The sequence below is a fragment of the Adiantum capillus-veneris genome, chromosome 16 (genome assembly GCF_014529385.1).
Source record: "Adiantum capillus-veneris isolate H3 chromosome 16, ASM1452938v2, whole genome shotgun sequence".
NCBI lineage: Eukaryota > Viridiplantae > Streptophyta > Polypodiopsida > Polypodiales > Pteridaceae > Adiantum > Adiantum capillus-veneris.
The window spans coordinates 98773430-98917608 of record NC_140946.1 but is presented as its reverse complement, the minus strand read 5'-3'; the positions used below and the strand labels follow the sequence as shown (position 1 = coordinate 98917608).

The window sequence follows — 144179 nt, the reverse complement described above, 5'->3', positions numbered from 1 at the left end:
AACTCGACATCAGGCTGCAAGCTTTCTTTTAGTGACGTAACTAATGGTCAAAGAAGAGATTAGATGTCAATCTCTTGACACTAGTGGACATGACGACGCATATATGGTAAGTGATGTGCTATCACAGGCAAAGATGCTACACTCATAGTCAAGGACGGTCATAGGATCACAAGAATGCTCGTAGTAAGAGTCATCGGTGTGATCTACAAAATCTAGAGTGCTATCATTGTTGCCACAAGAAAGGCCATTTGTAAAAATATTGTCACATATTACAATGTGAAAAGGGTAAATCCATTGTCAAGTATGACCCTCCTATGAGTAGTGTGAAGATTGAGAAGCTCAATGTAGTTGAGCCTCCACCAGCTAAGATTTTTCTTGACATGCCGCAACCATAAAATGTCTTGATATTCACTATTGATTTGAGTCTAGATGCATTATTGTCCGTTGATGAGTGCTATGCGCAAAACTGGATCATTGACTCTAGTGCCAATTTCCATGTCACTCTCCAGAGGGAATGGTTCTAGGTACGCTCCTATGCATGGTTCAATCAAGCTAGGTGCATTGTTGAGTGTATGGAAAGGATAATGCAAGACACAGTCATAGCCATCTTGTCTATGGAAAACTTACCTCTAGAGTTTTGGAGAGAGGTTTTATGGAAGTAGTTTGCATCATCAATCGATCACTTAGTATGCCATTGAAATATAAGATTCCACAAGAGCTATGGACTGACAAGAAGCCAAACTACAATAGATTACGTGTATTTGGGTGTGAGACATTCTCACATGTCCCTAAATATCTACGCAAGAAGCTAGATCCCAAATCACTCAAATGAATCTTCATTGCATATGGTGCAAATGGAGAGATGGGGTATCATCTTTGGCACACAAAATCTAGAAAAGTCAGTCACACCTCATAAGTTATCTTTAGTCAAAGATACATAGATAGACTATCAAAGAGGATGGGTATCAAAAGTTAGATTGAGGACATAGCCTTAAGTGAGATCAAACAAGCAGCTTAGTCTATTGGTGATGTTCCCATCACTAGTAGTGCTTTAGAGAGAGTAGAGTCCAATAGTCAAGCAATGAGGAGATCTACGTGAGACACTCATGCCCCTGGGATTTTTCAATGAGGGTGAGACTATTTGTTGCTCACTAATTGTGGAGAGCCTACCTACTACCAAGAGGCTATCCAAATGGAAGATGGTGTGAAGTGGGAGCAGACAATGCAATCAAAGTATAACTCCATTGTGGTAAATAGGACTTGGGAACTAACAAAGTTGCCAGAGGGCAAACAAGCCTTGCCTTGCAAATATGTGTATAACAAGAAATACACGGTAGAAGTTCCTGACCTTAAGTATAAGGTTAGGTTGGTTGCTAAGGGATTCAAGCAATGAAAAGGCGTGGACTCTTATGAAAGTTTCTCTCCAATAGTTAAGATGACTACATTGCATCTTGTGCTTGGACTCGTAGCCACTGAGGACACGGAACCTATTCAGATGGATGTGAAGACAACTTTCCTTCATGGGGATCCAGAGGAAGATGTATACATGAAACATCCAGAGGCTTTTGAATTAAAACTTGAAAATCCTACAAGGGTAGAACTAGTGTGTAAATTGCATAGGGCATTGTATGGCTTAAATCAAGGCTACATTGGCGGTACCAAAAATTTGACCAATACATGTAGTGTCAAGATTATGTACCAAGCCAAGAAGAACACTACTTGTATACTCAAAAGTTGAATGATGGTTCACTTAGCATCTTGATAGTTCATGTCGATGATATGCACATTGTAAAGAAGTCTAAAGATGAGATTTCCATCTTCCAAAATTCACTTAGCACGTCGTTTTTTATGATTCAAGATTTGGGAGATGCAAGTCACTTTCTTGGTATATGTATCAAGTGGGATAGGAAACATGGAATACTAGTTATCCCAAGAAACATATTACATCCACAAGGCCTTGCAGCATTTTAATTTGTAGGGGGAAGGCTACATTGAGTACCCCAATGAGGGTATATGCAAAACCTAACAAGAATGATACTCTAAAATCTGATGCTAAAAAAGAAAAAATGTTGAACATGCCATATAGTCTTTAGCGATAAAGTGTTATGTATGCCATGGTAGCCACCACACCAGACATTACATTTACAATGGGAGTGAGAAGCAGATTTATGGGTATAATCATGTTAACTTGTCATGCTTTTTGGTGTCCCGAACAATGCTAGTAAGAGGTGCTTGTTAGCATCTATTCAAAACCAAAGAGCAAGTGAAGTTTGAAATTTTAATAACCATAAGATATATTATTTGTTCCCTCCCATATGGGGTGTGGACTCTGTTTTCAGTTACGACGACGACGTGGGGTGTGGCCTCTGTTCTCTCTCTCTCTCTCTCTCTCTCTCTCTCTCTCTCTCTCTCTCTCTCTCTCTCTCTCTCTCTCTCTCTCTCTGCGGCACAGACTCCCTCTCTGTCTCACTCTCAGACCAGTTTACAGTTTGCCCTGTTCCTACTCCCTCCCTCTCCCTCTCTCTCTCTATCTCTCTCTATCTCTCTCTCTCTCTCTCTCTCTCTCTCTCTCTCTCTCTCGCATTGCTTCTTGCCTAAAAGTTGAGTTGTCAAAGCTTAGCAGACTTGCAGATATGGAAAACCAGTAGACAACATTATTGCCACTAGAAATGGAGGCAGAAGGGAGCCATTATATAAGGGAGCCATTACAGGAAATGAATCACAACTACCAGCATCCAGCTCTTTCTATTATCAGGAAATATGAGACAGAAAGAAAGCATAAACAGCGGGAGCACCGACAGATGTGTTAAGTATGGAGCCTGATTTACCGTTGTAATTTTCTGTGGTAAAAGTGCACATTTGTAAGGCCCCCATTATGAGGAGAAGCCATCGTACGTGAAGGAAAATCACTCACCGGAAACCAAAATTTTCACAAACAAGAATCAGGGGCAACTTTTTTTTTCGCCGGAATATTATGGCCGGACGGTGGCCGAAAAGTGGTCGGAAAACAACCGGTCCGTTGGCCGGTGGCCGGTAGTCAATGGTCGATGGCCGGTGGTCGGAAGTCAATGGCCGGTGGCCAGTGGCCGAATTCAATGGCCGGTGGCCGAATTCAAAAGCGGACTTGTCTTCTCAAGGGCGACCACACATGGGCGGATTGGAGGGTCCGATTTGGACTTATTCGCACAAGGGCGGCTACACATGGCTGTCTCTCATAAGAGAGGGCAGCCATTTTGGCCTATAAAAGGAGGCCATTTCTACACACATTTCATAGTGTGAAGTTGATTCAACAAGGTGAGTGTGAGGTGGTGAGAGTGAAGCAAGGCGGGAGCTCTATCAAGGGTTTAATCCCTTTGTAAACTACTTCTTCTTTTGAAGTGCTAAAGCCATTGAGTGGCTGCTTTCCCGTGGACGTAGCCCACATTGGGTGAACCACGTATATCGTGTGTACTCTCTCTGTCTCTCTCTCTCTCTCTACTCTATAATCTCTTGTGTGTGAAATCTATCTCTCTCCATTAAGTAATCTACTCAAAAATCTATTTAGCTACGTCTTATTTTCTAAGAACTGGTATCAGAGCAATGTTTGCTCGCAGCTAAATTATCTCAAGGAAAGGATTCCTTGAATTGAGTGGGATTTATGGCGGAGGAAGGGAAGCTCTACCGGATGCAGATTGAAGACTATCTCTACCAGAAGGACCTCTATTTGCCACTAGGCGGTCTTGCGAAGAAGCCCGCAACAATGGCAGATGAAGCATGGATTGTCCTTGATCGAAAGGCACTGGGAACAATCCGGTTAAGTTTGGCGTCAATGGTGGCTTTCAATGTTTCGGAGATGAAGACCACGGAGGACTTGATGAAGTCACTTGACGACTTCTACGAGAAACCATCGGCATCCAATAATGTATTTCTTATGAAGCGCTTGTTCAATCTAAAGATGGTAGAGAATGGTTCAGTTGCAGAACAACTAAATGACTTTAACACAAACATAAGTCAACTTCGATCGTTGAAAATCAATTTCGATGACGAAGTGCAAGCTCTCCTTATATTATCATCTCTACCGGATAGTTGGGACAGCCTTGTGATGGCTGTAAGTAATTCTATCTCTGGTACAAATACTCTTAAGTTTGATGATGTTGTTGGTGTTCTCCTAAGTGAGGAAATACGAAGGAGAAGCACAGGAGAATCATCAAGTGCTGAGTTGTCAGTGGAAACAAGAGGAAGGCCTAAGGAGAGGTTCAAAGACCAAAAGGGTCGTGATCGCTCAAGATGGAGCAAATCATGCACAAAGTCAGTTCTTGAATGTTGGAACTGCGGCAAGAAGGGCCACGTCAAGAAGGATTTTTGGTCCAAGAAGAAGAAGGAGACAGAGTCTCAAGACAACAAGGCAACATCGGAGGCCAATGTGGCAGGTAAAGTAGAGCAAGATGCTCTAATTCTCTCATTAGACAATGTGTCTAACTCGTGGATAGTAGATTCCGGGGCTTCATTCCATGCGACACCACACAAGAAACATTTCCAAGACTACACCAAAGGTAATTTTGGGTATGTATAGTTGGGAGATGATGAAGCTTGTGAGATTGTCGGCAAAGGTACAGTTTCTGTCAAAACTGCTAATGAAAATGAATGGAAGATTAAAGATGTTAGGCATGTTCCTTCTCTTCGGAAAAATTTGATCTCTACAGGACAATTGGACGATGAAGGTCACAACATTGCATTCGGAAACAAACGGTGGAAGATCTCAAAGGGATCTTTGGTGGTTGCCAAGGGAGAAAAGGTTGGTACACTTTACTTGTGTACTGTTAGCACGCAACCTTCAGCTTGTGCAGCAACTACAGAAGTTGATAGTGCGGTGTGGCACTATCGACTTGGGCATATGAGTGCCAAAGGAATGCAAATCCTTCAAACAAAGAAGCTTCTACCAGGTTTGAAAGAAGTGGACTTAGAGTTCTGTGAAGATTGTGTTTATGGTAAACAAAAGAGGGTAAAATTTCAAAAATCAGGAAATGAAAGAAAAAATAAAAAACTTGAGTTGGTTCATTCTTATGTTTGGGGTCCTGCAACTACACCATCACTTGTTGGCTCATTGTACTATGTAACATTCATAGACGATGCGACTAGAAAAACGTGGGTTTATGTCATGAAGAATAAATCCAATGTATTTTCCATATTTCAAAGGTGGAAAGACTTTGTGGAGAATGAAACAGGTACCAAGGTTAAATGCCTCAGATCCGACAATGGAGGTGAATATTGCAGCCAAGCTTTTGAAAGCTTTTGTGCTAGCAATGGCATTCGGAGGCAAAGGACAACCCCAAGAACACCTCAACAAAATGGGATTTCGGAAAGGATGAATAGGACAATCATGGAACGAGCACGAAGCATGCGGCTACATGCAGGCCTACCGCTTGAACTTTGGGTGGAAGCTGTAAGTACGTCTGTGTACTTAATCAATCGGTCACCCTCAACGGCATTGGATGGGGGAGTTCTAGAAGAGGCATGGACAGGTAAACCGGTGAATTATGCATTTCTCAAAGTGTTGGGTGTGAGTCTTTCATGCACATAGATAGAAGCCTAAGATCAAAGCTAGATGCAAAGTCCAAAAAGTGTTTCTTCATTGGCTATGGAGAAGGAGACTTTGGGTATCGCCTATGGAATCCTGAAGATGGTAAAATCTTAAGGAGTAGGGATGTAATTCTTAACGAACAAAATATGTACAAAGATTACTTGGAAAGTAAACAAACAAAAGAAACAGGTGATGAGTACATGGAGCTTGAGGACGGTGAAGACTCAAGGACTGCAAACGGTGACAATGTGCAACAACGTCAACCAAATGAGGAGCCTCAACCTATTCCCCGAAGATCTACAAGAGCAAGTAGACCTCCAGAAAGGTTTGTTCCTTCCTTCAACCATCTCTTGATCTCAGATTTTGGAGAGCCGAAATCATACGAAGAAGCTATGCAACATGAATCCAAAGAAGAATGGACGAAGAGCATGCAAATGGAGATGGACTCACTACATCGCAACCAAACATGGGATTTGGTTGAGTTGCCTAAAGGTAAGCGGGCACTTCAAAACAAATGGGTGTACAAGCTGAAGGAAGAAGAAGGTGGGAAGAAAAGGTACAAGTCTAGGCTTGTGGTAAAAGGTTTTTCTCAAAAAAAAGGTATTGACTTCAATGAAATATTTTCTCCTGTTGTAAAAATGAACTCAATTAGGCTTGTCTTAAGCCTTGTGACTGCTCATGATATAAATCTCAACAAATGGATGTAAATACGGCATTCCCTCACGGTGACTTAGAGGAGGAAATCTACATGCTTCAACCAAAGGGGTATGAAGTAAAAGGTAAGGAGAAAATGGTTTGCAGATTAAAGAAGAGCTTGTATGGTTTAAAGCAAGCATCAAGGCAATGGTACTTGAAGTTTGATCGATGGATGTTGGATCATGGATTCACAAGATGCAACTCGGATCACTGCGTCTACACGAAGAATTTGGGAGATGGGAAATTCATCATGCTAATGTTGTATGTTGATGACATGTTGATTGCAAGTGCTAACATGCAGGACATCAAAGACCTAAAAGAGGAGCTGTCCAAATCTTTTTCAATGAAAGATTTAGGTGCTGCAAAGAGGATACTTAGTATGAAAATATCAAGGGACAGGACGAAGAAGACAACGAAGCTATCTCAAGAAGATTACATCAAGAAGGTACTAGAAAGGTTTGCAATACAAAATGCAAAACCAGTTTCTACACCTTTGGCTGGTCATTTTAAACTAACGAAGGATATGTGTCCAAAGACACAAGAGGAGATAGCCTATATGTCTAAAGTTCCATATGATACAACGGTATGTTCTCTAATGTATGCTATGGTCTGGACAAGGCCAGACATTGCACATGCAGTGGGAGTTGTGAGTAGGTTCATGGACAACCCAGGTAAAGAGCATTGGCAAGCTGTGAAGTGGATACTTAGGTATCTAAAAGGGACAACAACAAATGCTTTGTATTTTGGAGGAACTGATATTTTTCTAGAAGGGTACGCTGATGTAGATATGGCAGGTGAAAAAGATACTCGAAGGAGCACTACTGGCTATGTGTTCACGGTTGGAGGCACAGCAGTAAGCTGGGATTCAAAGCTGTAGAAAGTGGTTTCACTTTCTACCACGGAAGCAGAGTATGTAGCAATGACGGAGACAAGCAAAGAAATTCTGTGGCTTCACAGATTCTTAGAAGAGCTTGGATTCAAACAAGACAATTGTGTCTTGTACAGTGATAGCCAAAGCGCTATCCATCTTGTGAAGAACTCAGCCTTTCATTCAAGGACAAAGAACATTGAGGTGAGATATCACTTCATACGCACTCTTTTGGAAGAGGGACAACTAAAGTTAGGAAAGGTGCATACAAGTGAAAATCCTGCAGACATGTTTACAAAGGTGGTCAACAAGGAGAAGTTGAGCTTTTGCTCATCTTCAATCGGCATTCAAGGATAAGAAGCCAGAATGGAAAGCAGTCACAGGTTTGGTTTGGAGATCAGTCTCCAAGTGGGAGATTGTTAAGTATGGAGCCTGATTTACCCTTGTAATTTTCTGTGGTAAAAGCGCACATTTGTAAGGCCCCCATTATGAGGAGAAGCCATCGTACGTGAAGGAAAATCACTCACCGGAAACCAAAATTTTCACGGACAAGAATCAGGGGCAACTTTTTTTTTCGCCGGAATATTATGGCTGGACGGTGGTCGGAAAGTGGTCGGAAACAACCGGTCCGTTGGCCAGTGGCCGGTAGTCAATGGCCGATGGCCGGTGGTCGGAAGTCAATGGACGGTGGCCAGTGGCCGAATTCAATGGCCGGTGGCCGAATTCAAAAGGGGACTTGTCTTCTCAAGGGCGGCCACACATGGGCGGATTGGAGGGTCCGATTTGGACTTATTCGCACAAGGGCGGCTACACATGGCTGTCTCTCATAAGAGAGGGCAGCCCTTTTGGCCTATAAAAGGAGGCCATTTCTACACACATTTCATATTGTGAAGTTGATGCAACAAGGTGAGTGTGAGGTGGTGAGAGTGAAGCAAGGCGGGAGCTCTATCAAGGGTTTAATCCCTTTGTAAACTACTTCTTCTTTTGAACTGCTAAAGCCATTGAGTGGCTGCTTTCTCGTGGACGTAGCCCACATTGGGTGAACCACGTATATCGTGTGTACTCTCTCTCTCTCTCTCTCTCTCTCTCTACTCTATAATCTCTTGTGTGTGAAATCTATCTCTCTCCATTAAGTAATCTACTCAAAAATCTATTTAGCTACGTCTTATTTTCTAACAAGATGACAACTAAACGAGGACATCATGCCGTCGACGATGAAGAGAAAAGGAAAATCTCCTTCGAGATTTTGAAAGCTTTTAAGAGCAGGACTGAAGGTCTCAACAAAGAAGCAAAGTGCGAAATCTGGAATCTTGTTGCTCAACATCCGCTTGTTCGGGGAATCCGTGATCAGTCTTTACAGGAGGAGGCTGCTGTGCAGAGTGCAATTGTCTCCAATGTCCCCAACACACTAGCTATCGTCAAGCAGCCAGCTTCTAACGACGAGTTGTATTTGAAGAATGCAGCATTGCAAATGATGATAAATTCAAAGGAAAACATGCCTATTGCCAAATTCTCCAGGGTCCTAAAAGTCGACCGTCGCAGCTTGTTCAAAGCAAAATCACGGCAGGTGAAGTCTGGTGTCAATGCTCGCCTTTTTTTATTGGATGAATGTCACAAGCAACACCGTCATAGCCCTATCACAGATGAAATTAAGGAATTGGTCTACACATTTTGGACAGAGGAGACTCGTGTTTCACCCAACAAGAAGGATGTTTGTCGAAAGAGAGTGGGAAGGAAAAGCTACATAAAACACCCTGTGCACCTCCTGGATGAGTCTCAAGTGATCAATGACATACTTGCGCCATAACTTATGCATTCTAGCATGCTAGTAATCTACCTAGCATACAGAGCATGCTAGTTATCACAATATGTTATGCTATGTATGCCGTGCTAGTTAGCATAGTCTCACTCCTAGTATGCTGGGTATGCTGTTTAACATGATAAGTATGCTGTCTAGCACAATATGTAAGCTACTATAACACCCTTTATGGTAGTTAGCATACCTATTATGCTAACTAGCATGCTCTGTATGTTCTTTGACACAATGAGTATGCTAGCTACCTTTCGTAGTATGCTAACTAGCATAATGGGTAAGCTGGTTTATGGTATATGCTAGTTAGCATTCCTATATGGTGGGTATGGTGTTCATCATAAATCTTCTGCTAGTTAGCATGCCTAGTGATCTTGAGGACTACGCTGGTTAGCACAATATATATGCTACTTTAACACCTTTTATGCTAGTGTGCTGGCTATGCTATTCAACATAACAAGTGTGCTGGCTAACAAAATATGTATGCTAGTTAGCATACCTTCTATTCTTCTTAGCACACTTTGTGTGGTTAACCATGACTCATATGTTAAACTACACACTGATTTTTCTTGTTATCACAGCTAGTATGCTAGTTAGCATACTCAGCTATGCTAACTAGCAATATAGCATGCTAGTAAGCATACTCAGCTAGCTAACTAGCATGCTGAGTATGCTAGTTAGCACAGCTAAGAATGCTAAGTAGCATAACGGGTAAGCTGGTTTATGCGAGTATGCTAGTTAGCATATTCAGCTATGCTAACTAGCATACTCAGCATGCTAGTTAGCATAACGGGTAAGCTGATTTATGCTAGCTAGCATTCGTAGTGTGTTGGATATGCTGTTCAACATAATAAGTGTGTTGGTTAGCACAATATGTATGTTAGTTAGCATACCTTCTATCCTTCTTAGCACACATTCATGTGGTTAACAATGACTCATATGCTAAATTACACACTGATTATGCTTGTAAGCACAGCTAATATACTAGTTAGCATATTCAGCTATGCTAACTAGCATACTCAGCATGCTACCTAGCATGATGATGAGTATACTCAGCATGCTAACTAGCATGCTGATGAGTATGCCTCATATGCTAAACTACACACTGATTGTGCTTGTTAGCACAGCTAGTATGCTAGTTAGCATACTCAGCATGCTAACTAGCATGCTGATGAGTATGCTAGCTAGTATGCTAGTTAGCACAGATAGTATGCTAACTCAGCATGCTAGTTAGCATACTCAGTATGCTGATGAGTATACTCAGCATGCTAACTAGAATGCTGATGAGTATGCCTCGTATGCTACATTACACACTGATTGTGCTTGTTAGCACAACTAGTATTCTAGTTAGCATACTCAGCTATGCTAGTTAGCATACTCAGGCATGCTAGTTAGCATACTCAGCATGCTAGTTAGCATACTCAGCATGTTAACTAGCATGCTTAGTATACAATGTTATACCCAGTTACATGCATGTTAGGACCATACAATGTGCTGTTTAACACACCAATTTGTATCTATGGTGGATGTATTAAGTAGCAATGCGTATAGTCCTGTTTGGATTATTTCTCCTAGTAAACATACTGATCAAATATGGATATTGTAGGTTGAGCTCTTCCAAAGATTCAAACAAAAACATCCAGATTGCAAGATTGGCATGAGGATGTTTGAGATGTTAAAGCCATTCTTTTGCAGGAGGCTGAAGGATAGGTACACATGTTGTTGCGAATACCATGTGCAGATGACCTTTTTGAAAGACTCACTGAACCACATGCGCTCTCGTGCTTTTGGGCTGCATGATACATGTTGCAACTGTGTATGCAATATCTGTGCTACAGGCAAGAACATTAGCAGCGGCTGCCTGGCTTCACATCACACGTTCAAAGGTGTCACACAGATGTGGGAGTCCGTTCTTTGTCCAAAGCCAGCAGATGCAGTTTTCCATAGAAGGGAATGCCTGATGGGAGACTGTAAGATATGTGGAGTAAAGAAGTTAGAATTATGTTGCTTAGAAATAGCAAAGCAAGGTAAGAGTATTAATGTGAAAGTATTTGTGTATGTAGAAGCAAAAGACAGGAATGGAAACAGTAAGAAAATAAAAGATATTTTGCATAAAGAAATGCAGTGCTGGGAGTTTCTTCGACTGTTGCAGACCAAGTTGAAGCTCTTCATCACTCATAACTATGTGGCACGATGGCAAGGAAAAAAATTTAAGGATTGTATACTTCGCTTTCCGGATGATTTCATTGTCTCAGTTGTTGACTTTGCTGAAAATTACGCCTTCAAGGAGCAAAATGATATTCAGTCAATGCATTGGCACTCTAGTCAAGTAACTATTTTTGTACACATAACGTACTACCGCAAGGCAGGGGAGGCAGTCAAAACAATCCACTTCTTCATATCAAATGATAGGGTCCATGACACACTGTTTGTGCAACATTGCTTTATGCTACACCGTGACTGGTTACAACAAGAGGGTGTCACTTGTAAACAACATTGGGTGTGGTCAGATGGTGCAGCCTCGCAATTCAAGGGAGCCATGCCTTTCTATTTTGTTGCAAGATATGGTGGACTCACAGGGATTGGGATGAACTGGTTCTTCTTTGGATCAGGGCATGGCAAGGGCGAGCATGATGGTGCAGGAGCAGTTGTGAAAAGAACCTTGACCCATGAACAACTAAAACCTAATGGAGCTATATTGCAGTGTGCAGCAGATGCGGTTGCTTATTGCCAGGCCAACCTATCGCATGGAGCACCTGCATCATATCCTTCAAAAGAAAGGGAATGTGCTCGTGTGTTCTGGGAGGTTAAAGAGGGAGATGTTAACAGGGAAGTTAAGTGGAATTGTGCCACTGTGGCAAAAACTCGCTCTTTGCATGCTATTCATGGTCACACCCCGCAGGATCCAACTGACCTTGCAACAAGAAAGTTGGCATGCTTTTGTGATGCATGCATGAACGGAAGGTGGAATCGCTGCATCAATAAAGCTTACGTGGAGGCTTGGGATTATCAGATTCTGCAGCCATTACTTGAGCAAACAAATGAAGTTTCGGCAGAGGAAGTCGTTGGCTATGATGACTTCACATACGAAGGTCATCATGATGTGTTGAGTAGCGCTCTATGTTCTGGAGACACATTTGCTGTAAATCCAGATGCTTTAACCAACGCCGAAGATGTGGATTTCTATCTGGTCAAGTGTGTTGCAGAAAAGGAGAAGGTGGAGAAGGGGTACATTGATGAATGGAGCAATGTAATTGACAAAGGCTCATATGTTGTGCAAGGACTGTATTACAAGCAATTGGATGCATACACCTTCAAGCTAGACCACAAGCAGCCTATCGTCCACCTACTTTCACATCTGGTGCGATGTATCAAAATACCCATGGAGCACGTACCAAGGAGAAGGCAGGTGTACACAAGCACTCCAGAAAGCTATGAAGCAATCTGTAATAGCATGCCCTTCAGCTTTTAAGTTGTATCCACTGGATTTTCTATATACCACTTTGTTGTAAGGGTATGCAGTTTTATTATAAAGTTGGTCAGCATGCTAACTATCAAACTGTTTACATTAATTGCCAGCATGCTAACTATCAAACTGTTTACATCTTGTGTCAGCATGCTAACTATCAAACTGTTTACATTAATTGCCAGCATCAAATTATTTACATAGGGTTCAATTTTACAATGACAGTCACTGCCCCAAAAACCCTTAAGGCCTCCTTGGAGGGCGCTTGTAGTGACCGGGCTGTCCTCGCTGTTTGTCTTCTTCCTGCTGCCTCTTTTCTTTTCTCTCTGCTTCCTCCTCTGCTTCTAGGTTGGCACTATGCTGCTCACTTTCTCTTCTTTCCCTCTCCAGCTTTTCTTTCTCTCTTTCTGCTTCTAGGTCAGCTTCCCACTGTTTGCGACGAATTTCTTCCAGTCTTTTAGCCTCTATATCCCTCTTTTGAATGTCAAGCAAACGTTTGACGACTGCATCAAAAAACTCATCTGAGCCTGTCTCAAACACATTATTAGCAACATATGCTTTCCGATCATCCTTTTGCAGCCAAAGAAAAAGCCAAGACTTCAAAGTTTCTATAAGGAACTTTTCCCACTGCTCAGCACTCTGGTGCTCTAGACTGGGAGTAACAAGCCAAGTTTGTGGTGGGTTCTGAAACACTTTGTAGAAGCTATTATCGATTATAAGTGTGTTTTGGGCGTTGTACCCCGGAGTGTGTTTCCAGAACAAGGATAAGTCTTTCATAAACACAGGTTTTCTCTGGATCTGCCAGGATTGCTTTGTACAGTGCGCTTGAGCAAAAAACCCAGTAATCTTTGGCACCTGCTCTTTAAAAACAGTACGGCAAATACTCATGACTTTACTATTGAGGCTTGTGCTCCATATAAACACATTAAAGAACTTCAGGCACGAGTCCAAAAAAAAGGCTGTCCTTGCGACAGAACACCTGCTTATCAAGTACATCGTATTTCAGCATTTCATATGCATGTGCAGGGGGCTTTTCCCCAAAACGAGGCTCTACCACTGCCACCAAAAGACCGTTCAGGTCCAGCACCAGAGCCCTTTTTTCATCACATAAACACTTAGGCACCCATATTAGGTCTGGTAGAGGATACCATTCAGCAAAAATAACCGGCCCACTTGGGTGCACACAATTTAGGCGCTCAATAATACTACGGGCAAGCTGTGAATATCGTTCAAGGCGTTTTTCAATCTCCATTTTCTGTCTCCTTAACTGCCTGGCTTTGTGGACTCACCATCTCCGTAATTTCTGCCATTGCATGGCCGCAGTTGCATCAGGCATGACGATTAATGCCTGTTTCTCTTCCTCTGCAGGGAAACCGCGGTACAAAATGAACAAGTTTAAAAAAGAAAAACCGCAAAAATTACAATGAACTATTACAATGAACTGTTGCTCAGATTTATATTGCACAAAAATAAATTTTCATTGGAAAACAAAATGCATGTCAATTACAATACGCATTTGGGTTTCAAAATGGTCTAGCATATACAGTGAAGGGCACAACCGGGTAGGGAGCAATAAGTCTTAACACAATTTTTTGCAAGCTCTTGAGCGGTTGGCTTTCTTTTCACCTTTGGAGCTTTCAGCCTTGTCCGAACCACAGGCTGTGCTTGCAATGTCTTCGGGTACCTCTTCAAGGACAACTTTTCTTTTCAGCTGAGCTTTACGCAAAAAACCCTCGAGAGTGCTGTTGTCACCAACTTCTTGCTCATCTTCTATGTTGTCATTCTTCAAAGTTTCCCCTGAGCCACTAGCCACTGTTTGCTGAGAAGCTTCTCCTTTGTCAGTTGTTGCAGCAGGCATTGCTGGCACACGGGGCACACGAGGAGCCATGACAAAAAAAATCATCTTCTTTTTCATCTTCTGAGTTCCTGCTCACATCACCGCCTTCCTCCGTTGTTTTCATGCTTTCATTTGGCATCTGCTGGGAGCCCTCATCCACCCCTTCACTCCTTGCAACCAGTTCAACACCCTTCTCCGTCGAAGGGTTCTCACCTGTATCCAGCTCATCACTCTCCTCGATCGAAAGGTCCTCCATTATAGCCTTTCCCTTGCCCTTCGTGTCATGCACATTGTCCACATCACGGAGGGACTGCCCCAGGCCTCCAACAAAAAACGTGGATTAAGACTCATATAAGCATGTCATGTATGCTAGAAAATGTTTGATATGCTGTGACTATGTGTGCGGCCTGACATACATTGGAATCGATTATGCTGACAAGCCCAGTATGCTAATTTGAATTTCTGAGTATGCTAACTAGCATATCCAATATGCTAGTTTGCATCTGGAGATGGTAGCTTAGTTACTAGATTTGCCATTATGACAAACTTACTCTAGTCTGTACACTGAGCACAAGTATGCTAATTAGCATACTGGGTATACTAATGAGCATATTGGGTATGCTAATTAGCATACTGGGTATACTAATGAGCATACTGGGTATGCTAATTAGCATACTGGATATGCTAATAAGCATACTGGGACTGCTGGTAGCTAGCATACAAGGACTGTCTTCAGTATGCTAATTAGCATACCCAGTATGCTATTTAGTATTCCCAGTATGCTAATTAGCATACCCAATATGCTATTTAGCATATCCAATATGCTAATAAGCATATCCAGTATGCTAATCAGCATACTCAGTACGTGAATCAGCATACCCAGTATGCTAATGAGCATTCCCATTAGCATACTTACTAGATATGCTAATATGCCAAACTTACTCTAATCTGTTCACTGAGCACATGGTATGCTAATTAGCATACAAGGTCTGCTAATTAGCATATCCAGTTAGCACACTCAATATTCTCACTGGGTATGCTAATTAGCATATCCAATATGCTAATCAGCATACCCAGTATGCTAATCAGCATATACAGCTTGCTAGTTAGCATTTGGATATGGTAGTTAACTTACTAGATATGCTAATATGCCAAACTTACTCTAATCTGTTCACTGAGCACAGGGTATGCTAATTAGTATACAAGGTCTGCTAATTAGCATATCGAGTTAGCACACTCAATATTCTCATTGGGTATGCTAATTAGCATACCCAGTATGCTAATCAGCATACTGGGCATGCTAATCAACATACCCAGTATGCTAATCAGCATACCCAATATGCTAATTAGCATACAAGATATGCTAATTAGCATATCCAGTTAACACACTAAATATTCTAATTAACAAACTGGGTATGCTAATTAGCACACCCTGTACAATCTTACCAGATGTTGGTGTGATTGGATGTCTTTGCCCTGTGGGTTTCCATTACCATTCTTGTGGCATCCTTTGCTGGCAGGTCACATGAGCTCTACATTTTGTCGATAAGGAGCATGCAGCTGCAAAGCAGAGAAAGTGGTAGCTATGCCCACTGGGCATCTTGACCGTGGCGGAGATTCCCTTTACTTCAAGTGGCAAACTGCAGCCACTGCACGGGTTGATCATCGTCCCATCGCATACCCCTTCTATACTTTCGATAAAAGTGCCCATATCCATATTACACAGGGCAGTGGGAATGGAGGAGCCTTGTAGCATCTTTCTCATGTGCATTAGGAGCTGCAGTTGACCTTCACATGCATTCACTTTTGCTTCCATAACCTCCACATTAATCTGCACACCAAAAAAAAGAGGAGCATGGTAAGTACGTAGGTTTGTTGTGCACATATTCCAATCATACAGTAGAAGCATAAAAGTCACGCACTTACACGCTGACAAGTTGAGTCAGCAGCAAGAGTGTCCTCGCTGTCAGGAAATGCCAAACCTTCCAATGTCTCTTTAAATGTCTCTATTTTTACTTTACACTCTATTTCCCTCCTTGCATCCAAGCTGTCGCTCTGTAGTAACCTCTGTAATTCATTTTCAGCGTCGTGAAGCTTTTGTCTTATAGCAAGCACAATTGGGGTGACCCTAGCATTGCTTGCTTAGACAACCCTCGCAGCTTCAAAGTCTGATTTTGCAGTTAGAAGATGTTCTTTAGCATCTTGCAGTTGTTTGCTGAGAATTTCAGAGGCAGCCTTTATGTGCTGCAAATTCTCAACGCCAAAAAATGACAGGCTTTCAGCCTGCTGGTGAGTGTTGTGGCGAGAGATGGGTGTCTCCTTGGTATCCTCCTTCATTTCAGCTTGCGCCTCCTCGATGTTTAGACATACATTGCTCATCCTCCACTTTTCGACATGGGCCTCATAGTACCCTTTCTCTTGGAGGTCCTGCAAATGCTGGACATCGAATTCAACCCAATTGAATTGCATGGCTGAGCTACTTGCAATTGTCGCCGGGCTGAATTCTTTTACAAACCCCTTGGCGAATGCAGAGTTGATCTCCATGTTTGTTGGGGGCTTCTGGTACACCTTGTAATGCAGCTGCATCACCTGGTCGAACATATCAGTACGCAAACAATTGCATTTAATGCGATAGTGACTATGATTCTTTGACTCTCTGAAAACACTGAACCACTACACATGACTGATCTGATCCCACCTCACTAGGTTGGGGTTGGCACCAGCCAGGGAGAGGCCATGAACATCATTGAACTCTTCTGCCGTAATACAGAACTTGCTCTGTACTGGGACTGTAAACTTTGGAGCTTTCCATCGGCCTGCACACCCCCAATGTCACAAGATTAGCAGTAGGAAAGTGCAGTATTGGGCACTTCCTTCCAATTTCAAGGTTCAAATCAAACACTGGTTTGTGCTTCTTGAGCCAGACTTCGACTTGATTGATTGTATTTCAAGTGACTATTCACAAGATGTCCTACTGCTAAAGCCGACATCAAGGGACAACTCTCCAGCCAAGACAGCACCAGCTACTATCCTCGCAAATCATAATGAGGTAGAGAGAGAGAGAGAGAGAGAGAGAGAGAGAGAGAGAGAGAGAGAGGGAGAGAGTACCTGAGTCATCCTTCCCCTTTGTATGCAAGGTCTTTGCCATTGGGGATGCTGGGGAATCAGAGAGCTTCACCCTTTTTCAGGGCGGAGAAGAAGCAGTAGAAAGTTCAGGGGTCGACTTTGTTTTTGGTTCTCTCTTACCTCTGGCCCCTGCGCCCCTCTTACCTCTGGCCCCTGCGTCCCGCTTCTCTGCATGCATGTTGACTGCCCCACTCCGCTTCTCTCCACGCATTTTGACTGCCCCACTCCCCTCAGAGTAACACTGCGTAAATGGTCAGGAAAGTGGATTCAGGGTGGTCTCCCTATTTTGAAATATTCGATGGATTCCCACACATTTGAAAAGTTACACTCTCATTATGCTTACAAGATATGCTTGTTGCCACATGATAACTAGCACAAAAAGCATGACAAGTTAACATGCTTATACCCTTATGGAAAATCCTAGCAGGAAGCAGTGAAGCACATTTTGAAATACCTTAAGGATAGAGCAATTAGGTGCTTACGTGGGAGGTTACACGGATGGGGACTATGCAGGTTGTGTGGATAGTCAAAGATCCACATCATGCTACGTATTCATGTTTGCTGGAGTAGCCATGTCATCGAGATAATGTGTCTAGGATTGCACTTCGTCTTCCACCATAGAGGTAGAGTGTATTGCAGTTTCAAGTGTGCTAGCAAGGAAGCTTTATGGTTAGCTCGTCTAGTGGGAGACCTTGGCATTTATCAAACAAGTGCTGCATTTTGATAGTCAAAGTGCTAAAGAACCCCGTGTTTCACTCCAAGTCAAAACTTGGCATTTATCAAACAAGTGCTGCATTTTGATAGTCAAAGTGCTAAAGAACCCCGTGTCTCACTCCAAGTCAAAACACACAAAGGTCAGATATCATGTGATACGAGACATACTAACTAGCAGGCGTATCAAGATAGTCAAGGTTCATACGAATGACAATCCTATAGATGCTCTCATGAGGGATTTGATGACTTTATCTTCTTTTTGGAAGGACAAGGTGACCACCGTGCGCGCCATCTTATTAAGGCAGCATCACTTGTAGAGGTAGGAGGGGTATCACTTTCATACCTCTCCCTTGAAAGTTCAGGATGCACTTCTTCTTCTCAAACAGTCTGCCTTGGAGGTGCTTCTGGTATCTTCTCTTGATTATCCAAAGAGATTCCTCTTTTGGAGGTCTCACTAGTAGGCCTCACAGAGGAATTCTCTCTTCTTGGGCACTTCGGGGAACTTTGCAAGCCAAATCTAACTTTTCACTATTAATTACATTCTCTTGATTATGTTGTGCCATAAGTGAATTTCCTTGTATGTGTTGGGGTAAAGGCATTAGAGTTCTATCCGTGGTTGGCCGCCGATCGATTGTACATCATTTCCCTTATTCTTCATAAACCTGGTATTCTTCATAAACCAGGTTTATGAAGAATAAGGGGCTCCTTACAACTTGGAGGTTGCTCCACCCACACATCCATGCACTCTCTTGTCCTTCTCCCCTTCCCCACACCACACCGCATACACATGCATTCCATGCACCAGCTCGCACTCTTTCAACGGATATCAGAGCCTATACGACAATCGACACAGCTTCTCGACCAGGCATTGAAGCAACGAAGCTCAGATATGGAAGCTTGAGCTTGGCAGTGGTAGATACAATGCGGAGGAATTGGATCAAAGGCATTGAGAGGAGATCTGACAAATCTCGGAGCTTAGTTTCCTCACCGAAGTGTGCAGCCCCTCTTGAGAAGAGGAAATCTTGAGAGGTATCTGAGCATCTTTGTAGGAAACAAAGCAGGGGAGGAAATTTTGCAAATTGACCCCTATGGTGAGCTTGAATCAAGCTCACCATAGGAGCTTGAATCAAGCAAGGCAAGCAAACCGATTGGGAATCTACAGGTCGAGTTTAGGTAGTACAAGGCGTGGATGAGAAGGAATCGAGCAGTTGAATTGAAAATACAAAGCACTGGGTATGTCGATTGTGCAGAGAATGAGCTGCTAGTTCCCTTGCCTTTCCAAGTACTGTGTGTAGTGTGTACACACACACACACACACACACACACACACACACACACACACACACTTTGCACGAAGTCGGCTTAGCCAAAAGGAGACAGAGAGTCAAGAGCGAGTGGAGAATTAGCTCACTGTATCGATGTGTACTAGAATAGGAAAGGAATTTAAGGCAAGTCAAAGCCAATCTTGCAATGCTGGGTAAATTGAAAGTAGCAATTGAGGCATCAAAGGGTCTGCATCAAAGCCACCGAGCAATATATGATACCGCTAGCACTTATCTGCTAAAATCGAGCGAGCTGAGTGCTGCAATTAAAAAGCAAGAAAAGCAAAGCTCGCAAACAGTCTTGGGCAATAGAGCTAGGGAAGAGAAAGTGTGTGTGGTTGCGTGTGTAATCTCACACACACACACACACACACATTGCAAGCTAAAACCGAGCAGCAAATCAAAGCTCAGCCACATCAAAGCAAAGGGGAAGCTTGAGGTCGTGTGTGTGTGTTGCACACACACTCATAGGTTTTTGACAGAGAAGCTACATAGAAAAAAAATTATTTTAATTTGCTAAGGGTGTGTTCACACACACTTGAGAGAGTAAAAGCGAAGAGCAGTGGAAAGAAAGAGAAAGAGAGAGATTTGGAACTCTCTTGGTCGCGGAGAAAAGCAATGTTGCACATGTGTGCGCACACACACACCTAGGATTTGTGTGTGAGCATTGACAACTAAGTCCAAGCATCCCTTGACATTGGCCCTACATCCCCGATAGTGGCAGTCACATCTTGACATGCCAAAGGTGCACTTTTTTTGGCGTCACCTTCTTCTCAGCTTTGCTTCCATCCCATCGAAAGGTGGCATTGAGCATTTTCCTCTGCTTCAACTTACCTAGAGACAGATTGAGCAAGAGCGGCATCGGCTCTCCTCTAGCTCCCATTTGGAGTGGCTTGAGTCCACACTGCCTCCTCGGCAATCCTCCCCCTCCCCCCTCAGCAATGATTGGGCTTTGACAATTTCCACTTTCCAACTTTGGCCACACACACTGGCACATAGAGGATCCAACGGACCCTTCTAGAGCGGATTTCTCACAAGCGAGCTCAACTCTTCTTGGACGGATTTTATAACCATAGGTGGCTAGTTGTACTTTATGTCTGGATTTTGATCAACAAGTTTACCAATCGACAAGGTAGTGTGTGCCAGATTCTAGGCGTTTCACTCACAGGTTGTGCGTTACTTCCAGTGCAGATTATAGTGCTCATGTATGACTCTGTGGGTACAGTTTTGTGCAGTTTCATGCTATGTATGCATATGCGGATATAGCTTGAGCTAAGCATAGCTTGCATGTAGCAGATTCATAGGTTTACAACATTCTCTCTACCAAATTTTTCCCAGTTTCTCGCTATGATTTGAGCATATCTATAGTTTGCTCTGTGATGGTTTAGCGGTCAAGTCTAAATCCCACTTTGACAAATTCTGTCAGGTGCATATGCTCGTGTGGCTATAGATTACAGACATTCACATGCTTTACATGTTTTTGCAGATCTTTGTAGGTAGTTTTCTTCTGGATGTATTTTGAGCATGTTTGCTCACAACTTGTGCATATGGTTATGCACTTTACACTCGATTGAGATGTTTATCTTAGATTGTAAGTCTTGCAGATAGCCAATTGTATGTTTATCTTAGATTGTATGCTTGCAGGTAGAAAATTGTGGAGCTATATTATGGATATGTGAGCATCAATTTTGATGCATTTGATCATGGTTTTCATGATTGTGTAGTGGTCGAGTAATCTTCCACTTTGCTGTCATTTTCTCACGGTTTATGGTTAAGATTTTGCATGAGGTTTTTCTCATGTTACAAGGAAGACTCTGCCAGTTTTCTCCCATGCTTTCTTGCCATATTTTTGGTTTCTTGGCATCCATACAGTAGACATGTGTGACATTCCAGAGTCTTCAATGTTGACTCAGAGTCATAAGTGATGACGGAGGTGATTTACAACTCGCAGAAGTACCATGAGAAGTGGCTACATTGCAGTTACCACTTTTTTTTTGAGCAGCAATAAAGGCCTATTCGGTTGCACGTTGTGTTTAGCCATGTTTTTTCTTGAAAGTGACTCTTGCAACAACAATGTGCATAATGCATCAAACTTGACAACATCAAGGTTTCCTTAGTCTCCAAGTACTAGCAAAAGTCTAGTAAGAATCTAGCAAAGCATCAAGAACAGTCTGCACAAGGGAGCTATCAGAAATGACTTTGCCTGCAGAAATAAGTTTCTCATTATTATCCTTGATAGCATCAAGGAAAGTGTCCATTTCATCTTCCTTATGCATAATCTTCCACTCCAGCTCTTTATGCAGCAATGCAATTTTCGCCTCGTTGCCTTGCATAAAGACCAACCAGAATATCCCAAGCCTGTTTTGCAGATTTAGCTGAACGAATATGAGGAGTAATAGTGCGCTTCACAGATAACGCAATCAATGCATGAGCATGTGCATCTCTTACATCCCAACGAGCTTGCTCGGTCGTAGGCAAAACAGCTATGGCATCAGCAACCCTGCCACCACAACCTCCAACATACTCAACATCGCTTGTATCCCCAAAGCGAGACCAGCACATGCTATAAAGCACAACCTGAAGAATACTGCAAGGGACATGTTATGCAAAGAATGCAACTAACAAAAATAGGACAAAATTGTATGTGCAGTACTGCTTGTAGTGGAAACAGAGGCCGAAATGAGCTCGAATAAAAAATCTGAGCAGACCAAGCTCTATGAGCGCTCCCAAAGTATTTATCAAACTCCTGATGCTGATCAAAGCTCACAAAATATTGAGAAAGTGGGAAAGCGTGTGCTGGCGATGTTGACGACTAAGCCCAGAAGGACGCAACCTCCTTTGATACCAATTATTGGAAATAGGGTTGCAGGAAAACACACACATCTTGGAGAAGACAAAGAAGATCAAGGCACACAACAGAGAGCATGTATTGCTTAGTGCACAATGAAGATAAGATAGCCCTAGAGTGATGGACGTGTATATCATGCATGCAGGAAAAAAGTCATAGTGAGGGGAAAAATGTCCCGGTGGTCCTAAGTGTATTCACACACATCACTACCACATATTGTATAGTAACATACACATCCTCGCCTAACATTAGAGCCGATATTGTTGTATGTAGATTGATTGAGAGAGCCAGTGGATGTAGGTTGAGAGACTCTTTCACCGTTTCCTTGTATATACTAGTAGTTTAGCTAATACCACTCACTTATCGATCGGTGCATCGCCCTTAAGTGGGAGTTTGTAGGCATAAAGCTGTTACGCCTCTTTCTGCAGCCAACGACCGTCCCTCCACTGTACATCCTTTCCTTAATCTTCATATACCAAAAGAATAAGGGGCTCCTTACAACTTGGAGGTTGCTCCACCCATACAACCATTCTCTCTCTTCTCCTTCTCCCCTTCCCCGTACCGCACCGCACAGGCACACATACACACACACACACATATTTTGCACACCACCTCACAATCTTCTAGTATGTGTATGCTAGCTCTTTCCTTGGATCTTCCAAAACTTTGGCTACTACTCCTCTTGTCCCTTGAAAATTACCACTTGGGTAACTACACCCATGGTGTAGAATATTGTTAATTGAAAAAGAGTACTAGAGTGGCTTTAACTGTGCAAGGCTGGCACCGGTTCCTATCAGGCAAGCTAATAGCTCAATAATGGTTAGGCCATCGGTAAGTCTTGAAAGATTCCATTAGACGTAAGACCATATATTTTAATGGCATCCCCCATATCCTGTAAAGATGCATACCAACGAAGACAATAAATCCTTGTCCCACTTACCCTATTGCACAATGAGAAACTCCAACCTTTTATAGATTACTCAAGGACCTCTCTTCTTATATAAGAAAAGAGAAACCTCAATTTTGATACCAATGTCAGAGAATCTAAATTTTGGATTTACAAAATTCTAGCTATGAAAGGAGATTGTTTTCCTTAAGAGAAAGATAGAAAGAAGATTATATTTTGTGCCAGGCTAATTTTTTACACAATTACACATAAAGCACTAAAACCATGCACATAATTCAAAGAGAATACAATAATGAAAATTGACAATTCGATAAGGACCACATTTTCTTGGAGTTAGTCCCCCCTCCAAAAGGTCTTTGTATTATAATTCTCTCTCAAAGAGAGCTTTGATTACAACACAACTTGTTCTCTTGTGGAGCTTTCCTTGGGCCAAGAACACTACTCTCTTCAAGATTCCCTGGTATGAGCAGGGAGCAAGAACTACGGGGTAAGAGGTAGATGAGGGTGAAAGAAGTAGTTTTTAAGCAAGATAATTGGTACTCCATATACGCTTGCTCATGGGAAAGCCCTTACCATAGCTTAGCATAATAGAATAGTAGAGATGAAGAAGAAGAAGCTTTCACTTGTTTGGATTTGCATCCATAGCCGAGTGCTTGAGCATATGATGGTCTCTCTTGAGCTCCCATGAGAGAGGGAGATACAGAGAGAGATTTCTTTTCCACCTTGGGCACATAAGAGAGTGTGCGAGAGGAGCAGGAGAGCAAAAATTCAACGAGCTCTTCCTTTTACGCTTATGCAAATGGGCAACTAATCTTCAATTGGAATGCTTACCACTTGGCCAATGAGGTGTGAACACTTCATAATGCAACTCAAGATTGATCATACACTCGTCTACTCTTTCATGTATGAAAAAAATTCACCCCCTTCTCTTAGACACTTCTTGGAAAGTGTACACACCACACATACTCACACAAACACACACACACTTGTTGAGTTCACACAAAGCAAGTATGTGTTAATTTGGACATGTGGCCTAACCAAGCTTAGTTAAGAAGGACTAGAGTCAACTTACTAAATGAAAAAGGGATTATCTAACCTTATTCTTTAGCTTTTCCCTTTCAATTATTAAAAACCATAAACTTATCATTTTATTAATTAGCTCAAGTATAAGACCTTTGCACAAACCTTGGAGGCTTATGAAACTAGTTCGGGCTACAGTGCCTGTTAATTTAGGACCTGCTAAATTAAGATGGACTTTGGTAAAAGGTAAAAGTCACCCTTTGGGCTTTAAAACTTCACCTTCTATACGAAATCTTAGCATAATGCTTTGGAGGTGCCTTCGTCAAGCTGCTCCCAAAACGTGGTAATTTAGAAAATTTGTGGCAATTTAGAATTTTATTCTAAGGCTTTCCAGATTTTATACTTGGAGTCATTCTAATGACTTGAACTTAGCACAACTACTTTCTATTTTTAGACTCCTTTGATTGCTCTATATCATCTCCTTTGTCTTGTACCTTTGATCAAGGCTTCTCAGGATATATTCATCTTTCTGTGACCTATACCTATGACCGAGATAACTAAATAGCAATTATCCTTACTCTTTTATGGACTTTTTTCCTTTTGGTCCCAAGCCTTGACAAGGTTGTTCCATCAGTACTTAATCAATTTCACTTGTTCTCTTTTTATTTTTCTTGGACTTAAATAGACAAGTTAAGATGAAAAATCCTTTTAGAAGGTTAGAAATTAATATTCATCTCTCTCTCTCTCTCTCTCTCTCTCTCTCTCTCTCTCTCTCACTCACACACACACACACACACACACACACACTCCATCCATTTGTATCATTGTCAAATTTTTGTTGCGTCACCCTTTTGTACCTTTTTCTCATTTTGGCATAAAAGTTTTTGCGATATGGTATCCTTCATTCACATTGGCCATGCCCATATGATCATAAGGGGTGCATCTTGAATGGATGTTTTTTGTGTATAAAGGACAAGGTCTAGTGCATATGTTCTTGAAGGCAAAAAAGTTACTTGAGATGAACTCACCAACTTCATTTCAAGCTATATGAGGATCTCACTGCAATAGCTTGAAATTCATTTCATGTAAAACTTATCCATTTTCACATCTATTGAAATTCGTGTTGTTACCTGCCCGGGCTTTGCACTCTAAAGATAGTCAAATTATAGTTCCTTATACGATTTAAGATCGTGATCCTGTTATTGAGTACAATCATAGTGGTATCTCTTTCCATAATCCTCAACATTCTGCTTCTAGTGTATTGATGCATCATATGGGTGGCCAATGTGAAACTAGTGTATGCAGCAAGGGAATTTTGATTGCTCATATGATCCTTGTTTTGTGCAATAGCACAATTGACTAGCGGGCAATTGGGACCAACAAGTAATAGGATGCAAATTGGACACTAATTTCAAACATCTTTAGTGTGAAATATATATTTTCTTACAATGACACCCACATAATGATCTGGCCTAAAGGTTCGGTTCCGGTGACAAAGAGGTATTCAATGTCAACTACTTGGGATTATAGAAAAATACACGTGAATGTACTATAAAGTGAGAGAGCTAGGACAACGAAAAATTGGGGCATTGCCTATCATTGTGGGGTAGTTTGAGAGGGGATCTGTGGTTGATTTTCGTTGTGGTGGATTGAGAGTAATCTTGATCGTCGGATCAAGACGGTGAACTAGGGTGATAAGCGTGTAGGGAATGCAATTTCCAGTGAGCGTTGCTTTGAAAATGAGGACAAAAAGAGAGAAGACGACTAAAAAAAGGGTCTAGAAGATTATTGTGCGTGGGGAGAGAAGCTGATTCCAAGGGTCGTTCCTCGATGCCTTTCATCACACGTAGGTTACGTAGCCTAGTCATGGACCTCTCTCTCTCTCTCTCTCTCTCTCTCTCTCTCTCTACATTTCAGCCCAGAATCAGTAGCTCTGCAAAGCTCTCCTCCCAACCGTACATTCTGTCAATTCTCTCTCTCTCCATTTCAGCCCAGAATCAGTAGCTCCGCAAAGCTCTCCTCCCAACCGTACATTCTGTCAATTAATATTATTCACAAACAATCTCCGTTAATACTAATAATAAGCCCTTGCTAATTTTCCATAAAATCCTGCTCTAAATCTTCTCGCCTTGTGCTTGATTGAATTAATGGTAATATGCCAGCTGATGAGTGCAAATATATTGGGTGCATGCGATTGGCCGTGATTGGATTAAGTCTCCATTGTTTTTTTTTTTTTTGGATTAAGCCGCCATTTGATTGGCCATTGATTATATGTACATACAATCAATGGCGGGCAGCAAAATATTAATAAGCGTGATTATGGTTCTGATGGTTGGAAGCATGAATATGATGGTGGGTGTGTGGGGAAGCTGGAGTGCGTCCACAATCATAGACATCGCCGCTGAGTTCCTGGACCCAAGCGACGGCCAGAGCTTGCAAAGCAACGCTGACCCCCTCGTCGACTCCATCACCAACAACGATCACCACCATCATCACAAACCCAAGGTATGACCATCTCTCTCTCTCTCTCTCTCTCTCTCTCTCTCTCTCTCTCTCTCTCAATTTCACTTCCATATTCTTGCTTTCATTCAGCTTGACCTCATCACCATCTAGAGGTCATGGGTTCAAAGCCGTGCTCTTCATAGCACAATCTGCTTCCTATTGTTGAGACCAAGTGTCGCACATCGTCCCTAGATCAAGCTGGCGCACTAGGGTTAGGGTGTACATAGAGTGAACTAGGTGATGGGTTCAAAGCCTCTTGGCCTCCATCCATCATTCAATCCCCGAGTTCTCTTTCTTTCACTTTATTGTTAGAAATCCCTCACGTTGATGCATTTGTCCAAGCCATCGTATGGTTTATTGGCATTGCCATGTTTTGTCTTGCCCTCGAACTATTCCAACTCCTTCCTTGTGGCCAGTTCGAGGAGGAGAGGCTTAGTTATCCAATCATATATACTAATAGTTAAGGTGACATATGGGGAGCCTGGACTAGAATGTCTAAATAGTAGAAGCCTTTTGTAGAGACTCAAATTATGTTGAATTAGTAATTGCTTCACTTCCTTCTAGCATAGTTTTTTTCATCTAAGAGATGTGAAAGTTCGACCCCACAGAATGATCAAGGGAAGTTATTAGAAAGGGCATTGTGTCCAGACACTTTGGTGCTCCACTTACAATGCATATTTTGGATAGCAAAGATTTGTCAAGGTCTTGGATAAGATCCACAATCAAATGAGAAGGTGAAAGTATGCGCTCCTCCCTATGACATTGGAAAGAATTTTTTAAACCTATCAAGCGGTTCTTGTGGAAGAACAAAACACAAGACACAACTCCTTGGGACTGAGGGAAATGGGAATGTGTGGCGAGACATAAGAACCAAGGTGGCATTGGGATATTGGACCCTATGTTGCATGCAGAAGCTATCTTATGCCAAACTAGTTGTCTCACTGATTAATCAAAGGCAAGAATAGGGGTCATGGCATGGGACATGATCAAAGCACAAGTTGTCTCTCAAGGAGGCACATGGAAGGAGACTAAAGTACATGAAGAAATTCTCACGTTTATCTAGACCATCCTTAAGCGTGGGGGCTACACTGAGAACAAAGCAGCATCGGCTCTGGAGTGGGGGGAGATTGTTAGATATTTCAAATATTTCATGTTATGATGCTTCCAAAGTTCTTTAGTCTCTAGCAAGTTTTTACTCATCCCATGCTTAGTGAGTTGCCAAAAATGGTGATCTTGGAGCATTACCAAAAGCAAGTTTCTCCTCCTCATCTCATGACTACCAATTGGCTTATCATGTTCAAGATTGTTCATATCCCCATGTTTTTGTTCATCATCGCTATGTATTGGTAGTTTCCAATCCACTTCAAGATTATCTGAAGTTATCATCCTTGAAATCATCAATCCTTTCCACTTGCACTATTCGAACTTCTCTAGCTACACATCCTTCTTGTGTTTTTAAAAACATCAATTAGAACTCATTATTGTAAATTGGATAGATCATAGCATTTTATATTAACTCCATGCTTTGACCTTCTAGTTGGTAGAAGTAGAGATATACCTTATCACCAATAATTTTATCACTAGCCTCAACTTTGTTTATGTTGCTTGCAAAACCTGAACTGAAATATGGTGAAAGTGAAAGGCGCTCTAAGGAACAACCAGTGTTGGTAAAGTCCACAAAAAGCATAGAAGTATGCATTCAAGCTGACGATATAAAGTTAAGGAGCCAACAAGGGGACGGGTCCAAAATAAGCCCGACATTAAGTGGGATCTAATTTAATTTGACAATCTTAGGATTCATGATGGGGATAGCCTTTGTCGTGACCATAACATGAGCTTCCTTTTGACATAATTTCATTAAAAATCATTAATTGTAATGAGAGATTCAGTCATTTCCATTTGAATTTCCCTCTATTAGCTCCTCCATTTTATTTGTGATCCTTAAGTTGGCTTTCTTTTGACATCATTAACATGAGCTTTCTTTTGACATCATTTTCATTCAAAATCATTAATTGTAATGAGAGATTTAGCCATTCTTTTTGAATCTCCCTCTATTGGCTCCTCCATTTTAGTTGTCCTTAAGTTTTTTCCTTTACCCTATGAGATTATAGTCATGGACGGAAGGGATTTTTAAAAAAGAAAAAATATTTATAGAAACACTCATTGGAGTGAGCTAATTTATAATGACGGTGACATATGTAATTCTTTTTGGGTGTCTTAATTATTCTAGCTCACATTTTGTAAGTATTGCTATTTTCTCACTTCCAAAAGTGTGGCGTATTTTGACCATACTCACAATTGTGAGTGAAGATGTTATATTAAATTTATAAAAATGTACAATGAACCTCCAGCACGACGTGTGCCTTGAGGGGACACCATTTCCAAAGAGGGGATGTTCGATTCAACACCATGGAAGCTACTCATGTAGATAAAATTGATGGTTAGATTATACCAAACCCAAGATGGCTTTGATTGCTTGATTACACTTTTTAGAGTTCTTGTGGTTTCCAATGGAGATAATCACTTCCCTATTTTCTTGTATATTCGCTTTGAAGCTGATTGTCAAGAGATATTTTTCAAAGATGCCTTGGTTTATAACCCTCCAAACCCGTCTGAAGTAGCAGAAGCGGACAATTTGGGTGCAGATTAGGATGTCTTGGTTCTACAAATGGGCATGAGCACTTTACTAAGACCTTCAATGGCTCTATTGATAAATAGTCTTCCAATTCCTTTGAGATTGTACTGGGTAGCCAACTAGTCTACTTCTTTACAGCTCGTGTTGTTTCCATCCCAAAATTGGGCCAAGTTTTTGAGCCCTTTGTTATCGACTTTTTTGAATTCTCTCCAAAATAGATTCATAAAGTCACTTCCCACTTTTTAGAGCTAAGGGATCAATGTGTTATGGATTTTTGAAATATCTAGCTGCCTCCCATTGTAGCGTCCCCAATGCTCTGGTATATTTTTGTACTAGCTTGCTCTTGTTGCTGCCAAATTTCAAATTTTCCCATCTAGGTGCCAACAGTTTGTCGTAAACCCTGACCTCTTTCCATGAGCCCCCCTCAGATATTACCTTTGCCTTGTCCATCGTGTCCCATGTCATGATGGCACATGCCTGATCTTCTCTCGTGATTGAGACCACAAATTTAGCACACTAGGCTTTGAAATGTACTACAAGGTCAAGGATCCCAATACTTCCTTGCTCCTTGGGTCTAGCAACACGCTCCATTTAGCACACTATCAGAGTGTTGTATATTTGGTGTTGTTTTTTCATAGGATTTTTTTCGTGAGTTTTAAAAATCTTTCTAATTGCATTTTGCTATCTTAAGGAGAGGCCAAACGAAGGATAGATACGGAATCATGAACGAGTTGATCACTTCCACTATATTGTGGAATGGAAGGAGGGCATATACCCACCTTAGCATCTTGCTCCGAACTTTTTCCATGGCCCATTGAAACATTAGCTTGTGAGAAATCCCCATCCATAGGGGGGTTCCAAGATGGCAAAAGACCTTTTCTTTTTAAACAATCTCTCCCGAATACTCAAAAGGGTCAAATGGATCGTTTTTTTACTAGTCAAATTGTTGTTGATTTCTTCACATTGCACTTATATCCAAAGGTTGTGGCAAACGTCTAGATAATGTCTAGAGCCTTCCTCAATACCTCTGGGCTGGCTTTTAGGAATAGAAGATAGTTATCAACAAATAGATTGGCTAAGAGTTTTTGGCTACCAGGCAGAGCCAGCTCTTGAATTTCCCCTCTTGAAGTACTTGCCTCCAGTATGGTGACCAGGAGATGGGAGCCGATTGCGAACTTAGTGGGTCTAGTGGGCGGCCTTTTTTTATTGACCTTTTGACTTCAAAGGCTCCCATAATTGCGTTATTAAACAACAGCTCCGAGTGACTGCCAACTTTTAAAGTGTGAATTATCTGGCATAGTCAATGACCCAATCCCAGGGCTTTCATAACATCTTCTATGTACAATCAAACAATTCGGTCGGATATTTATTCAGGTCAAGCTGTAAAAGGATACATTCTTGACCGATGAAATTTGCATACTCGATGCGGACCATAGCTACCCAAATTTTATAATGAATTGACCTTCCCTTGATAAAGTCGTTCTGGTGGGGAGTGATAGCTTTATCTAATAATGGAGATAGACTAAGGGTGATTGCTTTAATTTGGCAATGATTTTATATGCAACTACCATCATTGTGATGGGTCGCCATTGTTTGACATGAGAGCAACATGGAAGCTTTGGGATATGCTTGATGAGATCTTTTTTCACACTTGTGTCAATGGCACCCCTTCATGTAGAGCTTTGTTAGCCATTCACGTGATAAGGGTCTTTAGTTCCGCCAAGTATTCCTTAAAAAACTCAATTTTCAGGCCATCCTATCCAAGAGACTTCTCCTTTCTTAGAGAATGCAGCGCAAGCGAGCATTCATCTTTGGTGAAGGCCTTATCTAGTAGGTTTGCTTCTGAGGATGTTATAGTTATGTTGAAAGTGCTGAGAAGGATGACTCTCGCATCTTCCACATCTTTGGAGCGAGTTTTTGGTTGTCCTGTAATTTGGCTCAAGTAATTGAGCATTATCTTAGCCATACCGTCATGGTCTTGCACAACATTCCCTTCATCGTCCATGAGTGTATGGATGGTTTCCCAACGTCTTCTCACTTTGAGTGCTCTGAAGATGTGTGCTTGATTAACAGCCTTAGGTTGTAGATAGGTTTCTCTTGATAATAACCTTGTCTTCTTTACATTTTCCAATTGTTGTTCTGCAAGAGCCGTTTTTTTTTGTTTTTGAGTATCTATTGTGTTTTGCTTCGGTGGCCATCCCAAGTGTGTGGCCTATGGAATTTGTTCTCTTTTTACTGGAAATCTAGTAAACCTGTCAATAACAACTCTAATTTTTGAAAAGAAAAAAATTCTAGTCAAGGCAAAAGAGCAACATAACACTATTCTCTATTGGGTTTACTTTCAATCTATTATCTGAAATCTTTTGAGATTCGTCGCATTCCTTTCATGCTCACTTGAAACCTAGAGTATAGCTCTCATCGAGAAGTCAAGTCAAGCTCATGCCGTCGTGTCTTGCGTTGAGGTTACTATGATAACCAACCCACTCCAAGCTCTTCATTGTGTAAAGCGTGAGCCCTGCATCATTAAAAGAAATGTATCACACCTCAACTGCCCCGATAAACAAGCAAGCTGGTGCTGCCTATTTGCAGGCAACACCCTCACGTTTGCACCTTTTCCCTTTGCTCCTTGATCATGCTACTACCTGCTAGCTTCCCGCCACATGTCCACTCCTCCTTGTTGGCTGGCCCTCTTTCCCCTTTGCTTCTATTCTCTAGAGGGTATCACCATAGATACCCACAAATAAGCCCTCACAAAAGATTAGCCACACCTTACTTGGTCTATTATCAAAGAAGCCTATCAATTTCCTAGATTCGATACCAAAAGGAATATTTCAAGTGGAAGGAAATAGAGCTGCAACATCCATTCCCACGCTGCGTTCGATAGCAATTTGCACCTTTGCATCTCGCTATTGCCATCATCATCACTACGCAGGCCCCCCCTGCTTTGTCTCCCTCATTGTTGGTTTGTAGTCCATGGCATCTCTCTCTCTCTCTCTCTCTCTCTCTCTCTCTCTCTCTCTCTCTCTCTCTCTCTCTCTCCGCCTTTTGTGTGACATAAAGCCCTTCCAAATTCTCACGTCATTGAGAGGGCACTAAACACATAGAGGGGACACACACTCAGCATTGCAAGGACCGTGCATGTGTATCTCGTTATGGCATCTCCATCATGTGGTCTCTGCCCTTCTACCTCGTAATGCCAGATGATGCAGTTGATTGCCTGCCATGAAAGCCGAGAAAAAAGATCTCTCTCCCCCTCTGTCTTCCCACTCGCGGCGGGCAACATTTGTCTCTCTCTCTCTTTCGCTCTCTTCTTGCACATATTTCCGACTTTTTTGTAGTCAAAAGAATGAGGAATCTCCGTAGATTCCCTCTAATGAAGCGCGTCAAAAAATATATGACACACCTACTAGCGTTTCTTTAGGTAGGTTAAATACACGTGTTTTCAATTTGATTCATCTATTCAGACAATGGTAAATGTGTACAAGCAAAGTTGTGCATGTGTATGAGTGCTTGTAAGTTGGTGTAATATTTGTTTTCTTTTCTTATCAAGTTATTTGCCCCTTTTTTTGTTTCACAAATTGAACCATTCAATACGGTAATAATATTTAAGGAAATTTACCAAAATATCCTTGAAATTTGTGAAATTTACAAAATACTCCTTGAATTTCAAAATCTCATAGAATACTTTTACACCAATTTTGAATATAATGCTCCAAGGTTTGCGTTGTTTTTTTTCTTTTTCACAATACAGATCTATCTTTACGTGTCTTGGACAAAAAAATTCACCAATGAGCCCACAAATAGAGGCATTTGTGCTTAAAATAAGAACGATTTTAGCCTCTATTTGTGCCTAGAATAAGAACGATTTCATCTTGAGAGTAATATCTATAATCCTAGTTCTGTTATCTTTTACTAGGGAGAACCAAACTTGAGAGAAGAAAAACTTTGGAGATGTTTAACCTTTCTATAAGGGGTATTTGGAAATTTTGGAAAATTTCAAGGCATTTGGGAATTTTTGCCAAAATATAAGTGGTATTGTGGGAGTTATTTGATATTTGAGGGGTATTTTGGTAATTTTCTTAAAATTTATTTGGACAATTTGTAACAAGTTGAAATAGTTTCACGCATATTCTATCTTCTTCAAGGTTACCTCTAACTGAATCCTGAAATGGCTATGATTTTAATCTTCTACATTAGGTTGTGAAAGTCCATTCAAATGAGGAAGATAATGATGAGAGATTTCTGGTGCCAATGTTGTCAAATTCAGTGGGAGACAACAACCAGTTCATGGAATATATGGCAGCAGTGGTGATGGCAAGAGCAACAAATCGAACTTTATGCTTAACCCCTTTTTTTAATGGGCCGACTAAGCATACAGGTAGATGAAGCCAACATGATTATGTAGGTTCAAATTTTTGCTACAATGTTTGTTGCTTGAGCTTTTGAAGTTGTAACCTAAAAATGTGCACCAGAGATAGAGTAGTTTAGATCATATCCATGAGTTGTTTTATAGGTATTGTATTATTTGTAGCCCTTTTTGTGAGACATAAATTTACATGTTTTAAGACTATTTCAGGGCATCTTCAAATGGGAAGCCTCTCATTCAAAGACAGATATGACACAAATGAATTAAGTAAGTTTGTAGAGTTATCCTCGTTGCAAAGATGTCTCCATAAATGTCACAAGAACATCCACGGATTTTGGTGGTTCAGGCATAGCTCTTCATCAAGCTTAAGTAGAGATTGGACTTGGGATCCCAATGTGGTAAGAACAATTCTTGTCATAGCCAACTATGGTGGCACCTCAATGAAAATTGCATCTACTGTCACATAGTCTCGAGGGGTTCACCGTTAAGTAGTTCTCCCTATATAACGTGCGTTCGTGGGGTATTAAAAAGACCTCTCTTTTAACATGTCTGAATGAATAAAATGACCCTTTATTTTATGATTTACAAAAAAGGATTTGAATATAAAAAACTTTTATTTTAATGTATCTCTATTAAATTGCCTAAAATTTTTGCATTTTAAAATCCCTCTTATCAAACTCACGTTATACATTAACATGATTACATAGTGCGTCCCCCGAGCACATAGTGGTGATAAAAATTTGACTTCTAATATATCATTTGACTAAATTTTATTAAACTTTTTTACTAGGATGTGTAAAGCTAAGCATGCTATCTAAATACTCAAAAAAGTTTGTTTGAAAAATGAAATAAGTGACTACGACAAAGTGACTATGACAGTAGAATGAAAAACTAGGTTGTAAAAAGATTATGTGGACATCTTTAATGCTCAAACATAGTTGGCAGTGCAAATGATTATCTCAATTTACACAGGTAAGCAAAATACGATCACCAAAATCTTGAATAGTTGGAAATATAAGAACAATTGAGTTGACTCAAGGAATGAAAATGTACAGAACACACATGAATTTGGAAAAGACTTTGTCAATTGGACCTCAGTGGATCATGTTAGACAAGCTATTGAAGGATTCAATGATGGGAGCGAGAGGTGTGTTGCATTAGGAGGCTTGTTTCCTGGTTTGCGATGGAGAGGTGCCTATCTAGCGCCTTCTTTATACATGCGGCCTTCACAATCCATACTTAAACTTGCAAATACTCTTCAAACTCTTGCCATTGGTCAAGACCACAACTTTCTTGCTGGTAAGTTTATCAAAGTCTCTCAAGGTTTAGCTTTTCCATTTACATGCACGTTATGGAATTAGGTCTTCTTGACATTCCCTTAAAGTTCTTCACTCATTGATTTTTCTTGATACATAAGACAAATCACTTTAACTTTCTTGATGCAGACGAAAAACTTAGCTTATTAGAATAAAGCTTCTAGAACTCTTTTATTGGAATGATTCGATATGTGGAAGAGACATTGCTAAACTTTTCGATGCATTATGATATGGAATTTTTGAAATCCTTTAAAATGCATGATGACATAAATATCAAACTTGCTACTTTGCAAACTATTTGATCATAGACAAACTTTCTAAGAAAAGTTTTCAAGGTAGCAATAAGGCATGCTAATATAGTCCAAAAATTAGATTCTACATTATGATGATAAAACCAGATGCCTCAATAACTTCCCTTTTGTTAACTGCCCTCCCTCTCCTTTCATGCTTTCAAGTAAGTACTCCTTAGAAATTCCAAGTCATTGAAGCAAAAGAAATATAAATATGTGCTATCCTTATAATACTGACATGCCAAGGTACTCCTACCATAGCCATCTACAATATGTAAAGCTAGGTTGTACTGAAATCTCCGGAAGATCACTTGTAATATATGTACCTATCAGGTCAATTCAATAGCAGAATAATTTTATTTCCAAAGATTGTCACATTTGTATTTACAAAGAGGTATCGGTTAACAGCATTTGAAACAAAATTTACAAATTGAGTGGGTGTGCTATAGTCACGAACAATTCACAGATAAGGAATAATTTATAGATAAGGGACTTTTATAATACCACTTGAACACATGATATAGTAGTTTTACAAAGAGTGAAGACCTTGAGACTAGAATTGAGTACCTAATATATATTTTCTCTTTTTTTTTTTCAAAAATCACAATTGTGAGTGATTGTATTAGAATGCCATCAAGAAATATACAAAACAGCCTCAAGCTCATGCCGAGCCTTGAGGGGCAGATGATTACATCAGTAACGTACTAATACCAACAACCTAGTCCTTACACAGCAAGGCTTGACCGGATGGCAAGGGTTGTCCTAAGCCAATCATCCGAGTTTCGCCTTTTACCTATCACATATATCATGTCCTTACTTTCTTGTACAATCTCTAAGAGAATTTTGAACTTTACCCTACCAAAGGTTCTCTGAAAGTAGCAAAAGTTTCACAGCAATAGAATACACGTCCTATTTATGGTTATAATTTTGAATTTTTTGCATCACCATTACAATCGATGTTTCCAATAATCCCATTCTAAATTGTTTTATAGTGCATTGGAGGTTTGAAGAATCATTGTGCAAAGCGAATGAGCTAGGCTTGTGCTTTCTTCGATGCGGAGATGGAGCCGTCATAAGCTCGGGGCTACATGCAACAACACGAGGCTTGCCCATTGCAGCACAAAGAGGAAGGGAACAGATGGGGAGTTCATGCAAGCGTATGGTGGATAGTACATGGGTCAAGCTATCAAAAGAAGACCTTGTTTCAGCAATCATTGACAAGGCATTAAAGGAGAATGTAAGCTTTGTGTATATTGCCACTGACGGATGGATGAGAGGATCTCATGCCCATAATTTAATACGAGAGGTATGTCACTAACAACTCTAAATTCGAGGTCTTTGTTGTCGTTGCTTCTTTTTGTTTTGTCAATGTTGTGATTAACCCTTGGTTTTGTTTGTTGTAAGTCTTAGCCTTGCTATTGTTGCTTATCATATCCCCAAAAGGGGTTCATTACAATTAGTAGTTCCTCTTCTCCAACTTCCAAATACTTAGTGTTGTAACTATATATATATATATATATATATACATACAAAAGTAGATCCCTAAGTCTCAAGTGAATGTAAGTGATAGCTATGGTGGCTACATAATTATGCTTGGTATAGTAGGTGTAGTATCCCTAGTGCAAGACAATGAAGCTCACCAGTGTATACCATCAAACATGTTGGTGTGTGTGGGAGAAGGCCTATCATCTCACTAGGTCACAAGTTGACATTCTATTGTGCAGGTGTATTGCATACATACATGTATCTTGGTAAACATGCACGTGCATACAAAAACTTATAATGATACATCCACACATTAATCTAACATCTTATAAATTTGATGCATGACTCAAGTATCAATGCACTATTATGTAGGAGAAATTCGTACCTTAAAACATAAACTTGAAAATATAAAGGTTACTAATCCTCCCATTGAGTTTTTTCTATGTCTCTAAGAAGGTTTATTGATGATTTTACAGGTAGTCAAGGAAGTGAGAGGTAGAGGACTCGCGGTATCAGGTTTGTGGAAGATAAGCAACGTACCGAACATAATAGTAAACGGAAGTGACTACATGTTCAATAATCAAATCATGGAAATCCTCTCAAACAACAAGCTAAGTGGCCATTCCATATCGATGATGGAGCAAGAACTATGCTTCAGAGCAAGCTCATTCATGGGTAGTGGAGAGTCCACATGGAGTTTGGCGGTGTTTAGGGCAAGGTTGGCATCAAGAAGGTGGAGACAACTTGTACAATTTGAGAAAGTTGAAGAAGGCAAAGAAGATGTGGTTCTTGAAAGCCTCATTGATGATAATTATATCATTAAAGAGCTACTACATGATTACCATGCAGCAGGACTACAGTGTCGTTATAAATTTTTGTATAAACCAGCACGGCTAAGTGAGAAGGTTCCAGAAGAGAGTTACCAAGATGAAGCCCCAGACACATGGCTTGATATGGAAGCATGTGAGGCACAACTTGGTCGAGGAGGTTCATGTAAACTCTTTGATTGTTTTCCATAAAAAGAGCTCATGTACAACATCAAATAGATTTTGTAAATACCAGTCTATAGTGACATATAGCACACAATATTGTTGTAAATTTCTTGTTAGGTTAGCTCACAAGGAAATTATCCATGGATTTAAAAAATTTTGTAATTTTTCATGCTATTTGTACAGTTAAATTGGATGAATCTCCAATTATCCATCATGTTGTTTTATTTCATGAATAAATACCCACAATCTGTCCTTAAAAGATAAAATGGCCACTCTTGCTTTGATGTTGTTGTCTCGTGTTTGGGTTTTCATGTGGCTTATTTTTTATAAGGGAAAACTTAATAAAATCAAAAAGAGGTTTAGTTTATTATATTTGTTGGCTGTCGTTAGGTCATTGTCTTCCTCTTATTGTCACACACAAAATGAAGCTTCAAAGTTGCGAAGGGTAAAACACCAGCTTTAGGACCTCTAAGCAGATGCACAGCGGCTTTTTTGGTTGCTACACCATTTTGGCTTATGTGTAGCGCAAAAGTTAGGTGGGGCAAAGACCATGCTCCAACAAAAATTTAGGCCGCAGCGGGCCTCTAATAGCATTTGCAACAGCGGCAAAATTTTTGGCGAGGAAAAAATTTTGGGTCCGTTAGCAAGAACGGCATCGACTATTTCACGGATGTCGGCGCTAAGTCGATTTGAATACACGCTCAGCGAGGAATTTCAAACTCCGAGCAAACCTTTCCGAGCAATCATAAAAGCGAGCAAAACCCCACAAGATACATAGAGCTTAAATCATAATAGAAACATTTAGAATCAAATTACATATTAGAATCTATCTATCACTTCTCTAAACACCTCAAGCATTCCTCATGGAAACTTTAATTATCCACTCTTATATTAACTCCTTGATTATCCAAGATTATGCTCGCTGCTCAGAATCACAGCTCTCGATCATCAATAGTCAAGCCATGATAGATGCTTGGACAAGTAAAAAAGAGTGTGTGTGTGTGTGTGTGTGTGAAGAAGGCCAACTAGCGTTATTTTGACTAGCGATCAAATATAAATAGAACCCTTTAAAAAACTCTTTGAATGACTTTGCATTGATGCGGACTCTTTCTGAGACATTTTCAGAGAACTATGGACTCTTTCAGAGCTTTCATGGCGAGTTACAAAAGAGGAGGCCCTTATCCATGAGGTCTTCATGCCAAGGGCGGGGGTGGTGATGGACAAATTGCCGACATGAGCGGTAATCATCACTTGCTTGCAACGCCTTTGCAATCACCTCGGCCCTATCTTTTGACGAGAACGAAGATGAAGAGTTTGTGTGTGTGTGTGTGTGTGTGTGTGTGTGTGTGTGTGTGTGTGTGTGTGTGTGTGTGAGAGAGAGAGAGAGAGAGAGAGAGAGAGAGAAAACGAGGGTTGTCTTCCATAGTTGCGCGCTTACAGCCGAGGAATCCCTTCTCAAAAACTCAGCCTTCTTGGTCGCACGTCAAGATTAATGACCCTAATAAGCCAATGCCCTTGTTTAGCAATCCCTTCATCTCCACCTCCTTCTAGAGTTCCACAAAAGCAAGTAGTGAGCAAGTCTAGCCAGTTACGCTCCCTCTCTCCTCTCAGACCCATTGCATCAACGCGGAGTTCAGTGAATTTATAATTGTTGGATAATTACCTCCCGCATATCTTGTTGTAAATCCACCTTCTAACCACTTATATTCCCACCCGCACTAGCTGAGCCTGCCTGCCTATTTACCACTTTCAACACTCCAGTTTACCCGTCTCTTGCCCATACCTCTGCCCTGTGTAGTCTGCACCAATATGTGCCTTTGAGTTGGCAACACAAATAGATGTAGTTGAACCCTAGCTCACAACAGTTTGGAAGGAGATGTACCCAAAAATCATTGCATCGAGGCAAAGATTCTACAAAATATAGAGGCATCAAGGTCTTGACGTAGTCGGAGTCTAGCTCGCAATAGTTTGGGAGGGGCCGGCACCCGAAAAACGCTGCGGCAAGGTGGTGTGGATAGGGTAGAGATGCATCTATATAGGGAGATAGACTAATATATATGATTTGAAGCGCTTCTCTCTCTTCTCTTTCTCTCTCTCATATTTGGGATGCTCCAGCCGGCTCATATTGGCATGAAAAGTGACATGACACACTCACACACGTACAGACTCTTCCCCATAACCTCGACTCCTGAACTCTCACCCGCCTCTCTAATCTAATGCAGCGCTAAGTGCAGGTTACCAGCTTTCCACCCCTCCATCTCATCACCCCCATCGGCCTCCTCGAAGTCCTCATGAATATACAACTGACCAACGCTGCCCCTATGAGACCATCTTCAACGAAACTTCATTATCAGTTGCACCTTCTGTTATGAGATGGAATGACGCTGGCAGGAATCGAGCTCTAGTGGTAAGACATTATCCTGATGTTGGTCCCCATCGATCACGATTACATCAAGCCTAGCACAGGGGCAGTTTTCCATGATGACGCACGGCCGCCGTGGAGTCTCTACCCACTACAAAATTGCAGGACCTCCTCCTGCATCAAGCGTTGATGGCAATCAACACGGGTCCCTGCACCCTGCTAGCCTGCTACAGCCAAGAATTGGTAACGGCAACGGAGCCCCAGAGACAGATGCATGCCAAAGCAGCAACCGTAAATCACCAGGTCCTCGCCCACGCTACTGCACGGAAGATCAAGAGCGTAACTTGGAGCAACACAATAGTATAGACAGCGAAAGCAGCAATAGCACTAGTATTGGTGTTGTACGTGCTGGAAGAGAGGCAACTGTACAGAGGCGTGAGGAAGGGAAGCTGGGGCAAATGGGTGTCAGAAATCCGGAAGCCCAAGAAGAAGACGTGCAAGCATTCGTCCAAGCAACAACCTGGGTACTCTGAGGTATCATCCTGCCGGTCTCATGCTCCCAGTAGGCCTCTCTCTCTCTCTCTCTCTCTCTCTCTCTCTCACACACACACACACACAGAGAGAGAGAGAGAGAGAGAGAGAGAGAGAGAGAGAGAGAGAGAGAGAGATATCACCTGCTTCAGACAGTGCGAGAAAAATCAAGGGGAAATTACCAAAATACCCCTCTAATTTGTGGAAATTCCCAAAATACCCCTCCAATTTCAAAAATTCCCAAAATACGCTTATATTTATTTTGATTGGACTGTTCAACATTTTTTAATCTTTATTCCTTTTTTACAATTGAGATCGATTTCAAGTGCTTAGCATGTAATTTGTCGCAAATTACATCACAAAAAAGGTAATTACGTCTAGAAATAATGAAACAATTCATCCCGAAAGCCTACATAACCAACTCAAATTCTGGTTTTAGCATCTTGTCCGATAGACAATTAGTCATCTTATGAAAAGCTACAATTTTTTTTATTTTTGGAGAAATTTACTCTCACAACTAGGGGTACTTTGGGAATTCTAGAAAATTTGAAGGGCATTTTAGGTATTTATGGCAAAATATTGAGGGTATTTTGGGAATTTTTTGAATTTTGAGGGGTATTTGGGAAATTACCACAAATTAGAGGAGTATTTTTGGTAGTTTTTTCAAAAATAAATTTCACAAACATCTAGGAAAGATCCAAAGAGGAATTTTTCAAATGACTGTATTTTTTAAAATTAAACTCTATTTTCTTGAATTTTCAAAGCAAATTTCATCTTCTTTCCCTCCGTTCAATTGGTTGTTTTGATTTTTCAATTGGCTCATTGCTAAGAGCTTAGTCTCACTGTATGTTAGTGGGATTAATAGAATAAAGTAAATCTTGTTAAATCGTGGTCTTGCACCTAACCTGGATTTTAACAAAATGAAGGGAACATGATGCAGAGACCAACTTTTTTCATTTGCATTTGAGTTTCCTTATAGGGCAATGCTTGCCGCTCGTTCTAGAATTAGGAGGCATTTTTCATTTTGTCTCATTTTTCCCTTCAACTACGGACTAGCAGGACTGATTTTTAGAGATTGATTTTCCTAAAGTTATAAATTTCTAGCGAGACTCGGCTCTAAGATGAGGCACACTTTTTCCTGAACATTGGCTTCAATGGTTGTCCATTTGTGCGCAAGCGACAGCTAGCCATGTTACGTTCCCGCGAGAGTTGCGAGCAGTTGTGTGTGTGATTAAGATTTTGTGAGAGCCTGAAAAAGTACATCACGAGTGTCGGTTTGCTTCCCGTGGTCTACGGTTCCCAGCTTGCTCCACTAGGACTAGGGTCGCAAATGGTTGCCAACCAACTACGTCCTTTTTTTAAAAAATTCTCATGGAAACTAAGAAAGTTCGCAATTGTTTTCCACCTAGCCTTCACGTGAAATGACTTAGAGAACTCTGAAAACTAAAAGAGACGCAAACTCTTTCAGATATTTGTGTATGTGTGTGTGTGTGTGTGGGGGGGGGGGAGAGAGAGAGAGAGAGAGAGAGAGATCATGCAAAGCAGTTTGGTTGTGCTCATGCGTGGGATTGGTTTCATGAGGACTAAAACTTAAGTGGGAGGATGCGCAAGGTGAAGAGAAAGAGAAGAAAGATAAGGCAAAGATCGAAGGAGATGTAGTAAGCTTTGGTGTCTCAAAGTGGAAAGACTTTTTCTTGGAGATTCTCTAGGCTCAACTTTTTATTGTAAAGACATTATCTACCGAAAATAAATTGCTTATTGTCGGATGATAGTGATATTGTTTCTCTTTATAAAAAAAAAAAAGAGAGATAGAGATAGAGAGAGAGAGATACTTCTAAAAAAGAACTATACATATACTTTAGAAACACGCTTAATAACTTTGCTCGATTTTGAGCTTCCTCGGATAAGTTCACTTGATGTTTGGTAGAACTTCACGCCCAGCCAATGAGATTCTTCAAACGCTCTCGTAAACCATCCCAACAAACGTGGCTCGATTGTTTTCAATGGGCGCCTCTACATATTCTGATATGGGCCTCATTCGTCATTCTACAAGGGGGTCATCCCATTATTGGCCCTCGTACCCTAGTCTCCATCACAAATTGTGTGCATGCATAGCCTATCTCATTAACTTTGAAAGGGCCCATCCATGTTCAATATGACCCCATTTTCCACCTCAATGAGTTTGTCCCAATCTACTAAGAGCCGAGTCCCGCTTGTACTAAGGATATTAGCGATATTTTAAAAAGATGCATGTCAACCACGGTTGTGGATTTTACACTTTTTGCTTTCCCCATCTAAAACTAAGGAGGATACCACCCAAGAAAGAAGGGTGATGAATAGATATCTCATAATCAGCTTAGTCCTCAGTTTTTTATGAGAGTTATTACGATTACTAGCTTTAGGAAGAAAAGAAAGGCGACTTGATCTCTTTCTACATATAGAAAATAAACTCATTCTACTAAACTTATTGATACACAATGGGACTCGACTCTAACACTTCATAAATAATCGATGTGTACTTCACATGGCAAGCAATGACTTGTAATCAGTTGGCTACTAGGGCACACATTGATTGTATTTAAGACTTGACTTGTTGCAAAGGGTTATGCAGAGCAAAAAGGTATAGATTATGAAGAGACTTTTGCTCCCACTTGTCGTATGACTACTTTGCGTTTTCTATGTGCACTGCTAGCTTATTTTGGTTGGGATGTACATCAATCAGACATTGTTACGGATTTCTTGAATGGTGACATATTTGAGGAAGTTTATGTAACGCAGCCTTGCGGTTTGTCAAGAAAGAACAAGAGGATAGTGTGAAAATGTAAGAAACCTTTTATGGGTTGAAACAGTCTCCTCGTGCTTAGTATGAGAAAGTTGATACTCATTTGGAGTCCAACAGTCCAACAGAATGCACATTGTATGTAAAGTGTGAGGGTGTTGTACTTCTCATTGTGGTTCTCTATGTGGATGATTTGTTGATCACTAGACCAAATGAGACATATTGTTGAATTTAAGGCTAATTTGAATGCTACTTTCAATATGAAAGATTTGGGACTAATGCATCATTATTTGGGCATATAGTTTAAGCAGTGTGATGGTGGTATTGCCTTGTGTCAGACAAGTTACATAGAGACATTGCTATCTAAGTTTGGACTTGAGGATTGCAAACATATTGCCACTCCCATGGAAACAAGTTTGAGGCGCATAGCCCTAAGTCTAAACATTGGCAGGATGTCAATCGGATCTTTCACTACTTGAGTGGCACTTTACATCTTGGGTTGTTTTATCCCAAGTGGGGATCATTGCCCCAAGATTTCCATGCTTTTCCAGGTTCATATTAGGCTAGTTGTTTTGACACGCATGTGTCCACAAGTGGTTTTTGTTTCATGCTCAGTAGTTCATGCATCTCCTGGTTGAGCAAGAAGCAACCTACTATGGCCACTTCTAGTTGTGAGGTTGAGTACAAGGCAGTCTTCGCAGCTACGATTGAGTGTGTATGGCTCACACGCCTTATGGCTAATTTGGGTGCTGGATCGGACACTACCAACACCATCTACACTAATAGTTAGAGCACATTAGCAGTTGCGAGGAACCCAGTTTTTCATGCTCTCACAAAGCACATTGACGTGCATTACCACTATGTCAGGAAGATGCTCTCAGCAGGAGGGATAAGCTTGCCTATGTGCCAACACAGGACAACCTTGCACATCTTTTCAGAAAGGCATTGTCTCATGAGAAGTTCAAAGCTTTGGGCTTACTCCCCTTTGTGGATTGATCATGTCCTTAGGGCTTGACACTTCCTTATACCCTATGTGCCAGCGCCTATCGTTCTCTGCATCACTCCCAGGGGAGATTTGTTACCATATACATGTGGTAGTGATGTGTGAGAACACACTTAGGAACACCTGAGCATTTTTTAACCACTTAAGAAGGTTTTTCCCCCCAGTGCATTGTATATGCATCCATCACTCTAGGGTTATCTTATCTTTCCATTGCACACTAAGTAATAATACTCTCTATTGTGTTCCTTGAGCTTCCTTCATCTTCTCCAAACTGTGTGTGTTTCCTTGCAATCCTATTTCCAACAATATGGTCATGGAGAGTATATGTAGTCATAGTTCTTGCATGCATTCCATGACATAGTGTACTCATGGTCACCTAGTACATAAAACTACGTTTGGTGGGGACGTTTTATGTTAGGAAAGAATGGCTTACCCATGTAATAGTCTATGGTAAGAGCTGCAATAAATTATATAATGAAATTTCTTGAGGAGAGCTTTGTGCTGCCATAAGAGAGTCATGTTATGCCAATAGTTTGAGCCATTGTCACAAAGACCCCCACTCAACTAACATCGTATGAGGTCACCTTGTATGATGACTCTTTATAGACCTGCTCAAACAAAAACATACATGAGTTCAATATTTGCAAGTTGCATAATAAACACACTTACTAAGTATATGTTGTATAAACTTGTAAGTATTTCCATCCAACTTGGACTAAACAATGCTAAAATATACATTATGATGAGATTACCCACCTCCGATAAGCATGGATTTGAAGCACCTACATGAAATTTATAGGAAAGAAAGTGGTGTTTAAGGTCTATTATGTCAGACATTAGAAGGTCATGCAAGCTCTAGAATGAAAGAGAAGGAGATGAGTGAGTGTGTGTTATTGTTTTTAGACTTTATAGTTATACACAAAAGAACATAATAGTTCAAAAGACCACTGGCTTTACACAAAGGACAAGGATTAGCACAAAAATGACTCAGTCTTTGATTCATTTTTGTACATAATAGTGAGAATGAGAATCATTCTTGTGAACATAAGATAGTCAAGAACAATTGATACTAAAGTGACAGAGGTCAAGTTTGTCGACGGTGATAGATAGCAAAAAATCTAAAAAAAGATCCTAAGTAAAGATAGAGTCCTCACCTACATCCATGTAAACAAGACAACAGATTCGTTATCTTTGAATAATATATATTATAGTTGTCGATGAACCCTATCAATTGTGTTATCCATGTCCTACTTAAAACGTTCTTAACTTGCACCTACTATCCAAATAAATGTGGGTGTCATTCTCAAAACCATGAAGGTGTCATTTGGTTTTTAGTACTTCCAAAGCCATTGTCCTTATGATTAAGTGTAAGGTGTGTTTCTTTTAATTCCTTTTAAATTCGTTTTAACTTAATGTGATCATAAGGTCGTCACTCCATATGATCCAAGCGAGATTATAGGTTATAAATAAGGTTAATAGTTATCCCAAATTTTTTGGGAATTTCTACATGTTTTTTTAATTATATTAAGTTTTGATAAGAAGGCCATCACCCTTCTAATCCAAGTGTCTTACCTATACTTTTGTCACATGGAGTTTGTGTTTATGAAGTTTTTGCAAAGTTACGTCCAGTTTTCAAAGGTCTATGTTTGCAAGATGTATCTCAGTTATGACTCTCAAAATCAACTAGTGTTAGGCAAGGTAACTTATGAATTTGAGTGCTCAATGACCACCAAAGTCCACATTTTTTATCATGCAGACATTGGACATCATTACTGTGGAAAATTCCAGAATTATACTAGTTGTGTCGAGTAAAATGAATATCCAGTTTTATCAAAACTCAAATTAAAAGCAATTCAGCTACCTTTTTATATCTTAAACACGGATTTGATTTAATGCGATATAATTGATCAAAAAAGTCAAGTTGGGAACCATTTTTTGAGTATTTGTACAAACCAAAAAGAATTTGTAACGAAAGTAAAGTATAAATAGAATCAGTCATAGCTTCATTAAAAAAACTATAATGTCTATTTGTATGAGCAGACAAGGGAGACTAGTACTACTCAAAAAGTTAGTACAAGACAAATTTCCAACCCTAGGTCTTAATCCGGCCATCCAAAACTAGGGCCATGTTGAACTTTTTTAGTATCACAGCCTCTGAAGACCATAACTAGCTCTCAACAAAGATCAACATTGTAATGCCATAGCAATTATAGTTCCAATACATTAATGTTCATGTAATCACGACAGTAAGTTTTAGTTTGGACTTGATGCCAGGTTTCTTATGCAATATCTGGAGAATTTTATAAGAGTGGGATAACCTAAACCCTACAGTAAATCATCAAGAGATGATTGATAAAATTCCATAATACTTTATTATGAAACCCATGTTGTAAACAACAAGGGTTGATTGATAAAATCACCATTATATTATGCAAGGTCAGTTAAAAACATTAGGCTGAACCCTACAGCAAATAATCCAAGCGTTGGGGTAAAGGAGCTCTACCTTTTGCTCGTCCAAAAATCCAATGTCCGACTGTGCGCCCACATGTGTACATACCCTTATTCTTCATTACATATGAGAATAAGGAGCTCCTCATCTTTAGTCTTGTGAGGCTGCTCCACCCACACCGCCTTGTGCTCTTCCCCCTTCCCCGCACGCACAGCACCGCACATGCACACTCATCGATTGGTATCAAAGCTATGGCTAGGCGGCAGCGATCTCTCGATGGCGATGGAATTCGATGCTTGGCTGCCTCGGATTGGAGACGGTTCGACATGGATTCGGAAAGTAGATCTCAGGGATCAAGTTTTCTGTGAGCTAGGGACACTGAGAAGCAGGTCGCTCAGGTTTGGCAGCTTGATAGCTATTCAGTATTTTGGGCATAACTTGAGCTAGAAAGATCCGATTTCAAAACTTTTTTATCACAACGTAGATCTCTTCAATATCTACAACTTTTTAGAAGAAATTGTTTTCTGATTTGGAGTGCAGGTGGGTCGAAAATCCAAAACACAGAGACTGTGTTTTTCAAGACAGTTTGGTGTACAAGTGCTTGGAGACTGAAAGGAGATTGAGAGAAAGCGAACTATGTGAGAACACATTGGCTACATGCGGGTGAGTAAGCCCGGCATTATCCGGCATTGGCCCGAGTTCGGTCTTTTAGCATCGTCTACAGCCTCGATCATTGACAGCTCTTGGCACATCGATTTCGACATCAATTTGCGGCTATTCGACTAGCGCGCTTTCGCCCAGTGACGGAATCAGACATCGAGCGTTTTCTCGATACTTCAAGCACACACAACCATAGCATTGGCACTTCCACCTAGTAGCGGAAGACGGCTCCGACGGCCATCCCCGGCTTTACGACCTCAACGGTCATCTCCAGTTCTGGCTTCGATGGCACATACCGAAAGATACGGCTCTGACGGACCATTCCAGAGCGGATTTCTCCCTTGAGCGCACACATCTCTTGATAGGTTTTTCCGATTGACGTGTTTATCAATTGATGAGGTAGTAGTTGCGAGTTCTTCAGCGGTTTTGCTTACAGGTTGTGAGCAGCTTGTGTGGAGTACTAGAGAGCATTTTTCGCATAGTTTGGTGTAGTTTCAGGCTATGCATGCTTATGTGGATACAGATTGAGCTAGGTATAGCTCGTAGGTAGCAGGTTTACAGGTGTTTTTGGATAGGTACACGTCCATAGAGCCACTCGGCCAGGCTATTGGCAGCGTATGTAGACCAATTGTGGATATGTTTACTGAGACACTGTGTGTCTAGTTTTCATGCGATTTGGTGAATTTTTTTGAGTTTTTAGTCAATTTCCAGGGAAAATTCCGCCTGATTTTTTCAAGATTCTTGCCATGGTTTGCACGTATTCATTGTTTTCTCTCTGATGGTGTAGTGGTTGAGTTGACTCCCACTCTGGCAGTTATCAGAAGTTTTTTGGCTTGCGGTTTGCATTGAGTTTTGACTCATTTTTCAAAGGAAATTCTATTTGTTTTTCCCCGTCTTCTCGCCATAAAAGTTTGCAGTGTTATGCCATCTTCTATAGTGGTCGATATATCCCCATTTTGACAGTGATAGAATGCTTACTCTCACTTTGACAAATTTTGATAGGTTTTGTCAGTTTGGACACGGTTTGGTGTTCTTGTACCCATTCTCGCAGGAGTGAGGATTGTGATTGTGTATGTTTGTGTGGCTACAGATAGACAGTCACAGGTTTCACAGGTTTTTGCAAATATTTTGCAGGTTGTTTCTCTCGTGGGATGTGTTTTGAGCTACCTTGTCCTCTACTTGCGTATATGGTTATGCCCTTTACGCTTAGTTGAGCAGTTTGTCCCAGTTTATGCTTGCAGAGTTTGTAGATTGTGGAGTTGCTTTTAGGCAGCGTCAGATTTGATGCGATTGATCATGCTTTTGAGAATTGTGTAGTGGTCAAGTTACCTCCCACTTTGTTGCCAGTTTGGCATGGTTTATGGTTAAGATTGTACTTGAGATTCTATCATATATTCCCAGATTTCGCCATACGTTGGCTCTTAGCCATTCATTTATAGTATGCTCGTAGTGGTTACAGGTTTCCTTCGATTTTGCCTCATGTTCTCACATCAACGCATATTCCGAGCGTGAGACTACAACATGTAGGTTACAGGTTTTCACTATTAAGCTACTAGTTAGTTTATGCTTGATTAGCATAGTAGTCGAGTGATCTCCCACTTTGTTGCCATTTTTTCGTTCACTTATGGCAGCAGACATGTGTGACATTGAGAGACGGCGGTCTCGTTCTTGCCAATACATGCGTTGTTGGCATTGCGGTCACACACGGCACATTAGACGCCGTTGTTTTAGACGTATGAAACAGTAGTGGAGATGTATGCGAGATGCAGATACATCTTTGATAGATGTTAGAGAGGGAGTTCCAATGGTAGTCTATGAAATTGACGGTGATGTCATGCTTGCCTCGAGTGTGCCTCTTGCAGATTTGTCTATGGTTAGCACACTTTCTTCACTGTGGTTAGTAGATAGCGATGTAGGTTTTCACGTCACACCATGTCATGAGTGGTTTAGCACATTTTCTAGTGGGAGACTTGGCTGTGTGCACTTGGCTGATGGTTCGGCGTTTGACATAGAGAGTGCAAGAGATGTTTATTTTTCATTGCCCAGTGGTGCCTCATACATGCTACGACATGTTCGCTTTGTTCCTCAGCTAAGACAGAGCTTGATCTCAGTGAGACAATTGGCAGTTTTTGGTTGTCAAGTACTGCTTATAGAGCAGTCTTTCCAAATGCATTGCGGTTCACTAGTGATTGCAAGAGGAGTCTGCAGCGGCCTGGTATATCCTATGCATGTGTCTGAGGTTCGAGACGGCAGTCTCGGTTTTGTTGCTAGCATGCTTTGAGCAAGAGACAAGATGTGTCTTTTTTGCCAGTGATCTCCATCATGCTCAGGAGACATAACATTTAGCTGTGCAGGACGTGCTAGTAAAATCTATAGAGACAGAGATCGAGCAACAATGCTCTAGTGAGACACAGAAGGCATTGTCAAACTTTATGCAGGTAGAGGTAGAGCAAGTTTGCTCCCTAGAGACACAGACGGAGCTGACAGATATGGAGTTTTTGACATGCTCATGTTAGAGGTTAATGATTTGGTGCCAGGATGCACAGTTTTGCCTATGGGTGAGAGGGACATAGTTTCCCAATGTCTGTGTTGACACATCCATACGCAATGAGTAGTCTTGATGATGCAAATAGCGCAGGGGAGGCGAGTGCAGCCAGTCCTGCGCAGATTTTGTCAGCGTTCGGAAGTCTCATGTTTGACTTGTTACTATCGAGGCTCGACCTAGCAGCTGCATTGGGAGCATCTGCAGCAAGGACTGTTAGCCGTACGATGTCTGACACTAGCATGACGCTTTGTGGAGCTTTGCAGACCATACAGAGTCATCTGCGGGATTTATATGCATGCTCTAGCGTGGGTACACACACTAGCCTACCACCAGAGCCGATACGACTACGTGTAGATCGATTGCCATGCCCAACAGTAGGTCTCTCTCTCTCTCTCTCTCTCTCTCTCTCTCTCTCTCTCTCTCTCTCTCTCTCTCTCTCTCTCTCTCTCTCTCTCTCTCTCTCTCTCTCTCTCTCTCTCTCTCTCTCGCCTCTCGCACTTGCACTCACACACGCTTCCCGCGGCACCCTTCACCAAGATACCATATCGTTCATCAAAGTATATCAAAATGATTTGCTAAAGTTGTTCAAAAACCATTAGAGTCAGTTCAGTCCAAACTACAAAGCAACAGTTTTCTCAACCAAATCCATGTCGAGGTAGTGTTTCCTAACCGCCTATATGCGAGGCCTATCAGATCTGAGCCTATATGCGAGGCCTATCAGATCTGAGATTATAGAAAAAGCCAGGATCATCAACATAGAGGAAATGTTTTGAATAACCAATGACCACAGTATAACAGCATAACTACACCCATAGTTTAGGCCATGCTAATGATACCATCACATTTATACCAAATACTAAGCTATGCCAAAGATTACTGCAATAGAATGTATGAGATAATTGTTCATTTGCATCATCAACACCATAAATGCAACAGCCAAGAGGTAAAGAAACTTGCACCATCAACGTCGCACATGTTGCAATAGTTAAACACACAGATATACTCAGAAAGGTTTTAATTGCAAGACTAAGTGAGGTTAAGTCAGAGTTCTAGTGGTTTTAATGCCATATAAATACTCCATTGAGCAGCATAATTAACAAAAAACCAATTTTTAAACTAGAAAGATCAATTGATATCTGTAATGAAAAAGTCCCATATACGTTTTTGGTGTCCAATTTTAAGCCAGGCAAGCCACCCCAAGCCACCATTTTTGCATTCCAAAATATGCTAAACAGTATAGTGTACATTTATTATAAAGGGTAGACCATGCAACACAATCAGAAGGACAAGCAAAAAGGATTTAATTAAGCTCAAGGCTATTTTTCTCATACTCATAAAGTTTGTAGTTCAACCTTGGCAAGAACAAAACCCACATAATTTTAGGGTAATACCCTATTATTAACAAATCGGCAATAACACGACATAGAAAAAACCAAAAATCAGAATGAAGCAATAGTTTACATGTATCTTTTAAAAACAAAAATTTGGCATCGACCTAAGATGCGTTATTTTGTTCAACCATCTCCAAAGTTTGAAGCTTTAGGAGGGGATACCACATCACCCAACACTAGTTGTGCAGAACCAATGTAGTAACAAAAAACGTATCCTCCACTAACTTTCCCAGACATACATGACACATATCAAGGCTAACTAAGGGATGAGAGATCAATGGGTGAAAATACCATGGCCCTTATACACATTAAAATACACACTTTTATGAATCAAGGCTAAGTGATGAAAGAGAAATTCCCTCACCTGTTATTATGGCAACATCAAATCATTTCGGCAGCTACAGATATCCCACCTTGTAGTATGCAAATCATACAACCAAGAAAGGCTAAAATCCCCACCAGATCTTGTTAATACATCATCATAGGTATGCTCAATAGGCAAGGACCTTAACTATACTATTGTTCAAAATATGCACGGCCCATTGTTGGTACAAGGGAGCAAGAGAGAGCGGGAGAGAAACGAGAGAGGTGAAAAGATATGGAAGGGTCAACTTACACATTTGGGAGTGCAGAGTGAGATGCTCAAGGAAGTCAGGAGGGACATCAAAGCAAGGGATAGCCAGCGTGGGTTCTACCAAAACAGCTGCATGTAAAAAATGAAGTTTTCCTCATACCAAGCAGTAAAGGACCCGATTATTGGGGGAAAATTTTATATTGTAAGAGTTACCCCAATGGTCACCTAATTCAGAAAAAGATCCCATAGGGTTTAAACCCATAAAATGTGGAAATGTCAATTGCCCATAAGACAAAATCACCATCTTTATTATGCTGAGTATATGCTAAATCCCATAGGGGTATGAATGTTAGGAGTATTATCAAGTTTAATTAGGTGCACTGCTAGGGTTGAATCCCACAGATGGTAACCACATTAGGTGCATTGCAAGGGTTAAATCACATCACCTGCTCAATAAAGTTGGATCATTTTGTTGAGATCCAAGTAGATGAAATAAATCGAGTGGTATGACAAGATACTCATTGGTTCAATTAAGTCAAAAAAGGCAATACCAACAGTTACCAAAATAAGATAGAGGCAACTAACACAACCCTAGAATCAAGAGCACTCAACTAAAAAAGGTTTTTTTTTTTTCAAAAATAGAATAGGCTAGAGAAATAGAAAGACAAGCTCAAACATGAGTACAAAGCGTAGACAACATCATTATGTATGAAACACGCGGCTTTTGGCAGGTTAGTTATCCAATGTGGATGGCAAACCAAAGAGCAAAGGTCGAGTCAAAGTGATAGTGCTATAGAGGCATAAGCATGACATATTAAATAAAGGGTAAATGAGTAATTGTGGAAAATATCTTGCTAGTAAGACACAATAATCATTAGCTATATCAATAACTCACGTGTCAATGTGTGTAGTTGGGTGAAGCAGTCATAGCCAGATGGCGACCGTGTGTGTGTGTGTGTGTGTGTGTGTGTGTGTGTGTGTGTGTGTGTGTGTGTGTGTGTGTGTGTGTGTGTGTGTGTGTGTGTGTGCGCGCGTGCGTGCGTGCGTGCGTGTGCGCGCACATACACGCACAAAGTAGATTTGGGTGAAAAATGGTCCAAAATTTTAATTGAACATTTTAAGAGGAAGAAAAACAATAGAAAATAGTGTTTAGACTATTGCTTGCATTATCCCAATAGGAATGCCTTCCCTCTCTCCACATATTGAAGAAATGTCAAGAGACTACTAAAAGTAGGATAGGAGTGGCGGCTGTATGGGTACAAATGTCATCCAACCAATGGTCGACATTGGTGTCAACTTGTAGCACGAGATTGTTGTGATGATCTTTGGTCACCCATGTGTATGACTTTTGATACAAACTCTGTGGGTAAGTGAATATACACGCGGGGCGCATGGTTTGTGATATTGTTGAGCACTACGGCTACTAAACCTAAGGATGCAAAGGAAGAAGGCAATGGAAGGGAGAAGAGGGAGGTAGGGGAGAGGGAGGGGGAGAGAAGAGTGAGAGAGTTATTTTTTTGGAGGGAGAAGAAAAATTCAAAAATCGGCCTTCTAGTGAGTGTAAGTAAAATAAAAAGTCAAATTTTATTTTTTTTATGTATATAGGTTGAGAGGAACTTTTAAGTAGAAAATAGGAGAAAGGAAGGCCAAATTGGTATCTAGGGAGACCTTCCTTCAGCCTAAGGCTGCTAACCAAGCACATTTCTTTAGGGCCTTGAAAATCTAGAAAAGCCAGGGCTATATCCACTCACTCACAAACGAGAAAGGGAATACTACACAAGATCAGGATGAAATGTCTAGAATGATGTCGGAGCATTTAAAACAAATCATTGGCCAGCCCGAGACCCGCTCTCTAAAAGTGGAAGAGGCCATAGCGAGCTTGCTTGAGAGTATCAATAGAAAAATACACCAACCAGAAGCCAATTGTCTTGAGCTGGCCTTCTCGGAATATGAGTGCACTCTTGCGTTGCGTGCTCTCAGCAAGGAGAAATTCCCTGGTTGTTGGGATGGTATGACCACTAAATTTTTTAAGGAGTTTTGGGCTGACCTCAAGGACCCGATCACATATATGGCTAACCAAGCCTTTGTCGAGGGGTGGTTGGATCCTTCTGTGAAAAGAGGGCTTATTAAGCCTATTCCCAAGCAGGTGTTTTGCTCGCATCTTAAGCATTGGCGCCCTAGAACTATGATGATTGTGGCATATAAAGTCATTCCCAAAGCAATTTCTCTTAGAATTGCTCCCCTTATTGATAGGATAATTATCCCCATCAGCACCGGTTCATCTAAGGGAGGTCGATATATGCAATATATTGGCAGCAATGGTTGGCATTGAGTATGCGGCCTTCATGAAGCAGGAGTGCATCTCGCTCCAGCTCGATTTGGACAAGGCATACGATAGGGTTATGTGGTCCTTCATTAAATATGTCATGAAAGCTGTGGGCTTTGGGCCTCGACTTTGCTACCTCGTTCACACTCTAGGTACAGGCAGGCGATATGAGCTCTTGTTCAATGAAAGAATTGTGGGCTCCTTTGAAGTTAGGAGATAGATCAAGCAAGGATGCCCCCCAACCCCTCTTATGTTTACCATTGGCTCGCATCCCCTAATTACGATGCTTGAAGCTACTGCTGTGCGGGGAGAAATTCAAGGTTTAACTCTCCCTGGCAACGATCAACCTCGTCAAGATGTTCGTAGAAGAATCCCTCCTTTTCTTGAAAGCCTGTCCTCACGTTCTCAGGAAAGCGCTAGAGATAGTCATACATTATCTGTGGCTTTGGGGTCGAAATGCAGTATCGAGAAGTTGAGACTAATTTCTCTTACAAAAAACGACTCATTCGACCCATCAGACTGGTGGGCTGAGATTATATCTAAAGGGAGGATCTTTCGACATTTAGGTGCACCCTTGGGGATGGACATCACCCACAAGCAAAGATTTCACTGGGTTCTAGAGAAGATACATAAGAAAATGAGAAAGTAGGAGTTTGTGTTTCTTCCCTTCCCGAGTCGGATAAAAGTGATCAACTCATGTATGCTCCCTTACATTCCCTTCACTAGCCCTCTCCTCAAAATTGCCAAGTGTAATTGGAAGGAGTTTTTGAAACCTTTGAAAAGATTTTTATAATAGAACAACCCTAAAGCCTCGACACCATAGCAGTGGGCAAAGTGGGAAAATATAGCTCGTCCAGTTACCCAAGGTGGCCTCGAAATCCTCAACCATGTTGTCCATGTTGTGGCTCTTTGTGCCAAGTTTGTGGTCTCTATAACCAAACAAAAATAGGCTTGGGCTATCATGACCAAGGAAATGATTAACAAGTCGAAGCTTTACTATGAAGGTGGTCAACGGAAAAGGATTGAGGTTCATGACAAATTATTAACCCCAGGGTGGTCTAGTCTGAAAATCGGTGGCACAACGGGGGAGCTAGTGCAAAAGTGCAACTGAGCGGCACGGGTTCTGGAATGGGGGGAATTAATCAGGTACTTTCAAAACTCCACCTTGCATTGGTTCCTCTAGCTGACAAAAGCATTTGGAGCTAGCTTGAACTCTTACTGGAGAGAAATTGCTAGAAGGCTGAACAATAAAGAACTCCAGTGGTGGCCGATCCATTTTGGGATGATAATAGCAAGCGCTGGAAAGCTTCTAACTCTCTAGCTAACCAGCTTCAACTGAATGGCATGGAAAAGGTACTGGTATGCAGAGCGGTTGAAGGCCTCGACAACAACGGATGCCGATTTGGGAATACACTTTCAAGTGGAAAGCTTGGAAATGGCCCAAGAGTAGCCTTTTTTTCAACCTCACGCCAAGAACATCTATCAATAGCTCATACACAAGGATGATTTGTTCGCCTCCTTGAACAAACAGTGGAAAAAACAATGGTTGGAAGCCCAATGGGCTTCAGTCACGATGAACATTTGGGGGTCACTATGGCCCCAATATATGAAGGTGTTTATGTGGAAGGTGTTATGGGGGGCCTTGCCGACAGGCATCAAGATCCAGGCACGGGGCATTGGATCCGATAGGTGCTCAGGGTGCCAAGGGGCTAGCAAAGACCTAGCACACATTTTCATGGAGTGTCCGACTATTAGAGGAATGGCGAGGAAGGTGTGCAAGTGGATACAAAGAACATGAAAGATAGGGTTCTTCAAGAAGGATATGTGTCTAGGGGGGAAACAGTTTTAAAGTCCTTCCCTTCTTGTTTGTACCCAGATTGTTAGATTTTGCTTCTTTCATCATATTTGGAAGGTAAGGAACTGCCGCATCTTTGTTAACGACCTCTCTGTGGCTAGTTTCTCAGTGATTGTACAAGAAAGTGCGGAGCTTATATATGTGATAGGTAAAAGGCACAACTCGGATGACTGGCTCAAGGCAACCCGTGCCGTTCAGACGAGCCTTGTTATGTAATTTCAATACCTCAAGGCTCGGCATGAGCTTGCGGTTGGTCTGTAATTTTTCTCTGTCATTCTAATATAATCGCGCAATTGTGAGTTTTGCAACAACAACAACAAAAAAGTAAAAATGGGGTTTTTTTCTTATCATTTTTTTAGCTTGGGGTTATGCACATTTTTTATGATGTGGAATTGGAAAGGGATGGAAGGGGTAGTTAATGCCACAATACCCTTTTTCTTCACTTTCAAAGAGCTAGAGAGAGAAAGGGATCTTTAGGAAGACCACAATCGGCTCTAGAAAAAAAGGCTAAAGAGTCCTACTTAAAAGTAGCCTATTGAATGCACTTGTCCCCCAAAGTCTACACAAAATTAGCCTTCATCCCTTAAAATTAGAGATTCTTACAAGGCCCATGCAAAGTTCATTTTTTTCCTAATGTGAGCTTTTCTCCATCTTCACATGCATTCTTGCATCCATGTTTCCAATACTGCGCTCTTGAGCTTCTCCTTCATCTTCTCTATCTTTGCATGCATTCCTATAACCATATTTCCAATATAACTTATGCATGTTTCCCATCAAATCGTGCACCAAGTACCAATGGATATCCATCATCAACCAACGTAAAGAAATACTATGAATGTGGGAAGATGAGTCACCTTGCAAAGGATCCCTTTACCATCAAGCTCATTCAAGATGGCTTTTTTTTTTTTAAAGGAGCAATAGAAAATAAAAACAACAACAAGGGCCAAGGTAATAGAGGATGAAGAGCAAACAAGTAGTGGCATCAACCCTGTCTACTATAAGCCAAATAGTGATGTGTTGTACAAATTGAGTTTACCCTCTTTCCTTCGGCGTCTATGCTAGAATAGGTTTTATGCTTTTAATTGGTCCATTGTGTCAACTACTAATTTCCTTCTTTGAGGAGGGTATTGTACCCTTTGTGTGACATCCATTGTTGCCTTGGTTGGTCCAACAAGGAAGGATTCATCAATCTCCTCATAGATCATAGTCCAAAGACCAAGGGAAGGGTTCTTAGGGATGGAATATGGCCTATGTCCCTTGTGGAGCCTCCCATATGTAGTTAACATACCCGTCATGCATGTATTCATTATCTATGTCCATGGATCACATGTGAAAGATCAAAGTCTCAAAAATTGTGCTTCCCAATCGCAATTCCCTTTCTGTCTAGATGGTTACAAATTTTATATGGTTACATGATGCAAGAGTATGAGAGAACATCATTACGTAGGCCTATAGTCTCTCCCTTCTCGTATATAATAAGCTTAATATACACATTTATCAATTTATTGAAATGTTTTTTCTCTTGACGAATGTCTCTCCTTCTCTCTTATCCTACCTAACTCTTTCAAACATTTGATATTGAAACCTCAAAGATAGTTGCAGGACAACATAATCAAAAGTGAAAAATGTCCAACAAAAATGGGAATAGGTTTATAATTTTAAAAACAATTAAAAAACAAGCAATTATAGACAAGCATCTGATAGAGATTGAGTAAAAGAATTTATAAGAATAACGATGGGTACAATAAGTATTTTTATGTGTATGTTTTTATAAAAGAAGCTTCAATATATTCGTGGTTTGAACCATAGCAATGTGTGGATGATGCGTGCAAAAAAAACCTAAAAAGTACCTCACTTCACACTATATAGAGATTCACCTACATGCTATTTTGAATTTACAATTCAAGCTAGGCGTATGGATGATTTGCAAAGTCTACACGAAATTTAGTGGGGGGGCTTTGTGTGGTTGTCACCAATCTTCTTCAAAATCATCTTTATCTAATTGGCCTCATTTTTTCAAAATCCACTGATTATATGGGACATACAAAGAAGTTTTCTCTCAATAATGCCATTCTTTTCATTTTGTAATTTGTAAATTATGGATCTATTTGGTCCTTGAGGGTCAATCGGTATTATCTACAAACCCCTATTGTTTTTGTTTGCAAGTGAAAATGGCCTAAATTGATTTGATACAAATGTCAATTTAACATCTTGCTCCCAAGAGCTTTCATGAAGATTTCAATAGAGTTGTCCTTTGCAGGATAATACTTCAACTCCATCTCCCTCCAAAATAAGCTTGCGCGAAAAGTGATACTAAACTTTGTGTTCTTTGTGCTCCAACATACAACATAGAACTTTGTGACACTGCCATGCAAGTGGACTTGCAACAAAGCAGCATGATCTCCTGCAATTGGACTAATCCTATTTCTCCAAAAGTCTACATAGATAGAATGCCTCACATATACAACAAAACTTGCAGCATTGTAAACTTGGAAAAATATCAGTTATATGTCAAAGATCTCTTGATAGTACAACAAGAAAAGACTACTGGTTTTTCCCTCCATCATCAAAGAAGAAAATAATAATGTCAAAGATATCTCGATACTCTATGTTGCATATGCAATCTAAGTAGCAAAAGCAAGTAACAATAGCATGTCAAAGTTGACTCTATGTTGCCTACCTAGTCTAAGCTAATTTATGGTTTCACCACCTCTCTTATACATAATTCCATAGTATAAACTTTCACTAGTGTACCTTAGTACTCCTTCCATTTGCTTCCTTGAGATTTATTAGACAGCTTTTTTGATGCACTTGTTGGTTTTCAAATGTCATGTATTAGTTCCACATGGATAACTTAATGCTCCCATAGGTCTTTTGTACTATTTTTAGTTGAGACATCTCAAAGACGTCAGGCAATGAGATAGCGTAGTTCCTCTATACGTATAAATTTGATTTCGCTTTCCTCTACCCATAGAATTACAATGTTTCATCTCAAACTCCATGAGTAAAGCTTTTTTTTTCATTTTTCTTACATAATGCTATTACAATATCTGCATAATAGCAAGCATTATGTGTGTCGTGCTCTTCAAAAATCTAAGCTTGCATTGTGAAACCTGTTCTAAAAAAATTCTTATGAAATACCTATGAATCCATTGATTTTACATAGGTGAACTATGGATATTACTTCAGCCCATATAGTACCTTTCCTAGTCTACAAAATTCATTTTTCAAGCATGTTATATATAACCTCAAGTGGTAGCACAACGCAAACTTCTTCTTAGAGATAGCTATTTCATGAATTTGACCTCTATTTTTCTCCCAATCATATTTATGGCTATGCTTTTTGTGCATCAAGGACTAGAGTAATATCATTACCTTATGCTTATTCAATTATCCTTTGGACGCCTTATGTACACATCACATTCTAATCGCAATGAACTTCTTTGAACAACTCACAAGGTCCCAAGTGTGACTATAAATGATAAAGCTCTGTTTCCATAGGTTTCATCCATCCTTGAAAGCTACCAAGCTCCACCACTTTTTGTATATAATTAGCTACATGCCCTTGAGCCCATCTTTGGTCTTGTATTGCTTGGGTCCATAAAAGTACTCCAAGAAAAACCACTTCTAGATAACCGGAATTTATCTCTAAATATAAGGTTTTTATCCAGAGTTTATACTAAATGACTAATTTTTTACCTCGGTGATTAAGGTTTAATGAAATTGCAACTAGGATTTTTCGTTTTCCACAAGGAAATCTTCAAACCAAGTTATATGAGCACTGATCCATAAGATACAAAATAGCTTTTGCCTAATGGCATGATCAGGCTCATCTAATTCTTCTTTTTTTTGGGTTTCCATTTACACAACGCATGAGTCATTTGACTTGCAACAAGTCGATGTAGCTGATGAATGAAGTTTTATGGGGTACAATAGGGCTATCGTCCTCCTCTTAATGTAGTCTCTCCCTTGAATACCTGGTTTACAATTATGATGCATCTTCGTTGGGTAGAATTGTGCAGTTCAGAACCAGCGCCATCATCCAAACGCATTGGCAGACATCGCATTTTGCACCATTGGCAAGGATAGCATATTTTTCAAGACTATGTTGAAAATTATTTGAGGACTGCAGCTATTAAAAAAATTCTAGGACCGAGGTAGGATAGTACATTTACAATACCTTTCACAATGGATATATCACTATGAGCAATGAGGTACACAATGTCAATTACTTTAGACAAGCCTTCAAAATGACCTAGATAGGAAGGTACTTCTATGATTCTAATCACAAGGTATAAATATTTACAGTATGCTAAAGCCCACAATTTCTACCTTTAGAAAAAATATGACATTTGTCCTTTTTTGGAATAGGATAAGTTATGGGGCCTGTTTTTATTTAAGGTTGAGAGGGTCAATTTATTGTATGGTTGGAAAGGTCATTTTCCGAATCCTGCAAAAGAGAGAGGCTATCTTAGAACCTTCTTTTGTGATCTTTTTGCAAGAGAGTGACTCCAGTTTTTGCTCTTGTTGTGTAATGTCAAAATGTGAGATAGTATAGGCCTGAAATCAATTAACCGTGTTACGTGCCAATAGGAGTTTTTACTAAAACAACAATGAAGGATTTCAATATTAGTTGAATTGGATGTATAGAAACTGACATGTAGGTAGAAACTGAGAAGATGTGCAAATGTGCTAAACACTAAAGACTCCAGCAAGATGCAACTTTCTAGTATAGAGTTGTTCAGTATAAAATTTGATAGTATATATTCAAAACAGTTTGTACAAAGGCCAATCTTCAAGGGACTTCAATTAGGTGATCACCAATGCAGCTTTTTATCCTACATTTCAAGATTGTACAGGTGAACTCGCAAAGTATTCAGCTACTGTTCATATATACACTCAGACATTAGCCTATCGGCACCACTTCTAAATAAAATACCCGGGTGTTATTCAATACTAACCTTGGACTTAATCCATGCTTCAAACCATAGTTGTAGTGTGCAGCTTGCTGGTTGAGGTTTCAACAATACCCATCAGCCGCTGCTCTATGATGTTTTTGGCACCTTCTACTAAGCTTCTGACCACCATAGCAGCAGGCTGTATATCCTTGATGAGTCCTACCCCGGCGCCTGCATACATTACCATATTTTCCACATGGCCTCTTGCAGATTGATTTGGAGCCATGCCTGAAAATCTAGAGACGACTTTTCCCTGGGCACAGGACAAGAATTCAGTAATGAGAGCTTTGACCCAATTCAACAGAAAAACATGCTATGATTGGGCAACAAAACCTGTTATGTTTTAGAAGTGCTCAAGAGACGACCACGAATAGATTTTTGAATCATCTCTAGTATAGTATGTATACCTAAATCAATGCAGGAAGCCCGCATTCATCTTTACAAAGGGATGAAGGCCACGTTTGACACTCACGGTAGCCATCCATGAGACAATATGACCATCAGCTCCATCAGGCATTGTAATTACTACATACTATATCCCCATCAACATGGGTGTAGAGCTAGGTATCAATACATGCCCCCTGCAAACCCCACGTGCATGCACACAGAAACGCACGCATGTGCCTGCAAGCATACATCAACAGGTCCACATCCTAAGTTTCTGTGATAGCTCTAGAGATGCGGGGCAAACTCAGCAGAGAGAGAAAGCACATCATTCGATCTTAACACAGACGAAAACTGAACATTGAAAAATCAACGTCCCATGTGCAGTAGCCCTCCTTCCTCTTCAAAAGCAGCACCAGCAAGAGACACTGCACATGAACCAGCCCTAACAGATAGGACACAATACAAAGGTAGGATTGTGCAGGTGCTTATGGCTGTCCAACGTGGACAAGGCCCACAAATTATAAAAGATCCCTACACGCTATACAATGGGTGGCCAGCACAAAGCAGCACAAACTAGCCATACACATAGCTTGATCACCATATGATCCAAATTAGCCACTCTAAATAAGTTCATTTTCAAAGCTCAATAAAATAATTCAGCTGAATCCTAACCAACAAGATTAAAACTATGTAGGCTCAGTGGCCACGAACGTCACAATAGTTGTGGCCTTCCTCCAAATATTAAGATTGAAGCTTTATAGAGAAGTGAGAACTTTCAAACATGATCTAAAATGTATACAAAACTGTTCACCAATGAATGTGCACGAAATGAAACTGTATATACAGCAACTCAAACTTGTACATGGCCATTGAAGTGTCACAAACCGAACAAAGTCAACAAACCTGGCCATACACTATAGTTTGACCAATTGATGGCTGCTGTAGCTCATTTTCGTCATCTCGAAGCTCGTCCTTCCACTTCAAATAGAAAGGAGTCTTAATTACTCGGTGTGGAGCACCAGGCCATCTTGCTCGCCCAAAAAGTGAGGTATAAACAGTGTCCCCATTTGAGGCCTCCACTAATTTTTGCTTGTACAAAGGGTGTGCATTTGACTCCTCTGACGCAACAAACCTTCAAAAGATAGCAATCAGATTTTTCTTTCTTGTTCACCATCAATTACTAATTCCGCAAATGCTGAAAAGGTAGCCTGTGCATACCTTGTTCCAAGGCAAACTCCATGTGCCCCTAATGCCAAAGCAGCCACATAACCACGTGCATCCACAATGCCACCAGCAGCAATTATTGGTATGTGCGTTCCCCTAAGAGAGTCTACAACCGCTGGAAGAAGCGAAGCAATTCCTTCCTGTGTCATCCAAACACAACCTTTCAGTTCAAAGGAGAGAAAAGAAGAGTATGGAAGTCTTGAATTATCTTTTACAAGGATGGCAACAGAGAAATTTAAACCTGAGGTAAAATAGATGTTGTCAATCTTACATGGTACAAAAGATACGTGAAAGAAGGGCGTTCATGGAAGAAAAACGTAAATTACATGGGTACCTGACCGATCACATGCCCTCCAGCCTCCACTCCCTGAACAATCACAGCATCCACCCCAGCAGCGACTGCTTTTTGAGCTTCAGAAACACTACCAACCTGTTCATCATTCACAAAGACACAAACTTATAGCCTTTGCCACACAACAAAAACCCAACATTTTGAATAAAAGCAAACTAGAAACGTGAGAATGATGATATGAAGCATGTGACTTGTCACCAGTGTGTGACTACTATCTATCCTTTTTGTTGATTTCTTTCTTATTATCTATTTACTTTCACTTTTTGGAAACACCCCTCGGGAAATCTAACTGCCCTGCATTGCATAGCTAGTGTGGAACTGTCCAGAGGGAGTCCAGGCCTGAGTGCAAGAGAGCACTAAGGTTGGACAAGGACTATGGTTAGCCAAGTGGGGTCATTGACTAGCCAAAGTGGAATCCTTTGCTACAGAGGCTACATTTCAATTCTGGGTGTGGCCAGTGTACAAAGAGGGTCGGATGATCTAGAAAGATACAATGGCAGCATCTCCTAAAATTTAGGGAACTGCTATTTTGGGACCTGAAAATGTGTTGGCGTCATTACCTCCGGAATGACAAGGGGAACATTTTCTTACTCTGCCGTGAAGTCAACTGGGCAACCGGTTGGGAGATTTTTAGGCGGCAACCCCGAAACGGGAAAATGCTTATAAATGTGCCAAGTGGCACCTTCTGGTGCACTTGCCTCATGCAACAAGAGTTGGCGCTGAATTTAGGAGGGGGAGAGCCTCATTTTCAGTTTTGTCACAGGTTAAGAGCTATGGAGTGCTTGCTTTCCCTCTTATGCACAGTGCGGTGCCAGGAGTGATGCCCTGCACGCTACGCACTGCCCTCTCTCTCCCCTTTGGCAGTATGTTATGCCCCACTAGTGGGCTCTTCATTTGACCAATGTACAGTTGTGTGGGTTCATGCGCGATTGCCGAGGCAAGAGCCTCTTGCACAGGTACTGGATTAGCTAGCGGCTAATCCCCCCGCAGGTACAGGTGAATTCGGAGAGGTTTCACGCCAAAAATCTCGTCCGATTCAAAGGGCAAGTAGCCCTACAGGTGCGGGAGCTCGAGGACTTGCTACGGATGCAACCAGCACGCAAAACGGAGCCCGAAACAGTAAATTACAGCCTGCTGTGTATTTTGCAGGTTTAGGGTTTTGGCCCTAAACAGACCCTAAAACCCCCAGGAGGTTCGGGGACGCAAGGGGACCGCTGTACAGGCGATCTGGCGCATTTTCAGGGCTGAAAACAGAGAATTCAGCGTGCTGCAGATTCTCGCCAGATTTTGCAAAGTGCCCGTATGCGTCGGGAAAGTCAGTCAATGCGTGGGAATACTGACTGTGAAGTGTCCTAGTACAGTTATGCTGCCGAAATCAGGCCGGAACAGTGGAAATTCAGCGGAGTTTGTGCGGGGCAGCTTGTAGGGAACCACAGCGTTTATTCCCTCTTTTGAACAATAAAGAAATACCGAAAGGGGCACCTAAGTTAGGGGCCAATCTGGTGTCGGTCTACTCAAACAGGTGCAATCTAGCAGCCTATATCCCTCTCCCCTTTGTTGTGTCTTGAAAGTACAGGTAAAATAGACGACTAATAATGGGTGAAAGCTAAATCAAGGTTTAAAGTAAAGTCTACCGCCTTTTTTGGATTGAACAGGCCGGTTTCATGACTGGCGCCTAAAAACCTCGCAATTTAAAAAAGCATGTAGGTTCACAGTTCTTCGCGCAACGAAATCAAAGCAGAGCACCATCAGTGGTCTCCACAGCGAAAACGTAGCCATAAGTCGCCTTCCTGCTAGCTAAACACCTGCAGCTGAAACAGCCCCTTCACAAGCTCTTGATTGCAAGGCCGGCATCGTCAAGCAACGGTTGTGATACCATCTTAGACTGTAGCGAAAGGTGTGGTGACACAAGAGCAGAGGAGAAGAAGAGAAGTTTTAACCTCATAGGAACAATCCTAAGAGACCTCAAAGATCTATCCGACGAGGCTCGAACACAAGACTATTATTCAAGAGGAGAGGGGAAGAGAGAGAAAACGGGAGGGGAGAGAGAGAGATAGATAGATAGATTTTATTATCGTCCCCGGAGGTCAAATATGACCTATGGGACCAAAGTTACATGTGATGTAGTATGTGTATGGTTGATGAGTGACTCTCAATGCTCCAAAATTGTGGTGATGAGAGTCGCAATGGAGAGCCCACACTTTGGCTGGGAGAGGAAAATGTGTAAGTCTAACTTATGGCTGAAAATGTGAGAAGCAAGTTCGGATGTGACCAAAAGCTGAGCATTCTAGTAGTGTGTGGTACTTAGACTCTCGAACTTGCAGTGAGCATAATGTGCACAATTGATTTGACTCTTCTCCATTGCCCCAACACCCTATCTCACATCGAAGGAAATGGGAGCTAAGCCGAATGGCTGCGATAGTGCGTATCACCGACAAGGGGATAGGCTCAAGCATGTGACTGTGAGTACGGTTTTCTCTTTCAGCGAAGAACATGGTTTTGTAGTTGGGGGCAATATGGGTGGTGTAATGTATGAAGCGTGACCCACCGGATTTCTCCCAAGCCGTAATACATTGGCGTTGTAGAAAAGTTTCATTCACTTAGGAGTCAATTGAAGCATCATGTACCAAGTGTAATGCATCCCATCTCCCAAACCACTTCTTTATGTCTTGCATCCATCCCATGCTCAAGATCTTGCTTTTATGCGTCTTTTGAACTTTTTTGCTTGCTTCCCATGCAATTGTAGGAAGTCGATGTGAGGGTTTTAACGCATCTTTATCATGTACTCGACAACCCTTTCCATGCCCATAACCTCAATTGGAAGACATCCCGACTCAAGAAGTAGGAGCATATATGGTGTTTGTATCTTCACTTGAGAAATTTTGTGAGAAAACGCTTTTGGACATTCTCAAACTCTTTTCAAGTAGACTTTGATATGCTCCCGTCCCACACTTCAACTCCATAAAGAAGAACCGGTGTCACCAATGCATCAAAAAGATACTTCTTGAGAACCCAACACTTGATGTTTCCCGCATTACACATGTTCTCAAATACATAATATGCTCTCTTTTCCGCTTCCAAACGACGCATAACACATTCATGCCACTTGTGATTCGATAGAACCTCAAGGCTAAGGTACTTAAAGCTCTCAACAACTCCAAGTGTCTCATTGTTGCACACAATGCATGGCTTCTCCTTATGGTTGGTTTTCACAAGCATAACCTTTGTCTTGGATTCGTTCACAATCAGCCCACTATGCAAGCAAAAGTTCTCAAGGACAACCATAAGCTTTTGTGCATCTTCTAAAGTGTGTGCTAGAAGCACTACATCATCTGCATACAACAAAAGCATGATTACCGCATTGCAAATAGTGACCTCTTCAATGCCTTCTTCTTGCATAAAGTCAAGTACCATTTGTTCCAATTGATCGATGCATAGACCAAAGAGAGTTGGTAACAACGGACATCCTTGTTTAACCCCAATAGTGCTTACCAAAAATTCTGAATTTTCTCTTCCCATGCGCAATTGACAAATCACCTTCTCATAGATTCGAGAAACCGTAAGCATAAACTCACTTGGCACTTGGAGTTCTTTCATCCTTCTCCATAAATTGTTACGTGGAATCGTATTAAAGGCTTTCTTAAAGTTCACAAAACAACAATACAATCGCTTGTCTTTCAACCGACTTTCCTCCATGAGAACATGAAGAGTGACAAGATGATCAATGGTGCTATGGCATCGACGAAAACCCGCTTGTCCCTTTGCACGCTTGTCATTATCTTCAGCCCAATTACTCAATTTCATCTCCATTATGCACCCAAACAACTTTCCCATAAGAGACCCAATCATTATAGTCCGGTAGTTGTTTACATTCTTTACATCCCCTCTTTTATGCAAAGGCTTAACCCAATTAGTACTCCAATCATAAGGCATACCATGTTGAAGTGCAAGATTGAACATATCACACATCCACTCATGGGTAAAATCTCCCATCCAATTGATCATCTCCGGCTTGATACCTTGAAGATCTCCCGCTTTGCGAGTGGCCAACTTTTCAAGCCCAACGCATACATCCTCAATAGTAAAAAAAGAAGTCATGCATGGGAGTGAACCATAAAATGGCATTTTTTCAACATTTACTTGCTCATATAATTGCCTACAATGTGTGTACATATCCACAAGACTCAAGTTACCAAAATTCTCAACCCGCTTGCCCCTCAAGTTTCTCCAAAATCTTATGTGCTTTTTCTTGGACTTGAAAAAGTTTTGCTTTACTTCCCATCTTCTTCTCTTCTTTTGAATTAATGCCTTGTATGTATGCAAATGACTTTGATAATTGTCTTTGTCCATAGTTGCATCAAGCTTTATCAAGGATTTTCGAGCATCTTGACATTCTTTATCAAACCACCTTTTGCGTGATCTATCTTTATTGATACCATGGAGATGCTTTACAGCAAAGCATTCTTCGGCACAAGAACAAAGAACTTTCTTGAAAGCTTCCCATTTAGTTTCCAATGATGCATCATATTGAAGTTTCTTCATGCATAAATTTTGCTCAACCATTTCAATGTACATTGGTGCGCGTTTGAAATCCATACATAGTTGTGGTTGTGGGCCTTGTTGAAGAAGAAGAACCCTTGCGAGTGCCGGAAGACATTGTATGTAAAATAAGAGATGAGAGTCAATTTTCTTGAACCTATTCACTTTGGAAATGCTGTTACAGAAAGAGAGAGAGAGAGAGAGAGAGAGAGAGAGAGAGAGAGAGAGACCTCAAAGATCTATCCGACGAGGCTCGAACACGACAATTATTCAAGAGGAAAGAGGAGAAGAGAGAAAAACGGGGAGAGAGAGAGAGAGAGAGAGAGAGAGAGAGAGATATGAAATGAAATGTTATAAAGGCCAAAATGACCTATGAGACCAAACTGATACAATCCTTGTGGATCTAATCCAATGTCTGGGTACAAAAATAAAATGAAGTAAAGTGAAAGACTAAAACTAAAAGACTAAAATCGTCAGACTGGAAATCATCATCATCATTATCCATGTCCGAGGATGCCCAGTGTCACAAACTGCTGACGTGTCAAGCCACTGAAGAATGGAGCCAACTTGCAGATCCCGGCCGAGGGCCTAAACCCTTAGTAAAGAACCAGAAGCAGCAGAATGTCACGTTTGTGACTTAGTTAGTTACATTACATACTTACTCATTGATGCAGATATGTGAAGTGACATGCCAAGCAGAACCCCTACGCTTGGATATTCATGACCCTTCGCCTACGAGACGTGCCTCTTCACCAAAAGCCACACTCCTTCGACGACTGGTCACACCCCTTCGCTCTATGGGTGCGACTCTTCGACCAATGTAATGGAAATGGCCTATGAACTTAGAGAATAGCGGAATTAAGAGAATTAGAGTGAGCAACTTTGAGAGCATAGATGGTGGACTTAATTGGTAGTAGCAACTTAATCATAACGCATAATTAACTAGGCATGAGCAATACCTTTGCGAGAGAGAGAGAGAGAGAGAGAGAGAGAGAGAGAGAGAGAGAGAGATTTTAGAGAATATGACAACAGTTGAGGACCGGATTTATGTGGAGCCGGTCCCCCCTCCAAAAGGCATTTGTATTATAGATTCTCTCATTAAGAGAGACTTGGTACAATACAATCTTTGTGTTCCTTGAGACCTCTTTGGCATTATGGAGATAGAAGCTTCATATACCAAGCTTTTGCATAATATCAACAATCAATCTTAGCTTGAAAACAATCAAGAACTCGTGAACATCATTAGTCTGTGTTCCCTAAATCATTTGAGTGCATGAATATGTATACTTTTATGCATCAACTTGTGCCTAAAGCAGCAATTAATCTACCTTGCAATATAATTAATCTACTTGCATTAAGTAACTAATCTACTTGCAATAAACCATTAGCCTTCTTGCAATAAGCATAACATGCACTTTGTAGAAAGCATTAACTATCCCAAGCCTCAGTCCCAAGACCTCAAACACCTTCGAAGGTGGAGAGAGCTAGCAGGGAATGAGGGTAGGGAAGAGGAAGAAGAAGTATTCCATAGGAGAAAGAAATAATTCCTCACTTATCATCACTCTTCTTGCTTAGCATACATAATAGCATAGTAATGAAGATGGAGAAGATGGAAAGCTTAAGCATTGAAGCATAGCTCTTGGTTTGCATTCCATAGCCAAGAGTGTTGGTGTAGGCTCTCAACTTGTCAAGGAGCTTGGAGAAGGAGATGGAGCTCTTGCACCTTGCCTAGCACACAATGAGAGTGTTTGTGAGTGTGTGTGGGTGAGTATACCCCCTAAGCAACCCCCTAGCTTGCTTGGGTCGACCCCCCCTTGTAGCTCATGCTTGAAGCTCATTGGACCCCTCCAGGCCTAGCCAATCATAAGCAGGAGGCATTACAAGCAGCAAGGGTAGCCTTGAGACAAGTGTCCCCCTTTCCCCTTTGAGAGAGAGGACTTGATAAATGCAAAATCTATTAATTAAATCCCCTAAATTATCATTGGACCCCTTGGGTGGCCAACCAATAGGCTTTAGGCACACCATGAGGGCAACATGAGGAGGAACTTGACAAGTATCCCTTTTGCTTTCTTTGTACCATGCATGTCTTGTGTGAGTGTGGGTGTTCTCTCTCATCCCCCCTCATGTAGGGCTCGCCCCCTCCTTGTAGGGATTGAATCTTTGACTTTTTGACACCTCAACCCTCATGCATAGGCCCAATTCCCACCACAAGCTTGGCCATTAAGCACTTTAAGCTTGGGCTGGGTTCTCACCTCAAGTGCAACCCTAACATCTCAAGCATGTCAAGCACCTCAAGCATCTCAAGCACCTCAAGCACCTTAGTCATCAAGCAGGACAAGCACCTCGAGCTGGGTCGGGTTCCCACGCCTCAAGCTCAGCCCTAGCTTACCTAAGGTCAAAGGACTTTTACACACATTATTGGAGGTCTTCAATGAAGCTAACCCTAAGGTCTTATGCTCCATTGGTTAGCCTTGCTCTTTGATAGACCATCTCTCATTTGGGCTCCTTTACCATTGGCCCCGTGTTGAGATAGATCTATAAGCGCATGTCTATATCTTAACCCTTGTTCCCGTTTATTCTCCCACATTAAGTGATCAATTTAATATGATAAAATCATTTGGGTTGGTTAGATATTAGTTTTTATGTCAACCAATGGTTGCAGCTCTTCACTGAAAGGATGTGTCTTTACGTCTAAAATCATGTCTCTTCACCAGGAGATGTGTCTTTTCATTTGTGTCTCTTCGTCTCCTATATAAGGAGCCCTTGTATCACACATTCAATGAATTAAACACAAAGTCTTCTGAATCTTGTTTCCGAGTTCAGTTCAAGTTTCTTAAGTCTTAATCATGAGTTTAAGTACTTAATAAAGAATTATTACCTAGAATCCTCATAACAGCATATGGACATACTCCTCTTGTGCCTACGAACTTTGTTCTTTAACACAAAGTAGCGTTTGCAGATCAATTGGTTCAAGAAATGCAAGATGTCCTTCTACAGATTCGAGATAAATTGGTTCATGTTCAACAAAGTTATCAGAAGCAAGCAAATAAGCATCGTCGTTATGCAGAATTTAAAGAAGGTGACTTGGTTTTATTGTATGTAGCACCTCATCGCTACAAAACAGTGAAGTCAGTCTTCCCAAAATTGCGACCTCGCTTCTATGGACCTTTCAAGATCATCAAGAAGAATTCACTTGTCAGCTACAAGTTAGAACTTCCGCCTTCATGGGGAAAAATTCATCCGACTTTTCACATTTCTTGGCTCAAACAGTATATTCAAGGAGATTCTCATGTTGCAGACTTATCTTCCTATGTGCCAGAAATTGAAGATGAACACGTTATTCTTGTCCTAGAAAAGATTCTCAACGTTTGTCAAAAAGAAACAAGACAAAAGATCATAACTGAGTTTCTTGTTAAGTGGATAGACTTGGATGATTCAGATTCTACTTGGCAAACTGATGAAGAAATGCAACAATACCCTCACCTCCTTCAAGAATTCTTCGACAAGCGGCAGACTTTCATTTGACACACGGGTTTTATTTTAAGAGGGAGGGAATGTCACGTTTGTGCCTTAGTTACATTACATACTTACTCATTGATGCAGATATGCGAAGTGCCATGCCAAGCAGAACCCCTACGCTTGGATGGTCACGACCCTTCGCTCAAGAGACGTGCCTCTTCACCAAAAGCCACACTCCTTCAACGACTGGTCACACCCCTTCGCTCTATGGGTGCGACTCTTCGCTCAATGGTTGCAACCCTTCGCCGAAAGGATGTGTCTTTACGTCTAAAGTCATGTCTCTTCACCAGGAGATGTGTCTTTTCATTTGTGTCTCTTCGTCTCCTATATAAGGAGCCCTTGTATCACACATTCAATGAATCAAACACAGAGTCCTCTGAGTCTTGTTTCTGAGTTCAATTCAAGTTTCTTAAGTCTTAATCATGAGTTTATGTGCTTAATAAAGGATTAGTACCTAGAATCCTCACATAGAAGAAGTTTTACAAACTTGCAAATTCTTGCCGAGTGGTCTATTTATAAAGAAGAGTTCCCACCAACTTATGGGACCCCGTCCAATGGGGCCTAAGTGACCTGAAGGCATTAAAAAGTAGAGCGTGGCCAACCGCGCGCGCACACACACACAAAGCGTAAAAACTAATGACGTGGCAGCTTGTATGGAATCCCAGATTTCGCGTTGACATGCTGACGTGGCAGTTGTACGGACGTCCGTAATTCGCACTGACATGCTAACGTGGCAACTATACGGATTTCCGCAAAACGCACTGGCAGCTTTTGGATGCTAGTGCTTTTGGGGCCATATAATTTTGAGTTTGACTGCTTTTCATGTAACTGCATTTCAAGGCCAAGGGCCTTTATATATGTGCAGAGGGCTCATTCTCTGACACACTTCAGTACGAAGGTGCAGAGGGTGGAGTACCAACATTGTACCGAGTTCAAGCAATATAAAGAAATACCGAAAGGGGTGCCAAGGTTTGGGGCAGTGCTCTCTTAGGGTGGAATTCCGCCACTCCCCATCTCGTGTCGTCTATCTCTTTTAGTTTAGTTATTATTTGAAGTACTTGAAGTCATTCAGTCCTTTCTTTTCTATCGGCACGCGTCTCTTGTGACACCCGACATCGGCCGTTGTCCAAGAAAGTATTGCATCGGTAAGTGAAGAGCTTCGTCAATAACCGCCTCTGTAAATAGTCGTACTGGGCGTCTCCCATGTCGTGCTAGAATAGTTCTGATTCTCTAGTGGAGCCTCCGTCGATGTCGAGGTCGCCCCCGTAGACGTGGGCGTCTAGCTCTCCCAGCTTAGTGGCTCTGTCCACTAATATACCTCTGGTAGAAGTGGGCTCTGAAGTCTGCTGTGAAGCATGCTCATCCAGCTACTAAGTCCCTGCTCTAAAGAAGTCAGTGATTTCCCTCCGTGAATGTCTTTGTCACATGCACATCTAAACCTACGTGCATGTGCTATTCCTACTTCTAGGGTTTAGGTAGCCTAGGAAGTGTTCTGGCACCTTTGTGAGCCTGTATGCAGCGTCGTAGGCCGTGCATGTCTAGACACTTAGAGTAGCTGCATACCCTCTGATTGCACACCTAGCATGAGCATTTTCCACCGCGGTCCGCATGGACCCAGTTTTGCAACATGTGAACCACCTCTTATAAAGTCATTTTATTGTAAGTGACTTTATTAATTTATCAAAATCGTGGGGCTTCATTTTGATTGCTCGACCCAGCATTCTAAACCTACAAAAGGGAGGTAGGGGGCGCTAGCAAGAGACAAGGGACACAAGGAGGGCAGGCACCCACAGATCGGCAACACCCTCAGGCATCTCTAGCGTTTTCTCAGAAGCAGCTGAGCGTTTTTGCACCAAGAACACCAGCGTTTTCAGCATTGAGGACCAGCATTTTCAGATCAGCCCTTCACCTAATCAAACCGCTCCCATCCGATGGCAGATCCTCGCCGGTTTCTCATCATCGCAGTAGATCATCTATCGTTTCCAGTTTTCAGCCCAGATCAGCCAGCATTTTCTGTTTTCAGCCTCTAGACAATCAGCGCTTTGCAGTTTTCAGCTATTGCAAGCATGGACAGTAGCAAACCAACCCTTGCCTTGAAGCAGTAGCAGATTCACAGCAATAGATCTTAGCGTTTTCAGATTTCATCCATTAACAACGTCATTGTCGTCGACATCGTCGCCGTCAAGTACCACAGCATCTAGAAGCATTGTACCAGACTTTGTGCAATCTAAAGCAAATACCTCTCTAGCAATAGAGGGGGGGGCCCTTGGAGGGGGGTTTGGGACCCCATCCGGTGTCGTCTCTCTTTTTTTTTTTTGGGAAAAATCAGGGCTGTATATTACTGAGTACAATATAATCCCCAGCGGATGCCAAAATAGCCTATCTCGTGGGGTGTACAAGCTGAATGTAAGGGTGAGAGCCACTATAGTGACAACTCGACTAGAACAATCTCATGGTGGTCTGTATGATGAGTGGAGGAGAAACCACTGAGGAGGTGCATAATGCCATTAACATAGCCAAAGTCCCTCGCCGATAACCAGTCGAGGTAAGCATAAGAGCTGGATCTGTGTCTGAGCCCTCGTAGAAAAGATGCGGTCCGGGCATCGGCATCAACCAGGAGACAGATCCCCAAGTGAGAAATCCATGCTGAACACCAGCTCTGCTAAGTAAAGAGCAAACTGCTAGCCACACTACATGAGAAGACGAGCATGACCAAAGACAGTGTGCAGGTGACTCAGGTAGTCACAAAGGACAGCGAGTACATAACGGATCATGACCCATAAGTCCCAACTGGAAGTCCTGCATGTGCAATCATCCACATGAAAAAAGAAATACGAGGAGCCACATGTAAATCCCAGATGGCTGACCAAAATTGTTGTAGATAGGCATGGGAGAGACCTGATTGTAACCAGAAACGCATACGAGTGGGCTGCTCTTGGTGCTGTCTCATCAATGCGAATCTTCCAATTCTGACCGTGTACTCAAAGAATGATACATGTGCACCGGTGGGGTTAGAGTGAGGCCAATGCCACTCTCCTGGGTCCCAATAAAGCTGAGATAGGGCACGACCCTCCCACATCCAAAGCCTCCAAAGTGCAGCATCAGCGGAAGCGAAACGGGGGTCAACACAACGACGCTTCCCACGGGAGCCAACTACTCGTATGGCCTCCCATCGAGCGCCGCGGTAGACAAGGTGCGGAGAGGTGGTAGCATATGTCAATCTAGCATGCATCCCCGGAGAGTAGTCAGTCTCAACTGTGAGCAGCATGGTGTCAAAACGAACTAATAAGAGAGTGCTCTGCGCAAAGAGGCCTTCCCAGCCACAATGTGGAGGCATCTGAACCGTGCCTCGCATGACTGCGTCCTAGTGTGAAGGAATGGCGGAGTCAATCTCAAGCAGTCTGTCTATTACCCCGCGACCAATGTCATAATGTTCTGCCACAAAATCTGCATCCAGCATACGTGTCTCATGAAACAACCACATAGAGGCAGTAGGGCCAGTGTCCCAAGCAGCCCAATCAATGTGAGTCCTCTCTCCAAGCTGACGGGGTGGATTAACCGAAGAATCAAGAACTGCATCATTCCAAATGAGAGGCTGGCGCTCAATCTCTTCATGGCATGAGGGAGGTGAGCGTATGATAGCTCGTCGCATGGATACCCAAATCTGAAGGAGCGATCAGATGAAGGGTGAGAGAGTGCTGGTGCACAAGGGGGCATCCGTAAAGAGAAAACGATATCCTGTTTGCCAAGTATGGCCATCTCTAGTGCCGAGGCGTGGAGTCGCTGTGGAAAGAGCGGCCTGAAGAAGCATCTTCCAAGGTTCTTGGCCGGGAAAAAGACCCCGAACAATAAGCTTGGTAAGAAGGGCGCGGCTCTGTAATTCTGGATCAATAATGCCAAGGCCGCCCACTGACCTAGGACGAATAATCGTGGACCAGCGAACTCGAGCACGAGTATTAGTAGTCCCATCTGTGCCACTCCATAAAAAGTTCCGCACGAGTCTACGGAGCTGAGCTATCACACCAGAATGTAGCATCCAACAGGAGGCCGTATACCATACTGTAGCCAGAATGACCTGGTTGGCGACCAATGCACGGCCAGCCCACGACAGATGACGTGAAGACCAATGACATAGCTTCCTGCAAATAGACTGTAGTATGGGTGCAAACTGCTGCTGTGAGGAAACGTCAAATCCAACCTGAAAGCCCAGATATTTGGATGTCTGACCCGGCTGCAGCCATGTGAAACCATCAGTTACCCCCCAAGTAGGTATGTCATCACTGCCAACCAGTAACCTATAGGATTTATGCCAGTTAATGCGTGCACCACTGGCAATGCAAAAAACCTCCAGGGCCTCCCGCATGGCATCAAGAGCTGCTAGCAAATAGCGCAACATCAGCATAGTGTCATCAGCAAACTCCTGATCAATAAGGTACGGAGCTGAAGGTACTGGCATGGTCAAGCCACGAAATGCATGACTCTGAGCACGAAGAAAGTCGGACATAGTCTCTCCTACAAACAGATACAGATATGCTGCTAAAGGACATCCCTAACGGACAGATCGAGAGAGCTCAAAACTGCGACTGACACCACCAATAGTAATAGCACTGCAGGCAGTCCTGAAGAGGGCGGAAATGCCTGAGATCCATCTCGAAGGGAAACCCATCCTAGCTAATGATCCTTCAAGAAACTCCCACTCAACACGATCGTATGCTTTCTCGAAGTCAAGGATGAAAAAAGCGAGAGGTTCAGAAGATGATCTGGCCCACTCTACTGCCTCATAAAAAGTGAAGATATTATCCAGTATGCATCGATCCATGACAAAGCCTCTCTGAGAAGTATGAATAATATCTGGTAAGAACGCTAATATCTTATAGACCGAAGGGAGTAGGGTAATAGGTCTTCACTGGCGGAGCTGAGTGGTGTCACCCATAGTTACAGGGGACGGGGGGGACGGGCCCTAGGGCCAGGGGACGGCCAGGGAACGGCTGGGAACGCCGAGGGACGAACGGAAAACGGGCCGGACGGGCGGGTCGCAGGAGGGACGGACCGGGGGTCGACCGGACCCGGGTCGAACGGACCGGACGGGGTCGACCGGGGTCGGACCGGAACAGATTCAAAAATATGCCCGTTTTTGACCGTTTGCAACGGCTCTGTGCAGCCCCAACTGCCATATTTTTGGAGCCTTGGCCCTTGGGAGGCTATAAAAGGCTCCCTTGGGCCTCTTAATACTCATAGTCTCAATGCTCAATGCTCATTCCATTTCCCTCAAGCTCAAGGCTCAAGCTCATTCCATTTCCCTCAAGCTCAAGGCTCAAGTTTGAACTTTGAAGTTCTCCTCTCCCTCTTCTACCCACTTTGAAGCTCTCCTCTACTCTCTCTCCACACAAGCTCTCCTCTAACTCTTCCAACTTCTAAGCTCTACTCTCTCAAGTCTCTAACCATCATGTCATCTCAAGCCAACTCCACTTCTCAAGCCGCTTCTTCTCGAAGGAGGCCCGCCGTGCAAACGTGGTCGTGGTGGGATGAAGTCGACTTTAGCTCGCGTGGCAAAGGTGGCGGTGCAAGACCATGGACGTGTAAGCTATGTCCATACAAGAGATCGGGTGGTTCAAACAAAGTGCGAGCCCATCTTCTTCATGAACCCGATCACGAGGTGAAGTTTTGCCCTCATGTAGCTCCCGAGAAGAGGTTGGATCTTCTTGAGAAGCTCACGGTGTATGAGGTTGCAGAAGCGGCCAAGAGGGGCCGTTTTGTTGCCGTTGATCCCTCCGCCACGGCGACACCGCGAGAGCAAAGGGAAGCCAACCTTGACGACATCGCTTGAACCTTCAAGAGCCATGGATCTACACCGTCCGCTTCCATTCCGCATCGCCAAACCACTATCAACGAAAATTGGAATCCTAAATTGAAGGAAGAGGTGGATACGTCGGTTGCCCGATTCTTCTTCCACGACCACATTGCCTTCCATGCTTCGCGGTGAGTTTCCCTTGGCATATGCACATTGCAATCTTCCATTTTGTATTCATAATGGGTTATAACTTCTCGACTCTCGACTCTCCATACTAACACAACATGCTCCATTTTGTGTGGATAGGTCTCCATACTTTCGAACCATGGTTACGAAAATAGGGGAATATGGCTCCTCTTATGTGCCACCTTCATCGGAGAGGCTTCGCACCACCCTCCTTGACAAAGAGAAGCTTGCCGTGGAGCAAGCGGCCCAAGCAACAAAGGATTTGTGGGAGACCAATGGCGTCTCTCTTCTTGTAGATGGATGGAGCAACACCCGCAAGCAGTCCATCCACGGGGTGGTGGCCTACTCTCGGGGGGAGATGTACTTTGTGGAGTCACATGATGCATCCGATAGTGGCAAGGCCGCCGAGATGCTTGCTACGGAGTGGACAAGCACCATAGAGATCACCGGCGCGGAGAATGTCCTTTGTATGGTTGCAGATGGAGAGGCGTCAAATAGGGCAGCCGGAGCTATCATTGAGGGCATGTATCCCAGCATCCATGTCACATTTTGCATGGCGCATTGCCTCAATAACCTCCTCAAGGACATAGGGAACTTGTCATGGATTTCACCCACCATTGGTGACGCCTCTCGAATTGTCTTTTTTGTGCTCAACCATCAAAAAGTGCGCTATGAATTCTCAAAGAGGAGCCACTTGTCCTTGCTCAAATATTCAGAGACAAGATTTGCATTTAATTGGCTTATGCTAGGCCGCTTGTCTACATGTGGCGGAGCCTTAAGGGGCCTCTTTCTCAGTGATGAGTTCCAGGCCATGCCGGAGTCTACATCAGCAGTAGGATTGAAATGCCGAGAATGGGCCGACGACGCCGCTTGGTGGGAGGAGGTGAAGACTCTTGACGCCATGGTCAAGCCTATTCTACACCTACTTCGAGTGGTGGATGGCTTGCAGCCATGCATTGGCAAAGTCTATGAAGCCATGGATCGGATGATAGAGGCACTTGAGAAGCTTGTGCTTGACCCTGTTCAGTATGCGGAGATTCATGGCTTGTGTGAGTCGAGGTGGAATGGATACTACTCTCCACTTCATGCGGCAGCTTATGTGCTTGACCCTGAGTTTCAAGGAAGGCGTCAAGAGACCGACAAGGAGGTGAGCAAAGGATGGCGGCTTGCATTGGAGCGCCTTTAGCCTAGCAGTGACATTAGGCGCAAGATTAGAGACGAGCTACTCAACTACAGGCAAAAGAAGGGCTCCTATGGATGTGTAGATGCACAGCTTGATCGCAACAAGATTGGCTCGGTTTTGTGGTGGGAGCACTATGGAGGAGATGGCCCACATTTGCAGCGCTTGGCTGTTCGTGTCCTTAGCCAAGCATGTACCACTAGTTGCTTAGAGCAACTATGGAGTGTGTACAGCCACATTGCCTCTAAGAAGAGGAATCGCCTTGGGGTTCAGAGGGCCAATGATTTGGTGTTTGTGAGCGCTAACTTGCGCATACTTGCCAAGAGCGTCACACACAAGGCAGATCCTTTCACTGAATGGGAGATGGCACAAGAGAATCCATCTATGGCCGATACTCTTTTGGAGGAGCTAGAGGAGGATTTCGAGCCTCAATGCGAGCCTCCCGAGCCCTCATACGTCGTTGACGATCTCGACTACGACGACGATGTGGAGATTCAGCAGGCGAGCACTTCTTGAGTTTGATGATCATTGATCACTCGACTCTTGAGTCTACGACTCTACCTACTACATAGCCCTTTGTACTTTTTGTTATCCTTGAGGCCTCAGGCTTGTCCTAAGTCCTTTAGGCTTTTTGACTCTTGAGCCCTTGTGACATGCACTTCTCATTTTGTATCCATCGATCATCGATATTTAATTAGCACATTTCAGCCTATATGACTCGTATTCTTTGGTCTATTTAGTGTAAATTTATGGTCAAAGTGATGCTCTATGTGTGTGGCATGTGTGTAGGTCAAAAAATGCCAAAAAAACTCTCTTTTTTTGCCGTTCCGACCCCCGTCCCCGTTTCCTGACTTTTGCCGTCCCGACCCCGTTCCCGACCCCGACCCGCCGTCACGTGTAACTATGGTGTCACCCCCTTTCGGAAGTAGAGATATGAGACCTGAACAAAGATCCAGATGCATATATCCTGATGCAAAGATATCCTGACAACCATGAAGCAGTGGTATCGTCTCTCTCTCTCTCTCTCTCTCTCTCTCTCTCTCTCTCTCTCTCTCTCTCTCTCTCTCTCTCTCTCTCTCTCTAGCACTCATGCACTTTGCACTCACAGTTTCCACTCTCTTTGTTTTCGCCATTGCACATTCTCTCATTAAGTCAAGGAAGGGCCTTCCTTCCTCTAAGTAAAAGGAACCTTGAGCACTCACTGATCACTCATCCTAAGCCATACACCAACATTCACTTTAGTTGCAAATTAAATTGATATCAGAGCTCTTTGGTAGTGTTCGGTATCATCACTCTAGAAAAGAAGCACAAAGAACCACAAGAATTCTTTCTTGCTTGTTGTGATCGCACGTAACCCAAGACCACTTGAGCGTGTTGATCCCTAATCAGGGTTTTTGAAGAGTGGCAAGTAACCCAAGAGAGAAGGGCTTGTCCTGTCACCAACGTGTGACTACTATCTATCCTTTTTGTTGATTTCTTTCTTATTATTTATTTATTTTCACTTTTTGGAAACACCCCTCGGAAATCTAACTGCCCTGCATTGCATAGCTAGTGTGGAACTGTTCAGAGGGAGTCCAGGCCTGAGGGCAAGAGAGCACTAAGGTTGGACAAGGACTATGGTTAGCCAAAGTGGGATCATTGACTAGCCAAAGTGGAATCCTGTGCTACAGAGGCTACATTTCAGTTATTGGTGTGACTGCAATGTACAAAGAGGGTCAGATGACCTAGAAAGATACAATGGCAGCATCTCCTAAAATTTACGAAACTGCTATTTTGGGACCTGAAAATGTGTTCGCGTCATTACCTCCGGTATGACTAGGGGAACATTTTACAACTCTCCCGCGAAGTCAACTGGGCAACCAGTCAGGATATTTTTAAGCGGTGAACCCGAAACGGGAAAATGCTTGTAAATGCGCCAAGTGTCAATTTCTCATGGACTTTCCTCCTACAGAAAAATGGGCGCTGATTTTTAAGCTGGGAGAGGGCTTCAATTGCATTTTGTCACAGGTTGAGAGCTATGGAGTGCCTCCTTCCCTCTTATGTACAGTACGGTGCCAGGAGTGATGCCCTGCACGCTACGCACTGCCCTCTCTCTCCCCTATGGCAGTATGTTATACCCCTCTAGTGGGCTTTTCAATTGACCAATGTACAGTTGTGTGGGTTCATGCGCGATTGTTGAGGCAAGAGCCTCTTGCACAGGTACTGGATTAGCTAGCGGCTAATCCCCCGCAGATACAGGTGATTTGCAGAGGTTTCACGTCCGAAATCTCGTCCGATTCAAAGGGCAAGTAGCCCTACGGGTACGGGTGCGAGAGCTCGAGGACTTGCTACGGATGCGACCGGCACGCAAAATGGAGCCCGAAACAGTAAATTACAGCCTGCTGTGTATTTTTGCAGGTTTAGGGTTTTGGCCCTAAACGGACCCTAATACCCCCAGGAGGTTCGGGGACGCGAGGGGACCGTTGTACAGGTGATCTGGCGCATTTTCAGGGCAGAAAACAGAGAATTCAGCATGCTGCAGATTCTCGCCAGGTTTTGCAAAGTGTCCGTATGCGTCGGGAAAGTCAACCAATGCGTGGGAATACTAACTGTGAAGGGTCCTAGTACAGTTATGCTGCCGAAATCGGGCCAGAACAGTTGAAATTCAGCCAAGCCTGTGTGGGGCGGCTTGTAGGGAACCACAGCGTTTATTCCCTCGTTTAAAGAATAAAGAAATACCGAAAGGGGTGCCTAATTTAGGGGCCAGTCTGGTGTCGGTCTTCTCATACATGTGCAATCTAGCAGCCTGTATCCCTTTCCCCTTTGTTGTGTCTTAAAAGTACAGGTGAAGTGGGCGACAAATTAAATGGGTGAAAGCAAATAAAGTTTAAGTCTAAGGTCTACCCCCCTTTTTGGATTAAACAGGCCGGTTTCATGGTTCCATCGCGGGGAATTAAATCACTTCTTCCTATAGAAGTGAGCCTTGGTCAGTTTGGGCTTGAAGACACAAGGGATCATAGACCAGACACACGAAATTGCAATTATGGCAAACAGACCAGATGATGTGACTGAAGAGGTTTCCTCTTCGCAGGGTCAACAAACACATGAAGTGGGTGAGTCTTCATGAGCACCACAGACGGATGATGATATATTCAGGACCCAATTGGCTACTGTTGTGGCTATGTTCACACAAGTAATGCAGAACCCGAGGTTTTTAGCCTTTCTCCAACCTCCTCTTCCATCTCACCAAGTTGGGTCACTCGATCATATTCAAAAGCCTGTTAACGCTCAAGCACAGGTGATTCATACTGCACAGTCAATGGAAACACCTGTACACTTGACGGAGAACATGCAGTCTCCACAACTTGTGCCTAAGGTGCAAGAACAGGTGGCTGAAATGCCAGTCTTTCAAGCTGTACCAGTTCGGACAGCCACCTTTCAGCAGCCTATAGCTGGTTCTAATGGGCAGGGAAGCAACCTACAGGCTATGCAACAGGTCTTCCTACCACCTTCAGTACACCCTAGCTATTTTGGAGGTGGATCGGTATTCCAGAGCATGGTTGGTCATGCACCCGGAAATCAGTTTTACACGCCAGGAACAGTGTTCGGGGGTGCTCAAACAATGATGCCTAACCCCATGTATGGTGTCACGGGCATGCTACCAGGGTTTCAAAGCATTCAGGGCCAATTTGGGATGCCACAAGCAAATTTTGGTATGGCTGGAATTAAAAATCAACAGCCAAATATGGCATTTCCACGTCAACTTATTAGCGGCCAAGGAACACAGATGAACCCTAACAGTGTTCCCATGTTTCAGTCACTTCCATATGACAACTTAACGCCGCTTGAAAAGCCAACTCCGTACAAAGAAGGTGGCAAAGGTGTGACATTCACGACCTTTACAGGGTTTGATGACAGGAAGAAGGCTCTCTCATTCCTCCGGCAGTTTGACAAGGCCTATGCAAGGGGAAACTTTACAAAGGCTTCAAAGGTCCGCAAGGCAGCCACTTTCTTGACAGGGAATGCGGGACAATGATGGACAACTTTATTGCTTCCAGGGCACGCTCCGTCCACATGGATTTACTTGAAGCAGATTTTTGCAGCAGCATGGTTATCTAATGACTTTGAAGCAGATGTCATGATAGAATGGCACCAGCTTAATACTGCCGCTTGCAAGAATCTGGATGACTACAATCGGAAGTTTTGGAAAGCTCCACTTCCAGTAACTTCCTATAGGTTTGTGCCATTGACAGAACAGATTGAAAAATAATGTTGTGGCCTACCCAAAGGATTGAGAAAGTACTGCACGAAGACCAAAGTCACTACTTTGACGCAGCTCATCGAGGTAGCAAACACTGGCAATGGTTTGCTCAAGGGAGAAGATTGTGAATTTAATACTGGCGTCAAGGAAGGATTAGCCAAGAAAAATTCAGCGAAGAAGCACGTTCCCAATGAGGTTCCTAAAGGGACTCAGGAGCCCGCCAACGCATGGAAAGGCAAAGCTACGGCTAAATCAGAAAAGGGACCAGCAAAGAAATGGAAAAGACGTTTTCCTCGCAAGTCGAAATAGCAAAAGAAGGTCCTGAGGTCAGAGAACAAATGCTTTATCTGTGAGCAGCCTAGCCACATTGCTTACAATTGTCCTCAAAAGAAAAGGCCAGTTGATTCTGAAGACAAGGAGGACAGGAAAGGAAAGAGGCCCATGGCTGGTCTAGTGCCAGATATGGTGGGCGACAAGCCAAATTCAGATGCAAGTGAGCTTTGCACAGCATGGGGAAAGGTCAGGGATCAAACAGTGCTTATCTTCTTTGATCCAGGTGCCAAAGCTAACTTCATTTCCCCAGAATTGGCTTCAAAGTTGGGAATCAGACCTGAAGAGATGGGATATACAACAGAGACAGGTTTGGCATGTTCTGGCCATACAGAGGCTGTGACACCTATCATCGGAAAGTTGCGCCTACATATCCAATCCTATGTAGATGCTGAAGAATTTTACATCATGCCACTGGACGGATGTGATGTGTTGCTAGGTATTCCATGGTTGTTTCGTGTACAGGGAATCATGGATGCCTACAACAAAAAGATCACTGTACAGAGCAGGTAAAAGACTCACATTCTGGATGTAAAGCTTAAAGCGGAGTCTATTCCCACTGTATCAGCTTCTGCTATTACTTCTGTAATGAAAACGCATCTTTCTGCGTACTTGGTTTTTGTACGTGAAGTGTCAGATTGTGATGAATCAAATTTATCTGTGTGAGATAAAGAAAGGTCAATGTTTTTACAACAGTACAGTGAGTATAGTGATTGTTTTTCCGATTCATTACCGTCTCAATTACCACCAGAGAGACCCGAGGATCATCGATAGATTTGGTGCCAGGCAGTAGCCCACCAAATAAACCTCCGTACAGGGTTACTGCAGCTCAGCAGAAAGAGATAATGAGCCAAGTACACGAGCTGCTACAAAAGGGGCTGATTCAGCCCAGTTCATCTCCATTCTGTTCTCCAGTGTTGTTGGTGCAAAAAAAGGATGGCTCATGGCGTATCTGCATCAACTACCGTGCACTGAACAAGAATACCATCAAGAATAGGTTCCCTATACCTAGAATTGATGATATTCTGGACAAATTAGCAGGAGCAGCTATGTTTAGCAGGATAGATCTAAAGAGTGGGTACCATCAGATCCGCATTAGATCAGAGGATGTGCACAAGACTGCTTTCAGAACAACGTTTGGCCTTTACGAATTTCTAGTGATGGAAATGGACATGAGGAGGTAATGAGGAGGTCATCGCGCGCTCGCTACTGCTGTGCTTCTTTGCTCCCCATCGCTACCCCCTCCCCCCGCCCCCCCACCCAGCGCTGCCCGTCGCTGCCTGGCCTCCCAGCTAGTTGCCTCCCGCCTGCCCTCAACCCCCGCTGCCTCCCCTCGCGCTGCCCTTGTCCACCCGCCTTCAGCCCCTGCTGCCGCCCCCACCATCAGCCCCAGTTGCCGCCGCCCGCCCTCAGCCCCACCTTTTGTGCATTGCCTACCCGCTTGCCACAGCGCGCCAAAAAACAAAAAAAAATCCCCCCCCCCCCCCCCCCCCCCCCCCGCCCCCGCCTCGGCCCATTCGTCCGCCAGTTGGGGTCCTTCCCTTGGTTACTCCTTGCTGTTTGGCACTTTCGGCAATGCTTCAATTCCTTGGAGCAGTGTTGACGAGCCCAATTGCAGCGCCATCCCGTCGTCCCTTTCTTACGCCACAGCAGTAGACACAGATGGAGGCTCCAGCTTCGCCAGAGAGGGACTCGCCAAGAGCCTCGCCCGTCCCCGCTAAGCCCACCATTGGACTTGCTCTCTCGCCTACAGAGCAAGCGAGCCTTGCCGCAGAGGTAGAGTGATTGCAGGTGACCTCGGTCATCTGCAAGATTCTCGGCACCCGACCTAACAGAGGAGAGCTGCGAGACCTTCTCCAGGCACGCCTTCTTGCAGAGGTGGGCCAGATCTTGGATGTCCAGATTCTCGGACGGGGGTACTATCAGATCGAGTTCGAGACCTTAGAGATGGCTTCCAAGGTCATAGCTATGAGTCCACTGGCCATCCGAGCATCACGCGCCCACTTTCGACAGTGGCGACATGGTTTTGACCCGACTTCGGATGTTCTAATAGAGGAGGCAGACATCCCCATCGCAATCTGCTTTCCGGGTTTTGATTTACCTCATTCCAAAGGAGGGTGGCTCCTTGGATGAGATTCGACAGTGGCGCCCCATCACCATTCTCAACTCAGCCTACAAAATTCTTGCCAAGGCTCTAAGTTTGAGGATTCAGCCACTTTTGGAGAGCCTTATACATGGGACTCATACAGGTTTTGTCAAGGAACGCAGTATCCTTGACAACATCTTCACTTTCTGGGAGGCTTCTGCCCTGGCACGACTCCGTGGGGACGACCTTGTGATTCTTCTTCTCGCTGAGTTTGTCGACGATCTTAGAGGGCCAGGAGGCCAATTTACACAGATGTGAGCAGGCTTTGGAGACCTTCTGCTGTGCATCGGGCGCACTGATCAACTGGAGAAAGACAATGGCTTTCTCGGTTGGCAGTGCTCCTGTGCCAGATTCGATGCCAGGAGAGGGTTTCAGGTGGATTCCTCCAGGGACTGCAGTTCGGTACTTGGGTTGTCAGGTTGGTTTGGACTTGTCCCCCGAGCAGCAGATTGCCCCTCTTCTCCTGTCCATCAAGAGAAAGCTGTTACATTGGAGCTCAGCACGACTTTCGCTGGCTGGTAGAGTAGTAGTTGCCAACCAGGTGTTGTTGGAGACTATGTGGTACATCACTTCTTGCTAGATCTTTTCGAGTTCTTGTATCAGCCGGGTAGAGAGGCTGATCAGGAACTTCCTTTGGTCAGGACGTGACACTCAGATTGCCCGAGCCAAGGTGGCTTGGTCGGTCATCACACTTCCTTGTTCTCAGGGAGGGCTTGGGATCATTGATTCAGCACAGCACAGCAGAGCAGAGCCCTTCTTGGGAAGTTCGTAGTCAGAGGACTTCTTCCAGGAGAGGAGCCCTGGAAGGAGTTCTTGCGGCAGAGGCTTCGTGCCAGGGTGCCTCAGTCAGGAGGCCCTTGGCAATCTTCGACCAAATGGATCTTTACAGAGAGGAGACTGGAGGACCGCTTCGCTGTGAGTTTGCTTCGATCTTGGGAGCTCTTACGGCGTGGCCTAGAGCAGAGACAGCCGAGGTGCACGGAGGAGCGCCTACGGCAGCCCCTCATCTGGAACCCCATGGTTAGCACTCAGAGAGGCCACTTGGTTGGTAGTCGGCCTCATGTTTCTTGGGGTCCCATGGCAGCAAGTCCAGCGCGCTCTCTAGGTGACTGGCTAGAGTTCACAGGTTTGTCAGAGGAGGTGCAGGGTTTCCAGCTACAGGGCATGAGAGGGGTGCAGAGCATGTGTCAGGACATCTCAGAGTCAGTTCCAGCTAAGTGGCTCACGCCTGTCGAGCCAGCAGCACCCTCGTGGATGGGAGCCTTCACACGACTGGAGGTTCTCATTTCCGTCAGGGCCTGCTCAGAGTCTGTCTCAGCCCTGTTCTTCGAGCTTCAGGGTGGGGGACGACTACAGCGAGTTGCAATAGAGGCCCCGCAGGTAGCAGAGTGCTGTTTTCAGAGGATCCGAGTAGTGGGCATCAGTGGGCGGACCTGCGTCATAGACCCTGACCCAGCAGTTCTTGAGACAGGACATTGGAGGCTATGGACTTGGGAGTGTTGTCCGTTGGCACGAGTACAATGGGATCCGGATGAGTGGCTATGGAGGGACCCTTCTCTTCTGCAGACCACCCAGGAGTCCCGTTCTTTCAGTACACTGTTCGACTGGGATGTCATATACTAGCAGCACAGAGAGAGGCCCTCCCCGCTGTAGCACGTCATTGGTAGGAGGAGGGTCTCACAGTCGAGTTCTTGGCATACTATTGGGAGAGGTTGTGGGGCTCCAGACAGCCGAGGCGAGTCACCTTGTTTCAGTGGCTGGTCGCACACAGAGCCACAGCAGTAGGGAGCTGGCTAGTGCATAGTGGTCTCTCGGCCACATGTGCAGCTTGTGACCATTTGGTGGAGAGTCAGCGTCACTGTCTTTGGGACTAACCCTCGGCCCAGCAGGCGTGGCTACGAGTTCTTCGGCTGATGCCTGCTCTCTCCATGGCTCGACAGTACACTTGGGGGGCAGCGGCTTGGTCCACCCTCACGGGCCCGTCACTTCAGTTTGAGCTATCTTCCACCAACAGGATGATAGTGATGCAGGGGGGCGACCTACACTCCAGCCTGCTACAGAGCTTACTCCACAGGAGTGGTGCAGTGAGAGAGAGGAGTGTTGGGAGCTCATCAGTGGCCTGACACTTTGGTTCATCTGGCGGGCCCGCTGTTTCCGCATCTTTGAGGCTCGCCCTATGCCACCAGCAGAGACTGTTCGTGACTTTTAGCTAGAGGTGATCCCTACTCTTAGAGGACAGCTTGAGGGACTACAGGGCAGCTCCGACCGCATGCAGGAGCGCCGCGAGGCTTTCCTTCGACTCTGGCACCCTGGGCCTTTCTACACCATTGTCCAGGGGGTGCTCAGATGGCACTACTGTCCACCTGTGTGGCTCTTCCCTCCTCCCATCTCTTGATTTAGCCTCATTGTATATATGCTGTTTTTTCATTGGGAGAGTCTCCCCATCATGCTTGTTGTAGCCCTCTCTCGCAGAGGTGGTTGTAGGCCTATGGGCAGTTTTCATTAACTAATAGAAGGATCTTTTTCTTGGAAAAAATAAAAAATAAAAAAATTCTAGTGATACCCTTTGGTCTCACAAATGCTTCTGCTACGTTCAATAGGATGATGGACAGAATTTTCCGTCCACACCAGCAATTTGTTGGTACATTCTTTGGCGACATCTTAGTCAACTCAAAGAATGAAGAGGAGCATAGGCATCACTTGGCCATTGTGTTCAAAGAGGTACGCAGCCATAGGTTCCTCATCAATGCAAAGAAAAGTGAATTTTTTTTGGAAGAGATTCATTTTCTCGGACACATTGTCTAAAAGGATGGTGTCAGAATGGATCCTGCTAAAGTTGAAGCGATCAAGTCATGGCCAGATTTGAAGACAGTGCACGATGTCCGAAGCTTCTGGGAACTATGCTCCTATTACAGAAGGTTTATCCGAAATTTCGCTGAGATTGCTTCACCTTTACATGCTCTTTAAAAGAAGGCAGTCACCTTTAGATGGACACAGAAAGAGATGTCAGCTTTTAGTCTCTTAAAGGAAAAGATGACTTCAGATCCAGTCATTGTGTTGCCAAATCTTAGGAAGTCATTTGTCGTCCAATGTGACGCCTGCGGTAATAGCATTGGTGCAGTGCTAATGCAAGATGGCAGGGTAGTAGCCTATAAGAGTAGAATCTTGCAAGGGCCAGAGAAGACTATGCAAGTCTATGAAAAAGAACTGCAGGCCGTCATTCATGCGCTCTTAAGTTGGAAACACTACCTGCTAGGTGCAGATTTCGTTGTCCAAACGGATCATCAGACCTTGCGATACTTCTTGACACAGGCAAAATTATCTGAGAAGCATATGCGATGGGCAAATATCTTGTCCATGTTCCATTTTTAGATTGTGCATGTGGAAGGCAAGAAGAACGTTGTGGCTGATGCCTTGTCAAGGAAGCCACAAATTTCAACTAAGTCAATTCCTTATCATCATGAACTTGATGATATGAGGGAACCGTATGCAAATGATGAAGACTTTGCAAGAGTCTTTGAGCAGCTACTGGATGGACAACGTCATGAACACTATCTTCTCAAAGATGGGTACATGATGATGCATGGCAGATTGTGTGTCACAAAGCCATTGCGACGCAAAGTTATGGAAGAGAGTCATTTCCCACCGTATGCAGGGCATCGTGGTATCGATGCTACAGTTTAAGCGGTTGAGACATTCTTCTACTGGCCTACATTGAGAAGAGATGTGGATGCCTTTGTGCGAGAATGCCTAATATGCCAGAAGGTCAAGTTTGACAGGAAAAAGGCACCAGGGTTATTGCAACCACTACCTATTCCAGATAAACCATGGGAAAGTATTGCTATGGATTTTATCTTTGATCTTCCGAGAACGCAGATAGGAAACGATGGTATTTGGACCATCATTTGCAGATTCAACAAGCAGGCTCATTTTATTCCTGTCAGGAAGAAGATAAATCCAGATCAGATGGCACGCTTGTTTATGAGCAATATTTTCAAGTATCATGGCATGCCACAATCGATTGTTAGCGACCGTGATCCACGCATGACAAGTTTGTTCTGGAGAGGCTTGTTTGAGAATATGGGCACCACGCTCAAATTCTCTTCGTCATTTCATCCTCAAACAGATGGGCAGTCAGAAGAGGCGAATTCTACTGTCCTAGATCTGTTGAAGTGCTATGTGTCAGAGCATAAAGGAACGTGGGAGCAGTCTTTGCCATTGGTGGAGTATGCATACAATAACACAATGCATTCATCAACTGGCAAGGCACCTTTTGAGATAGTTGAAGGTGGCAAGAAAGTTCCTCCCATACTGCATACAAAGGACAAGATATTTGAAGCAGATAAGTATGTTCAGGACATGGATGAAATGTACAAGAAGGTCAAAGTGGCCTTAGAAAAGACTTAGGCAAGGCAAAAGAAAGCAGTTGATCGTCACCGTCGTGAAGTGGTATTTTCACTTGGTGATTGGGTGCTTCTACGCTTTGAAAAGGCAAGGTTAAAGAAGATGAAGGGCAAGGAAAGACTGTTTCCAAAGCTCAACATGCGTTACTATGGGCCTTTTCAAGTATGCGATATAATAAACGATGTTGCATATAGGCTGAAATTGCATGAGAGTTGGAAGATTCACAATGCGTTTCATGTGAGTCTTCTCACACCCTATGTGGGTGATGTGCTAGAGGATATGCCAGCTGAAGATCAGCCGGAAGTCGAGGGCCTTGACGAGATCTTGGTCCCGAAACAAATTTTGGCACATAAAGAAAGAAAAGTGAAAGGCAAGGTTGCTAGGCGTTACTTGGTGAAGTTCAGAAACTATCCACCAATGGATGCTTAGTGGATGGAAGAAGGTGAACTTGCAGAGTCACCAACTGTGTCATCACTTTACCTTGAAGCCTTCGATTTGCAACCTACCCTGACCCCTTGACTTTCAAAGCTACATGGATTGTCAGTCTGACAATGGCTTCTGAAAGAAATGTGCATGGTGTTAAAGTGAGCTCAAATGAAGTACATGTTACATGAATGTTAGAGCTGTACAGATTGTCAGTTTGGCAATTGCTCTCATGGAATGTCCAAAAGTATGGTTAGTGCTATAGAAGTGAGTATTTCTTGTCAGTTTGTCAAGAATACAATAATTGCTTATATTAAAGAGTACATGTGTAACTGCATTCTTAAACTGTTGGTTTGGGTATGCTCGAAAGTGTTACTGGATCCAACGTGTACTAAAAGACAGTGGCAAAATGCGTAGCTACCATTTTGTCATTGGAAACTTAATGACTCAAAGCAATGGCAGAGTACGAAGCTACCGCTATGTCATTGGGACAGGGTTCACAAGCAGGCAATACATGTGTCGACGAGGTGTTGAATACAACAGGGTTGACAATGAGCATGTATGTGTCGTACATGTGTTCAACACCTACGTGTGACTACTAACTATTCTTTTTGTTGATTTCTTTCTTATTATTTATTTATTTTCACTTTTTGGAAACACCCCTCGGGAGATCTAACTGCCCTGCATTGCATAGCTAGTGTGGAACTGTTCAGAGGGAGTCCAGGCCTGAGGGCAAGAGAGCACTAAGGTTGGACAAGGACTATGGTTAGCCAAAGTGGGGTCATTGACTAGCCAAAGTGGAATCCTTTGATACAGAGGCTACATTTCAGTTATTGGTGTGGCTGCAATGTACAAAGAGGGTCAGATGACCTAGAAAGATACAATGGCAGCATATCCTAAAATTTACGGAACTGCTATTTTGGGACCTGAAAATGTGTTCGCGTCATTACCTGACTAGGGGAACATTTTACAACTCTGCCGGGAAGTCAACTGGGCAACCGGTCATGGTATTTTTAAGCGGCGAACCCGAAACGGGAAAATGCTTGTAAATGCGCCAAGTGTCAATTTCTCATGGACTTTCCTCCTACAGAAAAATGGGCGCTGATTTTTAAGCTGGGAGAGGGCTTCAGTTGCATTTTATCGCAGATTGAGAGCTATGGAGTGCTTCTTTTCTCTTTTATGTACAGTACGGTGCCAAGAGTGATGCCGTGCACGCTACGCACTGCCCTCTCTCTCCCCTATGGCAGTATGTTATGCCCCTCTAGTGGGCGTTTCAATTGACCAATGTACAGTTGTGTGGGTTAATGCGCGATTGCCGAGGCAAGAGCCTCTTGCACAGGTACTGGATTAGCTAGCGGCTAATCCCCCGCAGGTACAGGTGATTCGGAGAGGTTTCACGTGCGAAATCTCGTCCGATTCAAAGGGCAAGTAGCCCTACAGGTACGGGAGCTCGAGGACTTGCTACGGATGCGACCGGCACGCAAAATGGAGCCCGAAACAGTGAACTACAGCCTGCTGTGTATTTTTGCAGGTTTAGGGTTTTGGCCCTAAACGGACCCTAATACCCCCAGGAGGTTCGGGGACGCGAGGGGACCGCTGTACAGGTGATCTGGCACATTTTCGGGGCAGAAAACAGAGAATTCAGCGTGCTGCAGATTCTCGCCAGGTTTTGCAAAGTGTCCGTATGCGTCGGGAAAGTCAACCAATGCGTGGGAATACTGACTGTGAAGGGTCCTAGTACAATTATGCTGCCGAAATCGGGCCAGAACAATTGAAATTCAGCCAAGGTTGTACGGGGCAGCTTGTAGGGAACCACAGCGTTTATTCCCTCTTTTAAAGAATAAAGAAATACCGAAAGGGGCGCATAATTTAGGGGCCAGTCTGGTGTCGGTCTTCTCATACAGGTGCAATCTAGCCGCCTGTATCCCTTTCCCCTTTGTTGTGTCTTGAAAGTACAGGTAAAGTGGGCGACAAATTAAATGGGTGAAAGCAAATAAAGTTTAAGTCTTGTAGACATCTCTTGGCGCTATCCTGATCTGATGATATCCACTCTTCAAGTCAATCCTGCTAAAGCACGAGGATCCCTGTAACCTGTCAAGTATATCATCGATCCTAGGTATCGGAAATCTGTTCTTGATGGTGATTTCGTTGAGAGTGCTATAATCGATGCACATTCTCCAAGATCCGTCTTTCTTCAAAACCAACAACACTGGAGAGCAATACGGTGAAGTACTAGGCTGGACAAGACCCTTTTTCAAGAGGTCTTGCATTGGGTTCATAATCTTTTCATTCTGTACTCGGCTCACACGGTAAGGTGGCCGACTTGGTGGCGTGCTTCCAGGTATCAGATCAATGGTTTGATCTTCAGGCCCTCTGAAAAGGAATCGGCATGAGTGTGGAGAAAAATCTTGGCGTTCTTTTGATCAGGTCAAAACATATTCAACCTTTATCCATCGTTCACATCTCTCCCAAAAGAATGAGTAAGAAACTGAAGTTCATCAAGTACAATCTCTAAGCCCTTCATTTATCAAAGTCACTTTCTCGGCCCGGTAGTCAACCACGGCATAGTTCTTGTGGTACCAAGGGATCCTGAGTAGAACATCACTCGCGTGCCCTGAACACACTCGTCATTGCAAGCAAAGTTTGCCAATGCTCGGTGTAACGGCAACATCCCATCCGGGTGCCAGTCGAACTACCTCCGCTTGTGTGGCGTCAGTCTGTCGAACGTAATTCCAAATCGAGCCGCCAATTCCAAGTGAAAAGAAGTTGGCCTTGGCTCCTTCAAAAGAGTTTCCTAATCCTTCACTTTGCCCCAAAAGCGGAAAATTTTGTACTTTCATTCATTAGATTCGGTGCAGGTCCCACGCCATGTGGTACCAGTTCTGCTTTTCTATCTGCCTTTTCTGCCACATTCCTCAACTGCTCTCGAACTCTCAGGCCTGTCGTCGTCTTTATCATTCTGTTCTTTCTGTGCCTTTTTAGGTCACTTCGCGGAGATATGTCCATGTTCCCCGCATCCAAAGCACTTCCCCTCTCTGATGAAGCAAGCTCTCTCCTCAGGAGTAAGCTTGGGTGGTGCATCCTTTTTCTCTGGATTGCTCTTTTTCTTTCTACTTTCATTCCCAGAAGTCTGTTCGGCTCGTTGTGTCATGGCCTTATCTGTGGGGTAGGTCAAACTGCAAGAGTGAATGGCAAAGCCCCGCTTCGCATGACTCATCAACTCCTGAATAGAAGCTGACTTCTATTCCAAGCAGTGATCTCGGATCTCTGTAGGTAGACCCAAGGTAAACCGCTCAATTTGTTCTCTAAACGAGATCTTCTTGAATGAAGAGGCGGGTAGAAAAGAGCTCCAGAATCTTTCACAATAAGCATTGATTATATCTTTCTTGGTCATCCGAAGATGGTTCCAAGCAGCTCGTATATCTCGTTCATATTCTTGCGTCAACCAAGAAGAAATAAAAAGCTTTTTAAATTTCAGCCATTTAACTGGCGCAGTCTTGTTTAAAAGAAGCGTGGACCACCAAGTACGAGCATTCCTCTTAAAGTAAGAGGCAGCTCTCCGAATCTTGGAGTGCTCTGAATAGCGTCCTCCCGCGAAAGCGATGTCAAACTGCTGTATAAAAGACAAAGCCTTCGAAGTATATGAGTATCCTGAAAAAGTATCAAACTTGATCGAGTGGCCACCTTCCTTAAACTCTCGGACTTTCTTGCTTTTATCTTCAAGAAAGTCATACTGGTTAGCTTTGTAAAAATTCTTCTTGTTCGCATAAAAATTTCCGTCATCGGAATCTGAGCTGTCTGTAGACGAGTCCTCAGTAGAACTGTCAGTCTCTGGGCGAGATGTAGCCTTCTTTGCCTTTTTCTTGCCCTTTCCGAAGCTTTGTTTCTTGCTTCGCTTTTTACCTTTTCTGTCTTCTTCGCTCAATTCTGAAGAGCTAGAAGAACTGTCAGATGAAGAAGAAGAAGAAGAAGAACTGGGTACTCCTTCAAATCGAACACGCTTCTTCCGTTTCTTTGCCTTGTCGAATGTAGACTGACGACCCAAATATCCCGGAAAGTCTGTGGTTTTCTTTTGCTTTTTGCCATTCTTTTTTACTTTCTTCTGTGCGTCAAAAAGCTGAGCAATCCGTGCATCAACCACCTCTTCTAGTTCCTTCTCTGAATATTATTTGGAATCAGAAGGTTTCTTGAAAGCAGATTTCGGGGGTGGTGTAGTGGTTTCTGCCACTGTGCATGCACTTCCTAAAAAGAAGTCTTGCTCATATATTTTGCCAATTTCGGATCCTTCGCAAAACTGAGCATCATCTTTATTGCATCGTCGATCAATTGATGACGCTTCATCTCTCTTTGCTCCGCCTGAGTAGGCCAAGCGGGCCATACTCTCTCTCTGAATCTTCGTTGTGATCCCAGCCCGCATCTCCAGATGCAGAGGGAGTCGATTGATCCTTGCGTGCAGCCATAGGTGCCGCGGAAAAAAAAAATTGGGGATCGAATTTCCCGTAGAAGAGAAATCGGCCATGCTCTGATACCACTGTAACAGACTTGGACACTCCAAGTCAAGAATCAATCGCGCCAGCACCAAATAACCACTTCAAACAATTCACAGATCACAATAGATTTGCACTGGCCTGGCGGAGTTCCGTGCCTAGAGATATTGGCCCCAAAGACTGGCGCCCCTTTCGGTATTTCTTTTTGTATTAATCAATCATCAAAGTACAAGAGAGCGGTTAGGGTTTCACTCTCAGACTCTGCGTCCAGATGCTCTGAGAAGTGAGGCCCTCACCACTAATTTAAAGGTTACAAGGGATGCCCAAAAGCAGAGCCCCAAAAGCTTCAAATGAAAAGCAATTGCTCTCTCTCTCTCACAAAGAGTCAAAACTTGAAAGCAAAAGCATTCTCTCTCTCTTTCTCATATTGTCGAGAAAAAGCAAAATTTGCGTCGCTCATCATTTTCAAAACAAAAAAAAAAAAGCCTCCGCGATTTCTGAAAATTAGGGTTTTTGGCAAAAATTAGGGTTTGCAAGAATTTTAGGGTTTTTGGCAGAAATTAGGGTTTTTGTTGTCCGCCACATCATCACTTTGGGACACGAGGGGCCTAAACCCTAAGAAGAACAAGTAACATAAGAAGAAGTCCTACCAACTTATGGGGACCCCGTCTGATGGGGCCCCAATGACATAAAGAAACTAAAATAAAGCAGAATCCACACGCAAAAACTGATGACGTGGCAGATTTCCAAAAATTGCACTGGCATGATGATGTGGCAGGCTGTACAGATTTCCGTGAATTACGCTGGCACCTTTTTGGCATTGCTTTTGGACCAGAAGCTTTTGAGTTTTGAAGGCTTTTCATGTAAACTGCTTTTGGTGCCTAGGGCCTTTAAATATGTGCTAAGGGCTCATTCTCTGGCATGCTTCCTAGCGAAGGTGCAGAGTCTGGAGTACCGGCTTGTACTGTGTTGATGCAATATAAAGAAATACCGAAAGGGGCGCCAAGGCTTGGGGCCAATACTCTCTGGGGTGGAATTCCACCACTCCGTGTCGCGTGTGGTCTCTCTCTTTTAGTTCAGTTGTTATTTGAAGTGCTTAAAGTTGTTCAGTCTGTTCTTTTCTATTGGCACGTGGTGCCCGTCTTGTGACAGATGATGCGGCAAGACAAAGCTCGACGACAACGAAGGAGTTACATCAATTAGAGCGTGCGGAAGCAGCGAAGCGAGAGGAACTCGATTGGCAGCCGAAGCCGAGGCTCGTAGACGGGAGTGAGGCAGACGCCGAGGGAACTAGACGGGAGTGCGAGGCTAAAGCCGAGGCACATAGGCAAGAAAGGGCAACCATGTGTGATCTCATCACCACTTTGGCGATGCAATCCAATACCTCTTCTTTGGAGCCCGATTATGAAAGGCTTGCCAAGACCATCGCGAAGGCGACCAATGCTACGCGGACGACCAGTGAACCAATTCCTGAGAAGATCACATTCAGTAAGTATGACAATAAGATAGATGCTATTGTCATTTATTCTCGGTTGCATCAATTTACATCCTATTTTGCGGTTGTTAAAAATTTTGATAATAATAAAGTTCTCTTGGCTTACATGCATCTCACGAGTGATGCCATCACCTGCAATGATGAGTGGATGGAGAAGAAGAAGGAAGCCCACAAAGGGGCCCATTCCAAGTCTCTCCTCGTTTCCCCTCTCCAACTTAGTTGGAAGGAGTTCAAGGAGGAACTAAACACTGGCTTCTTGCCTCCACAGTACTGTTAGACTTACACCACTCTGCTGCTTCACAGGTCTAGGGCATACTTGTACGGCTAGTATGTCTTCGGGCTGGCCACCCATAGTCTAGGTTGTACTTGGTCCGGCCGCCGGAGTGTGGGGCAGGCCGCCCACTTTGTCCGTGCGCCCTCATATATTTCCATATATCATTTTACTGTTGGGTCGTGGGGATTTTCATCAGGCCTTGCCCTACCTCCCCTTGGGCACCTATTTATGGGGCCAGGGGGTAACCCACTTCCACATCTCACATCTCATAGAGATCACACATCTGATTGTATTGGGTCTTCTACTCATGGTAGTCATGGGGAGCTGATCGCCCCCTCTTCACCATCTCTTGCGTTTGTGCCTACTCTCTCTCTCTCTCTCTCTCTCTCTCTCTCTCTCTCTCTCTCTCTCTCTCTCTCTCTCTCTCTCTTCCGCACACGCGCACTCTCACATGGTATCGGAGCAGAAGACCCAATATAATCAGATGTGTGTGATCTCTGTGAGATGAGATGTGGAAGTGGGTACCCCCTGGCCCCATAAATAGGTGCCCAAAGGGAGGTAGGGCTAGGCTTGATGAAACTCCCCACGACCCAACAGAAAAATGATATATGGAAATATATGTGGGCACCCAGACAAAGTGGGCGGCTGGCCCCAAACTCGGTCCGTGCGGTCTCTCGGTGACTGCTGCAGCTTAGCTTCTACAATGCATATTGTTTACTCTGGCTTTCCTTGATTCGGAGGACGTTTACGGTGCAGATTGCCACATCTGGCCTTCCTGGAGTTTTACACAGCTTAGCCACCTGGCCACACTGGGTTGCAGGTTCATGCATTAACAGGCTTCCGTGCATTCTCATGACGGTTCTCGGGCTTCTCCATTTCTTTAGACGGTTTGACTACAGACACCACAGATCCTATCAGGCAGGACACTTGCAGGTCTATTGGTACTTCTTTTACGACAAGGAGTTGTTTTCACACTCAATTCGGGACCTTCACGCACTATCTTCACACTGTATCGGTGGAGTGGATGTGAGAGTGCGCCTGCGTGCGTGTGTGTGTGTGTGTGTGTGTGTGTGTGTGTGTGAGTGAGAGAGAGAGAGAGAGAGAGAGAGAGAGAGAGAGAGAGAGAGAGACAAACGCAAGAGATGGTGAAGAGGGGGCGATCAGCTCCCCATGACTACCATGAGCAGAAGACTCAATACATTCAGAGTGTGATCTCTGTGAGATGTTAGATGTGGAAGTGGGTACCCCCCTGGCCCCATAAATAGGTGCCCAAGGGGAGGTAGGGCAAGGCCTGATGAAAATCCCCACGACCCAACAGAAAAATGATATATGGAAATATATGAGGGCCCCTGGACAAAGTAGGCGGCCGGCCCCAAACTCGGGCGGCCGGACCAGGTACAAGGGACGAAGCATGTATTGATGGTACCAAAAAGGTGTTAATTGGACAGTCCTTTGGTAACACTTTACAAACCCCATCTTCATGTGTTACATGTAAAAAAAACTAGCATGTTATAGGTCAATGGATAGATTTTTTCATGTAGAATCTAAAACTATAAATTCCGCCAAGCTTTGCCAAAAAAATACCGGTCCCCACTTTTTTTAAAGGTACCACCAAAAAGTACAAAAAGTGGTACCACCAATACATGCTTTTATCCACAACCTAGACTATGGGTGGCCAGCCCGAAGACATACTAGCCGTACAAGTATGCCCTAGACCTGGGAAGCAGCAGAGTGGTGTAAGTCTAGCAAGTACCTGAAGCGATTGAAGGAGGATTTTCGGGCTTTATCTCAAATCTAGCAAGTACCTGAAGCGATTGAAGGAGGATTTTCGGGCTTTATCTCAACAAGGTAAACCTGTGATGTCATATGCTAACAGTCACGAGATTGTGACAACCACTATATATATTTGTTGGTTTCTTTACCTTGATTTTTACTTAATTTTTGGGACCCTATTAATAAAATCACAAATGCGTGAACATTGCGTGGCCAGTGTGAAACAGCCGTTGGCGGAGAGTTTCACCCGCAAGAGTCATGGCCAGGCAGCCATGAGATGGTTGGGCCAATCCGACTAGTAAAGAAGTGGCTAGGCTCAGCTAAAGTCATTTAGGCCCCTCACCAGGACTTTATAAGTTCTTTATAAGTTGGTGGGTACTAGGAATTAAACCAAAAGAAGCAAACTGGACACATGGCGGTAGGAGAGCAACCTGCAGGTCAACACACAGTCCAAAATTTCTCATGCCAATTGGGGGTGCCGAAAATGAAGAGGAGGGCTGATTTTTGAGTTATTGTGAACACAATGTGTGTGTGAGTAGTAAGTGCAGGTGATCACAGCTTTAATGGAAAGCTTGCCTTCTTCCTTGTCTCATGCAATGCGATGATTTGCTCTCGCGCATCTCTCTCTCCCCTTTGCACATATAGCAATGGCCCACTAGTAGGGCTTCTCAGATGACCATGTACAATTCTGGGGGGTTTATGCGCGTTTGCCAAGGCAAGAGCCTTTTGTACAGAATTCGGATTAGCTAATTGCTAAGCCCCTACAAGTACACACAGTTCCATCGCGAAGGAATGTGAAAACGGAGAGTTCTCTCGCATGAAAACTTGTCCGATTTACAAGGGAACTATCCCATTGCGTGCGGGAGCTCTTGTCACACACGTAGACGTGTTTTCTCCACTCAAAATGATGTGAAACATGGAATTACAACCGGCTGTCTTTTTTTGCAGGTTTAAGGTTTCGCACCTAAACGGCAAGATATTGTTAGGGGAGCCTCGGGAAAGCTGTGGGTGCTTGTACAAGACAATTTAGAGAGATTTCCCACGAGGAATCTTGTCTAATTCAAAGAGCAAGTGACCCTATAGGTGCGGGAGCTCGAGGGCTACCCACAAGAGTGATCGGCACGCGAATCGGAGCGCAAAACAGAGAATTACAGCTTGCTGTAATTTTTTGCAAGTTTAGGGTTTTGGCTAGTTTTGATGCCTACAGGTCCTACGAGCTTTGGAGATGCTAGGGAATCACCGAACAGGTGTTTTGGTGCAAATTGGAGGCCAAAAACAAAGATTTCAGTGTGTTGTAATTTCTCGCCAGGTTTTGTAAAGTACGTGGAAAGTCACTATTTACATGGAATTTTGTCTGTGGAGATTTCTACTGTGGTTATGCTGCCAAAATCGGGTTAGAATAGGAGAATTTCAGCCCGATAAAGTGGGACAGCTTGTAGAAGTTGGCAGATTTTTCTCAAGTGTAATAAGAATAAAGAAATACCGAAAGGGGCGCCAGTCTGTGGGGCCAACAGGGTGTCGTTGTCTGCTTGGGAGCGCTCTAGCTACCAAGCCGTGGTTTGTTTGAAGTGTTGAATTCCTTTCACAGGCTTATTCGTGAAGTTCCCTTGTGTTGTAAAGTTCAAGTGAAGTTTATAAGTAAAGATTCGGGTGAAAGCTAAAGTCTACCGCCATACGAGCCGGTTTCATGGTTCCCTACCGGAACATAATCACTTTTCCTTAATTAGTGAGCCTTGGTTGGTTTCGGTGAAGACACAAAGCACAGGAACTTGGAATTACACTATGGCTGACATGACAAATGACGCCAGGGAAGAGGGTTCCTCTTCGTAGTGCAGACAGGTTGTACCTCCAATGTTCGAGGTTGGCAAGAGTTCACGACCATCACTGTCTGTGCCTTTTGTTGATGTGAATGCCCACAAGTTCAAGGGTTTATGATTGGGCAACTAGACGAGGATGCATTCAAGACACAATTGGTTACTGCTATGGATGTGTTTTCTCGGTTGCTGCAGAATCCTAGGTTTATGGAATTTCTGCAAGTGCCACCAGTGTCACAGCAGACAAGGCAACTTTCTCACGCAGGAGAATCCGTTGAGGCTCAAGCCCAGGACCCTTATGCGTCCCAGCAGTGCAAGGAGCACTCGCATGTTGCGGAGTCAGTTGGGGCTTTAAGGCAAATTCCTTTTGTCCACCGAACACATGGTTAGGACGCGAGTTCCACAAGCTTTACCAGTTCAGCCAGCCACCTTTCGGAGTCCAAATGTTGATTATAATGGACAGGGAACTAATTTCCAGGATATGCGTCAGGTTTTTCCACCACCCACGCTACATCCTGGGTATTTCGGGGATGGATCAGTGTTTCAAAGCATGACTGGTTATGCGCCTGGAAACCAGCAATATATGCCAGGAACAGTCTTTGGGGGTATGCAAGGCATGATGCCAAACCCCATGTATGGTAACATTGGCTAAAGGACACGCCAAAAGAACGGAAAGTTAAGGGAAAAGTTGCAAGATAGTTATTTGGTGAAGTTCAAAAAAACTATCCACCTATGGATGCAAAGTGGATGGAAGAAAGTGAACGGATAGAGTCACCAAATGTATTGCAGTTTACCTTGAGGCTTTTGGTTTACAACCCACCTATTCTCCAACTCGGATCACTTCAGCAAAGCAAAGATCAAAGGGCTTGACATGTGCTCAAAAGAGGGGTGATGATAGAGCTAGCACTTCACATGTACTTAAGGATGCAGTGCAATAGAAGTGTACATTGTTTAACAAAAGTATGAAGGTCTCATTAAGTAATTCGTACACATGTTTGACAGTCTTTTTTGCGGATACATGTGATGATAAAAGGGTGCTTACCACACTAAATCATCTATGGCATGCAATCGAGGATGTTTGCGGTTTTAAGAGGGGGGTATGTCACGAGTAGTGGGTGTGTGTGAGTAGTGGGTGTAGGTGATTACAGCTTTAATGGAAAGCTTGCCTTCTTCCTTGTCTCACGCAGCGCGATGATTTTTGTAACAAACTTGGGCACCCCAAGTCTAGGTTCTATCGCGACACAAGAGAGACTTACTTAAAACACTTCACAACTTATGGAGTCGACACGGCCTGGCATAGTTCCGTGCCAAAAGAGATTGGCCCCAAAGACTGACGTCCCTTTCGGTATTTCTTTTTGTATTAAATTTTGAGCAGAGTACAACTCCCGCAGGTCCTCAGCTCTCAGACTCTACGTCCAGATGCTCTCAGAAGTGAGGCCCTTGGGCACTTTTTATTCTTACAAAGGGATGCTAAAAGCACAGCCCCAAAAGCCATAAACTCAAAATCAAAGTGTTCCAAAAGCATCTTGGTCCAAAAACTGCAAGAAAAGCATTCAGCGCAATTTAATGAAATTCTGTACATTTGTCAGCGTAAAAAAACAGAATTCTATACGTTTTCTACCACATCAACAGCCAGTGGGTCCGTACAGATTGCCATGTCAGCTGTCGGCGCGAATTACAAGATCCGTACGGCTTGCCACGTCAACGTCCGTACTCTGCCTGCCACGTCAACAGTCTGCCTACGTGTATGTCTCCGGGCAGAATTGCCACGTCATCAATTTGTGAGATCGTCCCTCTTGAAAGAATTGTAACCGCCCCCGATTACGCCTGCAAAACAGACAGAGGCCATAAACCATTTCAGTAGACACTTACTCTAAGTACCGACGCACTAGACACGACACATCTAGCACTTGTACAAAGCCTACAGTCACATCACTGCACATGAAATCACAGGACATCAAATGACAAATCAATCACAGAAAAATTCATTCCAAATCTCAGACCATGATTGCCAACAACGTATTTAGTAACCGCATCTAGATCCATCCCAGACCTCACTGATGTCGGATTTACTAATCTTTATTGCGATCATGTCTATGAAGATTTTTAAGACCGAAATGCTGCAATCATTTTGTCTTTCAATTCCTGCACTCAAACAAGTCACATGAGAGAGTACAGATCATTCATATTCAATTTCGGAAATTCCATTTCATAAAGTCGTATAGCAGAATGCTTTCAGCACAGTAGTATCCCTGAAACCCAAAGGGATATCAGTGACTCTATTCAATCCAGGTAATCTGTGACAAAGGAGCGGAATGACTCCCCTCTTGTGCAATCCCTCTGCACCAAATTCAACCTTGCTGATCTGCGGGATCTCTCAGAGTAGACGCAGCTAAACCGAATGCTTCAAGATAGAGTTCCAAAATCTGAGGAGTATCTGCTAGGTCCTCCTCCTCCATCCACTTCGCATCTAATGACAGATAGTTCTTGATTTTAACTAAAAACCGTCGAATCACTTTACCTTTCACTTTTCTTTCCTTGTGTGCCAAAATCTGTTCAGGAACGAGTATCTCCTCGCTCTCTTCCACTTCGGGTTGCTCATCTGGCTCCCCATCAACTGGCACCTCACCTTTAAAATGTTTCAAGAGACTCACATGGAATGCATTGTGAATCTTCCAAGTATCTGACAGCTTGAGTCGAAAGGAGACTTCATTTATCTTTTCTTTAATATGGAAAGGGCCATAAGACCTCATGTTAAGCTTTGGAAAAAGCCGCTCCTTTCCTTCTCGTTTTCTTTAGGCGTGCCTTTTCAAAACGTAAGAGCACCCAATCGTCTTCCTTTAATTTCAAGTCGCGTCGATATTGATCTGCTGCCTTCTTGTGTCGTACTTGAGATCTCTCTAGAGCCTAGAGGACCTTGGCCAAGGCAGTGTCCAAGTCCCTCGTGTACTGGTCGACTTCAAAAATCTTGTCTTTAGTGTTGAGAAAGGGAGGAACCTTCTGAGCGCCTTCAATTATTTCAAATGGCGCTTTCCCCACCGAAGAGTGAACCGTGTTATTGTAGGCAAATTCCACCAAAGGCAAAAAAAATTCCCATTGAGTCTTCTGATCAAAGATGTAAGACTTCAACAAATCCAAAACAACTGAATTTGTGATCTCAAATTGCCCATCTATCTGTTAGTGGAAAGATGACGAGAAGTGCAACCGTGTGCCAATGTTCTCCCAAATAGCCCTCCAAAACAAACTCGTGAATCGGAAATCTCTGTCGGAGACTATTGTCTCAAGCATGCCATGTAACCGAAATATTTGTGCAATGAACATTCTTGCTAAATGGTCCGGCTTGACTGTTTTCTTCACTGGAATAAAGTGAGCTTGCTTGCTAAATCTGTCAATGACAGTCCAAATGCCATCGTGCCCACTCTGTGTCTTCGGGAGATCAAAGATGAAATCCATTGCAATACTTTCTCAAGGGCGGGTGGGAATGGGTAAAGGTTGTAGTAATCCTTGTGCCTTATGCATGTCAAACTTACCTTTTGGCATACTAAACAACTGCGAACAACATCGTCCACATCCTTCTCGAGTCTCGGCCAAAAGAAATAACATTCTACCCCCTTCAAGGTGGTATCAATGCTGCGGTGACCCGTAAACAGTGGACAGTGGCACTCTGCCAAGACCTTTTCCCTCAAAGGCTGTGACACACAACATCGTTTCTTCATCAAGTAGCCATCCCATATGGAATACCCTGGAACCGTCTCCGATAAAGTCCGGATATGTGGCGTACTGGTCAACCATATCCTCGAAGCTTCTATGATGGATCATGGAAATACCCAAGACGAGGGGCTTCCGCGACAACGCATCTACCAGTAAAATTTTTCTGTTCCTGAACATGGACAATCTGGAAGTGAAACTGTGACAAGATGTTAGCCACTGCATCTGCTTTTCCGAAAGTTTCTTTTTTGACAAGAAGTAGCGCAGACTTTGATGATGTGTAAAACTGTGAAGTCGACTCCGAGAAGATAATGTTGCCACTGTGTAAGAGCATGGATCATTGCCAATAGCTCTCTCATAAATCTGGGCTACCAATTCTGGCCTTGAAAACATTCTGCTTTCATAAGCAATCACATGGTCTTCTTGCATCAAGACCGCTCCCAGACTACGACCACAAGCGTCACAATAAACTTTGAATGGCTTTTGCAAGTCTGGCAAAGCCAATACTAGTCCAGTAGTCTTTTTTTCCTTAAGTATCTGAAAAGCAGTCACCTCTGTCGATCCCCACGTGAAAGGGACTCCTTAAGTGCAAAGGTAAAGCTATCTCTGCAAACTTCGGAATGAACCGCCGGTAGTAAGAGCACAAGTCCAAAAAGCTTTGAACTTCATGAACATTCTTCAAGTCAGGCCAATCGCAGATAGTCTCAATTATGGCCGAGTCCATCTGTACTCCTAATGCTGAGACGATGTGTCCCAAGAAATGTATCTCCGGCATGAAAAACTCGCTCTTTTTGGCATTAATGACTAATCTATGATCGTGTACTGCATGAAAGACCTGTAACAGATGGTGTCGGTGCTCTGCTTGTAACAAACTGCTGACGTGTCAAAGCCCTAAAGAATGGAGCCAACTTGCAGATGTTGGCCGAGGGGCCTAAACCCTAAGAAGAACAAGTAACAGAAGAAGTCCTACCAACTTATGGGGACCCTGTTCGATGGGGCCCCAAGTGACATAAAGGATTAAAATAAAGAAGGACCCGCACACACGCAAAAACTGATGACGTGGCAGATTTCCGAAAATTGCGTTGGCATGATGATGTGGCAGGCTGTACGGATTTCCGCGTTTTGCGTTGGCTGATGACGTGGCAGTTGTACGAATTTCCGTGATTTACGTTGACAGCTTTTGGCTTTGCTTTTTGCACCAGATGCTTTTGAGTTTGAAGGCTTTTTACTTTAAATTGCTTTTGGGGCCTAGGGCCTTTGAATATGAGGCTAGGGCTCATTCTCTGGCATGCTTCTTGGAGAAGGTGCAGAGTCTGGAGTACCGGCTTGTACTGTGTTGATGCAATATAAAGAAATACCGAAAGGGGCGCCAAGGTTTGGGGCCAATACTTTATGGGGTGGAATTCCACCACTCCGTGTCGCGTGTCGTCTCTCTCTCTCTCTCAGTTCAGTTGTTAATGAAGTGCTAAAAGTCTGTTCAGTCTGTTCTTTTCTATTGGCACGTGGTACCCATCTTGTGACACTGCTTCATTCTTGGAGAAAACTATAATATCATCAAAGAAAGTGCCCACAAAAGATCGATGCTCTCGGAAAATCCTATCCATCATTCGATTGAAAGTTGTTGGAGCAGAAACAGCGTTTCAGGGGCCCGAAACGGAACCACAGTTTCCTCACCGTTTGGGACCGGAAGAAACTTTGTTTCAAACCCTTTTTTTTTTCAGGGTCAATTTGAAGGGAAAAGGCAAGGGCTTGAGCGACTGCTCTAGACTGAGGAGCTACAAGAGGCCCTCAGAGCACTCCCGAGGGGTAGTTGCCCAAGGGAGGATGGTTTGACTCTAAGTTTCCTCTTGGAATACTGGGAGGTGCTTGGTCGAGACTTCTGTAGTGCCTGCCAACCTATAGTCTACAAGAAACTTGTTGTCAGGCATCTCCCTAGTGTGCAAAATGTGTTGGGAGCTACAGGAGGCCCTTAGGGCACTCTCGAGGGGTAGTTGTCCAAGAGAGGATGGTTTGACTCTGAATTTCTTCTTGGAGTACTCAGAGGTGCTTGATCGAGACTTCTGTGGTGCCTACCAACACATTTTGCACACTGGGGAGATGCCTGAAAACAAGTTTCTTGTAGACTGTAGGTTGGTACACCGTAGGTTGAAGGTTCTAAGTTTTTGTCATATAAATTGTGAAGTTTTGTAGAATATAAAATTATGATCATTGACTTATCTTTCTAGGCTTCTTGTTTTAAGTATTATATTGGTGTCTTTTAATGAATAAAAAATCCCTCGTTTCTTCACCGTTTCGATCGAGGTCGAAACTCCAAAACTCTGGTTTTTCTGTTTCCGTTTCTGTTGTTTCCGTTTCGGGTTGTCACTATGATAAGAACTACAGAACCCACAGGTTTACAAGTAGAGCACCTTATTTATGTCATTGATTCACTAGCTCTATTAGCAGGGCATTAGCGGAGGGTCTCCCAACAGAATGGACGATGCACACCATTGTGTCGATCCACAAAGCAAGAGATATGCACGATCCGAGCAATTACATGCCTATTATGATTGGCCATATTTTGGCTAAACTCTATGGGGCAATGCAAGAGGCAAATCTGAGTTTATATGCAAAATGCGAGGACTTACGAGCACTAGGAGAGGCAAGCTTCAAAAGGACCTTCTGTACTGTCGACCATGTTTTCAAGTTGTATTGTTTAATCGATCATTTGATTGAGCTAGGGTACGAGAGAAGAAGCTACATTTCTACTTTGTAATTTCTACAAGGTATCTGACATTGTACCCAGAGAGAGGTTATTCCAACACTTACAGTGTCACAAACTACTTACGTGTCAAGCCACTAAAGAATGGAGCCGACTTGTAGATCCCCGCCGAGGGGCCTAAACCCTAGAAGAAGTAGTAGAAGAAGCAAAAGGAGTAACAACACAAGAAGAAGAAGAAGAAGAAGTCCTACCAACTTATGGAACCCCATCCAATGGGGCCCAAGGAACCTAAAGATATTAAAATAAAGCAGGACGTGTAACAAACTTGGACACCCCAAGTCTAGATTCTACCGCGACACAGCAGAGATTCACTTTAAAACAGTTCAAAAAAGACGACACGGCCCGGCGTAATTCCGTGCCAAGAGGTATTGGCCCCAAAGACTGGCGCCCCTTTCGGTATTTCCTTTTATACTAATCTGTGTGCAAAGTACAAGGGAGTCTGCGGAAACTCACACTCAGACTCTGCGTCCAGATGCTCTAAGTAATGAGGCCCCAACAGACTAATTTATTGTTACAAGGGATGCCCAGAAGAAGAGCCCCAAAATCTCAAACTCAAAAACTTCAACTCATAAGCACTATCTCTAAAAGCTGGCCAGCGTAATTTGTGGAGATCCGTACGGACTCCCACGTCAGCAAGTCAGTACGTTTTACGAAAAATTGCCACGTCAACAGTCAACGCAATTTGCGGGGGTCCGTACAGTCTGCCACGTGTCAGCCTGTCGACGCCTTTTCCAAGCTGCTGCCACTTCATATGTGTCCAAGGGCCTGCCACGTCACCAATTTGTGACATACTCCCCTCTTGAAAGAATTGTAATCGCCCTCGATTACGCCTGCAAAACGGACAGAGGCCATAAACTATCTTAGTAGACACTGACTGTTAGTACCGACGCACTAGACACGACACATCTAGCACTTGTACAAATCGGCAGTCACATCACAGGACATCACTTGACATCACAGGACATATTTGAAGATGATTCCAAGCGGTTCATATATCTCGTTCGTACTCCCGAGTGAGCCAAGAAGAAATAAAGAGCCTTTTGAATTTCAACCACTTGACTGGAGCTTCCTTCCTCAGAAGAAGAGTGGACCACCATGTTCGAGCATTTCCTTTGAAGAAAGATGTAGCCCTCCTAATCTTGGTGCTCTAAGTAGTGCCCTCCAGAGAAGGCTATGTCAAATTGTTGAATGAAGGCCAAAGCCTCGGAGCATCTCGGAACCCAGAAAAGAATTCAAATTTAATTGATTGTCCACCTTCTTTGAGTTCTTTTACTTTCTTGCTTTAATCTTCAAGGAAGTCATATTGGTTGGCTCTGTAAAAATGCTTCTTCTTTGCATAAAACATATGGTCGTCGGAGTCCGAACTGTCAGAGGATGACTCCTCTGTAGAACTGTCAGAAACTGGGCAAAATCTAGGTTTCTTTGCCTTTTTCTTGCCCTTTCCGAAGCTTTTCTTTTTGCTTCGCTATTTGCCTTTTCTGTCCTCCTCGCTCGAGTCAGAAGAGCTAGAAGAACTGTTATAAGAAGAAGAACTGGGTAGTCCTTCAAATTGTACACGCTTCTTCTGCTTTCTTGCAGATGCAAAAGAAGATTGACGGTCCAAATAACCAAGGTAGTCAGTCCCCTTCTTGCGCTTTTTCACTTGCTTTTTGAATTGATTGTTCGCGTCCAAAAGCCGATTGATCTGTGTTTGAACCACCTCCTATAATTCTTGCTGTGTAAACATCCTCGGAGGAGGTTTCTTGATTGCCGGTTTGATGGGTGGTTCTGTGGCTTTCTGCCACTAGGTGTGCACTTCTGCGATAGATTGTTGAGACAAAAAATTTGCAAACTGAGGATCCTTCGTAAATTTAATCATCTGCTTTGTGCACTCGTCAACCTGTTGTTCGACGTTCCATCTCTTGAAGTTCGTACTGAGTAGGCCAAGGTGGCCTGTACTCTTCCTCTGTTAAGTCATCAAAATATTCTTCGTGATCTCCTCTCGCATTAGCAGACGCAGAAGAAGACGACTAATTCTTGTTGGAATCCAAACGTGTCGCGAGAAAAGAATTGGATTTCCTGGTAGAAGAGAAATTGGCCGCGCTCTGTTGGCCGCGCTCTCATACCACTGCAACAAACTTGGACACCCCAAGTCTAGATTCTACTGCGACACAGCAGAGATTCACTTTAAAACAGTTCACAAAAGACGACATGGCCCGGCGAAGCTTCGTGCCAAGAGGTATTGGCCCCAAAGACCGGTGCCCCTTTCGGTATTTCTTTTTATATTAATCTGTGTGCAAAGTACAAGGGAGTCTGCGGGAACTCACACTCAAAACTCTGCGTCCAGATGCTCTGAGTAATGAGGCCTCCACATACTAATTTATTTTTACAAGGGATGCTCAAAAGCAGAGCCCCAAAATCTCAAACTCAAAAGCTTCAACTCAAAAGCATTATGCCCAAAAGCTGGCCAACGTAATTTGCAGAGATCCACGTCAACAAGTCAGTGCGTTTTACGTAAAACTGCCACTCAACAGTCAACGCAATTTGCGGGGGTCCGTACAGTCTGCCACGTGTCAGCCTGTCGACGCCTTTTACGGGTTGCCACCACGTCATATGTGTCCGAGGGCTTGCCACGTCACTAGTTTGTGACAGGACGACCACACACACTCATACTCTTGCATAAGCTGCTAATGACGTGGAAGCTGTACGGACGCCCGCAATTCGTGTCAAATTGCTGACATAGCAAACAGCACGAAATTCCGCATTTTACATTGGCTGTGCTGACGTGGCACCTGTACAGATTTCCGTAATTTGCATCGGCAGCTTTACACGCCTAGTTTTTGGGACCAGACGCTTTTAAGTTTGAAACTTTTCATTTAACTCCTTTTCATAGGCCAAGGGCCTTTAAATATGCGCCAAGGGCTCATTCTCTGGCATGCTTCTACGTGAAGGTGCAGAGCTTGAAGTACCGCAATTGTACTGAGTTCAAGCAATATAAAGAAATACCGAAAGGGGCACCAAGGTTTGGGGCTAGTGCTCTCTCTCAGGGTGGAACTCCGCCACTCCCCGTCTAAAGTGTCGTGCATCTCTTTCAGTTCAATTGTTATTTGAAGTGCTTAAAGTTGTTCAGTCTATACTATTCCGTTGGCACGTGGAGCCCGTCCCGTAATACTAGTATCCGAGCTTCAGGGGTGTGCTTTTCTACAAGCATACCGGTCCTACCCAAGGGCACACAGAGCGAGATGGCGCTTCCAAATTGTAAGAAATTTGTTTTTCAAAAATCTTCGTGTCCCGTCCCCGTGACATATAGTCACTCCACATCCCATCAAAGATGACATGGAGCATCTACACTTTGTACAAACAGATATTCGGTAAAATATGCTGCTTAGGAAGGATGTGTGAAGCAAAAATGCTCACTTTCTCCTACGCTATTAGCACCATAGATCAATGAGGTGGCTAACTTCATTATACGTAATCAGTGGAGATGGTCAATGAATGCCTGCGTGTGTGCATATGTGTCTGTGTGATCGTAAATCCAAGCTATTACCTTTCAAGAGTGTGATTGGCATCAAATATTATAGCCAAGGGAGATTGTAATAGTTACAAGGAATGGCCATTTTCAAGTATCCGTTCCCTGTTCCCATTCCAACTTCCCGTTCCATGTTTCGGACGTGAGTGTCCGTAACAGGAAATGGCATTTCATACCCATTGTCGTTTCCATTCCCCGTTCCAATTTCCCGTTCCATGTAACTATGGAGATTATTCCTCCACATACCATAGTTCATTATTTGGGTTATCCACTGGCTTGGGATGTATCGGCCGCGCAAAAACTGGACTAGATGTCACCAGCGTGTGACTACTATCTATCCTTTTTGTTGATTTCTTTCTTATTATTTATTTACTTTCACTTTTTGGAAACACCCCTCGAGATATCTAATTGCCCTGCATTGCATAGCTAGTGTGGAACTGTCCAGAGGGAGTCCAAGCCTGAGGGCAAGAGAGCACTAAGATTGAACAAGGACTATGGTTAGCCAAAGTGGGGTCATTGACTAGCCAAAGTGGAATCCTTTGCTACAGAGGCTACATTTCAGTTATGGGTGTGGTTGCAGTGTACAAAGGGGGTCAGATGACCTAGAAAGATACATTGGCAGCATCTCCTAAAATTTAGAGAACTGCTATTTTGGGACCTAAAAATGTGTTTGCGTCATTACCTCCGGAATGACAAGGAGAACATTTTCTTACTCTGCCGTGAAGTCAACTGAGCAACCGGTTGGGAGATTTTTAGGCGGCAACCCCGAAACGGGAAATGACTTGTAAATGTGCCAAGTGGCACATTTCTGTGCACTTTCCTCATGCAAGAGAAGGTGGAGCTGAATTTGAAGGGAAAAGAGGCTCATTTATAGATTTTGTCACAGGTTAAGAGCTATGGAGTGCTTCCTTTCCCTCCTATGTACAGTGCGGTGCCAGGAGTGATGCCCTGCACGCTACGCACTGCCCTCTCTCTCCCCTATGGCAGTATGTTATGCCCCTCTAGTGGGCTTTTCATTTGACCAATGTACAGTTGTGTGGGTTCATGCGCGATTGCCGAGGCAAGAGCCTCTTGCACAGGTACTGGATTAGCTAGCAGCTAATCCCCCCGCAGGTACAGGTGAATTCGGAGAGGTTTCACGCCAGAAATCTCGTCCGATTCAAAGGGGCAGTTGCCCTACAGGTGCGGGAGCTCGAGGACTTGCTACGGATGCGACCGGCACGCGAAATGGAGCCCAAAACAGTGAATTACAGCCTGCTGTGTATTTTTGCAGCTTTAGGGTTTTGGCCCTAAACGGACCCTAATACCCCCAGGAGGTTCGGGGACGCGAGGGGACCGCTGTACAGGTGATCTAGCGCATTTTCCGGGCTGAAAACAGAGAATTCAGCATGCTGCAGATTCTCGCCAAGTTTTGCAACGTGCCCGTATGCGTCGGGAAAGTCATTCAATGCGTGGAAATATTGACTGTGAAGGGTCCTAGTACAGTTATGCTGCCGAAATCGGGCCGGAACAGTTGAAATTCAGCCAAGCTTGTGAGAGGCGGCTTGTAGGGAACCACAGTGTTTATTCCCTCTTTTAAACAATAAAGAAATACCGAAAGGGGCGCCTAAGTTAGGGGCCAATCTGGTGTCGGTCTACTCATACAGGTGCAATCTAGCAGCCTGTATCCCTCTCCCCTTTGTTGTGTCTTGAAAGTACAGGTAAAGTGGGCGAAAAATTAAATGGGTGAAAGCAAATAAGGTTTAAGTCTAAAGTCTACCACCCCTTTTGAAAGTACAGGCCGGTTTCATGGTTCCATCGACGGGATTAAATCACTTTTTCCCATAGAAGTGAGCCTTGGTCAGGTTGGGCTTGAAGACACAAGGGATCATAGACCAGACACAGGGAATTGCAATTATGGCTGACAGACCAGATGATGTGACTGAAGAGGTTTCCTCTTCACAGGGTCATCAGACACATGAAGTGGGTGAGTCTTCAGGACCACCACAGAGGGATGATGATATATTCAGGACCCAGTTGGCTACTGTTGTGGCTATGTTCACACAAGTAATGCAGAACCCGAGGTTTTTAGCCTTTCTGCAACCTTCTCTTCCGTCTCAGCAAGTTGGGTCACTGGATCGTATTCAAAAGCCTGTTAAGGCTCGAGCACTGGTGATTCATACTGCACAGTCAATGGAAACACCTGTACACTTGACGGAGAACATGCAATCTCCACAACCTGTGCCTAAGATGCAAGAACAGGTGGCTGGGATGCCAGTCTTTCAAGCTGTACCAGTTCAACCAGCCACTTTTCAGCAGCCTATAGCTGCTTCTAATGGGCAGGGAAGCAACCTACAGGCTATGCAACAGGTCTTCCCACCACCTTCAATACACCCTCGCTATTTTGGAGGTGGCTCGGTATTCCAGAGCATGGCTGGTCATGCACCTGGAAATTAGTTTTACACGCCAAGAACAGTGTTCGGGGGTGCTCAAACTGCCACCAGGAGGTGTATTTTTCCTGTTGCCTTCCGTAAATAAGTATTAGATATATTTATTTTATTTTTACTTGTTTGTCCCGGAACCCTTGAAAAGGTGCAAGTGGACATTGCATGGCCAATGTGAAACGGCTGCAGCCAAATGGGTTTCTCATATCGGGGATCTAGGTCGGTCGGACAGGGACTGCCCGGGCCAGTTAGCATTGAATTCTGATGAGTATGGAAGCTCGTGTGCGCCAAACTGGAATTTGGGCCACTCGTCAAGTCACTGCAACTTTATAAGTTGAAAGGGGCCAGTAAATTAACCCACATTGTAGATGTTGGTCAAATGGTAGTCTTCAATGATGGTCAGGAGACCGATAGGGATGCCATGGAAGCATCTCCTAAAATTTAGGGAACTGCTATTTTTGACCGGAAAATGTGTTTGCGTCATTAGCTCTGGAATGACAAGGGGAACATTTTATTGCTCTGCTGCCAAGTCAACTGACGTACCAGTTGAGATATTTTTAGCAGGGGAAGCCCAAACTCGGAAACTAGGTGACGTGTCAGCCTGTGAGCGATTCTGCCACTCTGGAAGGCAAAAACGAGCTGCATATCAACAAAGGGGGGGCCATTTTCAGCCTCAGTTGGATTGTAGCATGTACAGAAGCTATGGAATGCTTACCTTGCCCTCTATGCACAGTATGGTGACGGGAGTGATGCCCCGCACGCTGCATACTGCTCTCTTTCTCCCCTACGTACAGTATGTTATGCCCCACTAGTGGGCTTCTCATTTGATCTATGTACAGCTGTGGGGAAATATGCTTTCGAGCCGAGGCAAGAGCCTCTTTACACAGTAACCGGTGTAGCTAGCTACTGCACCAAAGCAGGTACACGAGAGGGTGATAACCTCTCGATTGCGCAGTAAATTCAGCATTGTACGCTTGCTGTTTTTTACTCTATTTTGGGGCTGTTTTGAGCCCAAAATGTTTCCAGAATCAAGGGGCACTTAGCCCAAGGTGCAGGGAACAGTGCAGGGACAGTCGTGTGCCCAAATCAGGTCAAAAACAGGGCTGAACCAGAAATTACAGCGACCTACAATTTACTGTTTTGTGCTCCCGATTGAGGGAATATGTTCGTGGAACACAGGGCCTACCTTAGAAACTGATTCAGATTGATTTCGGTACCGTTATGCTGCCGAAATTTTGACGACTCTGGAGCGTACTAGCTGGATGCAGGTGTTGTCTTCCAGGGGCTCTTTTTGTAATTCTATCTCTCTAAATTAAAGAAATACCGAAAGGGGCGCCAGTCTTTGGGGCCTACAGGGTGTCGGTCTCGTGTGCGCAGTGACATTCTAGTCGCTGGACGCAACTCTGTTCTCTTCCCTTCTCAGTGCTCTGTGTAAATTTTACAGTTAATTGAAATAGTACCGCCCTCTACGTTGTACGGGCCGGTTATATGGTTCCATATACGGGATAGTCACTTTTTCTTCAAAAAGGGCAGCGTGGATTGTTGTGGGTGAAAGCAACACAGAGCTTGTCGATATGGCAGAGAAGAGAGACCAAGTACCTGAAGAGGGATCTTCCTCACATGGCACAGAGAAAATTCCTTCAACTCTTCAAGAAGAGGACAGGTTGTTTAGAACTCAACTGCGTTGTTGCATGGACATGTTTCAGCAGTTGGCTAACAACCCAAGGATGCACGAATTCTTACGGGCTCCGATACAGGGTTTTCAGCCTCCTACACAGGGCATGACTGAGCCGTTGCAGGAAAAGGAGATTTCCAATGCGCAAAGGACTCATGATGCTCGAGGAAAAGCCCATGTGGTTGAGCAACTAGCGGTGTCCAATGATCCAAAGCAACTTGCTTTAGCTAGACAGGAACCGTTTGTGAATGGTCAAGGGAGCAATGAACAGGCTATGCGTCAGACCCTTCCATTACCTAATACTTATCCTGGTATTGGAGGTGGTTCAGTGTTTCAAGCTATGGCTGGACCTTCCACAAGTTATATGCCAGGGAATGTGTTCGGGACAATGCAAACAGGCATGGGTAACCCTATGTACGCGAACATGGGTGTCCAACCAGGTTTTCAGGGTGCCTATGGCCAGTTTCGAGTGCCTGGAACACAATTTGGTATGGCTGGTTTTTCGCAGCCATACGTACAAAATGCAGATATGACAGGGAAAACAGTTGATGCTAGTGTTGGAATGAACACTCATGGAGCACCACTGTTACAGGCACCTGTTTATGATAATGTGGCTCCTTTGAGTTAGCCTAAGGATTACAAGGAAGGTTGGGAGGGAGTGAAGTTTGAAACTTTCAGAGGAACTGAGGACCAATTAAAGGCTTTGACCTTCATACAGCAGTTCGATGCAGCTTATGCTGGAGGCAACTTCACGGAATCTTCAAAGATACGCAAGGCTGCCACTTTCTTGAAAGGGAATGCACTTCAATGGTGGACCGCATTGTTGAACCAAGGTCAAGCCCCAACAACGTGGGTCCAATTCAAACAACTTTTTGCGCCTGCATGGTTGACAAACACTTTTGAAGTGGATGTGATTACGGAATGGCACGAGTTGAATGCTAAAGAGTGTGCGAATCTGGAAGAGTACAATAAACGGTTTTGGGCCGCACTGTTGCCAGTCACCTCTTACAGGTTTGTGCCTTTGTCAGAACAAATTGAGAAGTACTGTTGCGGATTGCCCAAGAAAATCAGGGACTACTGCACAAAGACTACTGTCATGAATATGTTTCAATTGATAGAGAATGCAAGAGTGGCCAACAATCTGTCGAAGGGAGATTCCGATTGATTTAATAGCCACAAGAAAGGGGCCCAGGGCAAACAATTTTCAGCCAAGGGCAATGTTGCAGCAAAGCCTTCTGAGTCTCCTACAAGGAAGCCCTCCACTGAAGAAGCTGATACGTCCAAGAAGCAGTCTAAATCTTCTTCGGAACGAGGACAAGGACAAAAAAGGCATTTTTCTGGCAAAACTTTTCAAGAAAGGAAAGCTCTTAGGGAGGCCAAGAAATGCTACATTTGTGAACAGGAAGGACACTTTGCAAATGAGTGCCCACAGAAGAAGTCACAGGATAAGGATGACAAGTCAGACCATAAAGGGAAGAAGCCAAAGCCGAGTGCAGGACTTGTTCCAGATTTGGTTGGAGATCAGCCAAACACAGATGCCACGGAGCTGTGCAGAGCTTGGGGCAAAGTTAGAGACCAGACAGTGCTGGTTTTCTTTGATCCAGGAGCCCGTGCAAATTTCATATCACTAGAATTGGTATCAAAGTTGGGCATTCATGCAGAAGAGATGGGTATGACAGGCGAAGCAGGTTTGGCATGCCCAGGACATTCAGAGCCTGTTACTCCCATTCTGGGAAAGCTTCGTCTGCACATTCAGAGCTATGTGGATGCGGAAGAATTTCATATTATGCCGCTTGAGGGCTGTGATGTGTTATTGGGTATCCCATGGTGTTACAGGTTGCATGCTATGGTGGATACTTATAGCAAAAAGATTACCCTTGTACATAGAGGAAAGACTCATGTCCTTGATGTAAAGCTTAAAGGCGAGTCTGTTCCAGTTGTTTCTGCTTCTGCTATTTCATCTGTAATAAAGAATCATCTTTCTGCGTACTTGATCTTTGCAAAAGAAGTACCTCAAGTTGTATCTAATTTGTCTACCTTAGATAAAGACAGGTCAACTTTTTTGAGTGGTTTCAGTGATTGTTTTTCGGACTCTTTGCCAGGGGAGTTACCTCCTGAGAGACCTGAGGATCATACTATAGATCTTGTGCCAGGTTCTAGTCCACCGAATAGACCACCATACAAGGTTAGTGCAGCCCAGCAGAAAGAGATTATGGGTCAGGTCAACGAGCTTTTAGAGAAGGGGCTGATTCAGCCCAGTTCATCCCCTTTTTGTTCGCCTGTACTCTTAGTGCAGAAGAAGGATGGCTCATGGCGCATGTGCATTGACTATCGTGCCTTGAATAAGAATACCATCAAGAACAGGTTCCCCATACCGAGGATAGATGACATTCTTGATCGGCTTGAGGGAGCGTCATTGTTTACAAGAATAGACCTAAAGAGCGGGTATCATCAGATACGCATTAGACCAGAAGATGTCCATAAGACTGCATTCAGAACAACATTTGGTCTCTATGAGTTTCTTGTCATGCCATTTGGTCTCACAAATGCTCCTGCCACATTTGATAGAATGATGGACAGAATTTTTAGACCACATAGAAACTTCGTGGGTACCTTCTTTGATGACATGATTGTCTACTCAAAGTCTGAAGAGGAGCATAGGGATCACTTGACCGCAGTTTTCAATGAGCTACGCAAGAATAGGCTACTCATTAATGCGAAGAAAAGTGAGTTCTTTTTGCAAGAGATTCACTTCCTTGGGCACATTGTTTCAAAGGATGGGGTACGCATGGATCCCGCTAAAGTGGAAGCAATTAGGTCATGGCCAGACTTGAAGTCCGTACATGACATTCGAAGCTTTCTAGGCTTATGTTCCTATTACAGGAGGTTCATCCGAAATTTTGCTGAGATTGCTTCTCCACTCCATGCACTGCAAGGAAAAGGAGTTACTTTCAAGTGGACAGCCAAGGAAATTTTAGCGTTCAAACACTTGAAAGAGAAGCTGACTTCAAATCCGGTAATTATTTTGCTAGATCTTTCTAAACCTTTTGTGGTTCAATGTGATGCGTGTGGCCATAGTCTGGGTGCAGTTCTAATGCAGAATGGCCAAGTAGTCGCATATGAGAGCAGAATTCTTTTGAAGACTGAAAGGAACTTGCAAGTCTATGAGAAAGAATTGCTGGCAGTAATTCATGCTCTCACTAGTTGGAAACACTATTTGCTAGGGGCTGATTTTGTTGTCCAAACGGATCATCAAACCTTGCGATATTTTCTTACACAGACGAAGTTGTCTGAGAAGCACATGCGATGGGCAAACATCTTGTCAATGTTCCATTTTCAGATTGTGCATGTGCAAGGGAAAAAGAACGTGGTGGCTGATGCGTTGTCACGAAAGCCCCAAATTTCAGCAGTGTCAATTCCGTACCATTGTGAACTAGACGAAATGAAGACACAATATGCTGAAGATTCAGATTTTGCAAGGATCTATGACCAGCTTGTTGATGGGCAACATCATGAGCACTATATGCTTAAGAATGACTTTCTCATGATGCATGGAAAGTTATGCGTTACTAAACAGTTACGGCCAAAGATTTTGATGGAAAGTCATGCTCCACCTTATGCTGGGCATCGTGGAATTGATGCAACAGTGAAAGGGGTTGAGGCATTCTTCTATTGGCCAGCTTTGCGTCAAGATGTTGACACATTTGTAAGATCATGCTTAGTATGCCAAAAAGTCAAATTTGACAGACAAAAGCAACCGGGATTGTTGAAGCCATTGCCGATCCCTGATAGGCCATGGGAAAGTATAGCAATGGACTTTATCTTTGATCTTCCAAGGACGCAAACAGGAAATGATGGAATTTGGACTATCATTGTAGGTTCAGTAAGCAGGCCCATTTCATTCCTGTTAGGAAGAAGATAAAGCCAGAACACATGGTCAAGATATTCATGAGCAATATCTTTAAATATCACGGGATGCCTCAGTCAATTGTCAGTGACAGGGATCCACGTATGACGAGTCTTTTCTGGAAGGCATTGTTTGAGAACATGGGCACTACGCTCAAGTTCTCTTCTTCGTTTCATCCGCAAACTGATGGACAGTCAGAAGAGGCAAATTCTACTGTCTTGGACCTGCTCAAATGTTATGTCTCAGAGCACAAGGCAACTTGGGAACACCATCTCCCATTGGTTGAATATGCTTACAATAACACTGTGCATACGTCAACAGGTAAGGCACCATTTGAGATAGTGGAAGGAGGAAAGAAAGTCCCACCCATTTTGCACACTAAGGACAAGATATTTGAGGCAGACAAGAAGATATTTGAGGCAGACAAGTATGTGCAAGATATGGATGAAACATACAGGAAGATAAAGATTGCTCTTGAGAAGACTCAGGCTAAGCAAAAGAAAGCTGCTGATCGTCACCGTCGTGAACTTGTAATTTCACTTGGTGATTGGGTACTTTTGCGCTTTGAAAAGGCCAGGTTAAGGAAAAGGAAAGGCAAGGAACGCTTGTTTCCTAAGCTCAGTATGCGATATTATGGTCCTTTTCAGATTTCACAAAAGATCAGCGATGTAGCTTACAGGTTAAAGCTACCAGAAGGCTGGAAAATACATAATGCTTTTCATGTCAGCCTTCTAAGGCCCTTTGTTGGTGATGTGCCAGAGAACATGCTTGATGAGGAACAACCCGAAGTGGAAGAATTGGATGAAATCCTTGTTCCTGAACAGATATTGGCACATAAAGAAAGAAAGGTTAGAGGAAAAGTTGCAAGACGCTATTTGGTGAAGTTCAAAAACTATCCATCGTTATATGCCAAATGGATGGAAGACTCTGAATTGGTTGATTCACCTCAGCTATTGCAATTGTATCTTGAAGCCTTTCAGATGGAGCATACAGTGACTTGATGCAACCTTTTTGGAGCAAGGCAAGAGCATGGTTCATGATGCTCAAGAGAGTAGTTAAGCAATTGTATCTACTCTTTCCATACAGAATTTAGCTAGAGAAGTTTGTGCTCAAGAGTACACTAGAAGACTTCTATGCTTGATATATGTGTCGTAGCCAGGTTGGTGGGATTGTTTAATCGTCCAACGCTACATTTCCGGAAGCATGTATATCTTGGATTCCCATCATAGAATATATGTGATATCAGGAGATATCCGCATGTATTATTGGCATGCAAGCGAGGTCGCTTGCAGTATTTCAAGGGTGGGGTGTGTCACCAGGAGGTGTATTTTTCATGTTGCCTTCCGTAAATAAGTATTAGATATATTTATTTTATTTTTACTTGTTTGTCCCGGAACCCTTGAAAAGGTGCAAGTGGACATTGCATGGCCAGTGTGAAACGGCTGCAGCCAAATGGGTTTCTAACATCGGGGATCTAGGTCAGTCAGACAAGGACTGCCCGGGCCAGTTGGCACTGAATTCTGATGAGTATGGAAGCTCGTGTGCGCCAAATTGGAATTTGGGCCACTCGTCAAGTCACTGCAACTTTATAAGTTGAAAGGGGCCAGTAAATTAACCCACATTGTAGATGTTGGTCAAATGGTAGTCTTCAATGATCGTCAGGAGACCGATAGGGACGCCATGGAAGCATCTCCTAAAATTTAGGGAACTGCTATTTTTGACCGGAAAATGTGTTTGCATCATTAGCTCTGGAATGACAAGGGGAACATTTTATAGCTCTGCTGCCAAGTCAACTGACGCACCAGTTGAGATATTTTTAGCAGGGGAAGCCCAAACTCGGAAACTGGGCGACATGTCAACCTGTGAGCGATTCTGCCACTCTGGGAGGCAAAAACGAGCTGCATATCAACAAAGGGGGGGGCATTTTCAGCCTCAGGTGGATTGTAGCAGGTACAGAAGCTATGGAATGCTTACCTTGCCCTCTATGCACAGTATGGTGACGGGAGTGATGCCCCACACGCTACATACTGCTCTCTTTCTCCCCTACGTACAGTATGTTATGCCCCACTAGTGGGCTTCTCATTTGACCTATGTACAGCTATGGGGAAATATGCTTTCGTGCTGAGGCAAGAGCCTCTTTACAAAGTAACCGATGTAGCTAGCTACTGCACCAAAGCAGGTACACGAGAGGGTGATAACCTCTCGATTGCGCAGTAAATTCAGCATTGTACGCTTGCTGTTTTTTACTCTATTTTGGGGCTGTTTTGAGCCCAAAATGTTTCCAGAATCAAGGGGCACTTAGCCCAAGGTGCAGGGAACAGTGCAAGGACAGTCGTGTGCCCAAATCAGGTCAAAAACAGGGCTGAACCAGAAATTACAGCGACCTGCAATTTACTATTTTGTGCTCCCGACTGAGGGAATATGTCCGTGGAACAGAGGGCCTACCTTAGAAACTGATTCGGATTGATTTCGGTACCGTTATGTTGCAAAAAAATTTCCGAATCTGGAGCGTACTAGCTGGATGCAGGTGTTGTCTTCCAGGGGCTCTTTTTCTAATTCTCTCTCTCTAAATTAAAGAAATACCGAAAGGGGCGCCAGTCTTTGCGGCCTACAGGGTGTCGGTCTTGTGTGCGCAGTGACATTCTAGTCGCTAGACGCAACTGTGTTCTCTTCCCTTCTCAGTGCTCAGTGTAAAGTTTATAGGTAATTGAAATAGTACTGCCCTCTACGTTGTACGGGCCGGTTATACAAACCATGATGCCTAACCCCATGTATGGTGTCACGGGCATGCTACCAGGGTTTCAAAGCACTCAGGGCCAATTTGGGATGCCACAAGCAAATTTTGGTATGGCTGGAATTACAAATCAGCAGCCAAATATGGCATTTCCAGGTCAACTTAATAGCGGCCATGATGCCTAACCCCATGTATGGTGTCACGGACATGCTACCAGGGTTTCAAAGCACTCAGGGCCAATTTGGGATGCCACAGGCAAATTTTGGTATGGCTGGAATTAAAAATCAACAGCCAAATATGGCATTTCCACGTCAACTTAATAGCGGCCAAGGAACACAGATGAACCCTAACAGTGTTCCCATGTTTCAGTCACTTCCATATGACAACTTAACGCCGCTTGAAAAGCCAACTCCGTACAAAGAAGGTGGCAAAGGTGTGACATTCACGACCTTTACAGGGTTTGATGATAGGAAGAAGGCTCTCTCATTCCTCCGGCAGTTTGACAAGGCCTATGCAGGGGGAAACTTTACAAAGGCTTCAAAGGTCCGCAAGGCAGCCACTTTCTTGACAGGGAATGCGGGACAATGGTGGACAACTTTATTGCTGCAAGGGCAAGCTCCGTCCACATGGATTTACTTCAAGCAGATTTTTGCAGCAGCATGGTTATCTGATGACTTTGAAGCAGATGTCATGACAGAATGGCACCAACTTAATGCTGCCACTTGCAAGAATCTCGATGATTACAATCGGAAGTTTTGGAAAGCTCTACTTCCAGTAACTTCCTATAGGTTTGTGCTATTGAAAGAACAGATTGAAAAATAATGTTGTGGCCTACCCAAAGGGTTGAGAAAGTACTGCACGAAGACTAAAGTCACTACTTTGACGCAGCTCATCGAGGTAGCAAACACTACCAATGGTTTGCTCAAGGGAGAAGATTGTGAATTCAATACTAGCATCAAGAAAGAATCAGCCAAGAAAAATTCAGCGAAGAATCACGTTCCCAATGAGGTTCCTAAAGGGACTCAAGAGCCAGCCAACGTAGGGAAAGACAAAGCTACGGCTGAATCAGAAAAGGGACCAACAAAGAAATGGAAAAGACGTTTTCCTCGCAAGTCGGAAGAGCAAAAGAAGGTCCTGAGGTCAGAGAACAAATGCTTCATCTGTGAGCAGCCTGGCCACATTGCTTACAATTGTCCTACAAAGAAAAGGCCAGCTGATTCTGAAGACAAGGAAGACAAGAAAAGAGAGAAGCCCATGGCTGGTCTAGTGCCAGATATGGTGGGCGACAAGCCAAATTCAGATGCAAGTGAGCTTTGCAGAGTATGGGGAAAGGTCAGGGATCAAACAGTGCTTATTTTCTTTGATCCAGGTGCCAAAGCCAACTTCATTTCCCCAAAATTGGCTTCAAAGTTGGGAATCAGACCTGAAGAGATGGGGTATACAGCAGAGGCAGGTTTGGCATGTCCTGGCCATACAGAGGCTGTGACACCCATCATTGGAAAGTTGCGCCTACATATCTAGTCCTATGTAGATGCTGAAGAATTTTACATCATGCCACTGGACGGATGTGATGTGTTGTTAGGTATTCCTTGGTTATTTCGTGTACAGAGAATCATGGATGCCTACAACAAAAAGATCACTGTACACAGCAGAGGAAAGACTCACATTCTCGATGTAAAGCTTAAAGGGGAGTCTATTCCCACTGTATCAGCTTCTGCTATTACTTCTGTAATGAAAAATCATCTTTCTGCGTACTTGGTTTTTGCACATAAAGTGTCAGATTGTGATGAATCAAATTTATCTGTGCTAGATAAAGAAAGGTCAATGTTTTTACAACAATAAGGTGACTGTTCTTCCGATTCATTACCGTCTCAATTACCGCCAGAGAGACCCGAGGATCATGCGATAGATTTGGTGCCAGGCAGTAGCCCACCAAATAAGCCTCCGTACAGGGTTAGTGCGGCTCAGCAGAAAGAGATAATGGGCGAAGTACAGGAGCTGTTAGAAAAGGGGCTGATTCAGCCCAGTTCATCCCCATTCTGTTCTCCAATGTTGTTGGTGCAGAAAAAGGATGGCTCATGGCGTATGTGCATCGACTACCGTGCACTGAACAAGAATACCATCAAGAATAGGTTCCCTATACCTAGAATTGATGATATTCTCAACAAATTAGATAGAGCAGCTATGTTTAGCAGGATAGATCTAAAGAGTAGGTGCCATCAGATCCGCATTAGATCAGAGGATGTGCACAAGAGTGCTTTTAGAACAACGTTTGGCCTTTACGAATTTTTAGTGATGCCCTTTGGTCCCACAAATGCTCCTGCTACATTCAATAGGATGATGGACAGAATTTTCCGTCCACACCAACAGTTTGTTGGTACATTCTTTGATGACATGATAGTCTACTCAAAGAATGAAGAGGAGCATAGGCATCACTTGGCCATTGTGTTCAAAGAGCTACGCAGTCATAGGTTGCTCATCAACGCAAAGAAAAGTGAGTTTTTTCTGGAAGAGATTCACTTTCTCGGACACATTGTCTCAAAGGATAGTGTTAGTTTCAAAGCTACATGGATTGTCAGTGTGACAATGGCTTTTGAAACAAATGATGTACATGGTATCTAAAGTGAGCTCAAATCAAGTACATGTTACATCAATGTTAGAGATGTACAGATTGTCAGTTTGGCAATTGCTCTTATGGAATGTCCAAAAGTATGGTTAGTGCTATAGAAGTGAGTATCTCTTGTCAGTTTGTCAAGGATACAGTAATTGCTTCTATTAAAGGGTACATGTGTAACTGCATTCTTAACCTGTCGGTTTGGGTATGCTCGAAAGTGTTACTAGGCCCAACGTGTACTATGAGACAGTGGCAAAATGTGTAGCTACCATTTTGTCATTGAAAAGTTAGTGACTCAAAGCAATGGCAAAGTGCGAAGCTACCACTATGTCATTGGGACAGGGTTCACACACTGGCAATACATGTGTCGACAAGGTGTTGAATACACCAGGGTTGACAATGAGCATGTATGTGTCGTACATGTGTCGACAGGTGTTGAATACATCAGTGTTGACTGTGAGCATGTACGACATAGATGCAAACAAGGACGTTTGAGATTTCAAGAGGGGGGTATGTCACCAGCGTGTGACTACTATCTATCCTTTTTGTTGAATTCTTTCTTATTATTTATTTACTTTCACTTTTTGGAAACACCCCTCGGGAAATCTAACTGCCCTGCATTGCATAGCTAGTGTGGAACTGTCCAGAGGGAGTCCAAGCTTGAGGGCAAGAGAGCACTAAGATTGGACAAGGACTATGGTTAGCCAAAGTGAGGTCATTGACTAGCCAAACTGAAATCCTTTGCTACAGAGGCTACATTTCAGTTATGGGTGTGGCTACAGTGTACAAAGGGGGTCAGATGACCTAGAAAGATACAATGGCAGCATCTCCTAAAATTTAGGGAACTGCTATTTTGGGACCTGAAAATGTGTTTGCGTCATTACCTCCGGAATGACAAGGAGAACATTTTCTTACTCTACCGTGTAGTCAACTGGCCAACCGGTTGGGAGATTTTTAGGCGGCAACCCCGAAACGGGAAATGACTTGTAAATGTGCTAAGTGACACATTTCTGTGCACTTTCCTCATGCAAGAGAAGGTGGCGCTGAATTTGAAGGGAAAAGAGGCTCATTTGCAGATTCTGTCACAGGTTAAGAGCTATGGAGTGCTTCCTTTCCCTCCTATGTACAGTGCGATGCTAGGAGTGATGCCCGGCACGCTACGCATTGCCCTCTCTCTCCCCTATGGCAGTATGTTATGCCCCTCTAGTAGGCTTTTCATTTGACCAATGTACAGTTGTGTGGGTTCATGCGCGATTGCCGAGGCAAGAGCCTCTTGCACAGGTACTGGATTAGCTAGCGGCTAATCCCCCTACAGGTACAACTGAATTCGGAGAGGTTTCACGCCAGAAATCTCGTCCGATTCAAAGGGCAAGTAGCCCTACAGGTGCGGGAGCTCGAGGACTTGCTACAGATGCGACCGGCATGCGAAACGGAGCCCGAAACAGTAAATTACAGCCTGCTGTGTATTTTTGCAGGTTTAGGGTTTTGGCCCTAAACGGTCCCTAATACCCCCAGGAGGTTCGGGGACGCGAGGGGACCGCTGTACAGGTGATCTGACGCATTTTCGGGGCTGAAAACAGAGAATTCAGCGTGCTGCAAATTCTCGCCAGGTTTTGCAAAGTGCCCGTATGCGTCGGGAAATGCGTGGGAATATTGACTGTGAAGGGTCCTAGTACAGTTATGCTGCCGAAATCGGGCCGGAACAGTTGAAATTCAGCCAAGCTTGTGCGGGGCAGCTTGTAGGGAACCACAACGTTTATTCCCTCTTTTAAACAATAAAGAAATACCGAAAGGGGCACCTAAGTTAGGGGCCAATCTGGTGTCGGTCTACTCATACAGGTGCAATCTAGCAGTGTGTATCCCTCTCCCCTTTGTTGTGTCTTGAAAGTACAGGTAAAGTGGGCGACAAATTAAATGGGTGAAAGCAAATAAGGTTTAAGTCTAAAGTCTACCGCCCTTTTTGAAAGTACAGGCCGGTTTCAACTAGGTACTCCAACGTCTGCACTCCAAAATAAATTATTGGAAATTGTCCACTTGGCCATTACATGTACGTCTCAGAATTGTCCAGTGCATTCTCGTGGCTTATGTACAGTTTTATTTACTTTGCTATCCTCCTTATGGCCAGTATTTTGGAGCATTTCTGGCGAACCTCGTCTAGCACGAAGGGTCTTCGGCTTTTATCTATGGACAAGCTATGTTCTCCCAAGCGGCTTGGAGGGCTGAATATTTTGGACTTCTGGCGTCATGTTCTAGCCCGGAAAGCTATGCTATGTGCAGTTTTATTTACCTCTGCTATCCCGGTCTTAGTTGCGCTTGCAGTCCTTTATGTCCAGTATTTTGAAGCATTTCTGGCGGACCTCGTCTAGCACGAAGGGGCTTTGGCTTTTATTTATGGACAAGTTGTGTTCTCCCAAGAGGCTTGGAGGGCTAAATATTTTGGACTTGCGACGTCATGTTCTGGCCCGGAAAGCTATGCTATTGCTAGTCTTGATGGAACAACAACCACCTTGGACACTCATGGTATCACATTTGTGTGCGCTGTCACACCATCATTTGGTCATTTGGCAGCCCATATATTGGGATGTCGTTTTTGGGAAGCTTAAAGGACACATTCCGGATGTCCCTTTACTTCTTCTCTCATTGTTGATTGGAAGACTATCACTTTGCATTTGGCATGGCATGGTAGACATTCCCCTCTGGCTAACTCCCTTCGTTTGGAGAGTCTGCATTGAAGCAGGGCATTCTCTAGTTCAGCAATCTCCTTGCCAAGCGTATTTTCTTTCCCAAAAAGGAATCTACCAAGTGCATCGGCGTGGGGCATGACATGGGTCATGTTTTTTCATTCGCTGATGCGGTGTCTCATTTTCATTTGGATCTACACTATTCTCCTCTTTGACGGGAGATTCAAAGGATGCTTGCTGATAACTCACCCATTCCTCCTTTGAATGAGGACTCCCGCCTTTCTGATTGGAATCTTGCTACTACCAGCCTGGAATGCATTTCAACTCAATGTTTATGCCCTCCCGCAATCTAGTGTGTGGATTGTGCATCATGGTAATCAATTGTGGTCACTCTCCAACTCATCCTTGTGGTGGCAACGAACACTGTCTAGCATTTGGCAAAGTCATCTACCTTTGAAGGAACGTATTTTCTTGTGGCGATGTTTAGTGGGAGTTCTACCTGTGTGGCAGCTTATTGCATGCACGACATATCTCACCTTCTTGTTGACTGAGATGCCATGAAGTTGAGGAGACTGTGCCATACTTATTGTGGGGTTGTAGTTGCTTTAGATCCTTCATTCGGAACGTGTCAGCTGCTCTTCAACTGTGTTTTCCTTCCGGCATTTTTCACAGATGGTTTTGGCTTTTTGGGGTGCTTCAATCTCCGCAATCTCAATTTGAGGTGTTTTTTAATTGGGTAAGATTTTCGATTTTGTGGGCCATCTGGCACTATAGGAACTCATTGATGTTTCAAGGCACTGATGTTGACCCTTTTCCCTTTTTCAAATCTCCCTTGGTCAAGCGCTACAGTTGCACATGATGCTCAGGACGTCACTCTTGATGCCTACAAGATTTACTTTGACTGCTTCTAGCTTTCGGAGCCTCATGATGCTCCATTTTTTGTATCTCTTATTTTTCGTGGGTTTGCCTCGCTCTAAGGTTTCCCAACTGTAAATTCAATCAACAAGATTTACAAAAGAAAAAAAAGTGTGTGTGTGTGTGTGTGTGTGTGTGTGTGTGTGTGTGAGAGAGAGAGAGAGAGAGAGAGAGAGAGAGAGAGATACCTGTTGGACAACTTTGACACCAGCAGCATGCGCTTGTTCAATGGACTCCTTTGGGAACTCTCCCCAATAAACCTGCATGACAGCGACCTTCTCCTCCAAGATAGCTTGGACAGTTCTTTCATGGGGAAAGTCCAAGACAACACCAACACCAAAGGGTTTAGATGTGAGTGCTCTGGTCTGCTTGATGAGCTCCTTTACAATATATGAAGAGTCCTGTAAATCAAAAGGAAAAAAGCTTGCTCTCCTGCCACTGTTCTGAAGCTTTGCGAGCTGATCATTAAAAAACTCAATTGTACCTGGTCAGGTGCTCTCAATAGTCCCAGGCCGCCTGCATTCGCAACTGCAGCAACAAGACGTGGCCCGGATATGTCTGGTCCAAGTGGAGCTTGCACCACACCATAATCAAACCCTAGAATGCCTCCCCAACCCATTGCAAAAGCTCTGAGAGAGAGAGAGAGAGAGAGAGAGAGAGAGAAGGAGAAGAAGAAGAAGACGACAATTTTACGTCGTAGGAAACTATCCAAAGAGACCTTATGAAAAAAAGAGACGAGAGAACTTGGACGTCGAGTTGAGCTTGCAAAGTTGCACGTTTTCCCAGGCGAGTTTGGAATACAAATTGTGTTCAAAAACTAGAGTGCATCTTTAGCTCCATTCGTATCGAATTAAGATTAAGCAGAATATTGAAAACTATATATGCCATTTTAGCACTTCTCAAATAAGAAAAAAATTTATTTATTTGATGTTATTAATTTGTCTAAGATATTTATTAAATGGGAAAAGAGAATTCAAAATGGAAGAGGGAGAGAGAGAGAGAGAGAGTGTGTGTTCATCAAAGGTTGTTTGATTTTTTTATCCGAGAGAAAATGAAGCACAGAGAGAGATTTCATCAAAGCATGTTAGATTTTTTTTACCTGAGAATGTTTGGGATACCAATTGTCGTGGTTTAGAGGCGTTCTTTGCAAAAATGGGATACCGATCGTAGTGCTTCAAAGGGGTACCTAGCAAAAAACCACAAGGAGGGTTAGAATTTTGTCAAGCTCAATGTTCGTGACCATACAAGATGTCAATGTTATTAATTGTTTGTTGTTCCATTTGTACGTTTCAAAAAAAAAAACATGCAAGTCTCTTTACATGGGGGAGTTTGCACAATCCTCCCCAATTTTTATAATACAAGGGAACGTGCCATTCCCACGGCAGCGTGCAATTTTCAGTTCATTCATTAACTGCGTTCTTAGTGTCAAAAATCAAAAAATGATAATGCTTACTCGCCGTGGGATTGAATGTCTCTCGTTGATGCACTTCCTTGCATCAATGATGTTGGGCATCCTGCGAAGAGCCACATGCCTTCAAGATGCATGCATAGGTGATTGCATCTGGAGAGAGGCCCTCGCTTCGCATCGTTGAAAACAAATTAGAGCCTTCTGGCCCTGCCCCCGTGGCACAAATCTTACAATTAATGCATTCCAAGAGTCCACACTCTAGATCACAGGAAGCATGATAACTTTTTGCAACAACCTGTGACTAGTAATCTCATCATTAATTCTCTCACCCATGTCAACGTCTTTCATAAGACTACACACCTTCAATGTGCAAGCATAAGTGATTGCATTGGGACAATTGGAAAGAGGCCTAATCATGCTTTTGTGAGTCTGCTTGATGTCTTTCACGAGTATTGCTTCTTCCCTAGAGTTGTTAGTGGATTTGTTGCATGTCTCTGGACATTGTAAGTGCACCACATTTGCCATACATATAAAGAAAAGCCCTGCTAAGAACAACCTGTTTTTGAACAGCTTGTGACTAACTAGCACTCTCATCATAAATTCTCTCACCCATGTCAGCATATTAAGAAGTCTTTCAAGGTGCTAGCATAGGTGCTTGCTTCCATAGATGATTGCATTGGAGAAAGGCCTTCTGCTTGCATATGCTTAGAATAGCCTTGACGAGATTCCTTGCCAACATCCTGCATCGATTTGAAGTGATTACCCATCTTGTAGTTTTTTTGTGAAGGTACCAAGAAAGAACAAAGGAAGCCAATCTCCTGTTTTGTAATGGAATTGGCCTATTTAATTTGAGAGTAGCGAAAATTAATGAGAGTACTTTTGAGAAATGACTTTGTGAGCATAACGGGTAACCATAATTGAAGATAGCAACATAATCATAGCAATTAGTTAACTTGGCATGAACAATACTTTTGCAAGAGAAAGAATTTAGAGAACATGACAACAGTTGAGGACCGAATTTATGTGGAGCCGGTCCCCCCTCCAATAGGCATTTGTATTATGATTTCTCCCATTAAGAGAGACTTGTTACAATACAATCTTTGTGTTCCTTGTGACCTAGGTGATGCCATGAAGATGGAAAGCTTCGTGCATCACAAACATAATATAAACTTGAAGAAAGCTTTAACTATCCCAAGCCTCAGTCCCAAGACCTCAAACACCTTCGAAGGTGGAGAGAGCTAGCAGGGAATGAGGGTAGGGAAGAGGAAGAAGAAACATTTCGTAGGAGAAAGAATTAGTTATCATAACTCTTGTTGCTAGCATACATAATAGCATAGTAATGAAGAAGAAGGAGATGGCAAGCTTAAGCATTGAAGCATGGCTCTTGTTGGATTTGCACTCCATATCCAAGAGTGTTGGTGTAGGCTCTCAACCTCTACGTGCTTGGAGAAGGACAGGGAGCTCTTGCACTTTGCATAGCACACAATGAGAGTGTTTGTGAGTGTGTGTGGGTGAGTATACCCCCTAAGCAACCCTCTAGCTTGCTTGGGTCGACCCCCCTTGTAGCTCATGCTTGAAGCTCATTGGACCCCTCCTGGCCTAGCCAATCACAAACAGGCGGCATTACAAGCACCAAGGGTAGCCTTGAGACAAGTGTCCCCCTTTCCCCTTTGAGAGAGAGGGCTAGATAAATGCTAAATCAATTAATTAAATCTCCTAAATTATTATTGGACCCCTTGGGTGGCCAACCAATAGGCTTCAGGCACACCATGAGGGCAACATGAGGAGGAACTTGACAAGTGTCCCTTTTGCTTTCTTTGTACCATGCATGCCTTGTGTGAGTGTGTGGGTGTTCTCTCTCATCCCCCCTCATGTAGGGCTCGCCCCCACCTTGTAGGGATTGAATCTTTGACTTTTTGACACCTCAAGCCCCTCATGCATAGGCCCAGTTCCCACCACAAGCTTGGCTCATAAGCACTTTAAGCTTGGGCTGGGTTCTCACCTCAAGTGCAACCCTACCATCTCAAGCATGTCAAGCACCTCAAGCATCTCAATAATTAAGCACCTCAAGCATCTCAAGCACCTCAATCATCAAGCACCTTAGTCATCAAGCAGGACAAGCACCTCGAGCTGGGTCGGGTTCCCGCACCTCAAGCTCAACCCTAGCTTACCTAAGGTCAAAGGCCTTTTACACACATTATTGGAGGTCTTCAATGAAGCTAACCCTAAGGTCTTATGCTCCATTTGTTAGCCTTGCTCTTTGATAGATCATCTCTCATTTGGGCCCCTTTACAATTGGCCCCGTGTTGAGATAGATCTATAAGCACATGTCTATATCTTAACACTTGTTCCCGTTTATTCTCCCACATTAAGTGATCAATTTAATATGAGAAAATCATTTGGGTTGGTTAGATATTAGATATTAGATTTTATGACATGTTTTCACTGAAAGACTATAATTTTTACGATTTCTCAGTTTGCAATAGGAAAGACGTCAGAGGGCCGAAACTATAGTTTAGAGCAAGAATAGCTGAATAGCTGCACGTCTTGACAAGTCGAGTGATGAAGGTCATAAAAAAAGTGAGCAAGCACTTGCTGTTGGATGGTCGATGCCACGTGGATGAAGGATCCTTGCTTTGCATCCGCTGGAAACAACCTAGGGCTTTCTGGCCTTGCTCTTGTTGCGCACATCTCGAATCAGCGCATTCCAAGAGATGACATTCCAGATAGGAAGCTCCTCAACCACATTTTATACATATCGACCAAGACAATACTGCCAAGCACGACATCTTTCTTCAATAGCCTCCGACTCACAATATACTTCTGAGTTTTTGTGCCCATATGAGCATCTTGTGTAGAGCCACATGCCTTCAAGGTACGTGCAAAGGTAATTGCATATGGAGAGAGGCCTTCGATTCGCAATTGCTGACTTTCCAAACAGAACATTAGACACCACAACATTGTGGTGAAGAGAGAGGAGAGAGAATGTGGGGATGAGCCGCCGCTCGTAATAATCACCAAATTTTATCCTAACATAGCAGCGAGGTCTCTTTATGACTGCTAATGTAGCCTTGCTAAAAAAACCACGCAAAATTTTTGTACAAAGGAAGCATAATGCAAGCCGGGCGCAATGCAAGGAAGCCAAGAAACTTGTAGTTGGCCATTACCCTGCAGGTATTGACGAGAATAATGAAGATGCTGCAAACGACGTGGGTAGGCCATGGACTGCCAAGCGCTGCCTGCGATTAAAAAAACGCGCTCATTCAGGCTGCCGAGTGTTGCTTGAGATTAAAAAAGCGTGCATTGGTTTGATATGTCTACGATTAATAAAGCGAGCATGAGCCGTTAGAAAAGCTCTTCCACGTGGGTTAACGAGATTACCCTGCAGGTATTGAAGAGAATAATGAAGATGCTGCAAACGACGTGGGCAGGCCATGGACTGCCAAGCGCTGCCTGCGATTAAAAAAGCCTGAATGAGTATTGCTTGCGATTAAAAAAGCATGCGCTAGTTTGATCTATCTGCGATTAATAAATCCAGCATGAGCCGTTAGAAAAGCTCTTCCACATGGTTAAACCAGAGGCCACGGATTTCAAATAGGCTCCTATGCTAACGAAGTAACAAGTGATAAAATCACGAGGCCTGCCCATGTAAGATGATAAGAGTTAGACAAAACGTACTCAACTTCCAAATAAAAAGAGCATTTTATTATTCATTTAGCTACATTATTGTTTTAAAGATTATTAAAAAAATAAAAAAGAAGACACAAGATATAAAAGAACCCACAAATCACCCTTAAGACTCAAAACAATGAGCTCTTCTCCCCCCCTCTATGCCTCTTTATCGCGTGCAAAGGGGTTTGTTTTTGTTTTGGACTTTAGCATTCAGGTCGCAGATTGCGACACGTGTAAAGGGCTCCCCTTTTCGCCATATTATGTTAGTAGATATTTGTGTCACATAATTCTTTTAAAAATAAATTATAGATAAAATTTAAGGTATATTTATAAGGTTCCCCTTGTATATTGAAGAGAAGGTAAGAACTCACGTTGGTCTATGTAATGAAAGAAGACGAGGAAACATTATAAATAATAGATTGAGCTTGTCTCTAAAGCTAAAGAACAAATAAACCTTAAAAGTGCAAAGATCAAAATGGCAATCACCTTATGGGGATGCTTATTTCAAGGATGCCAAACCTAAAAGTGCAAGGAGAAAAATGGCAATCATCAAACCTAAAGTGCAAGGAGAAAAATGGCAATTGCCCTGTGGCCGAAAAATGGCAATCACCTTATCTGGGGTGCCTATTTCAAATAAACATAGTATAAGGTGAAAAATGGTAACCGGCCTATGCCAAAATGGCAATCACTTTATGGGGGGTGCTTATTTCAAGGATGCCAAACTAGTGTCAAAATTGTGTCTTGTTTAGTCTAAAATCAGCGCACTGAAGAGTTCTTTAATGTGTGTAAAAGGAGCTCTATAACTCTCTCCATGCTTTGACAAACCTAACTTTCAAAAGACAACCTCTTGAAACCCAGGAGTTTTCTTGATGCCATGAAGGCGCTAACCTCATCTAGAACAAATATGAAAGGCATTGAAAAACGGCTTCTAACAATCTTGGGCATTTTGCTTGCGTAGAAACCACATTGAAATGGTAGGATGTCATCAAATAGGTTGCAAGGGACATGCACATCCTTGTCATACAAATTAACAAGTACTCACAATTGACTACCATATCAAATAAATTAAGTAGAGAGGTACAAAAAATAGACTCAATACCAAGCATAGCTAATTGGATCACTTAAATTTATTCATAGGAGGCATTTAATATGCACAATGAATGTGCATTGACCTGCATAAACAAAATATGTTTAGTGGGCAGCAAATTATCATCGATCAAAGCAAGGTCACAAAAAAGTATAGGCCAACTAATGTAATCTAGTAGGCCTAATATGACAATGCTAGAAACACTCATCCTCCTTATAATTAGTACTAGGAATTAGGATTAGTGAGTGCAATACAGGATTCAATGAACATGTAGTGGTTTGCTTTGTTGACTCAATAACATTGGACACAAATGAGAGCGCAAACCCCTCATCTCATCAATAAGCATGTCCTAGCATGCTGCATAGACCATCAAAAAATAATATTCAAGTTCGACAAGTTGAGCAAAAATGTAAACATTGGCATTAGCACATATTGAATGACCAACATAGTGACTTGTAGTTCATGGCAGGTTAAGAGACAAGATAGTCTATTCTTGTTGTGCTAGTGAATAAGCATAGAGGGGTGAGAGTGATAGCACAGTAAACAAATAACACCAACTAAATTCCTTCAGTGGTAGTAACCCTGAGGCAAAAAATTAAAAGGGGAAGACCCAACTATCAGGAATTGAAAGTTAACAAGGAAAAGGGGAAGACCCAACTACCAGGAATTGAAAGCAATAAAAAATTCATAATCTTCACCATATTTTATGAATAATACAAGCTAGCAATAGCATATTAAATCTATAGCTAGATGTTCATATAAATGATACAGGGAGGCAGAAGTTGTAGGTTCATTAGAGAGGTAGGTTGTTGATCCTTGCCATTAGCCCTATATAAATGTTTGATCCTCCCTTGTGTTTACATGCCAGCTGACTTGGATTGCTACCTTGTCTTGCTACCTTGTCTTGCTACGCCTATGGCAACCCCACCACATTAAGGGCAACATGTAATTGATCATCGTAGCTAGCTAGTCCTATCTCGAGCCTTTGCCTCTGTGGTCGCCATACGCATCTCTTCTTCTCCTCACCCCATTGACCTACATCCAATTAGCATAGATATCCCTAGCTGGATTGACAACACTTGCAGTTGATCCCTGTATCTTCTCTTTAGCTGGGATTTTTGATATTAACTCTTACATCCTTAACTTGCTCAATCACATTACGAACATTCTGCTAAACTACATTACCAACAACATTCTTGCCTGCAGAACCAAGTTGGTGACTTACATGAAATTCTTGCCTGCAGAACCAAGTTGGCTCTTGAGGCAAAATGTACCCGGACGTAGCATGCACGTTTCGTGATGATGAGAAGTAGTTGAAGGTAAGGCTGTCGAAGAGGAGTCGTTGATCACGATAGAAAGGAGACGATATCGGCGATGCAGGTAGATCATGTACATTATATTGAACTTCCAAACTCAAGCTTGGCATAATATTAGAGACAAAGATACTGTATAATGTTTGATTGAGAATGTCAAGGTGACCAGAGCTAGTTGGCTCTGCTTAAATATCGGCCTGCTAGGCCGCGTGTAGGTGGGCGTGACTAGCCCAGTCGGTCACGTCACTTTTTGGGGGGGCAGCAGACATTTTAAAAATATCAATAGCATGCGCCACATCCTGTGCAGCTGCACGCACGTAGTGCAGTGGTTAGGGGAGTGCTTCTAGGACGTGACGTCGGGGGTTCGAGGTTGCGTGTGAGCTCCGCGTGTTGACTTTTTGGTCAACGGTCACCTAACGGCTACGTTCGACCGACAACCGGCATGCTTGCTTTGCCACGAGGCCTAGCAGGCCGAAATATAACGAAAACCAAGCTAGTTACCATATGCCCTGCAAGCGAGTGCAGCTACCCCTTATCACCACCTCCGCCTCTATCAACCCCCCACCTTCTGTATGTTATATTCTTATCTGAGAGAGATAGGAAGGGGGAGAGATATTAATTACTATTTTGTTCATGTCTTCCAAATTTAAGACCCAGAAGGAAAAACCTGGGTACATCATCATTACGTCTCAATGTGTTTGACGGACTGCTGAATGTTTGGCTACCCAAGAGTCTTCCACTTCCCTCTTGCGTGGCACCCTGACCTCCGCTCCTACTGCTCTTGTCGCCGTCAGTGATCCTAGTTTGCTTCGTCCACCTGTGTGACAGCCTCTGCAGACCTAGTTAGGCCACACTGCCATGCATGCCTACGTAGACACCTACCCGTAGCAGAGTTGGACGTAGCCGATGGCACATGAGGGAGCAAGCTATGGCGTTGGAGAAAGAGCAAGAAAACGAGACCATGAGAAGATGACATAGTAAGACATTACCCACAGCCACATGCAATAAATAATGACGAGAGAGAGAGAGAGAGAGAGAGAGAGAGAGAGAGAGAGAGAGAGAGAGAGAGAGAGAGAGAGAGATCATGGCTTGGAATATTCTGTAAATATAGCGTTTCCCAAAATAATAAGATAACTTGAAAACCACTCCCCTTGTACTCATCCCTCTTGTCTCGCCGTTGCCATCTCTAGAACCGAGAGAGAGAGAGAGAGAGAGAGAGAGAGAGAGAGAGAGAGAGAGAGAGAGAGAGAGAGAGAGAGAGAGAGAGAGAGAGAGAGAGAGAATGAATGCTCGCATGCACTCGATGCCTCTTCTGCACACACACAGAAAGAGAGAGAGAGAGAGAGAGAGAGAGAGAGAGGTGGGAGAGCGGGCCTAGACTCCACAGTGGATCAAAATCGCAAATTAAATCACTGACCCTCCCAGCTCGATGTGTCGTGGCTGCAACTCATACAAAAGTCTCCGCTCTGCTCACGGAATTTCTTTCGCTCTCTCTCTTTGGCTCTCTTTGATCTTCCACGTCTCTTGAAACCTACTAGGGGATCTGCAGGTCAAAAAAAAAAGTCACCCACCGCAAGCCTGACCACTCCCCACTGAGCAGTCCTCCCCCTTCCCAGCTACCGTCGCTGCACACTCCTCCCTGCACCCTTCATGCTTCTCTTCCGTGCTGACTGAACGTCTCGAATGGCAAGGAAGTGTGTTTTGTCGTAAGGGGCGCTTTTTGATATCATGGCAATAGCATGTGGCCACACTATTGAGCCTTTCTATGCCACTAGTTCGAAGACACAATGCACAACACCGTTGTAGAGCCTGACAGAACTGCAACATCTCTCTTTCTCTCTCTCTCTCTCCCCCCCACAACATGCCATCTTCTCTCTTTTTCCCTCCAAATCCAATGCAAGCACGTCAGTGGGATGTGAATAGATTTACTTCTCTTTGTAATGACTACTTGTAGTTTTTCATTTGGATGTGAATAGTATGTCACTACGATGTAAAAAAAATCGTTATTATATCGGATCTGAGAGGATGTCCTATTAATTGAAAGTGCTACTGCCGACGCGTGGATAATAGCGGGGATGGCGCTGTCATCAACACCAGCAAGCTAGGCAAAGGAAATGGAAGTGCAAGAGGCCCGGGGAGGTCACCTAATAAAAATGTAACCTATCACGTGAGTTAAACAGAAGGGTATTTAAAATTCTTGAAACTTACATAAATATATATACAAAAGAGAATTATTTTTTCAAATTTGAAAAAAACTTACAGATTTTAAAATAAAAGGGTACATTATATTCCTAACAAAATTCACAGATAAGGGTTTTACAAACATGTCTTGAACGCACGTGATATAGTAGTTTTACACATAGTGAACCCCCCGAGGAAAGAGGGAGGGAGAGAGGTCAACACACATGGCATGAAGTGGAGCAGCAGGTGCAAGTGGACGAGGGCCTGTGAATTGTTGAAATACATTAAAAAATAAATAAAAGGTGTATTTTGGTATCACCGAAAGCGGTTGGCTGAGCTGGTTAGCTTCTCTTTGTAATGATTGCCTGTAGTTTTTACAACCAATAAAAAAATAGCATTTAAAAAAAATTATCTGCTCTTTTTCATTAACAAAAAGAGAAAGCATCACTAAGGCCTCACCCCTTTGGGGCAGGCCAACAAGGTGAGGACTCACGATGGTCTGTTGAAGGTAAGAGGGGAGGAAAGATTTATCGAAAGTAGGTTTTAATCCGTGTTGCAGTTGTATTGTTTTAATATAAAATTGTATTGTCCATATACAAATGAAATAAAAAGATCCATTTAATAATATAAATTTTAAATAACATTTAAGGTAAGTCTCAATCTCCATTTTTTTATTTCTTTTAGTCGATGCCCGCTACTCGCAAATTGCTTATATATTATTAAGGGCCCCCAATAATAAGGTAAATGGTGCACATTTCACATCGATATTTTGAAACAAAATGAAGTAAAATAAAAAGACACATTAAAAATCAAAACAAAAGAATATTTTAATGCTTTCAAATAAGCATAGAAAATAATCAAACAATTTAGTGAAGTGATTTTTTTGAAAAAATCCTCAAATGAGAGAATCGTTTATCAATACCATAGTGTTTGAGAAAGGTGTGTCTGAGCTTAGGCTTAAGCCGATTGAAAATCAAGATTAGCCGGTTGCAAAGGATGGCAAAGGAGAAAAACCCGATAAAATATACTAGAAAATAGTTCGAATATTTTGCAAATTTGAAAATTTCTACTTGTATTTCTATTTTGTATTTGTATAAGGAGGAAGCTTGCCGCTTAGAAAAAAAGGCTTTTTGGAAGACTGCGTCATAAGATCAAACTCCTATCAATATTTTGTTTAATGTTTTGATCTCTAGAGTCATCTTCAAGCATGGAGACAAAGTAAATGCTACCTTGGAGAATACCTTTCTATTCACAAGACTTTTGAATCCCTTAGGGACACTTGTCTCTCAAAGAAGGTGATGTAAGGAAACAAAAGGGACAACAAAGGTATTTTACAAAGACCCTTGCCATGTGGTGCTCATCCAACCAAAGAATCCAATGGCCTCAGGGTTGCAACAACCTTGCACAATGAACCCTATGGCCTTCCACAGGCCAATAAATAAGACCAAGTTCACAAGACGAGCTCGAATCAAACCCTTCCCTCCCTACCTTTGTCTTTAAGGCTGGGTTCACATTGAGGAGGCGGAAGAAACACTCCAAAAGGTGCTTTTTCAAGTGGAAGAGTTGTAAAATGCAACACTTCCGCCATCCATTTGTTCACAGAGAGGGGGGAACAAAAAGTGAATGATCTATTTTCTTCCGTCGTCTACTATGAACATTGGGCGGCGGTGGAACAAAGAGTGAAAAAAAGCAACATTTACCAATAGCATCAATAACTCATAGTACAAATCATAGCACAAATATTTTATTAAATTGAATGCATTGGCTACAAAGATCTAGGTTGAAGATGATGATGAATTAATATCCTCTAAAGCCGCACTTCCAAAAAAAGCTTAGACATTCATCCTTGCTTGCTCTCTGTACATTGCCTTTATAGTGCTATCTCGCCTCTTGGAGCCAACTCCAAGGTCGCTGGCACCTCCTTTATCATCGCCTTAAGCACACTCCATAGCCTTCTCTATTCCGACTTCGTGTGTTGCCCGAAGCTCCATCATGAATGTGCATATGCTCTTCGATCCTCAGCCGCACGTCCACCAGGACCCGTCAGTTCTGCTTATTCCTCCCACGCCCACTCCATATCCAAAGATTCTCCGTGGAAAATACAAATGTTGTGAAGCACAAAACAAGCTGCTACAAGATCTGGCACATATTGTAGATTCATGGCACATCTTTTTAACAAAATGCAAAACCTTGCCTTCAACATTCCAAAATCTCTGTCAACTCGCATCCTTGTACTTGATTGTATGGAATTCTAGTAGTACTTGAGACGTGACAACCCTTCCTTGCACCCTTTGAAGGGCACTAGCATGTATGGACATGCCAGATAAGCGCAGACGCCAACCAGACAATAGTTGCCTAGCTCCTCTCTTGTACATCTTTGTCCTAGCTCACTTCTAGTAAAATTCAAGCACTACAACAAAAGAAGGTGTCATCGACGTAGATATCGACGCACTGCATCGATATCTACGTCGATATTTGCATCCTTGTGAATCTGTCGCTATTTGTGTCGATATCTGCGTGGAAAGGCTTTATTTGCGACACAGATATAGACACAGTTATAGACGCAGATATGGACGCAGATAACGACGCAGATTGGACGGATATATAGACGCATATATCGACGACCATAACAGAAACAAAATTTCTTGGACAGAGGACAGGTAGCCTGTGAAAAGATGGACACAGCCACCACAACCAGACTTCTTGCCTTCTGCCCAAGAAAGCGAGCAGCACCAAAATCAACCGTGCTCCCGCAGAAATTTTGACAGAGTTCCCTTCATTTTCATTTTTACATAAACTTTTCAAAAAAAAAAAATCATGTATACGCCTCCTACATGCTATCCATGTTGGATCTCACATGAGATTTAAGGCCAATGACCATAACGAACCATAACCATAACTTAAAAGCATAACCATAACGAACCATAACCATAACCGACCAATATAACCACTTTGATCATAACCAGAAACAAAATTAACAATAACCATAAGCATAACTAGAAAGTTAAACATAACCATAAACAAAACCTGAACCATAACTATGTCTATACAAGAATAGGAGAAATAACCATGTCTATACAATGACAATGACAATAACCATAACCATAAGAAAAACAATAACTGTCTGAACAATAATCATAACCATATATATATGTCTATACAAAAGGAGACACAGAAGCATGCATGTGTCTCACAAAGCATATATATGAAATCCGGTCCACTGATGACTAGGCGTCACAACCTGCACATAGGACAACTCACAAAATTAGTATTGATATTAATTCACATATACAAGACTTAATTAAATCAACTCACATATATTAACGTCTCACCTCAAGCGATCAACGAGACTGTAAGGCCGCCCAGTCTACAGGCTCTCCTAAAGCATCAAGATCATTCAATACTTCATAGATACCTCTGCGATATCCATCTGACTCCTCCTGATGTGTCAGGGCTCGATGCATCGCAAGATTCTGCGTTTATACAAAAATCAGAGTAATAAGAATACATGATTCATTGCGTTTTAAAAAACGCCATAGTTAAGATTGGATTAGAAATTACTCACAAACTCATAGCGAAAGGTGTCGAAGCCTCCGCTGCCAAGATGAGATGTCCCCCTGGTCATCTGTCGTATCTACGCGGCCTCACGCTGCTGTCTGAATCGCGTGGCCGCTGACTGCTCATCCTCCCTGATCTGCAGCCACGTCTCGTGTGGGATGCCCGAAAGCTTCGGCGAGCTGGTCCTGAAAGCCTTCCGAGCTGCATCTCGTCGATGTTTCACGGTGTCCCATGCAACACCCTTGATCCACCTCCTCGGAACAACGTCAGAACCCGGAGCATGCTAGTACTCTCTTAGGATGGTCTCCACTATGTAAGTGACTTTGTCCTTTTCCTGCTGATCCCAAGACGTCAGAATGCTGGTCGAAAACTGTAGCTCCGCGAGCTGGCGAATCCGCTGTCTCATCTCAGTCCCGACTCTATCCATGTCAACAGAACCATCTGGCCGTACAGTATAGAGCTTGGAGGCACTAGGATCGTGTGCCCCCCAAGGTGTCCGAGGTGTGCCAAGAGGTGTGTCGAGAGGTGTGCCTGGGTAGGACAGGGGTCGTGAACGAGGAGGGGTCGAAGCATCTGTGGACCCTCCTCCACAGCAACCACCACCTCCACCTGACGATCGTCGAGATCGGCGAGTGCGCCTGTGCTGCGGAGATGAGGACATACCCATCTCTGCCCCACCCCTAGGTGACGAAGTGACCGTGATGGGAGAAGCAGGCGTCGTACCCATAGGTCAAAATCTCGTCTTTATTGGTCAAATCCTATATGGGTTCTTTATTCCATAGTTTCTTCAACATCCAACGTTTCTTCTATCTGTTTGATCCATGGCTTGACATACGCGCTCTTGACATTGCCTAAAGACTACCTAATCGTCTACGGATGGTTTTAGTAGGCATAGAAGCCATTTTCGAAGTCTGTTTGCGTTTTTTCGTAGAAAAACGCAACTGGATTCGACCTACGGCTTGTGTATTTGACGTTTCTTCTGTCCCTTTAACCTACGACTTGCCATACACGGTCTTGACATTGCCTTAAGACTACTTAATGGACTACGGATGGTTTCGATAGGCGTAGAATCAGTTTTCGAAGTCCGTCTGCGTTTTTCCGTAGAAAAACGCAATCGGATTTGACCTACGGCTTGTGTATTTGGCGTTTCTTCTATCCGTTTGACCTACGGCTTGCCATACGCGCTCTTGACATTGCCTAAAGACTTCCTAATGGACTACGGATGGTTTTGGTAGGCATAGAATCAGTTTTCGAAGACTGTCTGCGTTTTTTCGTAGAGAAACGCAACCGGATTTGACCTACGACTTGTGTATTTGACGTTTCTTCTGTCCGTTTGACCTACGGCTTGCCATTCACGCTCTTGACATTGCCTTAAGACTACCTAATGGACTACGGATGGTTTCGGTAGGCATAGAATCAGTTCCGAAGACCGTCTGCGTTTTTTCGTAGAAAAACGCAACCAGATTTTAACCTATGGCTTGTGTATTTGACGTTTCTTCTGTCCGTTTGACCTACGGCTTGCCATACACGCTCTTGACATTGCCTTAAGACTACCTAATGAACTATGGATGATTTCGGTAGGCATAGAAGCCATTTTCGAAGTCCGTTTGCGTTTTTCCATAGAAAAACGCAACAAGATTTGCCCTGCGACTTGTGTATTTGGCGTTTCTTCTATCCATTTGACCTACGGCTTTCCATACGCGCTCTTGACATTGATTTAAGACTACCTAATGAACTACGGATGGTTTCAGTAGGCATAGAAGTCATTTCCGAAATCCACTTGCGTTTTTTCGTAGAAAAACGCAACCGAATTTGACATACGGCTTGTGTATTTGGCGTTAATTCAAACCCATTGAGCTACGGCTTTTCATACACGCTCTTGACATTGATTTAAGACTACTTAATGAATTACGGATGGTTTCGGTAGGCATAAAAGCCATTTTCGAAGTCCGTTTGCGTTTTTCCGTAGAAAAACGCAACCGAATTTGACCTACGGCTTGTGTATTTGGCGTTTCTTCTATCCGTTTGACCTACGGCTTGCCATATGCGCTCTTGACATTGCCTAAAGACTACCTAATCGTCTACGGATGGTTTGAGTAGACATAGAAGCCATTTTCGAAGTCCGTTTGCGTTTTTTCGTAGAAAAACGCAACCGGATTTGACCTATGGTATGCGTATTTGACGTTTCTTCTGTCCGTTTAACCTACGGCTTGCCATACACGGTCTTGACATTGCCTTAAGACTACTTAATGGACTACGGATTGTTTCGGTAGGCGTAGAATCAGTTTCCAAAGTCCGTCTGCGTTTTTCTGTAGAAAAACGTAATCGGATTTGACCTACAGCTTGTGTATTTGGCGTTTCTTGTATCCGTTTGACCTACGGCTTGCCATACCCGCTCTTGACATTGCCTAAAGGCTACCTAATGGACTACGGATGGTTTTCGTAGGCTAGAATCAGTTTTCGAAGATCGTCTGCGTTTTTTCGTAGAAAAACGCAACCGGATTTAACCTACGGCTTGCCATACACGCTCTTGACATTTCCTTAAGATGGCTTCAAAAACGGCTTGTATTTTGGGCGTTTCTTCTATCCGTTTGACCTACGGCTTGTTATATGCCCCCACCCAACCTTTTTTGAGGAGGAAGCTTGTCTCTAAGAGCAACGACGGCGCTATTGTTGCTCCCTAGAGGACTTTCATGTGTAAAGGTGAGAGCTGAGCTTCGAATGTATTTTGAGCTGATCAAAGGAAGTCATAGGCTGCATCAGACGATCCAGGTCACTTTGGCTCGACATGCACAACGCCCGGTCAGACTACTGACCATGGAGGAGATTGATGAGATCCGCCAACGACAGATGCTGGATCTCCTATGATCTACCTATTCCAGCTAGTTGTTTTAGCCGTTTAGTCCACACCCAGCAGTTTTGGATTCCATAATATTTTATTTTGTCATTTTGTCATCTTTTTACTCTGACTTTGTATCAGATCCACCACATTGTAACTTTCTTGTCTCATAGGTCACTTTGGCCTTTCGAAGACGTTAATATAACATTTCATTTCATTTCTCTCTCTAATTTTTCTTTCTTTAATTTTAATTTCCTATGCATACATTAATTCTCTCTCTCTCTCTCTCTCTCTCTCTCTCTCTCTCTCTCTCTCTTTCCTACACACACACACACACACGCTTCTCTCTCTCTCTCTCTCTCTCTCTCTCTCTCTCTCTCTCTCTCTCTCTCTCTCTTTCCTACACACACACACACACACACACACGATGTAGAGAAAGAGAGAGGGGTTGGGGGGGGAAGAGTGACATAATACATGCGCAACAGGTTTCGGCCAAGATTTCAGCAGGCGAAAATGGCCCCTGCGCGCGCGGGTTTCCCTTTTTTCTCCCAAATTTTTTTGCGTCGCAATACGCGTCAATATACCCGTGGGAATTTGCGTCGATATAGGCGTGGCAAATAATGCCTTTCCACGCGTATATCGACGCTCATTGCGACGGGCTCTAATTACATCGATATACGTGTGGAAAGGCATGGCCGTCGATATATGATGCGTCGATATCTTCATGTTATGTTGTAGTGAAGGAGTCATGCACCAATTCGGCCCATCCAACATCAAAATTCCATATTGTACAATTAGTGGCTACGGTTAGTTGTAGCAAAATAGAGTGGAATCCTTTTTGATTGAAGTAGTCGACATGGTTGTCCCTTGGTAATATGATGGTGATGTGGGAACCATCTATCACACCAACAACAAAGGGGATTCCCCTTGCAACCTCAAACTTGCGTGCCAATATCGCAAAACGACAGTTTGAAGGCCATCTGATATACATATCCCTAAGGCTAGATTTAACAATTTCCTTGCAAGAATCAAGCACAATTTATAAGACCTAGGGAGAGTGCCTTCAGTGATCCTCCTCCCTACCCCCCTTTATATAGTAGTTGAGCTCCTATCCCTAGCTTACTTTAGGATCCCCTATCTGCATGTGCAGTCCAGGCCCTTGGCCTAGGTCTATGACCCCCTCGGTTTCCCTTGGCCTTACATTACTCCCCCCTTGGAGAAGTGTTTTCCTTCTCAAAAACAAAAGTGGAAAATGTCTTCTTAAGAACACTAATGTTTTCCCAGGTGGCACCTTCTTCAGGTTGGTCTTTCCACTTGACTAAACCTTGTCGATGCACAAGATGACAAGTATGTAGATCATGGTAGTCTAAGATTCGCTCAAGTTCATGCGGTTGGGTTGGAGGTTCAATGAAATCGACCAAAAGCTTAAATGACATTG

At 43.3% G+C, this 144179-nt stretch overlaps 2 protein-coding genes across 6 annotated transcripts; one reads left to right on the top strand and one right to left on the bottom strand.

Moving 5' to 3' along the window:
- The first annotated feature begins 25993 nt into the window (after nucleotides 1–25993).
- On the top strand, nucleotides 25994–37934 carry LOC147439531 (uncharacterized). Of its 2 annotated transcripts, none has more exons than XM_086485353.1 (6): nucleotides 25994–26679; nucleotides 33579–33689; nucleotides 33888–34075; nucleotides 34733–34976; nucleotides 36276–36589; nucleotides 37245–37934. In XM_086485353.1, the coding sequence occupies exons 2-6, from the start codon at nucleotides 33599–33601 to the stop codon at nucleotides 37785–37787; spliced, it is 1380 nt and encodes a 459-aa protein (XP_086341479.1). In that variant the 5' UTR covers nucleotides 25994–26679; nucleotides 33579–33598; the 3' UTR covers nucleotides 37788–37934. The 2 variants fall into 2 exon arrangements, with proteins under 2 accessions (XP_086341479.1, XP_086341478.1); XM_086485352.1 differs by having other exon boundaries at nucleotides 25996–26679; nucleotides 33509–33689.
- Nucleotides 37935–60405: 22471 nt separating this feature from the next.
- LOC147439530 (Aldolase-type TIM barrel family protein) lies at nucleotides 60406–127446 on the bottom strand. Of its 4 annotated transcripts, none has more exons than XM_086485349.1 (7): nucleotides 127168–127446; nucleotides 126872–127084; nucleotides 63139–63234; nucleotides 62799–62944; nucleotides 62484–62712; nucleotides 61197–61446; nucleotides 60406–60685 (listed from the first exon to the last, which is right to left on the bottom strand). In XM_086485349.1, exons 1-6 carry the CDS (start codon nucleotides 127300–127302, stop codon nucleotides 61216–61218), a joined length of 1050 nt encoding a protein of 349 aa, XP_086341475.1. In that variant the 5' UTR covers nucleotides 127303–127446; the 3' UTR covers nucleotides 60406–60685; nucleotides 61197–61215. The 4 variants fall into 4 exon arrangements, with proteins under 4 accessions (XP_086341475.1, XP_086341476.1, XP_086341477.1 ...); XM_086485350.1 differs by having other exon boundaries at nucleotides 60661–60795; XM_086485351.1 differs by lacking the exon at nucleotides 60406–60685 and adding an exon at nucleotides 60943–61073.
- Between the last annotated feature and the right edge of the window lie 16733 nt (nucleotides 127447–144179).

Bases quoted from the DNA above. Each gene is read 5' to 3' on its own strand.
- LOC147439531 (XM_086485352.1), top strand. From the start codon at position 26,446: ATGTACATACAATCAATGGCGGGCAGCAAAATATTAATAAGCGTGATT. The intron at 26,680-33,508 runs GTATGACCATCT...CTTCTACATTAG, and splicing joins ACCATCATCACAAACCCAAG to GTTGTGAAAGTCCATTCAAA. The intron at 34,977-36,275 runs GTAAGTTTATCA...ATTGTTTTATAG, and splicing joins AGACCACAACTTTCTTGCTG to TGCATTGGAGGTTTGAAGAA.
- LOC147439530 (XM_086485349.1), bottom strand. From the start codon at position 127,302: ATGGGTTGGGGAGGCATTCTAGGGTTTGATTATGGTGTGGTGCAAGCT. The intron at 127,085-127,167 runs GTACAATTGAGT...TTTGATTTACAG, and splicing joins TATTGAGAGCACCTGACCAG to GACTCTTCATATATTGTAAA. The intron at 62,945-63,138 runs GTACCCATGTAA...TGGATGACACAG, and splicing joins GAGGGCATGTGATCGGTCAG to GAAGGAATTGCTTCGCTTCT.